Source organism: Polypterus senegalus, chromosome 11, assembly GCF_016835505.1.
Source record: "Polypterus senegalus isolate Bchr_013 chromosome 11, ASM1683550v1, whole genome shotgun sequence".
Taxonomy (NCBI): Eukaryota; Metazoa; Chordata; class Cladistia; order Polypteriformes; family Polypteridae; genus Polypterus; species Polypterus senegalus.
In genome coordinates, this window is record NC_053164.1 from 146,880,130 (window position 1) to 147,024,308 (window position 144,179).

The window sequence follows — 144,179 nt, forward strand, 5'->3', positions numbered from 1 at the left end:
AAATCGTATTATACACTCACCTTCACACATTGCTAGTACCAGGTTAGATCCACTTTTGCCTTCAGAACTGCCGTAATTCTTTGTGGCCTAGCTTCAACAAGGTGCTGAAAACATTCTTCGGGGATTCTGATCTATATTGACATGATAGCTTCACGCAATTGCTGCAGATTCACATTCATGATGTGAATCTTCCATTTCACCCCATCCCAAAATTGCTCTGTTGGATTGAGATCTGGTGACTGTTGAGGTCATTTGAGTACAGTAAACTCATTGTCATGTTCTAGAAACCAGTTTGAGATAACATGAGTTTTGTGACATGGAACATTATCCTGCTGGAAGTAGCCATCAGAAGATGGGTACAGTGCAGTCATGAAGGAATGGACATGGTCAGCAACAATGCTCAGGTAGGCTATGGCATTTAAATGATGCTCAGTTAGTACTAAGGGGCCCAAAGTGTGCCAAGAAAATATCCCCCATACCATTACACCACCAAAAACAACCTGAACCATTGATACGAGGCAGAATGCAACATGTTTTCATGTTGTTGATGCCAGACTCTGAACCTAGCATCCAAACATTGCAGCAGAAATCAAGACTCACTATACCAGGCAATGTTTTTACAATCTTCTTTTGTCCAATTTTGGTGAGCCCGTGTGAAATGTAGACTCAGTTTCCTGATTTTAGCTGACAGGAGTGACACACTGTGCGGTCTTCTGCTAATGTAACCCATCTGCTCCAGTGTTCGACATGTTGTACATTCAAAGATGCTCTTCTTCATACCTCAGTTGTAAGAAGTGATTATTTGAGTTACTGTTGCCTTTCTATTAGCTTGAACTAGTCTGGCCATTATCCTCTGACCTTGGGCATCACCAAGGCATTTTCGCCCAGAGATCCTCTGCTCATTGGATATTTTCCCTTTTTCGGATCATTCTCTGTAAACCCTAGAGATGGTTGTGTGTGAAAATCTCAGTAGATCAGTAGTTTCTGAGATACTCGGACCAGCACGTCAGGCTCCAACAACCATGCCAAATTCAAAGTCACTTAATTCACCTTTCTTCCCAATTCTAGATGCAGCAGGTTGTCTTGACATGTCTATATACCTAAATACACTGAGTTGCTGCATGTGACTGGCCGATTAGATATTTGCATTAAGAAACAGTTGAACAGGTGTACCTGTTAATGTATGTTCATGTATATATTTTCAATTGCTGCCAAATGCGCTTCATACTGCAACTGAATACGTACTTGTTTTAAGTGTTTCAAGTATGATGTTCTCAAGCTAATACTTTGACAATTTTATGTGAATAATGCCATTAATACGTAATTATGCAATCCAAAAATTCAGAGCTGTAATGTACTTGGTCATTGGTCTGCTATAGATTTTCTTACAGCTTCTCTAGGTTTCTTAATTGTGGACAAATTCCTTTTTTGTGTTATTATAGATAAACTATTATTTCTTGATCATCTGCTCTGTCACTGGTTCAGTGTTATTTCTCTGTTTTTTGAATTTAGTGTTAATTGAATAGGTTGACTAAAGCTCTCCACTTTAGGTGTGCCAAATATTCTCTGCAACTGGGTTCTGGACTTTTTAACAGGTAGATCCCAGTCAGGCTAGGGGAACAACATTTCCAAAACAATAACCATAAATACAGGAATTTGAAAAGGTTATGTTTTGAGTCCCATTATCTATACACTCTTTACTCATGACTGTGTTGCTTCCCAGCATAACACCAGCATTATTAAATTTGTGGAAGACACCATTGTCATTGGACTAATTTCTGGGAGAGACAAGTCAGTGTACAGGATGGAGGTGGCTGGCCTTGTGGTGTCAGGACAGTAAAACAAAGAGACGAGTATTGAAACAAAAAGGAATAGAGGTCAGCACCTACCACTGTACACTGGAGAGACTGAGGTGGAGAGAGTGGCCACATTTTAAATTCTTGGTATTAACATCTCTAAGGATCTCACTTGGACCTACCACATCATAGACCTGGTGGGGAAAGCCCAGCAACATTTGTATTTTCTGAGAAGGCTGAGAAAGTTTGGCATGCCAAGCACTATCCTCAGCAACTTGTACATATGCACAAATGAGAGTATTCTCACCTACTCCATCACAGACTTGTTTTGGAACAGTATAGCATGAGACCGCAAGGCTCTACAGCGGATAGTAAAATCGGCACAAAATATCATTGGAACAGAAATTCCTGCACTAGAGGACATCTTTAACACCAGAGTTCTCAGGAGGGTCCATATCATTATTAATTATCATTATCATTATTAACCTACCCACAACATGAACTGCTGCCTCAGCATATCATCTAAATTCGAAAACATTAATATTAAGCAGAGATGTTCTCTTCTTGGGTCACCAACACTTTATCATATTATCACTTTGATTATTTTCATAGTTTTTAGATTTTCTAAATGTTAAATCGATAACAACCTGTATAAAAAAATTACATGACAACGTCTGGTCTGTCATACTTCATTATGAGAAGTTAAGATTTAAATATAGCTAAATTAAGAATATTAGATTAAAGTCAATGATCAAGACATTATTAAGCATCGTATTACAGTTGCTGCATATTATTATATTATTATGTTTTTAATTGTAGTCATTGTTTTTTGATATTACAAAGTCTTTTCCGTTTTGCATCATTAGTGTCTTTGGTTGCACATAGTCTGCCTCAGAGTGGATGTGTTGCTACATAGTTATGAATGTACAGTATATGTTTGTATGCGTGTGTGTGTGTGATATGTGTGCATATATACGAGTATATGTATATATTGAATGTTGTTTGTCTTTTTATGATTCAAAATTGTTCAATGTTGTGTGTTTATGTTGCACATCTTTTTTATGCTATGTGTATAATCATTGTATAGCTTGTGGGACTCATAAATGGAATTTTGCTTACTAAAAATAATATGAACATGAAATGACATTTGTTATGTGTTGAACAGTTAAGATTTTCAGTTAAGTTGGAAGCAGACAAATCATTAAAATAAATGTAAACTGCTCTAGTAAAAAGGAATATTAAAATTCTCCATTAAAGTCAGTCTATCAGTGGGTAAACATAAAGTAATGAAATAGGAAAAATAATTTAAGAAGCAACATTGTTATTGGTAGCAGGAAAGTGATTAAAAACAACAGTCATCAAAAAAGAGGAGCGGTGTAAACCCATTTACAACAGGAGAAAAGAAAATTTCATTTTGACTTAAGTCATTTTGGCATTATTATTTTCTGACAACCATGTTTCAACAAGTGCAAAAAGATATATATATTTTCATTTAATGACATAAATAAGGAGATTCTTACCAGATAATAAAAATGTTTTTATTAGTACAATAGATACTGAAACAGTACTTAGTAAGCAGACCACATTTTGAACATATATAAGTCACTACAATCTTACTTTATGTTTATAAGATGAGAGAACTTTGAAAAACGGCAGTTTTCTGTTTTACGGGAATCACAAATATTTGCTGTTGCTAAAATATTGCCTGCAGAAGGTCAACAAATGTGAATCTGGGACTCATGTTAACCATTTGTAAGCATTCCCCCTTGTGTACACATTAGCTGAATGTAATTCTGATAACAAGCCCCCCAGCCATGGAATGCCACAAAGCAAGATGACATGACTGGAAACAACCTACTGAGGTCCAAGAGATCTCATTGTACAAAGCCTGCCCCTCATTGAGCAAATGACATCCAAGTATTGCTCAGAAAAGCTACAAGATCCACAAAGAAGATGCTACTGAGTAAAGCTAGATTTTAATGATAAGGCATGTCATACCATCTGCACTAGAAGTGAGCTGTAACTTGGCAATGAGCAGAGAGAGTCAACCTACATATGGATTAATACTTAAAGGACCATTCACACTTGAGCATTGTAAATTTACAGCATTTGTTTGGCATTTTACAAGCTTTTTAATGTTTTTTTTAGATATTTTACAAGCATTTTTCAGGATTTGTTATGAGCATTTTTCAGGTGTTTTTCAAGGGTTTTTGAAGCATTTTCCAGTGTTTTCAAAGTAGTGTTTTCAATGAAAAAATATGATTCATATCATTTCCATTTTCTAGGTTGTGAGGTGTTGTGTTGTGAAGTGATTGCTGTGTCTCCAAAATGTCTTCTGAGGCTTTAGTGCTTCAATTTCTGATGATCACAGTACTGAAGAGCAGTTTTTGACAGATTCGTGATTGCATATATTGGGCTCACTCTGTTCTGCACTTGACTGTCTATGAGGCAGGCAGCATTCTGAAAAATTGAAGGATTACACTGATGGCATTTGTGGTTTAAAATAAATAATGAAACAAAACAGTTCAATTATTGCAAATGTTATTACTGGGCAGAAAATATACAGGCCATAAAGACCTGGGGCCTCATGTATAACGCCGTGCGTAGAATTCACACTATAACATGGCGTAAGCACAAAAGCAAAAATGTGCTTACGCACAAAAAAATCCAGATGCATAAATCTATTAGAATGCCAACTTCCATGTTCTTCCACTACATAAATCTCGTGCACGCGCCTGCTGTCCCGCCCCATCTCCTCCCAGAATTACGCCTCTTTGAATATGCAAATCAATATAAATAGCCGTTAAGCTTAGCATTCTGTGAAAAGGCAATGGCAAAAGCACGGGGGGAAATAGAAGGCAAGGAAAAACGTACTATTTGTTGGTTTAAACAGTGGTATAAACAACAAAAGGAAGTTGATCAAGTGACATAGAGTGTTGGAGAAACTCGAAAGCTCAAGTTCACAAAGTTGCACAGTGCCCGAAATAAAAAAGAAGTTGTCAGATATCAAAATCACCATGAAAAAATGAGCCGTAGCCCACCATCTGAGTTTCATATGAAAGCTTATTAGGGTACAGAGAAAAAAAAATAGGCACACAGTGGGAAAAAAGCACGAAATGTCAACTTTAATCTAGAAATTTCCACTTTAATCATATAGTTTATTTTGTCACTAGCAAAATACCCGCGCTTCTTAGCGGAGAAGTAGTGTGTTAAAAAAGTTATGAAAAAGAAAAGGAAACATTTTAAAAAATAACGTAACATGATTGTCAATGTAATTGTTTTGTCACTGTTATGAGTGTTGCTGTCATATCTATATATATATATCTATATATATCTATATATATATATATATATATATCTATATATATCTATATCTATCTGTATCTATATACAGTATATCTATATCTATCTATCTATCTATCTATCTATCTATCTATCTATCTATCTATCTATCTATCTATATATATATATCCTTTGGGGTACGAGCAGCTGTTGACTCCTGCTCTTATGTGCACTTACTGTAGTGCAGTGTACTGTAGTGTATTATGAAGTATCGTATCTGTTCAAGTACTATTTAAATTTTAAATATAAGTAATTTTTATTTAGTTGACAGAAATATGTTTGGTAGGAATGAAAGGTAAATTTAGTCAGCATTGCATAAATTTTTCTTCACCATAGAAATTTAAAGAGTAAATTCAACTTACATTCCTACCAAAGATATTTCTGTCACTAAATAGAACCTACTATATCAAATTCGAGCTATTCAGCTGTCGCCTGCATGACTAGATATGTCACCCTTGCTTCGCTCTTACTTTTTTACCGTTCATGTAATTATGGCTAGTCGCGAAAAAATTAGAACATGGAAGGAGGATCACACTGAGTAAGGCTTTACCAAAATAATTATTGATGGCGAATAAAGTATCCATTATTCATAAAGATTCAATTGGTGATCTTTTTTTCTGCGTTAACCTCATATTTTTTCATACTTCTTCTCAAACCAAGGGGGTGCGAGGGTAAAATGAATCGGGAAGCGCTGATTTATATATATTGAATATACTGAAATAGTTTTACTGTCAAATAATGCAAAAAATACGCGGCACGTGTTTCGCCCTAATTCTGGGCTCATCAGGTGTACACACTCACTGCACCCCGTCTTGGGAATCGAACCTCGGACGTCAGCACTAGAGACGAAGCCTCTCGTGTTACACCACGCCGTGTGTTTCATTTATTTGACAGTATGTAGATTGGGATGTATATATATATATATATATATATATATATAAAAATACCTGCGCTTCGCGGCGGCGAAGTAGTGCGTTAAAGAAGTAATGAAAAATTAAAGGAAACATTTTGAAAATAACGTAACATGATTGTCAATGTAATATATATATATATTGTCACACACGCGCGCATGGGAGGCAGCTAAAGGGCTCGAGTGAAGGCAGTTCTGAGCCATGCCGGGATGTGGCAGAGCGCACTAACTCTCTTTCTCACTTCCCTGTAGACCTAACCGGGAGGTTCCACCTGTCTCTCTGGACGTCACTTCTGGGACCGAGCCAATGGAGACAGACCTTGCCAGCTCGGCCCCTGATGTCACATCGGGACTAAACCAATGAAAGATGAACACGTGCCCGATCCTTATGACCTCACTTCCTGCCTCCCCCTTTAAAAGCCTTCCCTTTTCCCTTCTCTGACAGTCTTGTTCTGGACTCTGTTGTAAGCACTTCAGTGCTGTATTTGCATGAAAAGAAAACGACTTTGCAGCCAGGATACCTAATTACATGGGTGGCTGCCCCAAACCTTTTTCTGTCTTTGTCTCGGTTTGTGACAGTGGCGTAGTCGGCAGGATGGAGAAGTCCCAGAAGAGAAGGGGACAGGACCTGCAAAACACCCAGGTGGGAGGCGTGCGGGGCGAGTATTCAGGCGGGAGGGTGCCCGTGGTTGGCGAGACCAGTGCGGGCTCCGCTCCCAGCACGCGGAACTGGGCCATCTAGAGGCCAGGGAGTGTGCGGGTGGGGCTCACCAGTGGGCTGCCCTGGAGGGGGGAGACGAGAGGGACTCAGTATGCTCTCTTGGGGGAGAGTGCCTGCCCCCCAGTGAAACCACAGCCCCATTTACCACCCAGGGGTGCCCCAGACTGGCAGGTGAGTGAAATAACAAGGTGGAGGTTGGACCTTGAGAGGCCGACCAGTAAACAAGCCTGGTCCTTATGGGCAAAAGTATGGCGGTGGCTACGGCCCTTAGAGAACAAGCCCTACCAGGTAATTGAGCAGGTAGCTTGCTATCTGCTCCTGAAAACACTTCCCTGGGCTTCACCCAGCGGTCTGGGGCAAACAGTTTACGAACATGTCAGGGCTCATAGAGCTTCTGGAAACACAGAGGGCGGCTTCACACTCTGGGAGAGCAGAACCGTCCTTCTGTCAAACTCAGCCGGGGTGCGTCCCAAGACCTAGCCCCTCCCTGTACAGCCCGGAGCTTGTATCGGTGTCCGCGCGCGCACGCATAACCGCTTGGAGGCGAGGAGGAATGCAGGTGGAGGGAGGAGGGCTTGGTGTGCTCTGACAAACCCGTTGGCGGTCCCGCATACAGGCGTGGTGATGGATTAACGGGTTTAAAACTTCCGCTCTGCTCGATTCCGGCAGCAACATTTCCATTGTTGCCCGTCGTTTTGTGCTACCGCGACAATCCTTCCTGATCCTCCACACCCGGTGATACTAGGGCGGGACTGGTCTGACATTAAAAGCGGTAAGACACATACCACTCCCGGGGTTAAGTTGGGCCTCGTTATGGACGGAGATGAACCGTCTCAAGCTGCCTCCACGCCGTGTAATCAGCCGGCAGAGAGAGGTGAAGCAGCCGTCCTGGCTGGCGTGGCAACTCCGGGCGTCGCAGGCTGACACGTCATCCACCAGCGCCGCGGCGGGCGGGAGGAAACCACGCCCATTGAGGTCGGCGCTGACCCTCTCTCCGTGTTGCGGTTTCAATTTAAAAGCGCCGGCTTCTTTCAAAAGGGAGCAATGGAATGACGACTCCCTGAAGTTTGTAAAAAATGCAGTGGTCCTTGTCAATGGCCAGCGCACTAGTCAGTCGATGCCACAGGGCCCCTACTTTGTGTTAGTGACCTCCTTTACCGTGTAGCAATGCATGACGGGCAGGAGGCGAGGCTGCTGCTAGTGCCGCGTACCTTCCGGCGGCAGGTCTGCGAGCTAGCACACGCCCACCTCCTAGGTGGCCACCTGGGCACCGAAAAAACTCTGGAGCGGATCAAGCTCGGTTTTACTGGCCAGGAATTAATGAGGAGGTTAGCCGCTTTTGCGCTTCCTGCCCGGAGTGTCAACTGCGACAGATTCCTAGGAGGGACCGTGCTCCTCTTGTTCCTATTCCCTTGATTGGCGTTCCCTTCCACAGAATCGGGTCGACCTGGTGGGACCTCTAGAGCCCTCAGCCCGAGGACACAAGTACATTTTAGTCCTCGTGGATTATGCTACGATACCCGAAGCTGTTCCGTTGCGCTCAGCTACCTCTAAAGCCATCGCGCGGGAATTACTAGGGTATTGGCGCGTGGGGATCCCCAAAGAAGTCTTGACAGACCAGGGGACCCCTTCACCTCGGAGACGTTCAAGGAGACTGCCAGATTACTGAAAATAAAGCATTTAAAACCTCGGTGTATCATCCTCAAACCGACGGATTAGTAGAGAGGTTTAATCAAACTCTCAAGCAAATGCTACGTAAGGTGGTCAGCGAGGATGGAAGGAACTGGGATCAGCTCCTCCCCCTCGTCCTTTTTGCCTATCGGGAAGTCCCACAAGCCTCCACGGGGTTCTCCCCCTTTGAACTACTGTATGGGCGACAACCTCGGGGCATATTGATATTTTGAAAGAAGGCTGGGAAGAAGAGGCTCTTCCCACCACTAACATACTGGAGTATATCGCGCAGTTCTGCGATAGATTTGGAAAGATTCGCCTGTCCTTAAAAGTCACATGGAGGAGGCTCAAGCAGCACAGGTTCGCTACTACAACCGCTGCACGTCTCTTGGGAGTTCCACCCGGAGATCGGGTCATGGTCCTAGTGCCTACCTCCCACTCTAAGTTGCTTGCCCACTGGCAGGGCCCCTCTGAAGTTAAGGAGAGGAAGGGACTGGTCGACTATTTGGTGAGTCAACCCAATCGTCGGCCAAAGGAGCGGGTATATCATGTGAACCTGCTGAAACCGTGGAAGGACAGGGACCCCGATCCCTCCTCCGGCCAGCCCCGCTCACTCTTCGCTCACACACACGACCTTAACTTTGGCGCAGACTTGAGACCCAGGCAACGGCAGGAGCTGGAAACAGTTATCCGGACCGTTGAGGTAGTCAGTGAACACCCGGAAGGACCTCTCTGATTGAGCACAACATTGTGACAGAGCCGGGGTTGTTGTCCGAGAACGCCTGCACCGTCTTCCCGAGGCAAAAAGGCTGAAGTGGAGCTTGAGATCAAGCGCATGCTGGAACTAGGTGTATTGAGGAGAGTTATAGTCCCTGGTCCAGCCCCATTGTGCTCGTCGGTAAGCCTGGCGGAGTTGGAGGTTCTGCAATGACTTCCGTCGGCAACAAGTCTCCCAATTTGATGCCTATCCAATGCCACGCGTGGGCGACCTCCTCGAGAGGCTTGGACAGGCTCAATACCTGACCACACTTGACATGACAAAGGGTACTGGCAGGTTCCTTTAACGGACTCCGAAGGAAAAACGCGTTTAGTACCCCTAGCGGACACTGGCAGTATCGTGTCCTTCCATTTGGGTTACACGGGCTCCAGCAACCTTTCAGCGTCTGGTGGACAAAGTGCTTCGGCCTCATAACTCATACAGTGCTGCCTACCTAGATGACGTGGTCATCTATTCCAGCACATGGAAGGAACACCTACAGCATGTCCAAGCGGTATTACGGACACTTGGTGAGGCGGGCTCCGGATTAATCCCAAGAAATGTTTCTTTGGATTAAGCGAGGCCAAATATTTAGGCTACCTGGTGGGTCGGGTACCGTAAGGCCACAGTGCTCCAAAATTGATGCCATTCTGAAATGGCCCGTCCATGAACCAAGCGGCAGGTCCAAGCCTTTCGGGTTAGCGGGTACTACCGCCGGTTTGTACCCGGTTTTGGAGAAAGCGCGCCTTGACTGATTTAACAAAGAAGAGGGCCCCGAACATTGTGGTATGGACTGCAAAAACAGACACTGCATTTGGTGACTTGAAGAAGGCCCTTACGTCCGCACCTATTTTGATGGCACCTAACTTTTCTTTGCCTTTCATCCTCCAGGCGGGCGCTTCGGACACAGGCCTGGGAGCCGTGCTGAGCCAAAGTGTCGATGGTGTCGAACACCCCGTCATGTTCCTGAGCCGGAAACTGTTGGACCGGGAGACCAGGTATGCGGCGGTGGAGAGGGAGGCTCTGGCGATTAAATGGGCGATCACTCAGCTGAGGTACTACCTGTTGGGCTGTGAGTTCACCCTTGTCACGGACCATGCACCTCTACAGTGGATGGCCCTGCACAAGGAGTCGAATCCGCGGGTCACCCGGTGGTTTCTTGACCTGCAGCCGCACAAGTTTTCGCGTTCATCGTCGGGTGCTCTCCATGCCAACGCTGATGCGCTCTCTCGGGTTCACGACCTCTCGGTTAGGGTCGCCCGACCCGACGGGTCTGGGCTGAGGGGGCCTTGTCACACACGCGCATGGGAGGCAGCTAAAGGGCTCGAGTGAAGGCAGTTCTGAGCCATGCCGGGATGTGGCAGAGCGCACTAACTCTCTTTCTCACTTCCCTGTAGACCTAACCCGGGAGGTTCCACCTGTCTCTCTGGACGTCACTTCTGGGACCGAGCCAATGGAGACAGACCTTGCCAGCTCCGGCCCCCCTGATGTCACATCCGGGACTAAACCAATGAAAGATGAACACGTGCCGATCCTTATGACCTCACTTCCTGCCTCCCCCTTTAAAAGCCTTCCCTTTTCCCTTCTCTGACAGTCTTGTTTTGGACTCTGTTGTAAGCACTTCAGTGCTGGTATTTGAAAAAGAAAACGACTTGCAGCCAGGATACTAATTACATGGGTGGCTGCCCCAAACCTTTTTCTGTCTTTGTCTCGGTTTGTGACAATATATACACACACACATACATACATACACACACATTACATATACAGTATATATATCTATATCTATATATATATATTATTGTGAATGATAGGGGGCGCTCTCGCTGGCTTGAACCCCTGTCCACGACTTCAGACACCAGGTAAAAGTCCAAATGTTGACTTTATTTTTCTCCCACAGTGCACAAAGCACACTCTTCTCCACAATACTCATATAATTCACAAATACTCAATAATAAACAATAAACCAATCCTCCAGCTCCCAGACGCGTTGCCACCCAGCTCAGCTCATTGTCTGTGAGTTCCCATAGTACTTTTATACCTCCTGACCCAGAAGTGTTTCTGCCCAATAGTCCACAAGTCCTTATTCCTTCCGGGTCAGGGTAAATAGTCCTTTTCTTCAACCCGGAAGTCCGTCGCTCTTCCTGTGACGAACCTCCGGGTCACAGGGCACGAAGAAGCCCTCGGTCCTCCCTGCAACTCCCTCCTGTGGCCCCCACGGCATCCAGCAGGGCTTTGCATAAAAACTCCAATGTCCATGATGCCCTGCTGGTCTTTTGGGGACCTCCACGCTGCAAGGAGGGCTCCACCTGGCGGCTTGGGGTTATTGGCCGGGATAAATGGCCGGCCATCCATCACAATATCTAATATCTATATATATACATATACATATCTATATCTCTCTCTCTATATATACACATACATACTGTACATACACACACACACACACATTATATATATATCTATATTTATCTATCTGTATATCTACACTGCTCACAAAAATTAAAGGAACACTTTAAAGAAACACATTAGATACATCAGCTCTCAATATGAAGTTGGATATCTATACAAATAACGACAGGGTAATGTCTTAGGAACAAAAGGATGCCAAGTCTTTTAATGGAAATAAAAGTTTTCTGCCTACAGAGGGCTCAATTGTGTAGACACCCTAAAATCAGAGTGAAATGAAGATGTGGCAAGCTAGTCCATTTTTTCAAAAACTTAATTTCTGCTACTCAAAATGCTTTTCAGTATCTTGTGTGGCCCCAACGAGCTTGTATGCATGCTTGACAACGTTGGGGCATGCTCCTAATGAGACGACGCATGGTGTCTTGTGGCATTTCCTCCCAGATCTGTATGAGGGCATCCCTGAGCTGTTGTACAGTCTGAGGAGCAACCTGGCGGCGCCTAATGGACCGAAACATAATGTTCCACAGATGTTCTATTGGGTTTAAGTCAGGGGATCGTGAAGGCCATTCAATTGTTTCAATTCCTTCATCCTCCAGGTACTGCCTGCATACTCTTGCCACATGAGGCCGGGCATTGTCGTGCATTAGGAGGAAACCAGGACCTACTGCACCAGCGTAGGGTCTGACAATGGGTCCAAGGATTTCATCCTGATACCTAATGGGAGTCAAGATGCCGTTGTCTAGCCTGTAGAGGTCTGTGAGTCGCTCCATGGATATGCCTCCAAGATCATCACTGACCCACCACCAAACCAGTCATGCTAAACGATGTTACAGGCAGCATAATATTCTCCACGGCTTCTCCTGACCCTTTCACATATACTCAGGGTGAACCTGCTCTCATCTGTGAAAAGCACAGGACGCCAGTGGTGGCCCTGCCAATTCTGGTATTCTATGGCAAATGCCAATTGAGCTCCCGGTGCTGTGCGTGAGCACAGGGCGCAGTAGACATTTGGGCCCTCAGGCAACCCTCATGAAGTCTATTTCTGATTGTTTGGTCAAAGACATTCACACCAGTGGCCTGCTGGAGGTCATTTTGTAGGGCTCTGGCAGTGCTCATCCTGTTCCTCCTTGCCCAAAGGAGCAGATACTGGTCCTGCTGATGGGTTATGGACCTTCTATGGCCCTCTACAGCTCTCCTAGAGTAACTGCTTGTCTCCTAGAATCTCCTCCATGCCCTTGAGACTGTGCAGGGAGACACAGCAAACCTTCTGGCAATGACACGTATTGATGTGCCATCCTGGAGAAGTTGGACTACCTGTGCAACCTCTGTAGGGTCCAGGTATCGCCTCATGCTACCAGTAGTGACACTGACTGTAGCCAAATGCAAAACTAGTGAAAAACAGTCAAAAAGATAAGGAGGGAAAAATGTCAGTGGCCTCCACCTGTGAAACCATTCCTGTTTTGGGGGTCATCTCATTGTTGCCCCTCTAGTGCATCTGTTGTTAATTTCATTAACACCACAGCAGCTGAAACTGATTAACAACCCCCTCTGCTACTTAACTGACCAGATTAATATCCCATAAGTTTCATTGACTTTATGCTATACTCTGATTAAAAAGTGTTCCTTTAATTCTTTTGAGCAGTACATATATATATATATATATATACATATATATATATATATATACACATACTGTACACACGCACACACATTATCTATCTATCTATCTATCTATACACACACATTATATCTATATATATGTATATATATATATAGCAAAATACCCGCGCTTCGTAGCGGCGAAGTACTGCCTTAAAAGTTTTATTAAGAAGATAATTAAACCTTTTTAAACTGAGGGAAAATATACCAATAATTATTTGTTAAGGATCTCTTTGTATACAACATTGTGAGTTTGGCCCTCCGGTTGTAATATGACTAAGCTGTGCGCTGAGCTTACTCTTAAGCATGCAACGTACAGTTAGCCATGTGAACAGTAATCTTGTTTCAAATCTCATAGCTTGGATTGCTGCTGTCATAATCAGTTTGAGTTTCATGGTTTGTTTCAATTACGACAGTATTTGTAGGACTTGTGTTGAAGTGACATTCGGCATCTGTCAAGTGTTGTAAGTATACAACCAGTTTCATCGATAACTTCACATCCAGCTTTTGAGAGTTTAAACATTCATAAACATCAAAGTGTCCACTACTGAAATCGTCACCTGTGAATCTAAGATGTTTAAGAGGCATTGGCGGTTGTCCAAAAGTGTAAAATATTTGGCCATTTCGGTACACTTGAAAGCGACAACCGAACAATTCAGCGGCAGCCATCAACTCACATGCAGAACCATAGGTGAAGGGCTTAAGCATTTCACTCTTATAGTGCTCCTGTGTAGTATAATTATCTCCTGTACCGTCATCAGTCCACACCTTGAACCTGTCCCAGTCATTCAATACATAAGACACAATGTTTCTCCAGATACAGTATCAAGAGTGAGCCTGATATGGCCGTGCAATATGTAACACAGCGAATGGAAAAGATCAGTGCCATCTCTGGGCATGGAAACCACTCAGTAAGTGACAGTTCTTTGATCGATGGTGATCACCTCGATAGACATGTTAATGCGGGTACGGTTGGAATGATAAAGGAAATGGGTACCTGAACAATGTAAAGTAAGTCTAAAATACCTACACAATAACTATAATCGTAATAAATGAACAATAAAAGAGCAGAGAAGCCGTGGATTAAATAAAAAGGCTGTAGTTATCAGCAGGGAGACGTGAATCCTGTGGCGAAGCAAGGAAGGGAATGAAGAGACTGGAGCGACGGACGGCCTTATATAGGCAGGCAGCCAACAACGGGGAGGCGTTGGGATGGGGGACCCAACGCCACCTCACACGGTGACTGAGCTGCAGGCTATGGACATATATATGTACGTAAGTAGGATTCAGTTAGCGTTGGGAACCCGTGTACCAAATTTCTTGAAGATGGGCCCATAAGTAACAAAGACTGTTGAAAAGTTCAATATGGCGGCCGACAGTGGCATCATACCACCGAAATAAGTACCAAATTTCAGCCTTCTACCTACACGTTGTAGAATTAGTGACGTTGGAAAGTTCAGTAATGCGGCTGACAGTGGCGTCATACCACCGAAATAAGTATGTACATTGGTTTCGGTTAGCGCAGGGAAGCCGCCTACCAAATTTCGTGAAGATGGGGCCATGAATAAGAAAGTTCAACATGGCGGATGTTGTTGACCGTTATGACCGTTATGCGTAGAATTTCGAAAAGAAACCTGCTTAACTTTTGTAAGTAAGCTGTAAGGAATGAGCCTGTGAAATTTCAGCCTTCTACCTACACGGGAAGTACATACATCGGTTTTGATTAGCGCAGGGAAGCCACCTACCAAATTTTGTGAAGTTGGGGTCAGCCTTCTATCTACATAGGAAGTTGGAAAATTAGTCACGTTGGAAAGTTCAATATGGCGGCCGACAGTGGCGTCATACCATCGAAATAAGTACGTACATTGGTTTCGGTTAGCGCAGGGAAGCCGCCTACCAAATTTCGTGAAGATGGGGCCATAAATAAGAAAGTTCAACATGGCGGACGTTGTCGACCGTTATTGTCCGTTATGACCGTTACGTGTAGAACTTTGAAATGAAACTTGCTTAACTTTTGTAAGTAAGCTGTAAGAAATAAGCGTGCCAAATTTCAGCTTTCTACCTACATGGGAAGTTGGAGAATTAGTGATGAGTCAGTGAGTGAGTGAGTCAGTCAGTCAGTCAGTCAGTGAGGGCTTTTCCTTTTATTAGTATAGATATATATATAACAAAATATCCGCGCTTCGCAGCGGAGAAGTAGTGTGTTAAAGAAGTAATGAAAAAGAAAAGGAAACATTTTAATAATAACGTAACATGATTGACATTGTCATTGTCATGAGTGTTGCTGTCATATATACTGTATATATATATATACATATATATACACACACACATAAACATCTATATACATATACACACATATATACAGTATATATACATATACATCCACATACTGTATATATACATATATATATATATATGTGCACAAAACGACGCTTTTATCAAGGCTTACGTCGGGTAGTCTTTTGAAATGAAATTTTCCTCCAATCAGTCGTAGCAACGCACTTTCTTCCGACTGTTACATTTTTGTAGCTCTGATGTGTGCATCAATGTAATCGGTGTACCAGGAAATCAAGCATTGACAGAAGTTCCCCTTAGCTGCGGAGCTCAGCTCAGAGCCAAATGAGGTGAATGGGAGGGGAGATGATGACGTGAAGACAGTCTCTCAGAATTTGCATAAGCACAGCCCTTCACCTGCAATTTTAACTTAGTTATAAAGTGATCAAAACTCTCGTTTATGTCCTGCGTCCTCTCATTAAACTTGTATCCCGCATTAGCTGTGGGCATGACAAACGCCAGCAGCAGCCTGTCTATGAACTTAATTTAAACTTTAGGTTTACACCGTGCTTTGTTTCCGAAGTAGCTGCACTCATGAATATGGTTGTATATGTCACTCGCTCGCTTCTTATTGTTTCGCTGCCTTCTGAATTATATAATGCATGTTTTCTTCAGCGCTTTTTGGAGCTCTTTCTTGTTTTCTATGTACTGCGTTGACAGTCGGTTCACATGATTACGTGGGAGGCGTGATGATGTCACACGAAACTCTGCCCCCCACGGCCATCGAGCTCAACTCCATTACAGTATATGGAGAAAAATAACTTCCAGTTATGACCATTACGCGTAGAATTTCGAAATGAAACCTGCCCAACTTTTGTAAGTAAGCTGTAAGGAATACGCCTGCCAAATTTCAGCCTTCTACTTACATGGGAAGTTGGAGAATTAGTGAAGAGTGAGTCAGTCAGTGAGTGAGTCAATCAGTGAGTGAGTCAGTGAGGGCTTTGCCTTTTATTAGTATAGATTAAAGTAGAACATCATAAACTTCATCTTAAAATCATTTAATTTACTAGATTCTTAAATCTCATTGTAACTAAAGTAGCACATTAAATGCTTTGTTTTGTATTTGATATGTGCTCTATGTGTGTGAATACTACGTGCTTCCGGGCTTTCTCTTCCTCCGACAGGACACAGAATCCATTACATTTGTGATATTACAGCTCTCTGAATAATTAAAATACTGAGATGTATACTTGATATCATTTTCATGATGATAGGAGTCAAAGTATTATTAAACATGGAAACACGGTGGAGCAGTGATTGTGCACTACCTTCAATGAAATAATTTATTGCAGCAGCACTGTCTCTTTCAAACGTACTAACCCCCAATTCCTGTCCTTACTTTTCTTTCTCCAAATACCCAGTCGCCACACAATCAGCTCTGTAATAGACGTTAAGCCATCTGTAAGCTTAGAACGCAGATTCTTCAAAACTTTTAAGGAACATTGAAATATCTTCGTAGTACATGTTTAATTATTCTATCCTTCCACGAGGCAAGAACAATCCATGAACGGAACGCCAGATCCTTGCTAGCATAGTGACACCGTGTCCTCACATGTTTAATTATTAACAATATAGATTATTTAAATTAAGTTAAAGTTTTCTGTATAATATAATAAACATATTTTGCTGCATTTCATCTTAAAAATGATATTGTCAACATATGTAAATACGTGCTTTATAAAGTGGCCCAGGTTGTGTAATATTATAATTGTAGTGCAAGTTTACAGTGAGGTGATTGTACTAATAAGTTCAAACACTTCTACAAGGAGCACTTGTTGGACAGATTAAGTGCGTTTATAATTCTTGGGATGCAACTGTTTTTGAACGCGAGGTCCGTACAGGAAAGGTTTTGAAGCATTTGCCATGTGAGAGCAGTTCAAATAGGCAGCATGTGCTTAATGCTGTATAACGATAATTCTCTTTCCAATCAGCTACTCCGAGTGGTGCAGTGAGAGTAATATGGAAAAAGATGATCTGCTGTGGCAACCCCTAACGGGAGCAGCTGAAAGAAGAAAAAAAAGGTGCAATGAGAGTAACAACGCTAAAGCAGCTATGGTATTTGGAATAGTTTGGCCATTCCATGGACCATTATATTGTTACAGGTTAATTACAATCAGATGCATTAAACTAATAAAAAATATGCGGTTAATTTCAGTGTATTTATAAAGCCACGTAAGGGATGTGGATCTAAAAAAAGAACTGCTTTGACGTTGGGTGGCGCCAGTCTGCAAAACCGAGCGCAGAACTTGCGTACACCAGGGTATGAGCTACCGTGGAAATGTGCGTGGCTCTACGCCAAGTTTAGGTTTTATATATCGCGATCTGAACGTAGAAACAGGCTTATGCAACATTTTTTGTGCGTACGCACTGTTTATACATGAGGACCCTGGAGATCAACACAAATTGATGAATATACAGAAGCCTGGTCTGCAATAGAATTAAAATCCTGCAGTACTTCTTTATATTCCCTACTCTGTGCCCCAGTAAATACAAATTATCTTCAATTCACTAACAATCCAATTGCCCTTCGTTCACTCAGAATATGGAACCAATGCAGGGACCACTTTAAGACAGAGGAGCTCTTATCTGTTACACCTCTGCATGACAACTATTCTTTTCAACTCTCTCAAACATACACAGTATTTAATGCTTGGAAAATTCCTGGGATTAAAACATTTAGAGACTTGAACATTGATATTTTTACATTATATGAGAAATTAAGCTCCATCAACACAATTTTACCACTACTTTCAAGCTAGAAACTTTGCTAAACTGAATCTACCCAATTTTCAAAGATTTCAGGGCACAATTGGGAAAGGACCTGTCACTTAACATTTCAGAAAAGGAGTGGAAGGCAGCCATGCACAGAATACATTCGAGCTCCATATGCACAAAGCACTCAATTATTCAACTTAAAATCTTCCATTGAGTGCGTTTGTCTCAATTAAAACTATCCAAAATGTTTCCAGGGCAAGATTCAACCTGTGAACATTGCAGTCTAACTCCAGCCTCACTGGGCTACATGTTTTGGGCTTGCACCAAATTAACATTTTGGACAAAAATTTTTGAATATCTCTCAGATTGTCTTGGTGTCCCAATCCATCCTAACCCATTAATAGCTGTGTTTGGTGTGCTCCCAGACAGCCTTAAAGTGGAGAATGACAAACAAATCGTAACCATTTCCTCACTACTAGGATGTAGACTTATCTTGCTCAACTGGAAGAATCTCAACCCACCACCACCTTTAAGTCAGTGGGTAACTAATGTCCTTTTACTATTAGAAATTGGAAAAAATCTAATTCTTACTCAGAAGATCTGTTTAAAACGTTTTAAAAATATGGCAGGATCTAATCAGTAACATTTTAGAATAAGCTTCTATATCAGCGAAAATGATACCTTTTCTTCCTTGCTGCTTCAAAGGTTTGCTTTGTTGGCTGGCTCTCCTTTCTTTCTTTTGGGAAGAGGGTTGAATTTTGGTTTTGTTAAGCCTAATTTGATGGGTTGTTATTTGCTTTTAATTAAAATACATTTTTTTTTAAATTATAATATACAATATTTTTACAGTGCTTTTGACAGCTGAATTTAAACTAGTTTACAAAGAGTTAGCGGCTAGTTGTTGAAAAAAGGACCAAAAAACAAACCTAACAATTAACAGTACCTGAAGTAAGATAATTTGCTTTATCAAAGGCATGCAGTGCTCATGAAGCATGAAGAAGCATTGTATCTCAATTGATTCCACATACCATAGTTTAATCTGTGAACAAACTTTGACTAGAAAGACAATATATAAATGATAAATGTTCAGTTGACATTAACTAATCTTTTAGAATATTTTTTTTTTTAACTCTGTATATACTTATGTTTATTCATTAACACACATAACATGGGAATGTCACAAGTGAAAACATTGTAAGGCAGCAAACTGCTGTTACAAACTATGGCAAGTGCACAAGGTCAAAATAGAACACTAAACATGATAAGACAATACAATGCTATAACTTTTATTATGATTATCCAGGAGAGAGTTTCTCACAAGGCCTAAAGTTATTTTTATTACTAGGTAATATATGTGCATTCTGTTTAAAAAAACATTTCAGAAGTCCAGTCATACCAATGTAAAAGGCGTTATCTTTTTTATATTTGCATGTCTAGTCTAAATAATTTTTGTTGACACAAATTAAATCCACTTACAAATGCTGAAAATAAAATCACTGCTTTCCTTTTGATGATGCATACGCCCTTCCAGCCCATCACAAGGTATAAACGTCCAAACAATATCCGTTATAATTTTGTCAGTATCCTTATGTAACAGCAAACACTATGATTTCCATTTTGCTATTCCTTGTAATTTGTGTATACGTGCATGATTCATGCATTTCCAGTCTCTCAGTATAAGAGTGAATTTGCCCTCATTTAGATTATTAAAAAAAACGTCAAAATTGCATAAAGATATTGTTTATTCCAGCCATGCTGCATGCCTTATCTGCTGCAACAGAGTTGGAAATTTTAATATGATTGAACCTGTGACTCTTGAATATCAGAAGTTTTGGGACTTGGCCAAACCTTCAACATTTCTAGGCTGGGAGAATGTAAATTTTCCAGCATAAAAGTTGTAGTGTTAAGAGCAAACCAGTCAATATTGTTGGCACAGCTAATGGCAGGGTTTTCACTTGACACTGGGCCCTCACCAGTGCCAACACCAGACTGTGTTAAATGTTGTATTTCTGCTTGTTTCCTTTCACTAATAAAATCTGAAAGGGTCGTTTGTCGAAACATTGTTCACATTTACCTCCAACAAGACCACAAAATCTAAAAGGGCTGTTTGTCGAAACATTGTTCATGTTTTGTCCAACGAAACCTAAACCAACTAGTAACTTTATTAGTTACTAGTTCATTACCTCAGTTAATGTCATATGTTTTGAGTACCTGTGATTGGTAACATTTAAAGTTAACCTTATTTTCTAAACCTTGTTATGAAGGCATACGGCATATAATCGTACTCCAAATATGTGCTTTACAAATATTTTTAAGAGTTAAATTAGGCCTTCAAGAAATAAGGTTAGCACCAGTGATTTTGTTGTAAAAGTTTTTAATCAACTGATATTTAAATCAAGCGAGATGTGTATTAAGATGATTGTATGCATTATAAGAAAATTGTCATTTAAGAAAAACAATTTAACAGCTAAACTAAAAAACAGGGAGGACCAATGAGAAAATCAGGTGGGTTCAGGTTGGGTACGGACCCACCTGGACACTATACTGGTGTCGTGTCTGGCATAACATGGCTAGTCAGTGTCAAGAAGATTGGAACTCTGTGAGTGCAATAATATACATAACTAGTTGCTAGCTTGTGGCCATTTATTGGTTGCAGCACCAGTGCAGGAAGACAGACAGCAGAGTAACTGCTACCTCTCCAGCTCCACCGCCATTTCTCTCACTGTTTCTATGCAGAGTGTCTCCTTCTATGGCTGGCAACTTGCTGCATCTGCATAATATGCAAAAGGCATATGACCTTTGTGGCCTCTAGCGGCTGGTTTTGGCAGTTTCTCAGCCATTATTAAGGTATTGTTTTCCTATGGCTTTCGGCTGTACAGTACGAATAGCCTGAACTTGGCAGGCTGTAAATTGCCGCACTACTGTACTTGTATTTTGAATCGGTTTCTCTATACAACATAACTATTACTGTATATTAGGATGTTTTGAATAATTTCCTGTGATCTTATTATGAGTTCACATATGGTTTATAACAGTTTATGGATCTCTTGGTTTTATCTATAGTTTAAAGTTAGTGCCCTTTTTGGTGGAAAGTCAGTAAGTAGCAAAGTACAGTAATAGGGCTAAATTCTTTGCATAGAGATAATAGGGATCCAAGGCCAATCTTTCATTCCTTGAACTACAGTTCCTGCTAACCTCCTCAGAAAAGGCTGATCAAAAAAAAAACAAACAAACAACCAAAAAACAACAACAAAAATAAATTAATAATTTAAAGGATAGTTCCTGACTTCTGCAAACCTAAAAACAACTAGTAGTAAGTAGATTTGACAAAGTTATGTTATGCTATAAAGTTACCTCATTGATCCAGCATCCTGCATATTCTTGTTATGTCTGCATGAGATTTTCTTAAAGTACTTTGGTTTTTCTTGCATCAGGTATTCTGTCTACATGCTCTAGTTACCATAGTCTAGATTGTTTTATTTATATGAGCAGATCTGTTTGTCGATACAGGTCATATAACACCTTATTAGCTTTAATTCACCATTCTCCTGCTTCCTGTATTGGTCCATACTTTTTCCTTAGTAAGTTTGTTTCCCAGATTCTGACATCCTTATTGTGATCTGCTGTAAGGACCCAGGTCTTCACTCCATACATTACTATTGGCTGGACTATAGTTTTGTTGATACTTAGTTTGGTTCTACTGGGTTAAATGAGTGTTCTTAATAATTTTGGGGGTCATAGTAAAACCAATTACTCCATCCCTCCACGACCCATATATTAAATGTAGCATCTCAGAGAATTTTAATATCATAAATGCTATTTTATAATTTCAAACAATTCAATGCCTTGGTTTGAAACTGTCAAGAGTCATGTCATTTATTCAAGATACTGATATAACTTATTTATAATTATTTTATAATTTCTGTGCCTTTTCATGCAAGGATTGACATATGTTGATTTTGTATTGTTGCCAGGCAACAAGGTCTCCCTGGAGCAATTGTAGGGTCACCCCGACCCCAGAAGTAATCCTGTGGTTATATCGGAAATGAATCTGGAGATGACTTAGACCTGCCTCACTGCCAGTGTTTCATTGTGAATAGAAATAGGACAAAATGTAGTGGCATGTACTTAACGTGTGGAAGGAGGATGGACCAAAGCCACAGTCAAAGCATAAAAGAAGTGTTGGGAGTGCAAAGGGATGTTTTAAGGAACAGTGTAAAGACAGAAGGAAGTGGACAGACCAGCATAGTTAATAGTCAGGGAGTTGAACTGATATAAGAAAAACCCAGAGTGGCATTAGAAAAATATTGTGGTCTATTGCTGTTTTATTTACTGTGCTGACCCTTTTCTATTCCCTTCCATTATTATTTCTGTAAATGAAGCATTTTTGTTTAATATCTGACCTTCTTCATATTATTAGGGATGTGGACAACAAAAAAGTGCTGCATATACAAACACCATATGCTGTTGACTACATTTTTCTCTTTTAAAGTTAAGTAGAGAGGCTGTTGCTGTCAAAAGTAGTTCACATAAGGAAATATTACCTCATCTTTCTTTTATCCTAGGGGACAAGAGTATTGTACAAATGACATACTATCACTTATACTCTGAATGTTTTCCTCTGTAGGATATACTCTCCAGACCATGTTGTCAGCCTTGACTAATCAATATATAGATTACTTAGACCTTGCTGAAAAGCAGCGTCATGTAGAGTAAGCTTTTAATCTGTTTACATTTACAGGATAGCTCATCACTTTCCTGTGGCTAGTTGTTGGAGATGACCATATTGCACTTAAGGAGTGCTTGTTAATGAACAGGAGTTTATGTAATTGGCTTTACTTAGATTTGCAGTGATTGGTGGCTTTTTTTGTAGCTTCAACTAAATCATTTATCTATTTTGTATTCAGGCAATGTCAAATAGAACAGCTGTTAGATGTGAGCAATCTAGAGGAATAACTCATGATCTTTGTGTGTGAGGTCAAAAAGTGAAATGAAATTAAAATGCTGTAATTTTTAAGTGTCACATTTGTTGTAGTCTTAGCTCTGGACTGTGGTATTGAAAAGTATGATCTTAGAATAGATAAAGTATAGATACACATGCCATCCCTATCCACTAACCTGTATCTAACTATATTTATTGTACAGGCAATACAATCTGTCAGTCTTAAATCTGTAAATCAGATATAAATCAGAAAGTACAGATTTGCTCCTGATAACTACATTATCCACACTACATATAAAAAGAACTGTGCAGCACATCACTATAGTGAATGTGATTACTAAACTGTTATGGGGCACTCTGACAACAGATAAACAGAAAAAGTATTGTATATATTATTAGCCGAAGCCCGTCGTAGCATACGGCGGTGTAAGAATAGGAACAAAAAACAGTGAGAAAGGAATTCAGAAATCAAGAAGAAATAAATACTTCTTGAAAGACGCAGGTGTGAATAGGTGTTTTGGTGGAGACAACAGATAATGATTCGAAATATCTAACCCTAGAAAAAGCCACGTACAACTGACCGTGGCTGAAGACTGGTTGTTAGAATTATTGTGAAGAGTAAACAGCATGTGGGATATCAGGTCTGTGCTCCGGTCTTTGGGTATCCGACAGTGCATGTAGAATTTCTAGCCAAGCAGGATTACATGTGAAAGTGATAAATAAATGAGGCTGTCCGAATTTACATACTATGGCTATGGCATCCTGCTAGTTTTGTTGCATGTATCTTGGACTTCCTGGAAATGTGGACGGTAATATGATCATTTTGCCTAAACGTAAATTTTTATTTTCAGCGTTTGCTTGCAGTGCGTCTGACAGTCCTTTGTATTGTTCCACACGCAGATCTTGTGGATCTAATCTGAGATAGTTGAGTCGTGCGCCCTCTGTTTTAATATACCCATCTACGACGTACTGTTGGAATAGTTCGCCACTGGAGTGCAAAATACTAAATATATTCCTCATTGCTAATCTGTACACGTAAAATTGGCATTGAGTAAGCCTTCTTCGCTTGGCGGTTCTTTTATCTGGAACATGTTGTAAATCTTTGTGCCAGCCAATGTCTCCGTAAGGGAATAAAAGTGGGTAAACCATAGGATTGCAATTCATATTGAGTGTGGAAATCTGTCTACAGGAGCTGCCTATGGGACAGATGCAAATGTCCCTTTCGGCAGGCGGTTCGCCATCTTCCCTGATGAAAATCACTGCAACATTGGTGTGACATGTCGGGGCATTGTAGCGTCATAAGTTCTGCATAGGGTTTTCCTCAAAAAGCTTTCGTACAGCTGCTGTTGGATTGGACTGAGCGATTTAAGCGTACTGCAGATGCTTGGCGAGAAATGCCGTGTCGGCTGCGTGTGGGCGGGACCGGTTTTGAGGGTGGATGTGGGAGGAGGGTTAGAGTTGGCAGGCGGGGCTCTGTCGAATGTATCCCATGGTCTTAGAGTTGGTGGGCAGGGCTCTGTGAGTTGGCGGGCAGGGCTCTGTCTTACTTGCGCTCACTGTCGTGCGTGCCCTTAGTGAATTATATATATAGATGAAACACAAAACCTTGTACAATGTTGTTGAGATCTGTTCAATATTCATTCTTTGCCTAGAGTAAATAGGGCATAACAGATGCTAATTTGTGAACAAATCTTAAATAAACAAATTTAAACTGGCACGGTTGAATGTATTCAAACAGGATATGCCATTTCAGAATGACTGGAGTAATTGATGCTACTGAACTCAATCAAATATTGGTAGTCAAGAAAAAGTTGAAATTATCATTTTTATATACCAAACTAAAGGCAAAAGAGAGAAATGCTGCACTTCCAGGATTTCTTGTCCAGATTAAAAAAGAAGAGAGTGAAATATTTTTAAATTACCTACATCAAAGATTCTTCAGAGTGGTGCACCTATTAGTAGCTACCCACTCACAACAAATTATTGCAAACATAAATCTAGTGGACATGATCCCCAAAAGCATTTGTTTACTGACAGGCAGTCTAAATAAACCTTTTAAAATGGTATGAATTATGCTTTTCTGACTAGTGAAAAGAAGCTAGAACTATTGCACGTAGATTGCACACAAATTTCACACTTTCTATTTCTACTGTGCTCTCTTTTTTAATCTTAATTTAAACTGTTTAGCACTTCAGCTCTGTGTAACTGTACAAAATTATGGATCCATGATAACTATTAAATTAGACCTCTTGTAATTTTGTATGTATTACACATCAGCTGCTTAGTTATCAGTTTTTAACAGCATGTTTTGTCTAGGCAGGTTTAGTTGCATGACCTGAGGGTCAAAATCTGCATTAGCAGGGTCAAGAAAAGCATTTGACTTCCTTGGACCTCAATGCAGAGTGTGAATTCTGCAAAGCTTATTGAATTGTCTGCTTATTCCATATGCATTTCAATGTGTTTCCTTAATAGAACATTGCTGTATAGGATATGAACTGATGGGATAACAACCTTTTTGATTTTTACAGACTTGTCAAATCTTGTATTTGTTGTGTTACTGCTAGTGCTCAGAAAATTGTCTTAGATGTGCAATGTATTAAAATGTATCAGACTGCATACATAGATGTAGCGGTCCTTTTCCGCTAAGATTCACACCATCGAAGAGATGGTGATTTTTTTAATTTTTTGGTGGAAATTCCAGGGATGAACCCACCCCTGGCCAGACCCTTACACACTCACAAGCAGAGGCAAAAAAGCCACCAGTAATAAAACAACAAATATAGAATGTATTATACAATAATGAATGAAAACAACAATCCCACCCCAGTTCCCCTTATGGCAATGTACAATAAACACTCACTATAAAGTCCATGGAAAATGGGAACGGATGAAATGCAATGATGGAGGTATATAGTTCAGAAATCAGCATGTTGAATAGGAATGTAAAGATAGTCCTACCCGTATTTCCTGACGAAATGAAGATGGATGAACGGGATCAGGAGCACTCCTTTCTTCACAGGATGGCAACAAATCCTATGACAATTCCTCATGTGCAGGAAGACACCAGACAGACCATAGCTCAAAACAAGGGATGATCCAGGACAAAACAAGAATCTACAGGTATCAAAATGGAAGGTAGACAGACAGGAACTTCAGACACGAAAAACAAAATTCTTCTCTTTTTTGGTATAACTGGTCCCCTTTTTAAATGTTTTGTTGGCCTCCTTGTACCCAACAGCATCTGCACCCTAAGTAGATAACCAGTAAGAGCCACTGCAGGGACAGCTGGAAGTTGAAGTTTCAATTCCCAGTAGCACTGCTACATAGTATTGTTCTTGGTGTGTTTTCACCTCTACACAAAGTTTTTTAATTGCTGTTGGATCTTTTCATACTGCCTTGCAGCTTGCCTACTGCAAATTATTCAGATAGACTGACTGAAAATGATTCAAACTAATTTGTCGGGTAATTCATCATACATGAACTGTACAGTCAACATTCAGGTTCTGTGTCATATTGTGTTTCATTGCTGAAACATATTCATTTATTCATCATTCAGGCACCCGCTTGACCAATTCAGAGCTTCAGGGGGCCAGAGACAATCACAAAAGCATTAGGTTCAAGGCAGAAATTAATCCTGGATGTGGTGATAGGTCATCCCTGGGCACACTCACACAATTAGAACCAAACTTGCACAACTCTAGGATGTAGTAAAACTGAAGTATCCAGAAAATAACCCACATAGACATTTGGAAAATGTACTGTCTCCACACAGATTTAAACCCCCAGAACCTAAAGCTGTGGCTCAGTAAGACTATGCTGGAACATTTCTAACATGTAGCTTTTTTCCTAAACCTATTTGCATCATTTGCCAGTTGAGTGATTTTGAGAAGTAGAACAGTTTCAGTGATTGGATGTTTAATGAAGCCTTAAACAAAGGAAAGGTGATATATAAATCAAATTTATTATTATTATTATTATTATTATTATTATTATTATTATTATTATTATTATTATTATTATTATTACCTGCTGCAGTGTTCATGCTGTACAACCTGTGATGTGCACATCATGTTATGCTGTCTTTCATCTGAGAGTTATAAATTGTCCCCTAGCACTTTTGATATAACTTAGACTAAGTTTTTAAATAATTAAAATGACACCTGATATAAAGGTGCTATGATAAGAGAGGGTTCTTGTTACAGTCCTTTTCACTTAGAAAAAAATAAATTACATAAGGAGGCACAAATGAACAAAATTGCACCATTCATCTTTCTCTTTCTTGTCATGCCAAAGTCTGTAGCATGTAAAAATGACAATTTGCACTTTTCTGCAGCCTTTTTGTTTAATTCCTGTCAACTGATATACTGCCACAAATGCAGCTTTAAACTCAATAAACCTTTGGCCATGAGACAACTTTAAACCTCATTATAACGGTCTCTTGTATCCAAATTCCAAAATCACCTCTGGGGTCGGTGGATATCACACATTTCTAGAAGAATATCAGGTTAAAATTCCCTCTTGCTGGCCACTTTTTACCTACCTAGTGTTGTGCTTCCAAGCAAGCTGCAATTTTCCGTCTCACTTTCTCTCCCTCTCTGTCTCCCTCTCTTACTTTGATGCTGGAGCTCCCAACTGTTACCTTTTTGGGTCATTACACAGTAGGTGTACATGGCATATTGCGTCTTGTTTCCTATGCTGGCATCTGAAGAACCACTCCTGCTACTGGTGTGGCTCTCTAGAGGATTTCTGTGGGAAAGTCCCACCATGTGCCATCCTGGTTTTGCCAGAGCAGCTTCTTGTCACAAAGTGCAAACAGTCAGTTATCAGTCATTCTCCAACCTGCTATATCCTAACACAGGGTCACGGCGGGGGGAAGAGGATCGGGGACACCTGGAGTGCTTCCGGGTACACAGCCGGTGCTTCCGCCACACAGGGGAGTGTCGGCGGAAGGTTACTGGAGGACACCTGGAGCACATCCGGGTGGCTATAAAAGGGACCGCCTCCCTCCATACGATGGCTGGAGTCGGGAGAGAAGGAAGGACAAGTTCTTGGAGGAGGCAAGGAGGTGGCCTGAAGAGAGAAAGAGGCAGTGTGAGGCCTGGACTTTGGGGTGAAGTGGGTTGTGTGGCACTTATTTATTGTATAAATAGTGTAGAGAAAAGCCAAGCAAAATGACACCTTTTATTGGCTAATTAAAAAGATTACAATATGCAAGCTTTCGGTGCAACTCGGGCCCCTTCTTCAGGCAAGATGCAATCAATGTAATCTTGCCTGAAGAAGAGGCCTGAGTTGCCTTGAAAGCTTGCATATTGTAATCTTTTTAGTTAACCAATAAAAAATGTCATTTTGCTTGGCTTTTCTCTACATTCATAATGGCTAACACAATACAACACCCTAGTACTGTATAAATAGTGTGCCACGCACGAGCGCATCAGGAGCAGCTTAAGGACCTGACGCGCACCGCGACAAGTCGTGCCAGGGGATGAAGGCAGCGTACTAACCTCTCTGTCTCTTTTCCCATAGACAAGACGAAGCGCCGCCGCCATAAGCTGGCCCGGACAAACCAAAGAACAGCACTTCCGGGTTCCTTTCTTTCCTCTGGTCCGTCAGCGATGGCGTCTAACTCCCATACGCTACCACAACTTCCCAGCATCCCTCACACTTAATTTCCGGTCCTCCACTTTATATTGTCCGTCCACCCCTTCCATTTTTGTCTTATGATTTTGAAGATTATTGGACCTAGAATTCTTTGTTGCAGTATACGGGGCTCAAAACCCCAAACCTTTATGTATGTGTCTGTGCTTTATTACAGTGTAAATAAATGTGTGGTGGTGTTTTGCAACATGTCTACCTGTCTGTGTCTGGGGCTTGTTCCACAATACAGTATATAATATATTAACATTAAATTGCCAACCATACCTAGATGATTTGGCGCTGCCAGCTCCGTTGCCTCATATTTCCAGTGCCCTTGGGTTAAATCCCACTTTCAATGTTGTCTGTGCAAAGCCTATAAATTCACTACATATCTGTGTGGATTTCTCTGCCTCTCCCTGAAAGACATGAATGTTAGGTGAATGTGCTATTCCAAATTGTCCCTTTGTGAGTGTGGGTGAATGTATGAGTGGGTAACGCAGTGGACCAGTGCCTTGGCCAAGGCCATATCCTGCCTAGGCAATGGCCCACCACAATCCTGAAATGAATTAAGTGGTTTATAGAATTTTATGTTAACATTACAAACAATACAACATTTATATACATAAGTCTACAAATTACATGGAACAGACAGTAAAACATTAATGATTAACAAACAAATTAAGACAATTTAAAGTTCATTAACATTATAAATGAGAAATGACAATGGAAAACATAAAGAAGACAAAAACATTCTGAGGAAATGATTGTTCCATGGGAACAGATAACAGAAAAAGTTAAGACGCAGATTAAATCTTTTTGATGTTGAATCCCAAGGCTCTCTATATCTTTGGTGTCACCTTCCATGGCCAAAAGCAACATCTTAGCAATGTAGCAGGAGCACCAAGTGCCACAGAAGGATAATAGGAACTGAAAAAGTATAGAGGAGAGTCAGTAACATTTTAGAGTAGTTGCAAGACTTTTATTTATGTTCAAACAATTAAGAAACTGAATTGTAATATACCGGCACGGTGGCGCAGTAGTAGCGCTGCTGCCTCGCAGTTAGGAGACCCGGGTTCGCTTCCTGGGTCCTCCCTGCGTGGAGTTTGCATGTTCTCCCCGTGTCTGCGTGGGTTTCCTCCGGGCGCTCCGGTTTCCTCCCACAATCCAAAGACATGCAGGTTAGGTGGATTGGCGATTCTAAATTGGCCCTAGTGTGTGCTTGGTGTGTTTGTGTGTGTCCTGCGGTGGGTTGGCACCCTGCCCAGGATTGGTTCCTGCCTTGTGCCCTGTGTTGGCTGGGATTGGCTCCAGCAGACCCCCGTGACCCTGTATTCGGATTCAGCGGGTTAGAAAATGGATGGATGAATTGTAATATACAGTATATAGCTAATCAGTGCTACTTATTAAGGTATGCTACACTAAATTAAGGAACTGGTGACCTGGGATCTGAGTTTCTAAATTTGGAATACTTACAGCCATCTCAAAATTACTCAATCACTCTGAGGCAAAATTTGTTTTCGCGATTTTGCCCATGTACTTACTGCTGTGGGAGCTAGAAAACCCAAATTTCTGAATTATGTAATGAAATTAAACCAATCCCATTTTAATTTTGCCATACCATCATCAATTGTCCATTTACTCAATTTGTATTTGCTAGACCCTCATAATCTTTTATATGAATGTGTGAAATACATGTCTATAATTTCTTTTACAACTTCAAGAAGCCCAATCCTCCCTGCTCTTTCACTTTCAGCACTCTTCTGAAATTTAAAAATAACATAATTTCAGTTACAGCACAATTATTTTTGAATGGTCTTACATATAATTCACTAATCATTTCATATAAATATAATATATCCAAATATAATGAACATATTAACTATATGATGCTTTTTTTGCATTCAGTGTTATTGTGATACATACAAAAATCTCACAATTGATGGCCCAAGTTCCATTTGTAATGCATTTTAATTATTACCACAACTATTTTTTTTTTTTAAATGTGTTTATTAGATTTCCACATGTTTCTGTTTATGCCAAAATACTGTTTTGTGTGTAATTTATTTGAATAGTAAATCACGCACTGAACTTTGTTGAATAGATGACGGGCTACCATCTTCAGCAACTGAATAATTATTCTTTTATCCAGGATATCACTATTCATTACATTCCCCATTATCCATTTCTCAATGACACTACTGGCCCATTGATCACACAACAAGAGCTAGCTGGGCTAACCCTATGACCATTTTTAACACAGTCTTTTGAAACAAAAACATATAACCAAAACAAATAAATTGTCTTACTGCTGACATCCCCAGATAAATGAGTGCAGTCTTCTATATTAACAAATGTTTTCAATAACATTAACATATGTTCACGTTTAAGTAAATTTTAAATTAATACAATCATATACATAATATGGTTATACATATTGTGATAAATTGCCCAGTCAGAGGGAAGGGTGGCATGAGGTAGGGACAAGGCTTATAAATTAGAGATGAAAACCTACAGAGTCAGCAGGAATTTAAACTGACTTACTAGTAATGGAAGAATGCCACTACTATGAAATGCAAGTATTGTAAATGTAATGAGTGCTCAAAAATATAAGAGAGAAAGAATACCAGTACAGGTGATAGGGAGTACTGACCTCTGGGAAAATTTTTTATGTTTTCCAGGGATGTTTTAGTGCAGCTAACTCAGCATTTGGAAATAATACCAGATGCATAGACTAAGGGAAAGAGAAAACATGAATGGCTGACAGAAGGGTAGGTTTGTATGCAATCCATACAATCATGCTGACAACACCATGCTTAATAGTAGGTACAGTGTAGTTTCAGTTGGTAAGTGGTATTGGTTTTGCAGCAAATGTTTCTTTAGTGTTAAGGCCAAGAAATTGTACTTTTTTGTTACCAGACCACAAAATATTTATCTACATGGTTTTAGGATAATCAATATTTCTTCTTCCAAACTTCATATGGGTTTGGATTTTCAATTTTGTGTAAAATTACTTCAGTTTTGCTACTATACCTCCAGCTGAAACACATACAAAATATATAAAATGTTATAAGACGCAGAGAGAGGGCAGTTATTACTATAATTTCTTATTGCTCCTATACAGTTCTCATTGATCTCTTGGTTGCTATTTTGATGAGTTTTGGCTTTTGCCCAGTCATTTATTTGTAAGAAACTGGCCCTTACAATAGCCTGGTGCTTCCATATTTCCTGCACTTCTTCATGACGTTCTTCATAAGGCAAATTACCAGTGTACATGATTTAAAACTACTGACAACATTTCCGAGCAAGTCCGTACCATGATTCAATTCACTTCTAGGAAACAACAACAGAAACTGATTGGTCAAGATTGAAACTTTACCACCATGACTACAGACGCCACCTATTTCTACTTGTGCATATATCTTCTTCTTCTTTCGGCTGCTCCCATTAGGGGTCGCCACAGCAGATCATCTTCTTTCATATGTTTCTGTCCTCTGCATCTTGTTCTGTTACACCCATCACCTGCATGTCCTCTCTCACCACATTCATAAAACTTCTCTTAGGCTTTCCTCTTTTTCTCTTCCCTGGCAGCTCTATCCTTAGCATCCTTCTGCCAATATACTCAGTATCTCTCCTCTGCACATGTCCAAACCAACGCAATCTCGCCTCTCTTCCTTTGTCTCCCAACTGTCCAACCTGAGCTGACCCTCTAATGTACTCATTTCTGATCATGTCCATCCTCATCACACCCAATGCAAATCTTAGCATCTTTAACACTGCCACCTCCAGCTCTGTCTCCTGCTTTCTGGTCAGTGCCACCATCTCCAACCCATATAACATAGTTGGTCTCACTACCGTCCTGTAGACCTTCCCTTTCACTCTTGCTGATATCCGTCTGTCACAAATCACTCCTGACACTCTTCTCCACCCATTCCACCCTGCCTGCACTCTCTTTTTCACCTCTGTTCCACAATCCTCACTACTCTTTACTGTTGATCCCAAGTATTTAAACTCATCCACCTTCGCCAACTCTACTCCTTGCATTCTCACCATTCCACTGACCTCCCTCTCATTTACAAACATGTATTCTGTCTTGTTCCTACTGACCTTCATTCCTCTCCTCTCTAGAGCATATCTCCACCTCTCCAGGGTCTCCTCAATCTGCTCACTACTATCACTACAGATCACAATGTCATCAGCAAACATCACAGTCCACAGGGACTCCTGTCTAATCTTGTCTGTCAACCTGTCCATCACCATTGCAAATAAGAAAGGGCTTAGTGCCGATCCGTGATGTAATCCCAACTCCACCTTGAATGCATCCGTCACTCCTACCGCAAACCTCACCTCAGTCACAATTCCTTCGTACATATCCTGTACAACTTTTACATACTTCTCTGCCACTACCGACTTCCTCATACAATACCACAACTCCTCTCAAGGTACTCTGTCATATGCTTTCTCCAGGTCCACAAAGACGCAATGCAACTCCTTCTGGCATACTCTATTCTTCTCCATTAACACCCTCGGAGCACACATCGCGTCTGTGGTGCTCTTTCTTGGCATGAAACCATACTGCTGCTCACTAATCATCAACTCACTTCTTAACCTAGCTTTCACTACTCTTTCCCATAACTTCATGCTGTGGCTCATCAATTTTATCCCCCTGTATTTACTATAGTCCTGCACATCCCCCTTATTCTTAAATATCGGCACCAGTACACTTTTTCTCCACTCCTCAGACATCCTCTCACTTTCCAAGATTCCATTAAACAATCTGGTTAAAAACTCCACTGCCATTGCTCCTAAACACTTCCATGCTTCCACAGGTATGTCATCTGGACCAACGGCTTTTCCATTCTTCATCCTCTTCATAGCTGTCCTTACTTCCCCCTTGCTAATCTGTTTCACTTCCTGATTCACTATCTCCACATCATCCAACTTCTTCTCTCTCTCGTTCTGTTCATTCATAAGCCTCTCAAAGTACTCTTTCCATCTGCTCAACACACTATCCTTGCTTGTGAGTACATTTCCATCTTTATCTTTTATTACCCTAACCTGCTGCACATCTTTCCCAGCTTGGTCCCTCTGTCTAGCCAATCGGTACAGGTCCTTTTCTCCCTCCTTAGTGTCCAACCTCTCATACAACTCATCATATGCTTTTTCTTTAGCCTTTGCCACCTTTCTCTTCACCTTACGTCTTATCTCCTTGTACTCTTGTCTACTTTCTGCATCTCTCTGACTATCCCACTTCTTCTTTGCCATCCTCTTCCTCTGTATAATCCCCTGTACTTCCCCATTCCATCACCAGGTTTCCTTTTCCTCCTTCCTCTGTCCAGATGTCATTCCAAGCACCCTTCTTGCTGTCACCCTTACTTCATCTGCTGTAGTTTCCTAACTCTCTGGTAATTCTTCACTACCAGCTAGTGCCTGTCTCACTTTCTCCCTAAACTCAACCTTGCAGTCTTCCTTTTTCAACTTCCACCATTTGATCCTTGGCTCTGCCCTCACTCTCTTCTTCTTGATCTCCAACGTCATCCTACAGACCACCATCGTATGCTGCTTAACTACATTTTCCCTTGCCACTACTTTGCAGTCTTCATTCTCCTTCAGATTGACTCTGCTGCATAGGATGTAATTTACCTGTGTGCATCTTCCTCCACTCTTGTACATCACCCTATGTTCCTCCCTCTTCTTAAAATACGTATTCACCACAGCTACGTCCATCCTTTTGTCAAAATCCACTTTCCTCTGACCTTCTTCATTCCTCTCCTTGACACCATAACTACTCATCACCTCCTTGTCTCCTCTTTTCCCTTCACCAACATGTCCGTTGAAATCCACTCTAATCACCACTAACTGTCCCTTGGGTACACTGTTCATCACTTCATTCAACTCACTCCAAAAATCTTCTTTCTCACCCATTGCCCACCCAACTTGCGGGGCATATGCAGTAACAACATTCATCATCACACATCCAATTAAAAAATAAATAATTAATAAAAGGCAAAGCCCTCACTGACTGACTGACTCATCACTAATTCTCCAACTTTCCATGTAGGTAGAAGGCTGAAATTTGGTAGGCTCATTCCTTACAGCTTACTTACAAAAGTTAGGCAGGTTTCATTTCGAAATTCTACATGTAATGGTCATAACTGGAACCTACTTATGTACATATATACGGCCATAGCCTGCAGCTCAGTCGCCGTGTGAGGCGGAGTTGCATCCCTCATCATCACGCCTCCCATGTAATTGAGTGCCTGCCCATATAAGGCCGTCCGTCGGCAGCAATCCAATAGACACGCTGCCGCTAAATATTCGCGGGTGAAGGACTGTGCTTATGCAAATGAAGATCAGATAGTCAGGGATAGACTAGTGTTTGGCACAAACTCAATGAAAGTGCGAGAGAAACTTTTAAGTGCCAGGTCTTAGCTAACATTTAATAAAGCCATGGACATCGCGAGATCGCACGAGATAGCACAAGCACAGCTGAGAAGCTTCGATTCATGTACTCTGAGCGGCTCACGTGAACTGACTTTGCAGGACAGGGAAAGGTAAACCCGTGCACGCAGTGTGTGATGACTCAGATAAAGAGGAAGACGAGCTGATATTCGCTGGCAAATCCACAACTTAATACCGGGAATGCCTGTTAAACATCTTAGATTCATGAGTACCGATTTGGGTAGTGAACACTTTGATGAATGAAACCTGTTATCTTTACAACGGTTGACAAACATGGAATATAACTTGAACACAACACATCCTCCAAATACGAAACTGATTGAAAGAAATAATGATAATCAAATCTTTGATGACAGCAACACTCATAACAGTGACAAAACAATTACATTGACAATCATGTTACGTTATTTTTAAAATGTTTCCTTTTCTTTTTCATAAATTCTTTAACACACTACTTCTCCTCTGTGAAACGCTGGTATTTTGCTAGTATATATATATATATATATATATATATATATATATATATATATATATATATATATATATATATATAGTAGGAGGTGAGCGGTCATCCCGGCTGGGAAGGATGATGTGATATTACCCAGACAGGGAAATAACTTTATGCCCAGCCTGACTGATACTTTGAACAAACCAGTGGAAGCTGAGATTTGGTACATTTTCCATTTCCCAGGTGGCAGTGTTCCTCATATGGCAACCCAGTTGGGACACCCACCGGGGTGCATGAGAATTGGAGTCCAGAAATGCAGCTCTATCATGGTCCCTGGATCTCAGTAGAGGGAGCTGTCAGGGGAGGACCTCCCTACTTCCTTTATGGCACAGAAGTACATTTCAGAAAACATGGCATGACCACAGAAGCATTCCTGGATCTGGCATAAAAGGAAGCCCGCTGCCTTACATGGATAAGTCAGAGGACAAAACTCAGTGGAGGTGGAGAAGGAGGAAGAATTGTTGGTTTACTGTGATTTATTCTATAATTGTGGCTTGTTATTGGAAGGATTGTGAACAGGTGCCTGGGAAAGGAATAAAAATCTTTTATTTTATCCTAATAACGTGTAATGCTTTACTGTGTTTGTAGTTTGGGGTTCTCTGGTGCCCCTTGTGTATATATATATATATATATATATATATATATATATATATATATATATATATATATACACACACTAGGGGGCTATGCCCCCAACTCGCTTTGCATGCCCACCCCACTACCCCCACCCCCGGGGACACACTTCTCGCTAGCTCGTGGGACATAAAAGAATCTCCAAGAAATTGTTTGTAAGTAGGGCGTGACATGCAAGAAGTCTTGTGGGACTTCAAAGTGTCTCTCCGAGATGACCACATCTCAACCAAAAATTTTTTATATAATATATATATATACCAGCAAATAGGAGCCCAATCGAATCAGGCTACGAATTCTACGTTTATGAAATTCATACTTTCTCTGCAAAGAATCATTTTTTTTTAAGTCCTTGAAATGATTTTGTTATCACGGCACTGATTTGTGCTTAAAATAGACCTTTTCGGCCGATGTAATGAAGAGCTTCCTGTTTAAATGGGGCTGCAAGATGTGAACTCAGCTCTTCGGCACACCTCATTTGATTTTTTCTGGCAAACAAATTTTCAAAACAAACCGTATTTTATGACTCTAATCAGAGTCAGAGTAATAATTATGTTGGTGTGGTAATTTTAGATCTGAGATTGGCTAAAGTTTAAACAATGACCGTTGTTAATACCCAGCCATCATTAGTCAGTTTGCCAATAGATGTCAGAAGGACGGATGCCAAAACTGAACTGCCCAAAGATAGATTTTGATGTACAAAGCAAATGGCGATATGTTCTAAATTACTTAAGGTTCCGGAGTTGTCGAAGGATTTAAGTCAGTCGACGATGTTAGTCCTGGAAAGTACGCCTCACCAAATCAACATTCCAAAAATCAACCGAACTTACTGTTATCTGCTCGAACCAACACCGACTTACTATACTCGGCTGTCCAGAGGTGTCACTGAAGCATTCAAACAGATATATGTTGACATTTGCCACGTTATGTTCGAACTACAGAGGCAGCGTCCCATTGCATGGTTCTAACTTGTATTGAGTCTAGGTATTGACGCGAACACCATACATACAGGGTATTGACATGAACACCATACATACGGATAGTATCAAATTATATATAAGTATATATATTCACAGTATATATATATATATATATATATATATATATACATATATGTGTGTATAATTATATATACAGTATATATATACTGCATATATATATATATATATATATATATATATAGAGAGAGAGAGAGAGAGAGAGAGAGAGAGAGACAAAGCCCTACATTCTCAAACTCTTAATTAAATTCAGTGTTACACCATTGTGCCACTGCAAATACTGTATTATGTGTATACTACCAAACATGTATTGTTCTTTATAGTCTGGGTAACCTGTCAAAAATAATAAAACCTCTGACCAACAGGCTAAAACAACCAGCTATACACTGGCTTACATATTAACATCCTTTTATTTAGCTAATAAACTATATGGCTGTACTGCATATTTTGTGTATTTTGGCTTAGATAATATAAATAAAACTAACAATATTCTATGTAGAAATACTTACTTCATTTGTCCTGCACATTTCGTGTAAATGTACATATATTTATTTCATAATCTGTTTTTGCACTGTAATATTACAGAATCTTCAAGAAACACATAAGCTCCCAACAAATGCAATTTAAGGACACTGGCCATTCCTTTAATATTGAAAGCATATTTTGAGGCTATAGGGGGAAAAATCTCCGGAGAAAACTCCTGGAAGTGATACTGGGGACCCACTACTCTAATAATGAATCTGGAAAACTGATTTCATATTAACTGGTACAGTTGTGCTTGAAAGTTTGACTTGGTAAATGACCAAGTATAATATTTTTGTCTCATTTGTTTAACTGGTTTCTCTTTATCTACTTTTAGGACTTAAGTGAAAATCTGATGATGTTTTAGGTCATATTTATGCAGAAATATTGAAAATTCTAAAGGGTTCACAAACATGCAAGCAAAACTGTATTTACACGTAGCTTTTTTTCTTTTTTAAACGCAAATGACAAATAGTAATTTGCTAGCAGAACAGCCACATGTTGAGCTGCTAAAATTTTACACTGTACTCTGTACATGTTTAACTGACTTTGAGGCGTTTTGTCAGATCAAAAATACGCACACACACAAACACACATTATATATATATGAGAATATATATATATATATATATAGTGTTTATGTATGTATTTATCTTTTAAAAATAATCATTAGTTTTGTTTTACCTCCCCTCGGGAAATGCATTACACATTTCACGTTCATTTTCGATGAGGGCGGAGATAAACTCGTATTGCTTTAAGGCAGGTACAAATCCAGACAAACATTCACGATTTTCCAAACAGTTTATCGTCTCCTTTCCTCTGCCCTTCGCGGTCAGCAAGGAGTGGCAGACGCGCATGTGCGGGGCGCGTCGAGTTTGGTTTCGCTTAGCAACCGGATGAGCGGCATTTGAAGCACGCAGAGATTACAGAGCCCGAGAGATTATGCGTAGTAACCTTCTTAAATCGAGGAAAAACGAAGCAACGAAGGAGGGATCGCCATCGGCGTTCTTCATTCGCGGGCCATGGTGATGACCTCGCGATCCAATGCACTTCTTTGCCCGGAGGATGCCTGCCTAAATGTGGCTGACTGGAGTGAGCGAGTGGAGAAAGGTGGAGATATCCTGAAGCGTGACTGAGCGTGGGGGTTCTCTCTCTGTCTAAGCGGCCATGTTAACTAAGAAACTCGCCGCCGCCGCTGCTACCGTCTACCCGACTGGTAAGGAGGAACATGTCCCTGTAGGCACTCTGCATCCTTGTTCGCCCCTAAGAATGACTACTTCTGCTCGGCAAGGCGTGTACTATTACGTTTTTGAGTAGTGACAGTGTACGACTTGAACTGTACGCTGCAAACTTTTGGAGGGGACCATGGGGGGATTGAAAGGAGTGACGTAACGTCACGTAAAGCAAGTCAACGGTGTGTGCGCGATTTCTGCCTCCCTCTTTAAAACGAGAATGCAATGTGCTGCTTGTGTCACGCCACATCAGGGCGCTACAGAACCGATGGAGCTCGCTCAGGAGCTAATTTCGAGAGGTGTTTTGTGTGGATCTCCCCATCCCCCTTGCTCCTCCTTTTTAACATTTATCTTACAAATCATCTGGTTGCAGAGACAGCCGAGAGAGTTGATTTCACAGAGCAGGGGAGGGGTCTTTCTGCTCACTGTGTCCCAGGAGGGTGTGAGGTCCACAAATAGCAATCAGAGTGATAAAGCTTCGAGCCACCAGGGTGTCACTCGCACACTCGCGCACTGCTGGCCGCGAGGAGCCACGCATATATGGAACATTTCTCTGAGGTGCGCTAATCGCAAGGGGGGTGGGGGTGAATGAATTGTTCACTCACCTTTGTTTTGTGCAGCCATGGCAGCTCGGCCAGCTTTTGTTGATCAATTTGCATTTTTATTTGCGAGGTAGGTGTCATCTGGTGTGGAACAAGCGCTGCTGTCACATTCGGCATCGTCTTCTAATGCTTTTCACTTTTTGTTATAATTGGCAAATTTATTTTATGCAATACTGATATCGGGCTTTTGTCTCACCACTTTTGTATTTTACTCAAGCCGCAGATGATGTACTTTTATTCGCCGTCACTGTTTTATGTAAGCATATCGTTTTTGAAAGATTTCACTGGCCGCTTTCTAGTGATTGTAGTGGTCATCATAATTACGATTTTAATTGTTTTTCCGAAAATGTCAAGCTTGCGCTATTAGAATTTGTATTTTTTGGATTCCTTGATTAGTCGTGTTACTTGTTGCAAATTTATATCTTAGTTACACCGTATTTTCAGCATATGAACTAATATTTTTATAATATGAATTTCTAGCATCCCAGTCTCTTCGTTGCCTGTGTGCTTATACACATTAGTAGTATTAAATTTGTGGCGTTTTTTCAATCAGGTGGTCTATTGGTGCAATGATTTATTTTTAGGGGATTGATTGACATCTAAGCAAAAAAAATCTTTATTTTGGGGGACGTTCGATTCTCATTTTCACTTTTTCGTTTTGAACATTTTTTCTTTTTTGTTAATTTTTAGCCCATGCATTTACATAACCATACCGGAAAATCAATATTGGATTATTACATTTTTTCTGTTGTGGCATTAGATTAATCGAATGCTGCAAATGGGTCTGTGGTAACCCAATTTAGAAAAATAAATAAAAAGAATGTGTTTGTTTTATGTACAATATATGTATATTGATATGCATATGTGCTGTATGTGCATTTTTTATATAATATCTAATATAGAACCCTATACAGATATACATATAAATCATTTGTGTGTATATTAATATGTGTAAATAATCATTTGTTAAGTGCATTAATTCTGTCATAACTGTTTTCCTAGCCATTTTCAGTGAGGATCTTTTTATTTGTTAATGACACCATGAAGAGACGTGTAAAGATGACACTGTAAATAACTCTATATATAGTGTATTTACATTGCCCAAATGTTCAGATCTGTTTCTTTCAAGTGGGTTATAACTCCACTGCAGTGTTTTTTTAATCGCTGGATTTTATTACCCTACCATGTTATATTGTTTTTCATGGTTATTGTGAGCTTTATAGTTTTTGATTGATGTTCCCTTTACAGTTAAGCTAGTTATTTTTGTATGGTGTTCTTTATAGAATTATGTCTTACAATTTGGCTTGTTTAATTTGGAGACCACATTTTTTAAAAGTTAGTTTTTTTCACTCTTTCTCTAATAGAAGTGGGGATCCCTTATCGTTTTTCATGGTCATTTTCATTTTTAGGTTCTGTGGATAGTACTTTGGGCTACCTTAGTATAGCTCCTTACACTGTAAATTTTGTTTATAAGCTGTTTCCTAAAAATGTATCAAAATTGATGTGAAAAAGAAATCAAGTTATATTAAAAAACAAACAGTAAAATATTTGTGTTGCTGTAAAAGAAAGTGTAATAGACAGTGATAATGGGCAGCGCATGGCATGAATAATTATTTATGTCTTATATAATTAAAACTGTTCTGTATGTTTTTGTCACTTCACTCAGAGCTTGCAACAATTTCTGCACTAGGAGATTTTTGTTTGGAATAAGATGCTAATTCCTCTCTCTTTTTTTTTCTCCCTCTGTCTTCTCACAGCCGGAGAGGAGCCCCGCCCACTACAGTCTTCCCCTGGGGTTGGTGCGGGGGATCTCCTGGCCACCACTCAGATTGACCCTCCATCCCCCATCTCACTGCCACCCCTCAGGAATATCAACACGCACTCGGTAAGGGGCAGCTGAACACATAAAAGCATAACTGAAAGCAGGTATATTCCATTCAGTGGTAAAACGGACTTGCAGACGATATATAAAGTTAAATGCATTGGTTGGTTTCATTTTCTCACACTGGGAGGAAGGCACTTTTTTATTACGTCTGGAGATTTGCTCTGAATTTGTGACTATTTCATTATTTATTAGTATGTACAATGTTCATGTCTTTGTGATAAATGCTTGTCTTGCTATTTAAACAAAGCTTTAGCAGAGTAAATGTGCCATTTTGTTAATGCCTAATATACATAATGCTAAGTTTATCAGTTATGTTCACTGTACAAGAATTGTACATGGATCATATTTAGCAGAGGCACCAAATGTGCCAGGCTTGCTGAGTAGGCGGATAGCTGGCAGTTATTTAGGTGCATAGTGGTCAGATAGAAGCAACATATTCCTAAGCATTTTGTGGAGCAATGGCTTATTTTTTACTGTTCCAGACACAGCTTGTTTTATTTATTTATTTGTTTTTACTCATTGTGTTAATGCAATGACTCACAAAGTTAGTAGTGCACTGTAGGTTTTTCATGTGTGAGTGGAAAGGATATTAATGCTTGGCTGTTTATGTGTGACTTATGGTTTCTTGCCTTCAGCCTGGCAAATATTAATTTATGTAATAATATTTTTATATTTAATAAAAATTGTTCAGATACTTTGTCTGGCATTAGAATCTGTCTCTTTGATGCATCATTTGTATTTTATATCTTAGCAAATGGAAGTGACTGGGTTATGATGCTTATATTTGTCATTTTAATGCGATCCAGCTTGCTATAATAATAATTCTTTGCATTTATATAGTGCTTTTCTCACTACTCAAAGCGGTCATCAATTGAAGGTTAAGGGCCTTGCACAAGGGCCTAACAGAGCAGAGTCCCTTTTTGGCATTTATGGGATTCGAACCGGCAACCTTCCAATTGCCAGTGCAGATCCCTAGCCTCAGAGCCACCACTCCACCTATACCAGAGTTTATATTTTAGTCACTATTCAATTTTGAGTGAATCTTTTTTGAAATTAAAGGATGTTTTTGGTTTACATTCGATGATATAGGTGGTATCTTGCAGAGACCTGTTTCATGAATGAGAGGCAGCTGTGCGCTTAGGTTCTTTGGAATGTGACAACATTATGAGGTATTGGCAAGTGACATTTCTTGCCAAGTATGTGCTCATGCAGTAGTACAGGAGATGTGGATATATTCCTTGGTTGACCTTGACTTTTCTACTCTAAATTTCAAGTTGCCACATGTGTAATGTCAGGGTATTAGTTTATTTTGTGGATCAGTAGGTGGCATAACAAACTATCTGGTTAAAAGCACAGATAATGCACTTAATTTTTTTTTTTTTTTACCATTTTAAACAGTGATAAATATGACATTTGTAATAGTACCCGCTTTTAAAGATGGATTTTACACTGTAGAATACATTATCAATTTCTTAGCACATATTTTAAAAATGTTTCGATGTAAATACCATTTTCACTTGGTAATATCCTTAACCAAGTCATTTACTTATTGTAACCAAAACACATATCCGCTTGGGCATTTTTAGTGTTGTGGTCCTGTAAATCGTGATCAGCTGACAAATGAGTTTTGTATCTTGTATTTAAAAGGGTACATTTAATTTGATTTTTGCAACAATGATGAAATAATTTTGTGTTGCATTATAAAATTATTAGAGAAAAGTATGTTGCCAAATGTATATTAAGCCAGTGTAAATCATTTCAATGTCACTGATTGAATATGAAAATATATATAAACATGACTACTGATCATTTTGCATTTCAATAAATCCCATGATTGAGTTAGTATATTTGCTTACATGTCCCTTTGTTGACCTTTGTGCATTAAATTAACACATAATGAACTAATATTATTATCTTTCACAGGAAACCATATCATCCTGCACTTTACAGAGAAAAGCGTTGATATAATTTAGCATAAAATATAACAAAGATACAATAAAACCTAACAGAACAATGAATAACAGCATATTAGTGTATAATCATAAGAATAATAAGTACAGTGTTTTCTGACAGCTTTGAATGGTGAGGTTTGATATGGGACCCAGATTCTTATATTGGCTAGCAATATACTTATTAACCATACATAGCTATCTTTAACTGGTACAGTAAAATTACCTGATTATTGTCTTTACATCTTTACATTTGGTACATCAAACCAAGCACCTCAAATACATTTTCAAGATGGCTATAAGGTAAAGGAATGCAAAGATTTCAAGGTGGGTGGTAAGTTTTTTTTTTTTTAAGTTACTGATTAGCTGTTCTTTTTCCACCTTCCTACAGTTAAAAATCACAGAAATAAAGAAAGTTAAACAAACACAAAGTGAAAGACCTTCAGTTTAGAGTATTTTCAGGTGCAGACTGAAGGATTTGTACATACTAAAAATCAGTGATAAAGTTTCCAACAGCAAAGTTCACAGCTTCTATTTTAGCTGTTCTTATTATAATTTTTAGATTTTAATGACAATTTGCAGGAGGCATCTTGCTGTTTTAATTTTTATTAATTTAATTTTCTAGCCTTATTGGAACCATCTATTGCGTAATTCATTGACCAAAACTCATGGAATTTAATATGGGTAAAAAAAAATACACAACTTCAACATAATATTTAGCTGAAATCTAAAAAACTCCTTTTATGTCCTAAGCGCTGTCAATATTAAAGACTGATGTTTAACTTGAAGGAAATATGTAGTATGTATAGTATCTTATGTATAGTATTGAATCAGACTGCATCTCTGAAAGGGTCAACAAGGTGCAGTGACTGCCCTCCTGTCATGAACCTTAATACTGTCACACCCCCACTGTCATACTTAAAAGGGCCATATGATTCAGGATTGTTGATTTGCAGGTATTCAGTCCTATTACTTTATTTTGGTTGTGTCAAGTCTTTACCTGGTGCCTTTAGGCATTTTGTTTTCAGAGCCCTTACTGCACTGGTTAAAGTTACCACAACGTGCCAATATCCTTTTTTCAGCCACTGAGGCATTTTTTTCTGCATCTTAGGGCTTCACCAGGTTCAGTACGTACCCTATTCCACCCTTACCTCCATGGCAACTTATCACCAACTAGACATCTCATCACATTTCTGATTAGTGTTGTCAGATAACAAAAAAAATGTTATTTATAATGTTTACTGTGATTACACTTATGTTATCATAGCTAAAACTTGTTCAGTAAAATTCCTAATCAAAGTCTTTTTCAGTTTAAAAGAAAATTTAAATATTTTAAAAGATAAATCAGAAACAATAAAGTGTTCAAATAACATGTCAAACAAGAGCAATGAAACATGTTAAAGTCTGAAAAGATTTGCCCAAGTCAGAATTCTCAGAGTATTCCTAGATATCTATGTTGGCTATACGTTTTTGCATTCTTAATAGTAAGCCAGTTCTTGCTGTTAAGCGAATATTTCACTTAAATATGCTATGAATTATTTATAACTTAGGAAGTTTACTTTATTTGAATTTGAGACAAGAATTCATTTTTGGTCATATTTTCACTTGTGTTATTGTTCACCCTAAAGTTTGTTAGAAATAAAGACAAAAAAAAAAAAAAAAAATGATAAAGAGTATTCATATTGATTTATAAAAAAACAAAACATTTTTACCTCAGAAGATAAAACATGTACAAATGTAACATTTAGCACATAATCAACTTTTAATTAAGATATTTTTATAAAAATCGGCTGCAAGCGAGCTTACATAGAGTAATCACTGTTGTCTATAAACTCCTCCATATAGTGAGAAGCTCTTAAAATATAAAAGTTTTACAATGACCGTTACAGACCTTCAGTAGTTGAATTTCCTCCCTTTAGAGGGTAGCAACTGCAAGCTTAATTTCAAATGCAATGAAAGATAAGAAGTTGCAAACAACCTTGAATGATAGGTCCTTTAGCTTAGGAAAGCATGAGTGGTATATTATAGGTACTAATATTTAAGTAGTTTGTATGTTGTGCAGTATGTAAATATTGGTAGCTGTTAGACATTCCTTTTTACTATAAACCCCATTGTTCTGCATCATAATAAAAAGTATTTCTACATTTAAATGGAGCTGAAAGCTAAATGTGGCATAGCCAATTCCATCTTTGGCCCAGTTTACTTTTTAATATTAAGGTTGTGCAAAGAATAACTTGGCTTTATTCCACTGACCTATCTGTTCCCTTCTTGTAAGTAGAAGCAAAACACAGATCCATGATATATTATTCTCAATGATAAAAGTACAATTATTTTTAAAAGTAGCAGGGTTACCTGGCACTGACCCTAGGTGGAATAAAGTGCTGGTGCGGTTACTAAATAAAATGCCCAGAGGGAAAAATGTTGGCCCCAAACCAACATTTCACAGACTAAACACATGGTAGGAATATGTTTGCATACCTGTGCTGAGTCCTGCAAATGCCTTGGAGGTGCAGTTGCTAAATAAGGTTCTCCAAAGGATAAAACTTTAGAAAGGGGGAAAAAGTGCTAGGAGTAAACATGCAATCCCCTATTGGACCAGAGTACAGTTTAAAGCATTGTTTAATTATAGTATCTCAAGGTTCATGTTACTTCTGCATTAAACAGACATTTGACCTGACTGCATAACATATGTTTGCAATGCTGAAGTATATTATTGAACAGGATTAGAAGTATTTTGCCAGTACCTTTTTATTTGGCACTAGCTGTGCTACCTGTCTAAGATGGGTTTCAACATTGACCTCGGTGTTAATGGTTGTGGTGTGCCATTCAATTAATATGTCTCTGTTATGTACATTTTGGTATGGGACTTGTGAAAGCAGTGTTAATGTTTGTGATGTATAATATTTTAGAATGACAGAGACATAGCAAATGGATGGGCACACAGACTGTTAAGTAATCAAGGTGGCTTTTTGGCTTGGAGAGTTAAAAAAAAAAGTATAGACGTTCCATACAAACAGGCACTTCTTTGAGTAGAACTTGACATTTAAGTGTGTGTGTGTTTTTTATTCTTATTTTTTTTAAATATTTCTACTCTGGGCTAGTTGTGTATATATTAGATGCCAGTATCCAGTTTTAAAGTGTGAATATTTACCTCCGTATTGGACATAAAATAATTTTTTTTCAAGGAAAAGGATATTTGATTTACATAATCGAGCAGTCAGAATCCATCTTCCTATGGAATTCATTAAGACACCTTAAAAGCATTTAAAATATTTTCTGTTCCATACTAACTTGCATTCTTGTCTTATTAAACTGCTTTGGAGATTATGCCACTTTTATTTGTCCTGTTTACTAAACCTGATGGAATACACACCTCATCTGATATAGTCAGGATCCAAACAGCTGCACTTTAGTAGGTTAAATATTTAAGTAGATGCTGATTGTGAGTTACATCCATTCATCTTTATTGCAAAACTATATTATAGTTCTTGGAGAACGTGAGCTCCATTTTGGCAACAATCAAACCGAAGTGGAAAGCCAGGCAATTGCAGGGTCTCTTAACTGCAATCACTCATATTTAACTTGACATGTACATCTTTGGTTGGAAACGAATTCCGATGAATAGAAGCAAAAAGTCAACAAAAAGCAGTAAATCCAATGAACAAAATAGTACTCAGAAATGTCTCCAAAGAAACTCACTCAATGAACCACCCGGAAATAAAAAAAGTAAAAAAGTTGACTTTCTGCCATAGTACATAAAATTAGTTATAGAATATGTAAATATTGAAAAATAAACTTATAAATTTGAGAACAGTTACTGTCATAACTTAATAAATGATTATTTGTGACATTCACCTAAAATCACTTCCCAGCCTTCTTTTTTTTCGATAAAATATAAGGAACATAGTATAACAATAAAAAAAAGCATTAAAACAAAATAAGTAAATAAAATTGACAGGGAAAACCTAATTAGACAAAAAATAAATAATAATACTAACAGATAAGGAATATCATATATTAATCAAATAATAAACAAGTAATGTATTAAATAGAACAGAGGTAACCTATTTAAACATTGTGTATTTATCATTTTGAGTTTGCTTGGGTATTTCCTGCAGTTATTCTGTCTGTTTCATTTAATGTTTGCATTTCCTGTTTAACCAAAATATTTTACCCTCTGCATTTCACACAGCCCAAGTAAACTATATTGGAGACTTTTATAAAATTAATAATACAGGGTGGTCCAGATCTAATTATGCAGATCCAGATCGTCTGGATGACTTTGATTTGTGCAAGGACGATTCCAGTTTGGCATGAAGGCGATTCTTCATGTCGTCAGTTCATACACTTCTGTATGGTCTGGGATTTTTTGGGTGATTTTCTATATAATAAATTTAACAAGTTATAGCGTAACGAAAATTGCATAATTAGATCTGGACCACACTATATATTATTATATTATGCTGCCTTTTGATATAGATTTTTATGTTATTTCTAAAGTTTGTCATGTTGCCAAATACTTTGATGCCTTTAGGCCTGTAAAAGTAGCAAAACTTATGATTTGAATAATCCTCAGTAAAAATTAAGGGAACACTTAAGGGAAAGAACTTAATATTCAAATACAAAATCTTTACTGAATAATACTGTGTAATTCTTTGAGAACAAAATGTTGTAACAGCAGTCAATGGAAACCAAAATCATCCATTGAGAGCTGGATTCAACATTGCATTGAAAATCAAAAATTCAAATCACAGGCTGATCCATCTTGCGTGAATTTCTTCACAGCAACTCATAGTATGACTCAGTAGTGTGTATAGCCAGCTGGAGGTCATTTTGTAGGGCTCTGGTAGTACTCCTCCTGTTTCTCCTGAAATAGTGGAGCAGAAACCAGTCTGGTTGCTTGGTTGATACCCTTCTACTGCCCTGCCCAACTCTCCTGGTGTGATGGCCCATCACTTTTTTGTTTTTTTTTTCTATGCAAACATTGCAAAGGCACATATGGATGTGCCATCCTGGAGCAGCTGGACTACCTGTGCACACTGAATCGGCTGCAAGTACCACCTTATGCTATCCGGAGTGACAAGGACATTAGCAAAACTAGTGAAGAATTGGTCAGGAAGGGTAGGGACAGAGCAATTGTCTGTGTCCACCACCTGCAAACCATTCCCTTTTGGGGGTTGTCTTGCTGTTGCCTCTCCAGTGCACCTGTTGTAACTTTCATTTGCACCTAAGCAGATGAAGTTGATTTACAATCACTTATGCTTCCTAAATGGACAGATTGATACCCCTGAAGCTTAATTGAGCAGTGTATATGAATAGATTCTAACAATTGTTTAATATTCTGGTTGTTACATGTAAGTTTGTACTGTGTGTGTGTTGTACTTTTATTATTATTATTATTTTTATTATTATTATACTTTTTGTGCATTATTTTTGTCTGTAAAGCATGAGGTGTTGGTGACCTGTGCATGTGAAAACTTTCAAATGACTGTGACATTTTAAAACACAGACCTGCATAAAAATTTGATTCTCTGCACCCATAAACTGATTTAATCAGAGACAGTAGAATTTGTAAAAAGTTTGTACCATCTTTGTTATTGTCATGCACATTAAAAACCATGTGAAATTGCTCATGATTGCTGAAGCAAATTAAGTAGAGTCATTAATCAGTTTTGTTTTTTTCCATCAGTCTTTAGAAAAATGAAAAACTGAAAAAGAAATGCTAGTAGAAGATAAATTGATAATATGCAGTGTGGAATGTCAGTTGAGTGTTCTGCACAGGCATAGCTCATCAAGGAATAACATTTAGGACTAAACAAAAGTTATCATCTCTTTATAAACTTTCAGTTAAAGTAAAATGTACTTGAGCTGACATTATTTATTAATATTTGTGTTATTTCTTTGTTTCTAATGGTTGTCTGTATTGACAGCCTGAGAAATACAAATGATTTTCTGTATGTTTTCAACCCTTGTTATTTCAATATATAATTTTTTTAAGCATATTCAGATTCAAACAGTGATTCTTAGTATAGCCTTGTACAAGTATGAGGACTGACTTATCTCTCATTGTAATAATCTATATATATAATTCACTAAGGCAAGACAACCATGGAAAGCACACCGGAAGGGGCGTGGATTCACTGAGCCGCCGACAAGTAAGACACCTATGGTGCACGCAGGCAGGAGCCACGCCCACCAACTCCTGGCACCTCCAAGCCACGTTGACTGTTCATAGAGGCATGTTTCTCGTGGAGGTGAATCGCCATATGCAGCGTGTAAAACGGTTTGCGAGGGGTATCCCATGGTATCCTTAAAACAATCCTTTACAACTGAGGTTAAAACACAATGAAGTAAGCAGTCTTTAAAAATCGAGTTTCCGGTTACGACGCATGACCGCGTGCACCATAGCAAACTGTTTTACACGCTACATACAGCAATTCCCATCCGCGATAAACATACGTCTTCTTAGATGCTCCTGCAGGATCACGGAAAGTCTACGTGAGTCACATGTGCATCTGGACTATGCAAAGATGACAACGACTCAAGTGACGAGTTGGAGGTGGGCACATGAGCGATGGTGGTCTGCCAGTTCTCAGTCATGGACGATTGTGTGTTGGTTCGTTCCGTGCATTGTTACAATATTACTTTTATTGCTGATTTATTACATTACCGATTTTTCAAATGTTAATTTTCTCCCTGTGCTTAAAAATCATTAAAAAACCGGCCTGATTATGCGGTGTATGGTATGCCGCGGGTTGGCTAGTAGAGACATATTTTTCTATATATATTTTCTTTTTCCACATTTTAGTGTTCACCTGGGCCTTGAATTAATCAAAGCTGAAAATGCATGGATATTAAGTAAATCTCTTACAAAGTGCTAGGCTGTACACTTTTAAGAAACATATTTATTTTCAGTCAAACCAGTACAATACAGCAGAGGTAAGTCATCTCTGCTAATGAGGTCATAACTGAGCCCATAAAATTTAACCTGGAATGGAGTTCAGCAGGCAGTAAATAAATATATTGCACTGCATTGCCACCATTTTTGTGTGCATTTGCACAAAATGTGAAAAGCACATGCTGTCATTGTCATGTCTGTTTGTTGATCCAACTTAACACACTTTTTATTTTAATTTGTTGGGAATAATCGATTTGGAATATTTCAAACAGAGCACGCAATACTTCTTTTTGAAATTTTAAATTAAAAAATAATATAAAAGTGTTTGAAAAGCATTAGAGAGCTAAAACAGAGAAACATTCTGTGTGACTTCAGTTACAGATTAGTTTGTCATTTCAAAATTACCCAGGGAGTGGTTATTTCAACTTCTATATTTTTCTTTTTCTTTCCTTATTTTCATTTTTTATTCATTTGATTAGACTCCAGTGAATGGAAAACCATGACTAAATATAAAATAAAATTTTAAATCCCCAAACTTTCAACACAACTAAGGCTATGAATTTACCAGAATGTGGCATAATTTTATGTATAGCCCAACTAAATTTGCTTTACCTTGAGTTCAGCCAATTAGTGGAAATATTCAGGAATTTCACTGAACTTAACTAAATGGATTGAAGTCAATGGGGAAGTATGCACTAAACCTAGTTTTGAGTGTATTATAATAGTGCAATGGCCTTTTAAGTGGCCCTGATGATTAGGTAAACATCTGCCAACTACGCTGGACTGATTATTGTGGCCAAACCATAGGTGACATCACTTGTGATTAATCAAACATATTACACCCAGTCCCTTTCTTTTACTTACATCTATGTTTCTTTGTATGCTTCCTGGGACTGTAAAACACATTGGCTTCTTTACATTAACTGGGACAGTGTAAATTTTAATATATTTCACAAATTAAAAATTTGAAAGGTATATAATTGTCATCTTTGTCACACAATTATTTCCTGGTGATGCACCACTTAGCACTGTATAGCTGAATTATATACCCATATTTCAAGTGACAGAGTATAAACTGTCAGCATTTTTCATTCATGAAAGTGGTGTTCATCTTCACTCAGGATAAGTTTTTTTTTTTTTTTTTTTATAAAGAAAAGAGGAATTTGTTAAAAAAAATCCTTAATACAAATTGAGAGAGAGTGCCAAAGTCTGTTAAATGCATGGAGCTTTAAATAATGTTAAAAATAATGGCCTCTTATTAAGGAAAGCAAGAAGAAGTTGATAACACAAATGCAGAAATTATCTCCCATGGACTGGTCAAAATTGCAGCAGTGAGTTTCTTGTCTTCCTAGACAAAAAATGGCAGTCATGACATTACATACCATCTTATGTGTGATGTCCATTGTTACTTTCATGTCATAATACAGTATCCCAAGTCTGCAACATCATAGCAAGGTATAAGATATGCTAGCTACTTAGTGATTCATGAACAAACTGGCAAATGTACAAAAGTCTATATAAACAGCCACAGCCATAGTTGTTTAGTAAAGATTTTGCAGTTAAAGGGTTAGAAGAGATGATTGTTTTTGTGGCCAAAAGTTTGGACACACCTCCTCATTCAATGTGTTTTCTTTATTTTCATGACCATTTACATTGGTAGATTCTCACTGAAGGCATCAAAACTATGAATGAACACATGTGGAGTTATGTACTTAACAAAAAAAGGTGAAATAACTGAAAACATGTTTTATATTCTAGTTTCTTCAAAAGAGCCACCCTTTGCTCTGATTACAGCTTTACACACTCTTGGCATTCTCTCGATGAGCTTCAACAGGTAGTCACCTGAAATGGTTTTATTCATACATTATATATATATTATATAATATATAATATAATAATGGTTTTATTATATATATATATATATATATATATATATATATATATATATATATATATATATATATATATATAGTAGCAGTAGGGGGCGCTATTGCTCAGAACCCTCAGGTACCATGCCAAACACCAGGTGAAAGTCCAATAATTATTATTTTTATTATAATAATTATGTGCACCAAGCACCCACCAATCCGTACTACTCCTACAATACTTAAATATTTTAATCCACAATCCTCCTCTCCCAGACACTTAGCCACACTTCCTCCCAGCTCAGCTCACTCGTCTGGGTTTCCCATCGTCTTTTTATATCTGCTGACTTTCCAGCTGGTCCGGTTCGATCGGTGCTTCCCCTGCCCCTTCTGTCATCACACTCAACTCTCTTATACTACGGGTCGGGGTGTTTAGGACCGAATCGCTCCGAGAAGCCGCACCATCCAGCTGTTCCGGCTCGATCAGTCCTTCCCCTGACCACTCAGTTAACGTTCCGAACTCTCTTGTAGGGCATGCAGTGATTTAGTACCCGCCACTTAGTAAACGCGGGCCCGGATCACACTGAGTCCCTGTATGCTATACGGTACCGGTCACACTCACCTGTACTACCGCATCAATCATAACGAGAGCCTCTTGACCCAAATGAAGATGTGAGTTCCAAAATCTGCTAATTACACTTTTTGGTAAAATTTAGTGAACACATGATTGTGACTTTTCATGCAGTTGGTCATGCACCGAAAATATGTTTCAGCTTCAAAACCTGCTAATTGCAAAAGTGTAGCGCCATAGTTTTAGGGATTTAGTTTCAAAATCTGACCCAGATTTTCCTATTTATCTCCAAAATGTATCTTTTGTACTTAAATGATTTTGGAACTGAGCTCTTCAATTGCCGTAGATATTCCTCCAGTCTTTTCAGCGGCGCTTCGGCCATAGCTCCCAGCTCCTCCACCTGTTGCTTCATGTCCACCAACACCTGGAAGAAACTGTGTACAGGCACGAGCAACTTCTCAAGATCCCGCAGCTCCATAATGTTATTTAATTCGGCCGGAGGCAGGCTACTACCATCACTTGCCTTACCTTCCAGCCGGGAGCCAATAAGCGCGTCCACGCCTGGCACGTGCTCGGCTGGGTTGTGCACAGGCTCTTGGGATTTGGAGTTTTTAGAGGAACAGGTGGCCGCTACCGGCCGACTGTCATCTGCCTTTTCTACTTTGATAGCGGACCATTCAGTCACGTCCCGCTCCTCTTTATCTTTATTTATATTCGACGCCGCTTTGCTCGCATCCCCCTTCCCCTTCAGGGAGTTCAGATCCTTCTTGGAATAAACGGCCTCACCGATTGACCGATGGTGACCTTCTCTTTCCCGACCTCCTTCGAGTGAGATCACGTGTTTGGTTTCAGTGAATAGGTAGGTCTCTTCCTGGTCAGGTGACACCGTGTTTTGCATTTGGCTTATCCCGCCTGCCCCAGGATAGTCCACGTGACTGTTTTCATCGAATGGGCTTCTCGCTATTGCGGCCATCTTGCCCAGGTATGAGTATGCGTCCAACTCACCATCGGAATTCCACAGACAGGCCTCTGAAAAATAAGAAAAGAAAGTTTCCGTCGCCTCACGCGTTTTCTCAGCACATACCTTCAGACTTTGACAACGTGTACCAAGTTCGCGCAGGTAGTCCGGCATGTCCGATATCCGACAGCCTTCCTGCTGCCGTACCGCTCGGGCTCTATCAGTGCCCTGTCTTCCTCACTCCCCGTCAGGTATGTCCACACTCGCTCAGCGTCAAGGTCTGTTTCTTCGGGTAGTTCCTATTCTTTCTGCCTGATTTCTTCCCCATTGCGTACCGATGTCCAGCAAGGCTCACTATTGCAGCGCTCTCTGTAGTGTGTGGCGTTTCTACCTCTGAGTGCTATGACGTGACTTTCTTAGGGTTCTCTGCCCACAAAATATTCTTATAATTCAGGTCCTCTGCCAACAGACGGCCAGAAAATCCTGCTGACTACGCCAGTGTAGCAGTAGGGGGCGCTATTGCTCCCTTGAACCCTTCTGGTGGTCCCCATGGTATCCAGCAGGGCTGTTTATAAAAACTACAAGGTTCATGATGCTCTGCTGGAACCCGGGGCATCTCCATGTTGCAGGGAGGGCTCCGTCTGGCGGCCTGGGGGTATTGGCCAGGATAAGTGGCCGACCATGGACCACAATATATATGTGTACTAGCAAAATACCCGCGCTTCGCAGCGGAGAAGTAGTGTGTTAAAGAAGTTATGAAAATGAAAAGCAAACATTTTAAAAATAACGTAAGATGATTGTTAATGTAATTGTTTTGTCATTGATATTGAGTGTTGTTGTCATATCTATCTATTTATATATATCTGTATATATATATATATATATATCTGTATATATATATATATCTGTATATATCTGTGTGTGTATATATATATATATATATATATATATATATATATATATATATATAGCAAAATACCTGCGATTGGCAGCGGAGAAGTAAAAGAAAAGGAAACATTTTAATAATAACGTAACATGATTGACAATGTAATTGTTTTGTCATTGTCATGAGTGTTGCTGGCATATATATATAAATATATATATATATATATATATATACATCTATACACATATATATACACAGTTATATATATATATATATATACATATATACACATACTGTATATATACATACTGTATATACACATATACATATCTACATATATACTGTATATACACATTTATATATACAAATCTACATATATATATCCACATATATATATATATTAGGTGGGACTCGATTAAAAAATTAATCTAATTAATTAGAGGCTGTGTAAGAATTAATCTTGATTAATCGTATGTAATCGCACACGTAAATTTGCCCCAAATCGCAAATGTTTTTTTTTTATTTAAAAGTGTTTTAGTGGGCTTACAGAATCAAATAATAGACATGGACATGAATATTGTAAACTGAAGCTGTTTTAATTTCTGAAAAAAAGCCTTTAAACTGCATTTGAATTCAAAACAGAAACAAAAATATCATCCCTGGTTAAAATTGGGCAGACTTAAAAATAAAGTGGTAGTTTAAGTACTTTAAGTAGATTTTCAGAATAGTATTGTCTTTAAATAATAATAACCAAAATTTCAACATAAAGTGCAGTTTTTCTTCTGAAAAAAATAAGTCAGAAACATAAAAGGTAATTTGACCAACTTAATCTTTAAACTCTGAGTAACCTTAGCCAAAATTATTTTGTACATTAGGCTAAAACAGTGTGATCATTGAACATTTTGTAATTAGATGTAATTAGAATTACTAACGGTCACGGAAGTCCAATGATCCCCAGTAAGAGCCACAAAGTCCGCTTTCTGTAATGCATCTAATTTTGCTTGCTTTTCATTGTGCACAAAACCATGCTTTTATCAAGGCTTCGCTCGGGAAGTCGAAATGATCAGTCGTAGGAACGCGCTTTATTCCGACTCTAACATTTTTGTAGCTGTGATGTGTGCATCAGTGTAATGGATGTACCAGGAAATGATGCATTGACAAAAGTTCCCGCTTGCTTGGAATTGAAAGTGTGATTAAATGCGTTATTTTTAACGCGTTATGGAGTACATGCATCGAAGCTTCTCAGCTGTGCTTGTGCTAATAAAGGGAAACATTTTAAAAATAACGTAACATGATTCTGCGTTAACCTAATATTTTTCATACGTCCCAAACCAAGGAGATGCGAAGGTAAAATGAATCAGTAGCGCGTACATACTCAGTGCATCCCTCTGGAATCGAACCTCGAATGTCGGCATTAGAGGCGAAGACTCTACAATTGAGCCACAGCATGTGGCTTGTCTATGCGAGAGTATGTACTGTAGATAGGGGTATATATATACATTTAAATATATACCCGCGTATCGCAGTGGAGAAGTAGAAGTTATGAAAAAGAAAAGGGAACATTTTAAAAATAACGTAACATGATTGTCAATATACAGTAATTGTTTTGTGAGTGTTATTGAATGTTGCTGTCATCAAGGATTTGATTATCATTATTTCTTTCAATCAGGGTCGTATTTGTATGCGATGTGTTGTGTTCAAGTTACATTCCGTGTTTGTCAATCGTTGTAAAGATGACAGGTTTCATTCATCGATTCGTTTCTTACTGCATCAATAAACAGCTCGTCTTCTTCTTTATCTGAGACCTGACACACTGCATGCACGGGTTTTTTTTACACTGTCTTCCTTTAGCGGGACATTGACTTTTTCCACCGTGTGCTTTGTTTCCACAGTAGCTGCATTTATGAATATGCTTATCAGACGCTTCATATTTTTTGCTGCCTTTTCAACTGTGTAATTCGGTTTTTGTTCAGCGCTCTTTGGAACTGTTGCTTTTATCTGTGCACTCGTCAGTTCACGTGAGCCACTCGGTGTACTTGCATCGAAGGTTCCCAGCTGTGCTGGTGCCATCTCGTGCTATGTCCATAGCTTTATTTAATGTTACCTTAGTCCTGGCACTTAAAACTTTCTCTCGCAGTTTCGCTGAGTTTGTGTCAAACACCACCCTGACCATCTCATCTTCCTCTCCATAAGCACAGTCCTTCACCCGTGAATATTTACCCGTGGCAGTTTGCTATTGGATTGCCGCTGACGGACGACCTTCTATGGGCAGGCACTAAATTACAAACGCCAGCGCAGCCTGTCTATGAACTTAATTTAAAGTGTAGGTTTACATCGTGCTTTGTTTCCGAAGTAGCAGAACTCGCTTCTTATTGTTTCGCTGCCTTCTCAATTATATAATGCATGTTTTCTTGAGCGCATTTTTGAGGTCTTCCTGGTTTTCTATGTACTGCGTGATTACGTGGGAGGCGTGATGATGTCACACGAAACCGCCCCACGGCGTTGAAGCTCATCTCCATTACAGTAAATGGAGAAAAACTGCTTCCAGTTATGACCATTACGCGTAGAATTTCGATATAAAACCTGCCCAACTTTTGTAAGGAAGCTGTAAGGAATCAACCTGCCAAATTTCAGCCTTCCACCCACACGGGAAGTTGGAGAATTAGTGATGAGTGAGTGAGTGAGTGAGTGAGTGAGTGAGTGAGTGAGTGAGTGAGTGAGTGAGTCAGTGAGTGAGTGAGTGAGTGAGTGAGTGAGGGCTTTGCCTTTTATTAGTATAGATATATGTGTGTGTGTGTATTATAATTATATATAAAATATATATACAGTAAATGAATATGTATGTACTTTATATAAAAGAGCTCAACCTATTCACACAGTTCAAAATAGGTGTACCTGATTGTGTTGTTTAAGCAACACCTAAGTTGATGAAATGTTTTGTGGTGTTGTGTGAAAGAGATCAGTTGTGCCTTTGCAATATTGTGTAGTGAAGAAAACCCATGCTGGAGTAGTTTGACTCCACAGGCGAATGTAAAGAAGGGAAGAAGAGGCCTCCAGGCAGTTTAGGTGAAGCAAGTAAGGATGTCAGTATGGAAGTTACTGCTGTGAACAAGTGGTCTACTGAGAATATATGTCCAGGTATGAGTGAAGATTAGAGCTTGACTGTTCACCAACATTTCTGGTTACTTGTGTTGTAGGGGATCTTTGGAAACAGAGATGGAAGAAGTGCTAGGGAACACTGCTGAAGTGAACATTGCATCAAAAAAATGAAACATATTGCTATTGCTACTGCAGTAAAAGAGATCACAAATGGAAAAATGAAGAAGGAGATAGTCTTGTAGATTGCTTTTTTGTTTAAACCATCAGATCAGAGAGTCCAAAGAGGGTTTAGCATTCACAGTATTGAGTGCTTTCTAGAAAACAGGTAAAATATGTGTCTGTCTTGAGGTTAAAAGTATTGCCAGACTTTTCATACCTTAAGTGTGCAGTTTGCAGAGGGAAAAAGTGTTGACTGAAATATTTTTAGTTTAAAAAAGAATTAAGAGACACTTGCAAGAAGTAAAATTCATTGCACTGAAAAAGTGCTGGAAATGTGGAAAAGAACAGGTTTGGTCTTGTGCAATTGGAGAAATGGAGACTAACATTTCTGTGATCAAACAACTCTTGCAGCCCTTTCCACTGCTGTTCCCATGTAAATACTGGAACAGAACAGGTTGTTTTTGGTAACTGTTACTCTGTTGAACATACTCTTTTTAATTAGTAATGCACTCTTGTGGGAATTGTGAGGTGGGTACAGTGCTATTGATATGTAGAACTTTTTCTATATTTATTTAGCTGTTGATATACTAAAACATGAGCAATTTAAAGCAGAATATTGCTTAAAGACAAATAGTTTCTTTTTGGTAAAATATAAAATCAAACACTGTTTATTTATTACTAAAATCTATTTTATACTCCTAATGAAGCACTTTTGATCCTAAGTGCATAATCTATATATTTCAAAGTAAATAAATTGCCTTGTGAGTAGTGAACAAATAAATTATCACAGCATAATTCTGATAACTATTGTAGCTTGCATATCCATTGCCACCCTATATTATTCATATTTCTATATGTTCCTGTATTATTCCTTTATGATTCCTCAAATGCCTACTTGTGTGTTTGTTTGTTTTGTTTGTTTTTTTTTGTTTTCCTGTGCCTTTATTCATTGATAAGTTTGGTTGAAGCTGGATCAGAGTCACACGTTAGACAGATAGATAGATACTTTATTAATCCCAAGGGGAAATTCACAAATTATGTTATGTGAGAAGAAAGGCCCACAAGTAGAATGTTATGTTTATTTTACAGTTAGTTACTAAGTAGTTTATAAGTGACCATTTATTACCAATGAGTTTGAGAACTACAGTTAACAAGTACAGCTATGTCACATTAGGTGTTATTTCTAAGAATTTTCAGTCATAGCCTTCATTTCTACATTAGCCATTTGGAGGCAATGACTGAGACCAAATAGTATATGACTGACTAGGATAAAATCAAGCAGGGTTGCTCTGTAGTCAGAGGGGTGGTCTGTGTGTGTGCAAGAGTTTAGAACCAATGAGTGTTCAGCCAAAAGTATAATGCATAGAATGTAGCGGCGAGGAATAGGGAACAAGTGTGTTTTGAACCTCCAAATAGAAGAGAAGCTTGTCTGTCTGATGTCTCATGTTTTATGTACTAAAAGAGAATAGAAAAAAGAACGAAAGGGCAGAGACTGTTATTAACCCTTTGTACAGTGCCATTTTTGTCAGGCAGCATGCACTCTGTAAACCTCACAAAAAGCTTGACTGTCTTAATTACTTTGTATTTTACATAACAGATTGATTAAAAAATAAAGGGCAGAGAATGCTGCTGAACTTGCTGCAGCTGTTACCCCTTAGTACAGTGCCAGCTCTGTCAGGCAGGCACACTAGTGGCTGTCAGAAAAAGGAACAAGCACAACTGGGTTGTAAGGTCAGCACTCAGTCAGTAAATGTGACATTGGCTGAGATTTTTAATTGCATAATTTGACACGGTGCAGTGACTTAATCAGTAATTGCGACTGGGAATTCTAACATACCCCACAACAAAAAGTCGCATAATGTGACATCGGCTTTAGTTAATTAGATCCAGATGTGCCAGTGGCCATGATTACCAAGTATTTTTTGATGTTTATAACATTTACAAACAAGATATACATCAGACTACAAACACTTACTGTATTGTCTCTGGGCACTGCAGTGTTCAAGTATGAAAAGAGCTGATGCGTCACCGTTAAATATTTGTATGTGATATGTGTCCACCTCATTCTAGGTTAGATAGTTTATAACACCTGCCATTTAATTGCAGAACTTTTTTTTTTTATAAAAGGCTCATTAATCGATGTATAACTCTGTACAAAGCAAGGTGGTATTCCAGTTTCTTAGCTGGTATCTGATGTCACCAGTGACTAATGCAAACGCACTGATGGAATGCATTAGCCTCATCATTTCCACTGTAGAACAAACTATTGATTTTTTTTTTTTAACTACTGTCAAACTGTTCAGACACAGGAACAAATGGGCAGCATCAAAATTACATTAGAGTTCAATCTAGACAAGGAGCTAATTTAAAGTTTCAGACTTTTCTGCAAACAGAAACACAGAAATTGATTTTACACATTATAAAAATTTTAGTCTACAAGCCTTAAAGTAGAGATACACTGGCACTATAGGACTTTCTTTTCATAGAGTTATTGTTAATGTGGACACATTACTTCTTCAGCACTCCAAAGTGAAAATCTCCGATGTATTAGAACAGTGTAGTTAAGGGGGGTTTCTAAATCAGATACTGTACATAACTTTGATTTCAGGATTGCCGCTAGGGGTTAGTTTGAGCCATCAGTCAGTAGTATGGGAAATTCTGCCAGCTCTCCATTCACCACACCTCATTTCCCATTCTGGACAAATATCAAAGTCATGGGTGGCACGGTTCTAATGTAAGAATGGAGTATGAGTTAAATATAGTTACACTATCAGAATACAGGTTACTGCAGTAGGTTGCTTAAGTATTTACTTCCAAATCTTCTTTGTAGGATAATTGGTTTATATATGCTCTGTTTCATCTTTGAAATTGCACTCTTCAGTGTCAACTGAACCCCATTTTAATAACCTTTATAGTATTTTTTTCACCAAAGCTATGTGGTTCTATAATATCTAATAGTTTAACATGTATGTGAAATGTACTCAAACAAGTACATTTTCCTCTTTAAATGTGATACTCCCAGACACACATTGTATAATGTTGTGTGGACTTTTAAAATATTGACTTTTACTGTATAAAAATTTTAAAAAATCGTGAGTGGTCTCCCCTAGACTTTCTTGTATACTCAGAAATGGGGATGAATATTTGAAAAGTAAATGCAAGACAATGATTTTATTTTATATTATGTGCATTAAAGAACCATCAACAACAAACAAAATCAAATTTAATAATATATTGAACAATTATTATAAAAGTAAATCGGACTCTGCAGCTGCATGAATAAGGTAAAGTATCACTTCTGGTTAGCGGAAATAGCCCAAAAGTTGATATAAATCTATGTTTTATGCCTTTGTATACAAGAAAGTCAGGGAGGTCTAAAACCTTGAGATTCATCAAAATCTTGACATTAGATTTTTGGACGATTACAATACTTTCCCTATACTTCATATACGAGAAAGTAAAAAGTGAAAGATACAAACATTCTATCTTAAGTATTTCAGTAAAAATCCATATTATTATATGAGAGCTATCCACATAATTTGCTCCCTGAGCTGTGTTTTTCCTCATCACAATATTAACTGTATTATGATATCACTTAAATGCAGAGAATGCTCAAGTGTCTTTGTGAGCTGTCCTTTGTGCCAATTAATTTGTGCTGGAAAGTGTTTTTTACTCCAGTTTCAATAGGTAATGATTTGAATGATGGCTTTACATTCATTAACAAAGTCATTTTGAGATTAAAATGAATATGTTTGTAACATAGTTATAAGTACATATCACACATTTGTGAAAGAATTTATTCATCTACTATTTTAAAAAGGTATTTTGATAAAGAGAGTTTTCTTATCTAAGATTGTTAGTATTATTCATTATTTTCTGTACTCATTCAAAATATTGGTTTTGCAGTCTATTCTAAATTTCCCTTTGGCTCTTTTAAGTTTTGCAACATCTTCTATAAAAGGTACTTGGGACCATTCAACACAATGTAAGCACCACTAAAGGCAATACAAATATCAATAAACCAAATAGAATTAGAAATGTTGTTGTATGATTATATTTTAAAATGCTCACAGTAATTCTAGGAAAAACCATTTGGGCTAAGTTAGATAGATTGTTCTATTTATTTTAATCTCTTGTTTTCACAGATAGTTTTGCTTAAACTTAATTTATTTCATTTTGCATTACATTAAAATCATGAAATAGCCTCATGAAACTGAAACATTGTGAAAAATGTAAATTCTTAATGTTTTTAATTTGTATTGTATGGCATATTGCGTAATTTTGACAGTGTGGCATTTGCAAATTTGTATAGTACTATGAATGTGCCAATTGGGAAACTTTTTTTTATATATGAAAAAAATATAGTGGGTATAAAAGTGTCATTTTTAATTTAAGGATTCTTCCAGCAAATGGGTGGATGTTTTCTTCTAGTTTGTGTGAATTATAGCTAAGCTTACCTGGGTTTTTCTTTAAACACCAACATTTTGCATCATGGCTCATTGTGTTTCTTTCACTATTTTCAGGTCAGTGGCAATAAGCACATAATGAATGACCATCTGCGCATTGGTAACCACCAGCAGATCCATGTTCAGCAACTTTTTGAAGACAACAGTAACAGCAAGAGAACGGTTTTAACGACTCAGCCTAATGGTATCACGCCAGTAGGTAAATCCAGCTTGCCGTCTGTCCAGGAGAGGCAATTGGAAATTGCCCAGATGCGCCAGGGAAGTTCCAGTTCTCTTAAATCTTCAGATGGGACAGGGAAGTCAAAAGCTTCTCCAATGTCACCAGAGCAGGCTATGAAGCAATATATGCCTAAACTAACTGCATTTGAGCACCATGAAGTCTTCAACTACCCTGAAATCTATTTTACGGGTCCAAATGCAAAGAAACGCCAAGGTGTGATTGGGGGTTCCAACAATGGTGGGTATGATGACGACCAGGGCTCCTATATCCACGTTCCCCATGACCATATTGCTTATCGCTATGAGGTGCTGAAAGTCATTGGCAAGGGTAGCTTTGGCCAAGTGGTTAAGGCCTATGACCACAAGATGCATCAGCATGTGGCCCTAAAGATGGTTCGCAATGAAAAGAGGTTTCACCGGCAAGCAGCAGAAGAGATCCGCATCTTGGAGCACCTGCGCAAGCAAGACAAGGACAACACCATGAATGTCATCCATATGCTGGAGAGCTTCACATTCCGCAACCATATCTGCATGACATTTGAGCTACTGAGTATGAATCTTTACGAGCTGATTAAAAAGAACAAGTTTCAGGGCTTCAGTCTGCCTCTGGTCCGTAAATTTGCCCACTCAATCCTGCAGTGCTTGGATGCTTTGCACAAAAACCGAATTATCCACTGTGACCTTAAACCAGAAAATATTTTGCTAAAGCAGCAAGGTAGAAGTGGAATTAAGGTTATTGATTTTGGCTCAAGCTGCTATGAACACCAGCGGGTCTACACCTATATTCAGTCAAGGTTTTATCGTGCACCAGAAGTAATTCTTGGCTCAAGATATGGTATGCCTATTGATATGTGGAGTTTGGGCTGCATCTTAGCAGAGTTGTTGACAGGTTACCCTCTCTTACCAGGAGAAGATGAAGGGGACCAATTGGCATGCATGATTGAGCTCTTGGGCATGCCATCTCAAAAACTGTTAGATTCATCTAAAAGAGCCAAAAATTTTGTAAGCTCCAAGGGATATCCTCGGTATTGCACTGTCACAACCTTGCCTGACAATTCCGTGGTTCTTAACGGTGGGCGTTCTCGTAGGGGGAAAATAAGAGGACCTCCTGGGAGCAAGGAATGGGTGACAGCTCTAAAGGGCTGCGATGACCCACTTTTCCTTGACTTCCTAAAACAGTGTTTGGAGTGGGATCCATCCCTACGTATGACCCCAAGTCAGGCCTTACGACATCCTTGGCTTCGAAGACGCTTGCCAAAACCACCAACTGGGGAGAAAACCTCCTCTAAACGGATCACAGAAAGCTCTGGTGCTATTACGTCAATTTCCAAATTACCTCCAACTTCAGGCTCTGCATCAAAATTAAGGACTAACTTGGCACAGATGACTGATGCCAATGGAAATATTCAACAGAGGACCGTGTTGCCAAAATTAGTCAGCTAAATGTTTAAAAAGTTAAAATTAAAAATCGGTTGATGAGGAGTCAATGAAGATGTCACACTGAAAGAAAATAAAGAGGGAATACATTTAATAATAAATCACTGAGCCTTATTTAATTGGAAGTTAAAATTTTGGACTTATTTGTTTAATTATTCACTACAAGATACATTTTTAGCACTTTTTTTCTTTTATGAAAAAATTTTCAAATACATATTTATTAAAATATGCTGGGGACAGTCCTGTAAATCTAGCTTGAGACTGAGGTTGTTGACAGCCATTCGGTCTGTGTTAAAAGTGAAGCAAAAAGCTGGCATCAGTATATTTTCAATACTTTTTTTTTTTTTTTTTTTTTTTAAATATCCCCTCATTAAAATTTAGTGGCTGGCCACTAGAATATTTTAGGATTTGAAAACTGTATTTATACTCCTGACACTTCTCTCTGTCTTTCTCTGCCTTAGTAGTGTATTCTGTTTGTTAGCTGTAAACAGTATATAGATATAGAGGACACAATTTAGATCTGCCATATGCTACAAAGATCAGACAAGGTTGTCTTTGAGCAAGTATGTGTGATTGCGTATTTGCCTTTGGTAAAATTCTGCATTATGCATATGTTGTTTCTCCCTAATAGTTGCTTGTACATGATTCATACTGTGAACTTGCTGGCCTATTTACAAAAGGGCTTTATATTAAATAAAATATATTGTATTACAATAGGGGCTTCTCTGCAGTTATGTATTAGTAGTGAGTGTACGTATATATGTATGTGTATCTCTGTGTGTGTGTGTGTGTGTGTGTATATGTATGTATATATATATATATGTGTGTATGTATATGTATGTATATGTATATACAGTATATATATTAATATAATATATGGTGCGCCACATCTAATTATGCAATTTTCATTATGCTATAACTTATTAAGTTTATTACATAAACAATCACTCGAAAAATACCGGACCATCAAGAAGTGTGCGAACTGACGACATGAAGAATCGTCTTTGTGCTGAACTGGAATCGTCCCCGCATAAATCAAAGTCATCCAGATGATCTGGATCTGCATAATTAGATCTGGACCACCCTATATATATATAATATGAGGTGTGAACCAAAAGTTCCCGTAATGCATTTATTCTGCAGCCAGAAGGGTTTGGTTAGATAGCAGTTGAAGTTGTCCTTGAAAGTTGTTATCACGCGTTATAACGTCAGCGCAGTTGTTTTTCAAGTCGCAGTTCTCGTTTAAACTTCGGTTGTGTCTGTGAAGAGCTGTTCGTGAAAATGAGTGATTTGAAAGACCCAAAAAAGCTCAACAAGTTCACAGCAACACCAAGTCAATGCTCATTTGCTTCTTTGATGTGAAGGGTGTCATCCACAAGGAATTTGTGCCACAAGGACAGATGGTGAATGGAGCATTCTACAGGGATGTTCTAAGGTGTTTGTGGAATTGAAATCGCCGAGCACGTCCTCAGAAGTGGGCTGACAAGTCATTTCTTTTGCATCACGACAATGCACCAGCTCACACATCTCTGATTGTGCGCAAATTTTTGGCTTCTACAAAGTTTACTGCCATTCCCTACCCTCCGTACTCCCCTGATTTAGCGCCGTCTGATTTTTTAATTTTTTTTTCCTAAGATGAAGATAAGGCTCAAGGGACACAGATTTGAGACGGTGGTGGAGATCCAAGCTGTAACAACCGACGTCTTGAACACACTGACTAAAAACGACTTCCAGAGATGCTTCAAAAGGTTGAAATCTCGCTGAGATTGGTGTATCAACTCAGCGGGTGACTTTTTTGAAGGAACTGTTCACCATTAATTGTTATTTGGTGTGTATGCTTTTAAATACAGTAAATGCATTCCCGGAACTTTTGGATCGCACCTCGTATATAGATATAATGTTTATATGTATATTTATATATTTGAGCGTGTTTGTGTGTGAATAAATATATATATATATATATATATATATATATATACAGTAATCCTCTCGATCGGGGTTGCATTCCAGAACCCCCCGCAATAGATGAAAATCCGCGAAGTAGAAACCTTATGTTTGTATGGTTATTTTTATATATTTTAAGCCCTTATAAACTCTCCCACACTGTTAACATTATTAGAGCCCTCTAGACATGAAATAACACCCTTTAGTCAAAAGTTTAAACTGTGCTCCATGACAAGACAGAGATGACAGTTCTTTCTCACAATTAAAAGAATGTAAACATATCTTCCTCTTCAAAGAATGTGTGTCTGGAGCAGAGAATGTCAGAGAAAGAGAGCACTCGACAGAAAAGCAAACAATCAAAAAATCAATACGTGCTTTTAGGCTTTTATGTATGCCGAAGCACCTCGATAAAGCGGCATATTTTAGAGTAGCATCCGTATCTTCTAAGCAAACAGACCCTCTGCTCACACCCCCTCCGTCTAGTGCAGAGAATGTCAGAGAGGGTGAGAGAGAAAAGCAAAAAATCAAGCACCGCGCGGGGAAGCATATCTTATATGATTGAGGAGTTTTAGTTAATATGTAATACATGCTCTGATTGGGTAGCTTCTAAGCCATCCGCCAATAGCGCCTCTTGTATGAAATCAACTGGGCAAACAAACTGAGGAAGCATGTACCATAAATTAAAAGACCCATTGTCCGCAGAAATCCGCGAACCAGCGAAAAATCGTGATATATATTTAGATATGCTTACATTTACAATCCGCGATAGAGTGAAGCCGCGAAAGTCTAAGCGCGATATAGCGAGGGATTACTGTATATGTATGTATGTGTGTGTATATATATAAAATATCCTTTTATACCTGCCTGCATTCTTTGAATACAACCTTAAAATTACTCGTTTCCCAACTTTTTCTTTTTTACTCCGTTCTTATTTTTACTGTTCGCTCCTTCATTTCTGGTTAAAAATGTTGTTTTTGAATGGGTTAAAAATTAAGGAAGCCAAACTTCCATAATATGTAGTTTTAGGTGTTTCCATGTTTAATTATATTATTAAGTGGAAGACTGTAATTACTGATTACAAATTCAATTACAAATGTAATTGAACAAGAAAAGATTTTAAAAAATAAATAAATGGTGATGCATTTTATAATATTGATCTTTTGAAATGGCAGTGATATAATTTGTTCAAATCACATGCACTGGTCTTTCTCTTGTCCATTTGTTTCTTAAAAAATGTTGAAAAATTACATTGCAGATGTGCAGTATATTATTAAAAATATTCCATTGCGTGTCTCACTGTAGTTTACTGAATTCCTGTTGTTAAAATGTTTAGGCAGAATATTTTTACATGAAAAATCAAAAGGAGGTTGCTCCATACAATCTTCTGTTGATGAACAGATTAGGTCTTGCTTAATTACCAGAACACAAACAATCATGATGAGAAAACCACTGTTGAGTCAAGAAAATTAGACTTTGGAGTGCATGTTCTGCAGATCACCCTCTGGTAGTCAAAGTAAAACCGTAAAACTCTAGTGTGTCCTCTAGACCTACTATAGGTTTTAACAATAATTAAATTGCATAGGATAAAATCTCTGTTAATGTTGTCTCTTTTTGTTTTGCCAGTATAGTGCTTGGTTTTCTTTTTTTTTTTTGCCTTTGTTTTAATTCAACATGTAATTTATTAAAGGAAATTAATCAAAGACAAGACCATTTTGGGATGGTGGGTAATGTGATAGTTGACATGCAATAACATGCCTCTGTCAGTTCAGATGAGGATACTGATTATTAATACATGTTGTGACCTCAGAAGACAATCATGAATAATGGATTATTTCATAGTGTAGTGTTCAAATAGGGTTTTAGTCTCCATTTGTGCTTTGACAGATAAATATGAAAGCTTAAATTCTTTGTGCATGTTCATACATATATTTCTATATGTTACAAGGGCTTATCAAAGATGAGAATGTTAATACCCCAGATTTGATGGATTTCATTGAGGTAGTCTAGTCTAGATCCTTGAGTATACTGATTGCTTGCAGCGATTGTTAGCACCCGTTAGAAGTAAAGGAACACCAAAGGTCTACCACAGTCAAAAGATTATAAATGCATTTATGATACATTGTTGTAGGAGTTAAGTAAATATTTGATTAGAAATATTAGTATCTACATTTATTAATATGGAAATGCTTAATACTGAATAATAATATGGTATACTCATTGAGAGGTAAATTTACAAGTTATGGGTGGGTTTCTGTTGGCAAAGTAAAGTTTATATTGCACTCAGTTTCATCTGTATGTGCTTTTTTTGGATCTATCAATCTGTCTGTCTGTCTGTCTATCTATCTATCTATCTATCTATCTATCTATCTATCTATCTATCTATCTGTAAATTATGTATGTCTTGAGAGATACATAGTGATTAAGAATAATCTTTGCAGATACTCTGCGAGAAACCTCTTTCATATGGTCTTGATTATAAAGAAAGTACTGCAAAGACCATGAGGTAACCATGCAAAAAATATATATAGTCATAAATGTGTTTACTTCAAAGATATGTCAGGTGCCTCTTATTCTTAACATTCCTCTTTAAAGAAAAAATACAATTATGAAATTAAAATTACAGGGATCTTTCAGCAGCAATATGCAAAGTAACAGCATAATATACGATTTATACGATTATATTCAGGCAACTTCAAAAATTAAAATTTAAAAAAAAAAAAAAAATACCACAAACCATATAGGAGCCAGGTTGTGTTTTCACACAGTTACAGGTTTTTAATATGATAATACTTTTGTATAACCATATGTTTTCATGTTGCACCCCTCCATAGACAGCAGATCCACCTGTAATTACCAGCGCAGAATGAGCACAAGGTAATAGCGCTCAAGTTATTTTTCTCACTAAGTCTTTGCAGGATCCTAAATGTTAACATACATTTGCGATTAGGTTGTCTTATGTAGTTGATAATTTACCACCAATGTGTTCATCTTCAGGTATGAGCAAAATAGCATCCTTCATAATTAGCCTTTTTGGAAAATGCTTAAGAAAACAAATAAAGATCCGAAGAGAAGTTAAAACTCTATACAAATAACTGACAGTCCTAATCTAATGGCAAATCAGCAGGTGAAAAATATTTTCAGTGTTACCTGTTCATTTGTGACCTTCTTGTGTTTTGCTAGGTTTTTTTGGTGCTAGTGGTACGCGCACATATACTTGCTCATAGAGTACTTTTCTTATTTGTAGAGATGAGGCCTAAGCACTTAGCTGCACACCTTGGCATTGCTTGGTCTTTGTTGTTGATATTGCTATAGCAATCATTTGGATGTAGTTCTAACAAAGCTACTGGGAGACAGCAGCTCTTGTGATCTCTCTGAGGTTGTAGTTAGTGGGAGGTGACTTTGTAAGAGAGGATGGCTGGAAGGTTTGTTTTTAAGTAGTGCTATAGAAACCTCCAGGCCTACTGGTGTGTTTTATAAATGGTGAAATTACGATTGCAATGGTACAAAGGATTTTGCCTAGGTTTACAATCAGAGAAAAAGAGACACAAACTTGGCAAGGTTAGAGAAGCTTGAAGATGTATGTTTATTTAAAAAGGTGGAAAAATCAGGGCTTTTATTAACAGAATGTAAATCATTGCAGAGTTGGGAGGGGCTTGTAACAAGCCTACTAAAGAGTGACAGAGTGCCGGTTTGGGTGCATAAGGAAAGGTTTTGGTTAAAAAAAAAAACAAAAGATACTTGCCAGCATGCTTCTACTTTATCATCCAAATGTAACATGCTTCAAAATAAAAATGACTCATTTTGTAGCCCCATTTTTATTTGGGGGTGAATTCTGAGGCTATAACAATTTTTATCCAGTTTTGCTGACTTACATTATCCTCTTTATTGTTCTTTATGCAGATTGAATAATATATGAAAACCTAAGCAAAATACTCACTTTAGCTAAAGAACCATGTTTCATCTATGTGTTAACTTATGTAAGTTAGAAAATACTGAAATTAAATGCACTGATATTTGCTGTCCCTTAGAATACATTAATGTAAGGTCCTAAAATGCTTGTTTATTCTGGGCTATTGTTAAAAACAATGCATTGAATACAGTGCTACTTTTGTGACTAGTTTAGTCACATTCTAACTAGCTAAATTTGATTGTCTTTTAAATAATAGATATTACTGCAGTACTTTTCTGGTACCATGTGGCCATTGTTTGGTGTCTTGAATTTTTTTAAAACACTACTGGAAACAATTCGGGCTTGATTGTGCCTAGTCCACCACAGAACTTGAGTCTTGCATTTCATGTTGCTATTGCACAAGACTGACTTAGTCAGCTTTCTTGAATCCCATCAATTATTAAAAAGGGAAGGAAATTCGCATGACACTCTGCTCTGCCACCAGTGCTAAGAACAAGGGCTCTGACTGAAAAGTAGGCAATTTTGTGGAGTAGCGAGGGCCTCTAGCTGCTTTCCTTGTTGCTAGGAGTGTGTAAACCAAACAGGGCTTACCTTGCAGTCCACAAGGATATCCATCTGTAACAGGAGACAGTCCTGTTGCAAAAACAAATGAGCTGAGGAATGACTAGAGACATTTTTCACTTTAACCATATAGAATTGTACCCTTAGTGTTAAAACAATGTGCCTTTTGTTATCAATGCCATGTTTTGTTTGTTTACTTGGTGTCAAGCCCTGGTGTTTATTATTGAATTACAAGCATTTTAAAATGCAGTTTTAGTGTCACCTTTTTTTTAATTATAAGCACCCCTATTGCTGCTTGTGTTTTTTTTTTCTTAAACACTTTTTGAAAGCAGAATTTGTGCAGGGGTGTCTTTTTAATTATAGGCATCAGGTGGCCTTCTCATAAGCTTTTTTATGTCTTATTCTGTTTAAAATATTTGGCTGATGCTAAGTAATGTAAAAAATGCACAGCATAAATAAAAAATATAAAATAAGTTACCTCAAATTTTGTTGTGTAATTAATGTATTGGAAAGGGGCATAAAGCAAATCAACCCCAGGGCATTTGGTATATACCAAAGTGCATTCCTTTTTATTTCTGGCAGTTACGTACAATGCCAGGATATTTGTAATAGTGCATTTGGGTAAACTTGACATCTGGTTAACTACTTTTAACTTAATGAATGGGAGCCTTTTTCAAGTGACAGGGGTGAGGGTGGGTGTTTTCTCACTTATAAAGTGAACTGTTACAAAAACACAATAATTAATTAATGTAGCATAATACTGGGATCTAATGTTTTGACATGGATGGATGTATTTGAGATTTTTCTTTCTACCATATGTTTACAGTTGGTATTGCCCTCTGTTACACAGTGGTATGATAAATTTTGTAAAAAAATAATAAAATAAATAAAAATTTAAACAAATTCAAGGCTTATTGTTTTTGAAAAATTGTACCTTTTTGCTTTTAATTGTGAAGTCCAAAATTGGAGATGGCAATTCTCCTCTTATAACTGAGCAACAAATTAGATGTGTTTTTATAATGCTGCAGTGTGTAGTACACCGATGTGAAAATTACCATGGAATGAATGTGGATGTGTAAATATGTATGGTTTTTTTTTTTTTTTTTGTTTAGTTTTTTTTTTTTTTGAAGGTGCGAGAGTTAAAATTGCTGCTGTTTCCACTTGACATTGACTATGTTTTAGTGGACTTTAAATATAGTGGCCAGTTCTATGATACTGTATTTATTGTACAGATGATGATAGAAGTATGGACATTTTTTAGTGCTTATTTGTTAAATTTTACTGTTGTGGCCAGAAAAAAGCAATTTAAAAATAAAATCAAAAATAAATAAGACTCTCTGTGTATATTTCTATGTATAGAACATAAGAAATTAAGAAGTTTGATGAACGAGAGGAGACCATTCAGTCTATCAAGCCTGATTGTTTAGCAAATAGCTAAGCTGTCATCCAGATTCTTCTTAAAGGTTATAAAGGTTTCTGCTTCAACTACAAGTTTTGCTAATTTGTTACAGAGTCCCGCAACTCTGCATTAAAAAAGTGCTTCCTGGCTTCAGCTTTGAAATGCACTTCCCCATAATATCCACCAGTATCCTCGAGTATGTGATTCCCCCTTAAGCTGAAGGGTATGGCTGACTCCATATATAACATGAAACCTGTATTGCGATTCAGTTCAACTTAAAATCTCATATAAAATAGAAACATCATTTACCTCAAATCTACCGGTTCCTTTCTCTTGTTGCCCTGTATTTGTACTGTACAGTAGACTTGCATCCTGTTCTCCTTGAAGGCCATGACTTAAACTGTGACCCTCTGATCATGCAGGTAAGAAATTGGCTGGAATTTATATTATGTGTAAATATTCAGAGGGTTAGGAATCTGTGGTTATTTGTAGAAAATAATGCTTTGGAATCTTTATTAAACTGATTTGTTGTGCTTTTTTGAAATGAAGAACAGGCTTTTTTATTTTACTTTGAATGCCGATGTGTAATTCCAGGATCTTTCACTGCTTTTCCCCTCACAGGTGGCCTTCTGCAGTAAGTAGATTTTGCATTTGAAGAAAATATAGATCGTCTTTGTTTAAAAGAGAAAGTTAGTCATGATTTTGAGAATTCTACTTTGATATAGAATAACTAAAATATTTTCTAGTTAATTCTGTCTGTATTTGTGTATGGTACATTCATGTAAATTTAAATATTAAGTAGAAAAACATAAGCAAATCAATGTGAAGGGAGACTGTTGTATAAGGCATGAACCAAAAAGGTGGATATAAAAATCACATAGAAAAACTAAATTGCATGCAGAAATTGCTAAAAATGCGCCATGTACAGTGCAATGAGTATAATATAGCATTGACGTGATGTTAAGTGATTGTACACTAAGTGTTTTTGACACACATGACTTCAAAAAAGTTTGAAGCTGCTGCTCAGAATTTTGACAATGTGGTGCTGCCTGCCAGTTTGTAGATGTTGAAAACACTTTTTGCCTTGGGTGATTGGTGTTTTTATAATATGGCAAAGGCTTCATTAAAGTTGTATCTAGAACAGATCTCTACAGATGTTAACATTGCTCTTAGGTTTTCCTCTGTATTGATGATAATTTTCTGCCTGGGCCTTCTGTGATGTGTGGCTCTGTTACCATATTGCAGGGTGATGCCATTAGTCTGGATGTTTTGTGTGTAGCGACAGTAAACATTTAAAAGTATTATAATTCTCCTCCAGCATTTTCTCAAATGCTTTAGTGTAGGTAAGCTTTTTGTACACTGCAGTATTTAACAGATTCAAAATATGTACTTGTATATAGTGCAGATTTCAGAAACTGATGAATTTTAACATATAAGAGAAAATTGAATCATTTTTTATAATAGAAATTAATAAAGACCATCTAACTTTAAAGTTACAAAAAGGACGTACTTGTAATGTCCTGTGTTGAATTGGGTAATAAGCAATTGGGGTTTCCAAGAATTCCATGACATGATGATATCATGACACTTTGGCCACACTACTGCAGTACATAGTAAGGACTGCAGTGCACTTGCACAGCTGAATCATTCACTTTTTATTGTATTTTGGTTAAGCTTAAATTGTTTTCTATAGGCAAAAATGTGTCAATTCTTGAAAAACTCTTGACTTCAGTTATCCTACTTTTTTAATTGCATAAGTGGATTTGAAGTCTATCCACAGTAAATCTGCTAGTACTTGGATACAGGGCATAACAGACTAATAGTATGTTGTCAAAACATAGCTCTGGGCGATTTTTAGCACTCTTAAGTCCTTGTGCTTGTAGGATGGCTGTCACTTAATCCTGAAGATTGGAATATTTAATAATTGAATATATTCAAGCATGCGCTTTATGGACAAAAGCATTAGGATGCCTGACTGTTACACCAACAGGGACTTTAATGATGTTGTATTCAAATCCATAAACTTTAATATGGAGTTGGTCCCCCCTTTGTGCCTGTAACAGTTTCCACTCTTCTTGGAAGACTTTCCACAAGATTTTGAAGTGTTTCTGTGGGAATTTGTGCCCATTCATTCTGTAGAGCATTTATGAGATCAGGCACCAATGTTGGATGAGAAGGCCTGACTGTCAATCTCCATTTCAGTTCATCCCAAAGGTTTATGATGGGGTTGAGGTCAGGGCTCTGTGCGTGCCAGTCAAGTTCTTCCACACCAAACTCATCCAACCATGTTTTTATGGACCTTGCTTTTTGCGCTGGGACACAGTCATGCTGGAAGAGAAATGGGCCTTCCCCAAACTGCTTCCACAAAGTTGGAAGTATAGCATTGTCCAAAATGTCTTGATATGCTGAAGCATTGAGATTGCTCTTCACTGGAAGTAAGGGACCGAGCCCGAACACTGGAAAACAGCCCCACACCATTGTCCCTCCTACACTGAACTTTGAAGTTGGCACAGTGCAGTCAGGAAGGTAATGTTCTCCCGGCATACATCATACCCAGACTCACCCATCTGGATGCCAGACAGAGAAGTGTGATTCGTTACTCCATAGGACATATTCCCACTGTTTTTTTTTTCCTTTTTCTTGATCATTTGAAAGAGGACCAGATATTTTGGGATTATAATTATTGCAGCAGAGTCACCATTTGCAGTGTGTTGATTGTGGGAATGCAGGTTAAAAAAAAGCCCCAAATAGGCTTCTTTAGTGGATTGGTAATGTATAATGGCAAAAGTAGTACACCATTGTTCTTTATTGATTTCCCCCTCCTCTGAAACTCTTAACAGTTTCTTTTTTTATTATAACTTGTTTGCCTGTATCAAGCATGAGATTGTATACACAGATTACTGGCACCTGCTCGTATTACTAGATAGGTGGAACTTTTCCTTCCTGAAAAGTCTGTCAGTACTGTGATAGTGGGGTAATTTTCTGCAACTTCCTGCCAACTGAGGGGCTATTCCTCCTCTACCTTGATGTATTGGCAAAATTTGTTATTCATTGTTGGATGCTTTTGTTTTACTTTTAAGGCACTTATAATTCACTCTTAAAACCTAAGAAAATTCAGCTGCACATCTAGGAGTTGGAATCTCCTTTGCCCATTAAACAAAATATATCTAAACTTTTTATCCAGTATTATGAAGGAAGGGAGCCCAAATTCTATTAATTGAAGACTGTGCTGGCCATATGACTCTTGCCAGGAATTCTATGGAAATGGTTATACAGTAAATGTGCAATGAACAGATCCAATATTTACAGTTGACAAATTAATTTCCACACCAGAATAGTCTCGCCGTTTTTGGGCCAAGTACGGTATTCTGTCATTCATTCAGCACAGAGGCATGGCTTTGGGTTTTAATGACTAATGGTTTTAAACAGGCAAGATACACCACTTTTTGCTATTTCCTGAGAGTTTCAATCTTCTTCGAATTGACAAAGCAGGAGATTAGTGTCATTTTCAGTTCATCTTTGGCCCAGAGTACATTCGTCGTGAACTTTGAATCTTCTCCCCTTGACCAGGTCAGTTTCATCCAAGTTTCAGTCATTTCAAGCCACTACAGGACTAATCCCAGTAGTGGTCTAGCATTCAGAACTGGTTTTCTGGAATCCAGATAAAGAAAAAAGAATTAGTATATAGAGTCTATTAATAGAAATGTTTGAACCGTATTTTAAACCTACTTTTAAATCAAGATATATGAGAACTGGATCAAATGCTGGAATTATCAGCCATACGGAAGAAACCAGTGCTGGTTGAATCAGCGGATAATTGCTTGGCATATTTGCATACTGTCACACAAGCTTGCAGTGAAACAGCTAATCTCACCAATTAACCTAATTTACATACCCCAAGTTGGGAGTAAAGGGAGAGTAAAGAGAGCCCTCACGAACATGGGGACACTAAACCCAGGTCCCTGGCATGGTCTAATAATAAAGAATCTGTCATGGTATTATTCTTTAAAGTGTGTACTTTGCTTATGTGTAAAAATTAACATCAGATAATAATGCTCAAGGATGGGGTGCTGAATTTTGGAGGCTAAATATTTCTAATGCAAAAATAAGAAAATGTGTTTACTGTATGTTGAGGATTCCAGCATAGAATTCTAGCATAGCATTTCCTCTTTTTATAATATTCAAGCATTGTCAAGGTATAATCACGTCAGTGCAGAGGGCTTTATGTTAAACTCCTGAGCCGCTAGCCATTTGCTGTTGTTTACCTACTGGCCACGGTGATTTTTGTATTTGCCCGTATTTGTTTCTTTGTTTATACAGGTTCGGTAACCATTCTTGCTTGTCATGTATTCCTTAACAGCCTAAGGGCACGTCATGGTTTTACAGGAATGCTTGCATTAGCAAAGGCTTTGATTGACAAACTTTGAGCTGTGGAATTTGAAGTCCTGCTGGACAGCGACATATGTGTTACTGCTTATAGAGAACTTAATCTGTGGTGCTTCTCACTAGGCAGCCATTTCTGGAAACTTGTCCTTGGGAGAAGACTGAACACGTGCTTTTTTTCCCCCTTTAGTGATTTTCCATAGGTTCATTATCAGGCCTTTGTCACCTCTTTTTCAGCATTAAGTTGGCCTTGAGACGAAAATGTGGTGAACTTAAATGTTGCGTAGTAGTCAAACTGACTATACAAAATAGTATAGTCAAAAGGTTAACTGAACATAACAAAGAAATGGAGAACTAACCTGGTGCCCTTTAGATAATTAATGATAATTCCAAATACTTCATTTTTATTTTAGATTGTTTGTTGAGATGTTATAAAGACCATGGCCATTACACACTGCTTTTAAAGAATATGTGAAATAGAAAGCAAAAAGAATAAAAGAAGATTCAACTCTAGAATCATTATTGCTAATTGCTGTTACTTGAATCAGCTTGTTCTTTCTGTGCCTCGGAATTTACTGATATGTGCAGCACAGTGTTTTGTTTTCCAACTTCACGGATCCATTATCTTGTGTTTGAATCCCACATCTGGTCATTATTCCTGTGTCTGCATGAGTTTTCCTTTGGAGATACTAGTTCTCCTGTTATATCCATGCTTTATGTTATTTAGCCATTATAAACTCAGCCCAGTGGTAGTGTGTGTATGAGTGGGCTGTGCGATGGAGTGGGGCCTCGTCCAGGGCCATTTTCCTACTTTGTTGTTTTCCTCCCCCTTATCCTGAAATGGATTGAGCAGGTTTGAGAATCTTGTGTTTAGTTTTATGGGTTATCTATCTATCTATCTATCTATCTATCTATCTATCTATCTATCTATCTATCTATCTATCTATCCATCCTTTGTATGTGTGTATATAAACACATATATATATATATATATATATATATATAAATAATATATTCAAATTTAATTATATTTATATGTGTGTGTATGTATAAAATATATAGTACAGGCCAAAAGTTTGGACACACCTCCTCATTCAATGTAATAAAATAAAACCATTTCAAGTGACTACCTGTTGAAGCTCATCGAGAGAGTGCCAAGAGTGTGCAGAGCAAAGGGTGGCTATTTTGAAGAAACTAGAATATAAAACATGTTTTCAGTTATTTCACCTTTTTTTGTTAAGTACATAACTCCACATGTGTTCATTTATAGTTTTGATGCCTTCAGTGAGAATCTACCAATGTAAATGGTCATGAAAATAAAGAAAACACATTGAATGAGGAGGTGTGTCCAAACTTTTGGCCTGTACTGTGTGTGTGTGTGTGTGTGTGTGTGTGTGTGTGTGTGTATATATATATATATATATATATATATGTATGTATGTATGTATGTATGTATGTATGTATGTATGTATGTATGTATGTATGTATGTATGTATGTATGTATGTATGTATGTGTATATATATATATATATATATATATGTATATATATGTATATATATGTATATGTATATATGTGTATATATATATATATATATATATATATATATATATATATATATATATATATATATATATGTAGTGAGAGAGAGACCTACAAACACACACTTCTATTTTATTAAAATCAAAGCAGTTCAAGTCCATTTATTATATTGAAATGGTACAAAGGTAACCTGTAAACTGCCAGAGGTTAAAAAATCAAGTTTAGATTAAGACAATTTTTCATTTTTACAAAATGTAATTTGTAGAGTTGTTTAAAAAGTCTTTTTTCTGGGAAAAAGTAAAAGGTTAACAGCTTACAGCTTTTCTGCAGCAGTGGAAGTTAATTAAGCCTTGAAAGTTGATGTTAACAATTCTTACAGATGTTTCAACTTTCAGTGATTACTTGCAAACCCTTTGTCTGTGTTGCTACACCCTCTGAAGGATTATTTGGACAATATTGCACTATATATGACTATCATCATGGCAAGAATGTGGGCAATTAAACATAGACAGACAGACCACTATAACCCTTAAAGCTGTAAGTCTTTCTTTTAGAGACATTGTAGAGAAAAGCCAAGCAAAATGACACCTTTTACTGGCTAACTAAAAAGATTACAATATGCAAACTTTCGAGGCAACTGAGGCCCCTTCTTCAGGCAAGATGTAATACAGAAACTGGTGTTCTCTGTGTTTCAGGCAAGATGTAATACAGAAACTGGTGTTCTCTGTGTTTATATACACACTAGGACGAGAAACAACATTGGTACTTTTAGAGACATTGGAAAGAAAGCCAAAGTGTCAGTGAGTACAGTTTCTTACACCTTCAAATGCAACTTGAAAATTGGAGTAAATTCTGACTGGATCAGGGCTGGTAGACTCAAAGCCACAAAGTTTCTGAGAATCCTCAGTTTGCGTGCCAGGTGCCTCACTGGACAGTGGTTGAATTAAGCCAAGAGTCATTTTAAACTGCAAAGAAAAGGCAGGTTTGATAGGTACTGTGGCAGTATGAAATCCATTGCTAAAATTGCAAATTAAGAAAAAGAGGCTTGTATGGGCCAGGAACTACCTCCAGTCTTAATATACTAATAAACAATTGGTGATAACTATACTGCACAGCTTTTGAAGCCATCGTCCTGTAAGATACCTATCACACAAGTGGCTAGCCCATACACCAGCATCATTCAGTATATGACCGGAAACAACCTTTGATGGTTGCAACTCTGTCACAAGAATCTCTCTCTCTCTCACACACACACACTCACTCACATGTGACTAATATAGAGTTACCAATCGACATGAGACATACATCTTGGGATATGGTATAAAAATTTGGTAGGCATAGTGAGTGAACTTGTGTACTTGCAGTAGCTGGGCCTAGATTCAGCTGAAGTGATGAGGGAGTAGGGCTAACCACCTTGTATTTGTGTATGTACATTATATATACACAATAAATAACCAAGGAAGCAGTTTTTCCTTTCATATGTTTACTCTTGATCTAAGTATAAACAAGAGACAGGTTACAAGGTCAGGGAAGCATTTGTCAGCATTTAATTTATTTTGCTTAGTGATCAGGAATGCACACCTATTGTCTGGTAAATCTAAGGATATCAGTCAGTCTTCAGAGCTGTAATTATATGTAATAGTCATAGTCATTGTTGTCTTGTAAAACATAATGAACCTGTTATTTATATAGATTATACAGATAAACAGGAGGGTGTCAAAGTGTACTTACTCCACCCTTAAAATAGATTCTTAAACATAGAACAGAAGGCTTCAGGTGGCTGACAGAGTTTTCCATAGCAAGATTGCCAGTCCTCTTTATCTGACATGTGAATTGCCTCTGACTTGGACATCTGGTTGACAAGGGGACGGGTTTAATCCATGTCATCCGGAGCAAGTACATTTATCTACTAGATTTACTTCTAATTTAATACTTAATTCCGTTGAATAGTTGGTAAGCACACTTTCACTTGTGAGCCTAGCATGCTATACAACAAATACAAAGCATGGATACTTTAGGGCAGGGGTGGGCAATGTCGGTCCTGGAAAGTCGCAGTGGCTACAGGTTTTTGTTCCAACCCAGTTTCTTAATGAGAAGTTATTTATTGCTGATGAAGCACTTATTACTTAAGTTACGTTTTGATGCTTCATTTTAGTTGTCTCATTTGCTAAGTTTCCCCACCCTTAATTGCTTGTTTCAATCTTACAGCTGCATTCAGTTGGTTTTAATGGCTTCTTATTAGCAGTAAGATGTAAATGGCAAAGCAGCCAGCAGTTCTTCATCTAACTTGTTTCCATTTACATCTGTGTGTGTTCATCATACACTGTTTGATTTAATAAAACACTTAATAGAAAATCTGACAAACTGAAAATTATCCGTTTTAGGCTTCAAAGCATTTGGATGATATCCTTGAAAAGGAAAAAAAACAGATTGAAAATGATCCATTTAGACTTCAACTCATTTGGATGAGAAAAAGTCTACGATATAAGAAGCTAACATTGAATTTTATGGCTTGGTAGTCTTCAATACGAGTCAGAGATTGGCAAGGATTGGTTTCTAATTAAGAAAATGGGTTGGAATGAAAACCTGCAGCCATTTTGGCCCTCCAGGATATATATATATATATAGATATATATATATATATATATATATATATATATCTATATATATATATATATATATATATCTATATATATATATATATCTATATATATATATATATATATATCTATCTATATATACATATATATATATATATATATATATATATATATATATATCTATATATCTATATATATCTATATATATATATATCTATATATATATATATATATATATCTATATATATATATATATATATCTATATATATATATATATCTATATATATATATATATATATATATATATATATATATATATATATATATATATATATATATATATATATATATATATATATATCTATATATATATATATATATATATATATATCTATATCTATATATATATCTATATATATATATATATATCTATATCTATATATATATATCTATATCTATATCTATATCTATATATATATATCTATATCTATATCTATATATATCTATATCTATATCTATATATATCTATATCTATATATATATCTATATATATATATATATATATCTATATATATATATATCTATATATATCTATATCTCTATATATAATCTCTATGTATGTGTATATATAGTATACTGTATATACACCGATCAGCCACAATAGTAAACGCACCTGCCTAATATTGTGTAGGTTCCCCAAGTGCCACCAAAACAAATCTGACCCTTTGAAGCATTTACTCCATGAGACTTCCAAATGTGTCCTGTGGTAACTGGCATCAAGTCTTTAGCAGCAGAAGATCATTTAAATCCTGTAAGTTGTGAGGTGGGGGTCTCCATGAGTCATATTTGTTTTTCCAGCACTTCTCACTGATGCTCAATTGGGCTAAGATGTAAATGGCCTGTATTTGATATAGCGCCTAACTAGAGTTCAAGAACCCCCCTAGGCGCTTTACAACACAACAGTCATTCACACACACATTCATACGTTGGTGATGATAAGCTACTATGTAGCCACAGCTGCCCTGGGGCACACTGACAGAAGTGAGGCTGCCGAACACTGGCGCCACCAATCCTTCCGACCACCACCAGCAGGCAAGGTAGGTTAAGTGTCTTGCCCAAGGACACAACAGCTGCATTCTCATGCCGGGAGCCAGGATCGAACCTGCGACCCTCCGATTGCTGGACCACCCGCTCTACCGAATTAGAAAGCCAGTACCACTCTTTATGTTCCTCAAACCATTCCTGAAGTCTTTTGCAGTTTGGCAGGAAATATTAGTCAGCTAAAAAAGAGGTCACACCCATCAAAGAATACCGTTGCCTTGAAGGATTGTACGTAGTCTACAACAGTCTTTAGGTAAGTGATGCTTGTCAAAGTAACATCCACATGAATGTCAGGACCCAAGGTTTCTCAGCACAACATTGTCCAGGGTATCACACCACCTCAATCGGCTTGCCTTCATCCCATAGTGCATCCTGCTGCCATCTGTTCCTCAGGTAAACAATAAACACACATCTGGCCATCCACATGATCTAAAAGACAATGTGATTTATCAGACCAGGCCACTTTCTTCCATTGCTGTGTGCTCCAGTTCTGACACTCAAATGCCCATTGTAGGTGCTTTCCACAGAGGACAATTATAAGCACTCTGACCAGTCTGTGTCTGTGTAGGAAGCTGCAATGCACTGTGTGTTCTGAAACCATTATATCATGGCCAGCATTCAATTTTTCAGCAATTGTGGTACAATAGCTCTTCTGTAGTTTCGGAACAGATGAGCTAGCCTTTGCTCCATGTGTGCATCAGTGAGCCTTGGGTACTCATGACCCTGCCACTGATTCACCAGTTATTCTTCTTTGGACCTCATTTGGTACCATTGCATACCAGGAAGAACCTACAAGACCTGAAGACCCAGTCATCTAGCCTTCAAATTTTGGCCCTTGACAAAGTTGCTGAGATCCTTACACTTGTTTATTTATTCTACTACCAGCACATCACCTTCAAGAACTGTCTGTTCAATTGCTGCTGAATATATCCCACACCTTGGGAGGTGCCATTGAAATAAGATAATCAGTAGTATTCAATTCAGCTGTCAGTGGCTTCAAAGTTTGTGGCTGATCCGTGTATACATACATGCAGAAATTTATTGGGTAGTTTTAAGAACTAATTTTATTCATCTGAGCTCAGCAACATTCTGATATGATTTTTCTATAGGCAATATTTAAATTTGGATGGAAGCCACTTGAAAACAGGTCCATCAAATGTGATTACACATTCAATACATGCCTGTACCACCATCAACACAGAAAATGGAAAAAGTGGAAAAATAAAAACAATTACTACAAAACATTATAAGACAGCAATATGAAATAACAACTATAGATCTGACAAGAATTTGCTTTGCTAAAAGAGTGAGTTTTCATTCATGCTGAGGCCATGCTGGAAGCCATTAGAATGATTTAAAATCTGCAGTTCTATTACCATGCTTCTTAATTCTGGTTATCATCTGTGCTACCATGCTTTGAATTAGCTGCAGAGAACCAGGGGAACAATTCAGTAGTTCTAACCAGAAAGCATTATAACCGTCACCACCAATGGAGAGGAAGATTGAGTTTTTCAATATCTTGCATCTTAAGAAACCCTTGTAGTTTTGCAATATTACTTCTTCTACTTCTTTGGGCTGCTCCCGTTAGGGGTTGCCATAGCAGATCATCTTTTTACGTCTCTTCCTGTCTTCTGCACCTTGCTCTGTTACACCCTTCACTTGCATGTCCTCTCTCGGCACATCCATAAATCTTTACTTAGGCCTTTCTCTTTTCCTTTTGCCTGACAGCTCTATCCTTAGTATCCTTCTCCCAATATACTCGGCATCTCTCCTCTGCACATGTCCAAACCAACGCAATCTCGCCTCTATGACTTTGTCTCCCAACCGTCCAACCGGAGTTGACCCTCTAATGTACTCATTTCTAATCCTGTCCATCCTCCTCACACCCAATGCAAATCTTAGCATCTTTAACACTGCTACCACAAGCTCTGTCTCCTGCTTATTACCCCTGACTCTCTTCTCCACCCATTCCACCCTGCCTGCACTCTCTTTTTCACATCTCTTCCACAATCCCTGTTACTCTGTAATGAATAGTATTTAAACTCCTCCACCTTCGCCAACTCTTGTCCCTGAATCCTCACCATTCCACAGACCTCCCTATCATTCACACACATGTATTCTGTCTTGTTCCTACTGACCTTCACTCTCCTCAACCTGCTCCCTACTCTTGATACAGATCACAATGTCATCAGCAAGCATCACAGTCAGGACTCCTGTCCATCACCATTGCAAATAAGAAATGGCTCAGAGCCGATCCCTGATGTAATCACACCTCCACTTTGAATGCATCCATCACTCCTACTGCAGACCTCATCAATGTCACACTTCCCTTGTACATATCCTGTAAAACTCTTACATACTTCTCTGCCACTCCCGACTTCTTCATACAATACCACAACTCCTCTCGAGGCACCCTGTTATATGCTTTCTCCAGGTCCACAAATAAGCAATGCAGCTCCTTCTGACCTTCCCTATACTTCTCCATCAACACCCTCAGAGCAAACACCATATCTGCAGTGCTGTTTCTTGGCATGAAACCATACAGCTGCTCACTAATCATCACCTCCCTTCTTAACCTAGCTTTCACTACTCTTTTCCATAAGTTCATGCTGTGGCTCATCAATTTTATCCCCCTGTAGATACTACAGCTCTTCACATCCCCATTATTGTTAAAAATCGGTACCAGTACACTCAGACATCCTCTCACTTTCCAAAATTCCATTAAACAATCTGGTTAAAAACTCCACTGCCATCTCTCCTAAACACCTCCATGCTGGAGGTGATGACAGGTATGTCATCTGGACCTTTCCATTCTTCATCTTCTTCATAGCTGTCCTTAATTACTCCTTGTTCATCCGGTGCACTTCCTGATTCATTATCTCCACATCATCCAACCTTCTCATCATTCGTCAACCTCTCAAAGTACCCTTTCCATCTGCTCAACACATCATCCTCAATTGTAAGTATGCTTCAATCTTTACCCTTTATCACCCTAACCTGCTGCATATCTTTTCCAGCTCAGTCCCTCTGTCTTGCCAATCGGTACAGGTCCTTTTCTCCCTCTTTAGTGTCCAGCCTCTCATACAACTCATCTGACTCTTTTTCTTTAGCCTTCGCCACCTTACTCTTCACCTTACATCTTATCTCTTTGTACTCTTGTCAATTTTCTGCATCTCTCTGACTATCCCTTTTTCTTCTTTGCCATTCTCTTCCTCTGTACACTCCACCATACTTCCCCATTCCACCACCAGGTTTCCTTTTCCTCCTGCCTCTGTCCAAATATCACCCCAAGCACCCTTTTTCTGTCACCCTTACTTCATCTGCTGTAGTTGCCCAGCTTTCTTGTAACTCTTCAATGCCACCCAGTGCCTGTCTTACTACCTTCCTAAACTCAACCTTGCAGTCTTCCTTTTTCAACTTCCACCATTTGATCCTTGGCTCTGCCCTCACTCTCCTCCTCTTCTTGATCTCTAACTTCATCCTACAGACCACCATCCTATGCTGCCTAACTACACTTTCCCTGCCACCACTTAAAAGTCTTCACACTCATTCAGATTGATTCTTCTGCATAGGATATAATATACTTGTGTGCATCTTCCTCCACTATTGTACACCAGAGCCATGTTTGTCCTTTTTGCAAAATCAACTATCATCTGACCACCTTCATTCCTCTCCTTGACACTATACCTACCCATCACCTCCTCATCTCCTCTGTTCCGTTCACCAGCATGTCCATTGAAATCCGCCCCAATCACCACTTTCTGTCCCTTGGGTACACTGTCCATCACTTCATCCAACTCACTCCAGGAATCATCTTTCTCATTCATCGCATACCCAGCTTGCGGGGCATATGCACTAACATTCATCATCATACATCCAGTTTCCAGCTTCATTATCATTACTCTTTCTGACACTCTTTTCACCTCCAATGCACTCTTGACATACTGTTCCTTCAGAATAACCCCTACCCCATTTCTCCTCCCATCCACACCGTAATAGAACAATTTGAATCCACCTCTGATCCACCTGGCCTTACTCCCCTTCCATTTAGTCTCTTGCACACACAATGTATCAACCTTTCTTCTCTCCATCATATCTGCTAACTCTCTCCTCTTACCAGTCATATTGCCAACATTCAAAGTTCCTACCCTCAGTTCCACTCTCTTTACCTTCCTCCGGACAAGTCTCCCACATCTTCTTCTCCTTCTTTGGCCAACAGTAGCCCAATTTCCGCCAGCACCCTGTTGGCTAACAGTACTGGTGGAAGTCGTTGTTAACCTGGGCCTTGACCGATCCGGTATGGAAATCCATATTATTGTCAGCATATTGATCTGGCAAAAGTTTACAGCAGATGCCCTTCCTGATGTAACCCTCCCCATTTATCCGGGCTTGAGACCAGCACAAAGAAACACACTGGTTTGTGCAAATTACAGTGTTTCTAAGCTGGGGAAAGCAGGCTTTGGGAAGTGCAGAACTATGAATGACTGAAGGTAATTGCCAATAATTTCTGATGGACTGAGCTAAATATACATTCAGGTCCTTGAATAAAGGATATTTGATACTTGAATTTTTGTTTTTTTTCTTAATTTAAATACATGTACTTCTCACTCATCCACTGGTAATGATTAAATCATGTTCATAGCTTCCTATAATGTGTAAATTCTTTGAAAGTTTTTTTTCAGTACCACATATGCAGAATATAAAAAGCATACTCGCTCTCTTTATTTATGTGTCTAATATCGATTTACTGGATCATCCCTTTCACAACAGCTAGATATACTTGAGCCGCAATACTGAATAACTGTTGACATGCAATATTAGGTGATGAAAGAGAGACGTCTCAGTGTCGCAGGTAGCTGAATGCCACATGAGTTTTATATAAAGCAAAATCCCATGTCAGAATAAAATAGTATACTGATACAACTTATTCATAAACAAAGCAAAAAAAAAAAACAGAAACCAGGGTTAATGTTTCTGTATTACATTGAGACCACTGATCAGCAGTAGATTCCATTGTTACTTAGCAGATGTCTAGAAGCAATACAGTCAAACAAGTTGCTTGTCCAGTTTCAGACTTCCACTTCACCTTGCCAAATACATAATAAATAAAGTAATTTTATTCATACACTGCCCAACAAGGATTTGTTTGTTCTAACTGTGATCTTATATGTAAAGTTTTTGGCTTGCAACTGAAATAAGGGAATGAAAAGTGGACAAAATAACCCGTTCGAATTTCATACCAACAGTAGGCTGTTAATGTATAAGGGTGAGTAAGATTTTAATTTTGTATCTATCTATTTTGTAACCTACTTATCCAAGTTCATGGTCACTGTAGGCTGGTGTCAGTCATAGAAGCTTTGGATGTAATGTGAGAACCTACTCCTTAAAGTGCACCAATCCATCTAGGCCACATTCATGCACATGAGCACTCACAAAATTTATATAAAATGTTCATCTTTAGGAAGAACATTTAAACTCCATAAAAAGTCATACGCAGGCCAAGATTCAAACCCAGCATTCTGTAGATGTGAGGCAACAGCACTGTTAAGTTTCAGTCAGTAATTTTCTTTCCTGTTTAGTCCTGAACAGGGTTGCGGGGGTCTGCTGGAGCTAATCCTAGCTAGCATAGGGTGCAAGGCAGGAACAAACCCTGGATAGGGTGTCAGTCTATGACACGGCAAACACACACTAGGGCCAATTCAGGACCACCAATTCACCAAACATGCAAGTCTTGGGACTGTGGAAGGAAGCTGGAGCACCCAGAGGAAGCCCACACAAACACAGGGAGAATGTGCAAAGTTCATGCAGTTATGACCTGGGATGCGAACCCTGACTGCTTTACTGAAAGGCAGCAGCACTATCACTGTTCCACCATACCACTCGCTGTCCAATGTGCCATCTGTAATGTGTTATATGGAACAACTATTATTTTAAACTTGTGTGTTTGAGATGCAATATCTTCTGTTAGGCTGCTATATCCAGCTCGTATACATCTTTATAACTGTCACAGATGGTTGGGGTAGCGACCCGGCCGGGTCGCCCCGGAGTACCGGAGAAAGGGCTTATGCCTTCCCCAGACCACATGGGGGTGATCGCCCAGGTGCCTATGGGGGGCACTGGTACAGAGGTTTTAAGCTCAACCCTATAGGGGCCCGTGGTCACCGCCAAGGGGTGCCCCAATGACTTGGAAGCCCTGGACCTCAGCACTTCCACCACACCCGAAAGTGCTGGGGAAGAGGAGCGGGGACACCCGGAGAGCTTCCGGGTGTGCAGCCGGCACTCCCGCCACACTGGAGAGTGCCGGTGGAAGATTGTCGGGAGGCACCTGGAGCACATCCAGGTGAATATCAAAGGGGCTGCCTCCCTCCATATGATGGCTGGAGTCGGGAGGTTGAGAGACAAGGTCTTGGAGAAGGCAAGGAGGCAGCCTGAAGAGAAAGAGGCATAGTGTGTTGTTGGCCTGGACTTTTAGGGACTTTGGAGTTGTGTGGCAGTTTGTACATAGAAGAATATGGAAAATAAATGTGTGTTGGGTGACCTGAACGTGTCCACCTGTCTGTGTCCAGGCCGGGTACCACTTAACTTATTGTTTGTGCAAAATCTTATCTAGTTATCTGGAAGTTGTAGCATGCAGCGGGGAATCAGAAGTACTCCCTGGTCTGGCCTTAAAAGAACCTCCAGACAATTTACCCAGAGGGACTAGGAGGAAGTCAGAAGCAAGGGTTCACGTGGTGTGGAGGAAACGAGAAAGTCATTCAGTACATTCCAATAGTTGAGGAATAACAAACATTAATGTTGAATATGCCCAATGGAATGTACTTGTCAGAATGGCAGAAATTGGCTTATACTAGACAGAGATAAAATTTACTTATAGATAATATAGTCAGCTCCTGTTTATTGGTGCTTGAAAAGAATCCAGGTTCTCTTTAAACAGACAATAGTTTCTTTAACGCAGGGGTCTCCAACTCCAGTCCTGGAGAACTACTGTGGCTACACGCTTTCATTCTAACTCTTTTCTTAAGTAGTGAACAGTTTTTGCTAATTAACTATTTCCCTTTATTTTAATTGACTTTTTTTGAGACTCAGACCACTGAATTGATTCTTTTTTCCTTAAACAGCACCTAAACATAAATTTGATGTGAAGTAGCCAACAGATGACCAACTAAGTTGAAGCCTCAAACTCCAACCAACTTCACTTCATTTGGTTTCTTAATTTGGCCAATTTACATTGCTAATTAACCCCATTATTTAATTCCATGGTGCTCATTCTGCCATGGCAGACATGTCCAAAACTGTTGATTTTCTTTTTAAGAGCACTGTCAAAATGTTTTGTGGTCTTGAGCTGATCAACATTACTGAGGCCTTCACCTTTCTTTATTTTCAGTTATTGTGTGATGGACGCAGGTTGTTGTTTATGTGTTGGTACATTTTGTGTCTTAATATTGTTTGGTTCCTAATTCAGGAAAAAAGAAAAATTTAAGGGGCCTGAGTCTTAAGATGTGCATCAATTAAAATTAAGGCAGAGTTAATTAGCATCAATATCTGGTCATTAATTAAGAAAAGGGTTAGAATGAAAACCTGCAGCCACTGTAGCTCTCCAGGGGCCTCATGTATAAACGGTGCATACACACAAAAATGTTGCGTGCTCCCATTTCCATGGTCATATTGTGATATATAAAAACTAAACTTGGCATAAAGCCATGCACATTTTCACGCTAGTTCAATCCCTTGCATACGCAAGTTCTCCTACTCAGTTTTGCAAACTGGCGGCACCCAGTGTCAAAGCAGTCCTACTCTTCCAATTTGATTTCCCTTTAGTTTTTAGATTCACATCCCTGACGCGGCTTTATCAAATGCACTGAAATTAACCGCATATCGTGTATTAGTTTACGGCATCTCATTGTAATCAACTAGTAACCATATAATGGTGCACCAAATGGCCAAACTATTCTAAATACCATCACTGCTTTAGTGTTGTTATTCCCAGTGCACTACTGAGTATTTCACCCATTGTATCTGAGTGTGGAATCACAGCCATACAGCAGCTGATCGGATTATCGGTATACAGTAATCCCTCCTCGATCGCGGGGGTTGCGTTCCAGAACCCCCCGCGATAGACGAAAATCCGCGAAGTAGAAATCATATGTTTGTGTAGTTATTTTTATATATTTTAAGCCCTTATAAACTCTCCCACACTGTTAACATTATTAGAGCCCTCTAGACATGAAATAACACCCTTTAGTCAAAAGTTTAAACTGTCCTCTATGACAAGACAGAGATGACAGTTCTTTCTCACAATTAAAAGAATGCAAATAGATCTTCTTCTCTTCAGTAGCAGAGAATTTCAGAGGGAGAGAGAGAGCTCGCAAAGAAAAGCAAACAATCAAAAAATCAATACTTGTGCTTTTAAGTTTGCCGCGGCAGGAGCGTTAGTATCTTCTAAGCAAACAGCCTCTGTGCAAACAGCCCCTCTGCTCACATCTCCTCCGTCAGGCGCAGAGAATGTCAGAGAGAGAGCGAGATTAAAGCAACAATCAAAAAATCAATACATGTGCTTTTGTGCTTTTAAATATGCCCTCAATAAAGCAGCATTTTTTTAGAGGAGCATCAGTATCTTTTAAGCAAACAGCACCTCTGCTCAAACCCCCTCCGTCAGGCGCAGAGAATGTCAGAGAGGGTGAGAGAGAGGCAGAGACAAGCAAACAATCAAGCTCCGCGCGGGATGCATATCTTATAGCATTGAGGAGTTTTAGTTAATATGTAATGCATGCTCTGATTGGGTAGCTTCTAAGCCATCCGCCAATAGCGTCCCTTGTATGAAATCAACTGGGCAAACAAACTGAGGAAGCGTGTAGCATAAATTAAAAGACCCACTGTCTGCAGAAATCCGCGAACCAGCGAAAAATCTGTGATATATATTTAGTTATGCTTACATTTAAAATCCGCGATAGAGTGAAACCGTGAAAGTCAAAGCGCGATATAGCGAGGGATTACTGTACAGCATCTTACACACGCTGTCTCAGCCATGCAGCAATCTATTTGAATTGTTCACATACAGCAGACGCTTCAGAGCCTTTCTTGTAGGGACCTCGCGGTTCAGAAACAGTTTCATCTCAAGATCGCTAAACACACTCAATCAGTCCATCAATTGCTCCTGGTAGAACTGTTTGTACTTATAAGTACAATCGCCCCACTGTAAACTTGTACTACAGTTGTAATATGGTCAACCTGAGTCACTTTATAAAGCATGTATTTACATATGATGACGACTGGCTTTTAAGTTAATTTAGATTTCCAAGCACTATCTTCTTGGAGCTCTTGATATCATTTTTAAGATGAAATGCAGTAAAGCATGTTTATTACATTATACAGATAAGTTTTAAACTTCATTAAAGTAATATATATTGTTAATAATTAAACATGTGAGGACATGGTGCCGCAGCGCTAGAGACGAGCTGGTGCCCCGTTCAGGGATTGTTCCTGCCTTGCGTTATATGCTTTCTGGGATCGGCGTGACCTGGATGGATAGACAGATGGAATAATTAAACATGTACTACAAATATATTTCAATGTTCCATAAAATTTTAAAGAGTCAGCATTCTAAGCTTACAGATGGCTTGGCATCTATTACAGAGCTGATCGTGTGGCGATTGGTTACTTAGAGAAAGAAAAGGAAGGACAGAAATAGGAGGTTAGTACATTTGAAAGAGACAGTACTGCTGCAGTAAATTATTTCATCAAAGGTCATGCATGGCACAGCAAGCATCTTGCGGGAGGCAGGAACAATTTCTAGACAGGGCACCAGCTCATTGCTAATACTGCACCACCATTTTCCCATGTTTAATACATGCTTTAATTCCTATCATTATGAAAAGATATCAAGTATACATCCTAATATTTAAATTGCTCAGAGAGCTGAAAAATCATGAATGCAATGTATTCTGTGTCCTCTCATTGGAAGAGAAAGCCTGTTTAAGAAGCCCGTAGTGATTCACACACACAGAGCACATAAAAGTACACATAGAAAGAAGCATTTATTGTGCTACTTTTGTTACATTGGGATCTGAGAAACTAGTAAATTAAATGATTTTAAGATGAAGTTTATGACGTTCTACTTTGATGACAAAATAAAGTACAGTATATGATTAAAGTGGAAATTTCGAGATTAAAGTTGACATTTGGACGTTTTTTTCAACTGTGTCCCTATTTTGTTTTTCTTTTCTCTGTACCCTAATACGCTTCCATATGACACTCAGACATTGGGCTACTACTCACCTTTTCACTGCGACTTTGATATCTGACCACTTCTTATTTATTTCGGACACTTTGCAACTTTCTGAACTTGAACTTTCGAGTTTCTCCACCACTCTGCCACTCGATCAACTTCCTTTTGTTGTTTATATCACTGCTTAAACCAACAAATAGTACGTTTTTCCTTTCCTCCACTTGATTTTCACTGAAGTTCTTCTGATTCCCCCATGCTTTTGCCATTGTTTTTTTCACAGAACGTTGAGCTTAAGGGCTATTTATATTGATTTGCATATTCAAAGAGACATAATTCCGGGAGGAGTTGGGGAGTGACAGCAGGTGAATGCACGTGTGTTACTTTTCACGCTGACCGAGATTTATGTAGCGTAAGAACATGGAAGTTGGCTTATGCACAGATTTATGTATCTGGATTTTTTTTGTGCATACACAGATTTCCACTTTTGTCCGTATGCCATGTTTTAGTGTGAATTCTACTCACGACATTGTGCATGAGGCCCCAGGACTGGAGTTGGAGACCCCTCCTTTAATGTGACCTTAAATAGCATAATAACAGTCTAAATGTGTAACAGTCCAACTCTTGTTTTTATTGATTTTATGTGAGGAAAACATTATTCCATACACTCAAGTCAAATTTAACAAACTAGAGAGAAAGAGAGGAGAGCCAACAAGAGCAAATTTTTAAAAATAACAGAGAAGGGAGAATGTCCTTTTCCCCAATATACTGTAAATGGTTATTCTAAGATTTGATTAGTTAGATCTTCCCATATTTTACAAGTTTTGAACAGATCCCCTAAGTGAGAATTTTTTTCCCAATTTCAAATAGTATAGAACATCAGTTACCCATTGACTTAAAAGTGGTGGGCTGGGATTCTTCCAGTTGAGCAAGATAAGCCTACATGCTAGTAGTGTAGTAAAGGCAATTACAATCACTGTGTCCTTTCTCCACTTTAAGCACATCAGGGAGAACATCAAACACAGCTGTTAATGGGTTAGGAGTGATTAGGACAACAAGGCTGTCTAACTTTTTAGGTAGATCAGAATTAAAAGAATTTAAGAACCATCTGAGGGAATGGACACTTTTAAGAGCTGCGGCACATGGCAACACATTGTGATTAATCTGAGATCACTTAAGGACGCCATTCTCATCAGTCACAGGATTTTCATGTCCTTTCACAACATGAGTCAGCATTGCCTGGATCTTGGTACATTGGAACCAGCAAGACAAAGTGGATGCGAATGGCCGCAAACATTTCTCTGCTAGAAGCGCAGGGTTTAAGCATGTACCTGGCTTTTATTCACAAGGTCCTGGTCACCTGTCATTTAGAGGTCATTTCTGGCATGTTCTAGCATATTCTAGATTTCTATAATGTGATGCTGAAATTGTAAGTTGTAGTTTCTGTGTTAGCTCAATATTACATTTTATTTATGCTCTTCATTATGGAGTTAATTATTGTAATGGTTCTCTTGCCTTTACATGGCATACTTTATAATATAAATGCTTCTGTTGAGGCTTTTTCTACCTTACAAAAATCCCAGAGCACTTAAGTGCATAAATGTGTTTTCAGTCTGTACTGTCTTTGCCAATTGTTAGTGTCATAAATAATAAATTTCCATCAGATGTTGGAGTCTACAGCTTTCAATACCAATCTGTCTCTTAATCGTCTGTCACTACAGGATTTGTCAAGTAGCTCAGTGCTGCTTGTCAGAAGGATCACAGCTTAGTGAGTTTATGTTTGGACTCCAGCTTACTGGTGCCTGAGGTTAGCAGGTAACATGATGGCTGCACGACTTGATGGCTGAAATCCCAAATATCAAGCAGACATTGGCATGGCCACAGAAAACACTTTAGCAATTTGAGAGATTTGGAACTGTGCAGGTCCTGAGGTGCAATCAGAGTTAATGAGGCGATGGAAAGTAACCAGCAGAGAGATGTCAAGATGGTCTCGAGTGGACATTTTTAAAAAAATGTGTAGTCTTTAATGACGAGGAATTCTATTTCAATAAATACAGTTATTCCATTAGTTAAAGTAGTAATGGTGTAGTAATGGTGGTGCAGTGTGTAACACTGCTGTGTCTGAGCTCCGCATAGATGTGAAACCCTGTCCTAGGCACTGTCAGCATACATTTTCTCCTTGTGTCTCTATTGGTCTCCTCCTGTTTATCTCCCTCATCTGTTAGATTTGTCAGGCAGATTGATTGGCAAATCTGACTTGATCCCATATGATTTTGGACTGGTGGGCATCACATTTATATCTGACTTATGTTTTGCACCCAACATTGCCACAACCTTGATATTTCTCTTTTTTGTTTCAGTGATGTATTTTGTATTTATTTTTTTCATTTAGTATTTCTCACTAACTGAAATACCCAACGTTACCCAGGAGGAAAATAAAGTGCTTTTTTTAATTGTTTGAGAAAAATATAATTAAAAAAGCACAAGTTTAAAAATAAAAATAAATTAACAAGCAATGAAGACTCACTAATGTGCTTGTCTTGCTGTCTTGTATGTATGTTATCCTTTTGACGCTCAGAACCGGCCAACTCTATTTAATTTCAAAAGCATCAGGGGCACGGTGGTGCTCAAATATAAAGAATGTTGCCAGTCACACCCAGTTCGCGCTCTGGTGGTCGTTGTGAGTGTCAACTGGATGATAACATGCATACAAGACTGCAAGATCACCCGCCACCCTACCCAGAAAAGGGGGTGTGGGGGTGTGGGTTAGGGTTGATTTCATCCTAAAGTATTTTTAGTCAACTAATGAGAAACATGTGTACCAAGTTTCATGAAAATCACTCCAGCCGTTTGGAAGCGATGCTGTAAGATAATTCTCTGATAGATTAAAGCAATTGCATAGAATAATGCACATGATTATATTGGGTACATTAGCAACATTGAAAGTGGAATGATATAGCCCATGAGCTGCTGGAACATGAATATATCAAACTGTATAAAAAATAAATGGGCAAGTGGAAAAATGCAATAAATATCAGTCATCTGCAGTAGAAGTGTTCTGTAAATGCATCCTAATAGGCTGAGTACATCTACTTCAAGCGAAAGGGAAATGCACAACAAGCACTCAAAACAATATCAAGGTTCTGAACTCATATGGAAAACACTTAGATGAGTGTGCTCTGTGCACTCTCATGCATTATATAAGCCCTTTGCTAGAATTGAATAAATTTCCATTCTGTAGATTAACTTTCTTTTTTTTAATTCAATAAAAATATCATTATAAAATGAAATCCAAGCTGTATTCAGAGGGCTTTGCCTAATGCAAGGCCTGGCCATATGAGATATAAAATGTACAAGCTTTTGTATAATCCTCTGGCCTCCCTTTTCCCTTTTTATTTTTGTTTCGGGTCATGTTCTACTTGTGTAGAGTATCCACTTGAAATGTCTTGAGCATGATTAATGATCTTAGTATATGGGTAAGGAGATGGAAAGAACGAAAGCTTATTTGCCATCACGCTGCTACTTAAACAGAAATGCCTGTGATTATAAAAACTTAAAGTACTTGGTATTCCCAACAGTGAGGATAGCAAGGAGGGTAAATGAACAACAGACCCACTAGGCCTGACCTTTCTGGCACTGTCAGCTTTTACCTAGCGTGAAGACAGGTTGCAGTTTATTCCACCTACTCCCACATTTTGATCATAATCCTCTCCTCTTTTCATTTTTCATTCCTGTTGGTTAGGCATTATGCTCTTCCACCCTGCTTTGTCTCCAAGCACAATGCATTCTGGCCATTTATTCTTCATCTTCGGGTTTGGTTTTTAGAGCCTTTGTGAATTACTTCTGGCTTACTTCTGTTTTGTGATGGCTATTTAAATGGTTTAGCCGGCAAAAACTCTTCTTGCTATCTGCGCCTCTTTAAATTAACTGGGACACCACAACCTCTTGTGTTCCCACCACTGCTGTCCTCTACATGTCTCACTGTAATCCCAGCTGGAAACAGTAACTGTGTTACTTTCCATTCTGCTTCCTAAAAAACTGTCACATTTACACTTTGTCCCTTCTAGTTTGATTCAACAAAGCCATGGCTTTCAGATTTCTAGATTGCTAGTTTTATACTTCTCAGTACCTTTGCTTAAGTCCTGTTTGCACAGGACCTCAAATACAAACAAATAACTTCTCCTTATTATTAAAACAGTGCAATGTTGTATCAAATAGTTTTTAAATTTCATAACTAGCAATTAGAGAACTATACAACACATCCATCCATTTTCTAAACTCAGTTACACAGAACACGGTTGCTGGGAAGCATGAGCCTATCGCAGTAAGCATCAGCCACAAGGTAGGAATAATCCCTGGACAGTCCATGAAAAGTGGACACAGAATGATCAGGGGATCATTTAGCATCACCAACCCACCTAACCTGCATGTCCTGGGAATGTGTGAGGAAACCAGAACACCCAGAGTAAACCCATGTGGACAAAGGGAGAACCTGCAAACTCCACGCAGGGAACACCCAGGACATGAACTCCAGTATCCTTGAGGAAACAGCGCCACCATGCTCCCTTACAATATCTTTAATTGAATGATATTTTAAATTAGTAAAATGGATTGTATGTATATACAAACATTAAAACTTCAAATAAGACCTGTGTTTTAAGTAGCATATATTTTTCTGCACACTGTGAACTATTTACTCTACTAAATGAGTTATAATACTTATATCTCTCTATTATATAAAAAAAAAACCCTGGGACGAGACAGGACTTTTTCAGATAGATACTTTCAAGTCCCACAAGACAAGACTTTTTGCCAAGAGATTTAACCAGGCCTGGGGACGGAAATAAAAGACAAAGAGTAGATGACAAAGTAGAACGTCGTAAAAAGGTTCAAAAACGTTGGCGTGATACACATTCAGAGCAGATTGGAGATAATGAAAGTACTAAAATCAGAAAGTCTAAAAAATATGATATGTGGACTTGAACCCGGACACAGACAGGCGGACATCGTAAGTTCACCCAACACACGTTTATTTTCATTTATTTACATTGCACTCCCCAGTGCCTCTTGCACCATTCTCCCAATGTCCAGGCCTCACAGTCAAAATGCCTCTCTCTCCTGGCCGCCTCCAGTCCTCTCTCCAGCTCTGTCTCTCTTCCACCCGACTTCCGCCAATGACTGGAGGGAGGCGGCCCCTTAAATAGGAACTCGGATGGGCTCCAGCTGCTTCTCGGCACTCCTCAGAAGACACGCCCCAGTGTGGTGGAAATGCCTGCTGCGCACCCAGAAGCCCTCCGGGTGTCCCCTGTCTTCTTCCCCCCAGCACTTCCGCCACACCAGGGCTCCAGACTTCTACAGGCACCAGGGCGCCGCCTGGCGGTGGCCACGGGTCCCTACCGGGCTGGGCTTCCAAGCCATTTACCCGAGGCCCACAACATAAACAGGGCGGACGCCCCCTCGCGGTCTGGAGGAGGCACAAGCCCTCCTCCGGTCCACCTGAGCGTCCCGGCCGGGGCTGGAGCCACAAAGAAGACACGTGGGTCCGAGCGGCACTTCCCGAAAGGGCAGCACGTTCCCAGAGAGGGTCCAACTATGTCCCCAGGGTCCAACACGGCACCCTGGGACATCTTATTTCGGCTCCCCCTCTGACGCCAACGCGGCCCCTTGGTCTGCTCCGCTCTAGCCCCCGCCGTCCCCGGCAGGCCGGGGCACCATCGGCCTCCCGGCGGGAGCCTTCCTGCAGAGCTGCCCATTCCAGGAGGGCAGGTCCCAAACGACGTCGGCTCCAGCTCTCACCGGGGCTTCGAGCCTGTAAAAAGAGAAAAGGGTGGGCCAGAAGCACTGCCAGGACACTCACCCCCGAGCTTCCTGTCGGTCTCTATACCAGCAGTGCTCACCCCCCCTATCGACAGCCCGCGACTTGCCTGGTTGGCTCCTCTGCCGCTGGTTCCATGCCCGGCCTCTTGGTGTCAGTGGGACCGCTCTCACAGGCGGCTCATCCAGCCGCCCAGGGGTTTCCCTCTGCCTCCCCAGAGGACTGTCCTTCACCAGATGCGCACACCCAGCGACTCGTCCTTTCCTGTCAGAGGAACCGGCATTCACCCCTCGGTTCCTCCTTCTCCTCTTGGACGCCTTGACGGTCTGGGTCTGAGCATGGCAACAGCTCAAATTCGGCCCCATCTGCGTCCCTGCAGAGCGAGAGACTGCCGCGGGCTTGGAGCGCAGGGTGCTAGGACCCAGGGCACTCAACAGCCCCTGTCCTGCCAGTCCCTGCGTACTCGCTCTCCTCGCTCCGCCGGCAGTCTGCACCGCCGCATCCGCTGTTGAGAAATCGCCTACTCGTTGCCGGTCTTCCTTAACACAGTCACGGCTGTGTTCAGCAAATACCCCTTATGCTTTACGGGGACGGGATAACCGACCTTCCCCGTGGTGTCCTGTCGGCCAAAGGCTCCAGCGTCACGCCGATCCTCCGTCTCACACGCCGTCTCTCCCGACGCGACTGCCTTGCCCTTCAGCTTCACCAGCTGGACGGCGAGAGCACTCAGCATCTGCAACAAAGGCGACTTGGCAGGCCGAAGGGACTCCTTCGGCTCACGCCAAGCCGCTGGCGAAAACAGAGAGACAGACGTCGGTGGGCTTACCTGTCGATCAGCCCCACTCGTCGTCTGCCTCCTGGCTCTTCGGCACGAGACTGCCGTTCCTTGGTCCCGTCTCTGTACCGTCATTGGCGGGCACAAAAGACACACCGGCCAATCCCGTGCCTGTCAGCGGGCGGGACATCCGGCCCGCGGCCATCTTGTCTCCCCTGCTCTGGGTGCGGTGGCATGCCTTCTCACAGCCTCGCATCTGCAGCGATTCCTCGAGCTGCAGAGGTTCCGACTTCGCAGCCTCCTCCGCTGCTGCCCTCGCGCTGTCGACAGCCCGTGGCCCGGCGGGCTCCTGCCATGGATGCGGATCCGGATCGTCCCTCCCTGTAGGAAACAAGGTAAGTGCGACCCCGAAGGGTCGGTTACTGCAGGGCAGGGCACTCACCTCCCGAATTCCGTCACTCCGAGGCCCCTGCCTCGGTGTGGCCTTCTGTGTCGCCACGCCGGCTCGGCTGTCCTTTGCGACAGCGTGACTCTCAGAGCCCGCTGCACTCAGGCGACACCTGTTCTCCTTCCTCCGCACCCGGGAATGGCCATTCTGCGGTCCAGCGGCGGTCCCTGGGGTAAACCGCTCCCGCGGCGAGTGTGTTGGGTCCGTTGCTGCACCGGGCCGCCCACAAAATATTTATTGTTTGGGGGTCCCCGTCTTGCCCAAGTTGGGCGCCATTGTGGACTTGAACCCGGACACAGACAGGCAGACATCGTAAGTTCACCCAACACACGTTTATTTTCAATTATTTACAGTGCACTCCCCAGTGCCTCTTGCACCGTTCCCCCAATGTCTCACAGTCAAAATGCCTCTCTCTCCTGGCCGCCTCCAGTCCTCTTTCCAGCTCCGTCTCTCTTCCACCCGACTTCCGCCAATGATTGGAGGGATGCGGCCCCTTAAATAGGAACCCGGATGGGCTCCAGCTGCTTCCCGGCACTCCTCAGAAGACACGCCCCAGTGTGGCGGAAATGCCGGCTGCGCACCCGGAAGCCCTCCGGGTGTCGCCTGTCTTCTTCCCCCCAGCACTTCCTGGTGTGGCGGAAGTGCTGGGCTCCAGACTTCTACAGGCACCAGGGCGCCGCCTGGCAGTGGCCATGGGTCCCTGCAGGGCTGGGCTTCCAAGCCCTTTAACCGAGGCCCCCAACATAACCAGGGCAGACCCCCCCTCGCGGTCTGGAGGAGGCACAAGCCACATGCCACAATAGTAAAGATCACATTAGCGCAAACAAACGGAAATTATTACTCTGTGAAATAATGGAACAGCGAAAAGAGACAGAATATATTGTTCATATTTAAACTTTAAGCCAGAGACTTGTAGATCGTCTAATTCATGTTGTCATCAGGGAAAAGTAGTGTTTCTTCCCAATGAAGAGGCGTATCTGTGAGAATTAAAAGATTTGTTGTTTGGTGAAACTGAAATCGACATACGTGAGTGGGAGAGACGCAAAGTGGCTGGCGCATAGCACAGGCCATGGGGTTGTAAAGCGAATTGAGCAGGGGGCAAAGCCCCCTAGTTAAGAATATAGTCATGCAAAAAATGTAAGTACCCTACATGGACCTTTTTCAACATATTTGAACTGATATCTTCATCTTCATGCAAGCAAAGCCTACAGATAAAGGTGATCTACTGGAATAAAAACACAAGAAAGATAACATTTTCCTATCATTTATTCATAAAAGTATCATTAGATGTAATGATCTCCTGGGGAAAAAGTAAGTCCACCCTTGGCCTCAGCTGCTGATATTACCTTCTTCAGCAGAAATTACTTCTTGTAGGTGTTTTGCATAACTGCCCATCAGACTCTGAAATCAACTCAATGACGTTTTTTACCACACCATCACGCAAAATGATTTCACTTGCAAGATGTTTTTGGGTTTCCTTGCATGTTCTCCATCCATCCATTATCCAACCTGCTATATCCTAACTACAGGGTCACGGGGGTCTGCTGGAGCTAATTCCAGCCAACCGAGGGCGCAAGGCAGGAAACAAACCCCAGACAGGGTGCGCGCACACACACACACCCACACTAGGGACAATTTAGAATCTCCAATGCACCTAATCTGCATGTCTTTGGACTGTGGGAGGAAACCGGAGCACCCAGAGGAAACCCATACAGACACGGGAAGAACATGCAAACTCCATGCAGGGAGGACCCGGGAAGCGAACCCAGGTCTCTTAACTGCAAGGCAGCAGTGCTACCCACTGCACCACTCCTTGCATGTTCTTCCCATTTCAAATCCCTCCACAACATTTCAATGGGATTCAGATCAGGACTTTGACAAGGCCAGTCTATAACCCTCCATTTCTTCTTTTTGAGCCATTCCTTAATGGGTTTATCAGTATGCTTCAGATCAGTATTGCGTTGTAGGTTTCATTTCATAGTTGACTTGATGACTTCAAACTGCCCAAGCCCTGAGGCAGCAAAGTAACCCCAAACCATTTCTACCACCCTGCTACACAGTTGGTATGGTGTTCTCCTCTTAAAATGCTGACTTCAGTTTGCACTAAACATGTCTACTGGTACTGCAGCCAAACAACTCTATCTTTGATCCATTTGGTCAGACCACATTGTTTTATAAGACCTGGGGCCTCATGTATAAATGGTGCATACGCACAGAAATGTTGCATACAAACGTTTCCAAGTAAAGCTGCGCACATTTCCATGGTACCTCATACCCTGTCTTACGCAAGTTTTGCACTCGATTTTGCAGACTGGCGGCACCCAGCGTCAAAGCAGTGCTACTGTTCCTGAAGTGGTTATCCTTTCTTTCTTAGAATCACATTCCTGATGCGGCTTTATAAATACACTGAAACTAACCGCATATTGTTTATTAGTGTAATGCATCTGATTGTAATTAACCTGTAACAATATAATGGTCCAGGGAATAGCCATATTCCAAATACCATAACTGCTTTAGCATTGTTAATGTCACTGTACCTTCTTTTTCTTCTTTCAGCTGCTCCCGTTAAGGGTTGCCATAGCAGATCATCTGTTTCCACATTACTCTCACTGTACCATTCGGAGTATTTATATCACTGTATTTGAGTGGGAAATCACAGCAGCAGATGATCAGAAAGAGAATTTTCGGCATACAGCATCAAGCACACGCTGCCTCAGCCACTGCAAAACTCTTCAAAGACTTTCCCGTACAGACTTCGCACTTCAGAAACAGTTTCATCCCAAGAACTATAAACGCACTCAATCAGTCCATCAAGTGCTCCTTGTAGAACGGTTTGTACTTATAAATACAATTACCTCACTGTAAACTTGCACTACAGTTATAATATTGCACAACCTGCACCACTTTATTAAGCACGTATTTACATATGATGACGTTATCATTTTTAAGATGAAATGCAGAAAAATATGTTGATTATATTATACAGATAAAACTTTAACTTCATTTAAATAATCTGTATAGTTAATAATTAAACATGTGAGAACACGGTGCCGCAGCGCTACCTAGTTCACGGATTGATCCTACCTCATGTATTTGTCTGTTTAAACATTTTAAAAAAGTCAATAATTTCCATGGAATACCCTTACTTTTTCACAGGACTGAATATATATTGTGACATGAAAGGGGCGTAAGAAAAGCCCCAAACACTGCACACAACTAAACCACACATAAGGCCTAGTTTCAAACAGTCTTATTTAATTAGGTACAATACCTTTGAACTTCCAAAAGTAACAGAATACAAATCTTTCTTTTTTCTACTCTTCCTTCCACCTGTCCTCCTCAGGTCACCCTTTTCATCCCCCCAAAGCTGACTCACTGTGTGAGGTGAAGCGACTTCTTTTATTCTGGATCCTGGAGTATATCTGGCACCGGAACATTGTCCCAAAGGAAGCTATTCCAGGTCAGTAGCGAGCATCCTTCTCTGCAGCTCTCCTTGGTGGCACCCATGTGAACCCAGCAGGCTACAGTTTACAGCATACACTGTGGGCTTATGCATGGTTGCATTTGTCCAGGAATCTGTCCACCCAGTGTATGCTGGAAGAATACAGTCTAGACAGGATGTCTCCCTCAGGCTTTCTGTTATACCGTCCTCATGGCTGGATGAGGTTCTTCCATCCAAACCTATTGGGATGCAAGTCCATCCATGCTTGTATGTCATGCCAGCCTCCTGGGGTTCATCCCAGCTGGGATGCTAGTCCATCCCTGTTGTCCTTAAATATATATTCTGTATATTTACTGGATTATTCTATATATATATAATATATACTGTATTTATAATAGAAAACATGGGTTCATAGCTGTATATAAGGCACACCTTGAATTTTTCAATAATTTGTTTTTGTTTTACTTATTATTTACTTCTAGGTTTTATTACAATGCATACATTGGAGATCCAAGACATACACTGTTACAATTATTTCTAATTATTATCTTACAGGTTGTTACACACTTGCGCATGGGAGGCAGCTAAAGGGCTTGAATGAGGATAATTCTGAGCCAGACCGGGATGGGGCAGAGTGCACTGCCTCTTTTACTCACTTTTCTGCAGACCATTCACGGGAAATTTTGCCACCTGGCCCTGATGACATCAGTTCTGGTTCTGACCCCTTTGACGTCACTTCCGGGTCTGAGCCTATGAATGAAGACCCTTCTGGTTCCGGCCCCTCCGAAGTAATTTCCTATACTGGCCTTTAAAAGCCGCCACCTTTCCTCTATCCCCTCAGTTCTATTTATGACTCTGATTTGTGCACATCAGTGCTATCACTTTATTCAATTTTGCAGCCAGGAAACAATAAATGGGTGATTGCCCCAAACCTTGCTATGGCTGTTTGATGAGTTTGTGACAAGGTATTATCAGAAAAGTCTGAGACAAATTCTGTCTGGTGTATGAGAAGATTCGTTACACTCTCTGCCAAAGATGCTGACTGGAAAAAAAGTTAAGACATTAGACCATCACCAAGTTATGTAAGCTTGGTCTCAAATTATGTTTGCTCTGTCAATAAACAGTACTAATATAAATACAATAAGCCGTAGGAAATATGAGAGATTCTAATCAAACTTACACACTTGACTTCTCAAATGGGACAATAGCAACAAACTCAGGATTGTCAAAACAATGTCCCTCTTCATTTACAGTGCCATTAACACTGGAAATATTCCTGCCAGAACATGCAATGTACCATATGCACACATATACAAAACAGATGGAAAAAATGAAAACAAAAATATACTGTACAATCATATAAATCTCAACAAACACTGATGACTACTGTAATTCATGAAACACCGTCAGATAATGGTTGCAACAGTTTGTGTGAAATGGCTCTAAACCTGGCACTTTCCCCAAGGACATAAAAAAACAAGTTTGATCTGACCATTCTGAAGCGCATGATTTAGCAGTTATAAGGCTGGTTTTGGCTGGCCAACCTGCTAAATCTTCCTTCCAGAGTAAACAGGTAACAGTCTGGGTTAACTGCTTTGCGGTGAAGGTGAATATATCTGGTATCAAAGAGCAAAAATCAATTTATAAAGGAATGCAGAAAAAAGTAACAAAAATTGTGCAAGCTTTCTAACAGAAGACAGATTTTTATTAAAGCTCATATTTCCTGTTTAAAAATAGTGATGTCCAGTACTTACATTACCAATAGTATTTACTACAGTCCTGACCAGCCCCTCCATACTGGAATCTAGTGATATTCTGAGAGCCTGTGAACTTGCCATTTCTGTAGATGTTGGAAATAGGAGAAATCCTGGGAAACAAAACAGCTGATTAGGTTAAACAGTAAATAAACAACTGGATGTAATGGGAGAGTGAAATGGATGTAATGGGAGAGTGAAATACATGAGCTTTAATACACATCCATACAAACAAATAGCTGGTTATGACTAAGGACAGAGAAATGACAAGAAGAAAAAACTGGCTGAGTTATGCGGTGTCTCTTCAACAAGGCTAGATTAAAAGATATATTAGGAAATCTTTCTTTGTCAGAATGATGTGTCATCTTAACAGCAGTGCTGTTCAGCTCTCGTTTAGAAACAGCTTGGAAAAAATCATTTTGTGGGAAGCAGAAATGCAGTAATCTTTACTGAAATTAGATCAAATTGATGTATACAGAAGAGCAAAATGGCTGGAAGAAAGCACAAGCACATTGAGGCCAGAAAGAGTGTTACTAACGAGGACTCAGAAAGCTTTGAAGGAAATGTTTAATGATTTAACAAACTATTTTATCTACTTCTATTTTATCTACTTATGTATATCTGTGTATTCATATGTGTATAGAACACACACATACATACTATATACAGTATATGTATACTGTATGTGTAAAAGAGTAGATGAATATATACAGTATATGTACAGTATGTGTATATGTATGTACACGTGTGTGTGTGTATATACAGTATATATATACTGATGAGCCAAAACATTGACGCCTGCTTAATATGCTTTTACTGCTGCTGTTCCACCGAACAGTTCTGACTAGACAAGGCATGGGCTTTACAAGATCTCAGCAGGTGTCCTGTGGTATCTGGTACCAGGACTTTAGTAGCAGATCCTTTTTTTTTATTGTTCCGACACATTACACAGATGTTCGATTAGACTGTGATGCAGGGAAGTTGGAGGCCAAATCAACACCTTAAACTCTAAATTTTGTTCTTCAAAACATTCCCAAACATTTCGTGCTGTATGGTCAGGATGCATTATCTGGCTAGAAGATGCCATGGGGAATACCATTGCCATTAAGGGTGCAGCAATGTTTATGTATGTGACACACATTCATTTAATGTGCATTTGAAAGCCCTGACCCAGGATTTTCCAGCAGAACATTGTTCAAAGTATTACACTCTCTCTTCCCTAGCTTGGCTTTTCACAGTGCATGCTGGTGCAATCTCTTCCTCAGGTAAATGAAGCTGACATACCCATTTGTCTACATGATGCAACAGAGAAAAGGATTTAATGCATCAGAAGACTTTCTTTCATTGTTCAGTGTCCAGTTCTGACACTCACATGCCCCTTGAAGGTGCTTTCAACAGTGGACAGTTGTGGCTTTCTGACTGGCCTGCAGCCATGCAGTTCCAGACACCACAGGATTCAATGCATTGTGTGTTGACACATTAGTTGAAGCTCAATTTCATGTTTCTTTATTGTCATCCCATCCAAATACATAGTACAGGTTGATATAAAATTGCATATCTTCAGGACCACAGTGCAAACATACAAGTAGTGCACCGAGAAAATGTACACCAGTCACTACAAATATAACATTTAGTCAAAATAGACAATACAGTTTGCAGTAAATTAACACAACAGTAAGACAAAGTACAGCTGATATATTACATATATTATATATTACAGCTGTGTTATAACTGGATCAGTAACAGCTTTACAGTAACAACATCATCATGTTAAAAATGTGTAATGTAAGCAGTTATAATAAGTGTATATCTGGGAAGCAATGACTGTACATCACTCATAAAGTACAATTTGATTTAGACAGTTTTCAAAGATGTTAATAGTGTAAAGTTCACAGTTCAAGAGTGAGTAGTGGGGGGTGCTATGGCATTGAGGAGTTGGTCAGCATGGGGAAAGAAACTGTTACACAGTCCGGATGATCTGGCTCGGAGGCTGCAATACCATCTACTAGACAGCAGGAGTTCAAAGATCCTATATGAAGGGTGCAGGGGTCAGCCACATTGCTGGACACCTTGCGGAGGTTGTGTGTGCTGTAGATGTCTTGTATGGAGGGCACAGATCGTAGCAGTACAGTTCTCATACCACATTGTGATGAAGCTAGTCAGCACACTCTCTATAGGGTGGTCCAGATCTAATTATGCAATTTTCATTACACTATAACTTATTAAGTTTATTACATAGAAAATCACCCGAATCCCAGACCATCGAGAAGTGTGCGAACTGACGACATGAAGAATCGTCTTTGTGCTGAACTGGAATCATCTCTGCATAAATCAAAGTCATCCAGACTATCTGGATCTGCATAATTAGATCTGGACCACCCTGTATAACACCTCTATAAAATATGATGAGGATGGAATCACCCTGGCTTGCCTTTCTCAGCTATTTTTTTATTCTTTGTTTAAATAATGACAGAGTAACCATCACTAAATTGATCTGCAATTTGTGCCACAGTTTGTCCTTCTGTTGATTTGTATCTGATGTTATAGTCCTCATTGATCTCTCATATTCATGTGTCTTGGATGCCCAATACCCTGTCAGCAAAGTTTTTTTTCCCTCAAATTACTGGGAACTCACCATGGCTTACTATAAGCACCCTACAAGTCTGGCCATTTTGGAAATGCTTTGACCCAGTTGTCTGCCCCTAATGATTTGCCCCGTATCAAAATCACTCAGGTTTTTACACACATCAAGTATTATTACATAATGTCCACTCCGGATATCATATATCCCTGATCTTGAAATGCACCATTGTTTTTGGATAGTCAATGTTATTAGCTTCACATTGGAGTGGTCATAATGTCTGTATATATATATATATATATATATATATATATATATACAGTGGGATGCAAAAGTTTGGGCAACCTTGTTAATAGTCATTATTTTCCTGTATAAATCGTTGGTTGTTACGATAAAAAATGTCAGTTAAATATATCATATAGGAGACACACACAGTGATATTTGAGAAGTGAAATGAAGTTTATTGGATTTACAGAAAGTGTGCAATAATTGTTCAAACAAAATCAGGCAGGTGCATAAATTTGGGCACCGTTGTCATTTTATTGATTCCAAAACTTTTAGAACTAATTATTGGAACTCAAATTGGCTTGGTAAGCTCAGTGACCCCTGACCTACATACACAGGTGAATCCTATAATGAGAAAGAGTATTTAAGGGGGTCAATTGTAAGTTTCCCTCCTCCTTTAATTTTCTCTGAAGAGTAGCAACATGGGGGTCACAAAACAACTCTCAAATGACCTGAAGACAAAGATTGTTCACCATCATGGTTTAGGGGAAGGATACAGAAAGCTGTCCCAGAGATTTAAGCTGTCTGTTTCCACAGTTAGGAACATATTGAGGAAATGGAAGACCACAGGCTCAGTTCAAGTTAAGGCTCAAGTGGCAGACCAAGAAAGATTTCGGATAGACAGAAGCGACGAATGGTGAGAACAGTCAGAGTCAACCCACAGACCAGCACCAAAGACCTACAACATCATCTTGCAGCAGATGGAGTCACTGTGCATCGTTCAACCATTCGGCGCACTTTACACAAGGAGATGCTGTATGCAAGAGTGATGCAGAGGAAGCCTTTTCTCCACCCACAGCACAAACAGAGCCGCTTGAGGTATGCTCAAGCACATTTGGACAAGCCAGCTTCATTTTGGAATAAGGTGCTGTGGACTGATGAAACTAAAATTGAGTTATTTGGGCATAACAAGGGGTTATGCATGGAGGAAAAAGAACACAGCATTCCAAGAAAAACACCTGCTACCTACAGTAAAATATGGTGGTGGTTCCATCATGCTGTGGGGCTGTGTGGCCAGTGCAGGGACTGGGAATCTTGTCAAAGTTGAGGGACGCATGGATTCCACTCAGTATCAGCAGATTCTGGAGACCAATGTCCAGGAATCAGTGACAAAGCTGAAGCTGCGCCGGGGCTGGATCTTTCAACAAGACAACGACCCAAACACTGCTCAAAATCCACTAAGGCATTCATGCAGAGGAACAAGTACAACGTTCTGGAATGGCCATCTCAGTCCCCAGACCTGAATATAATTGAAAATCTGTGGTGTGAGTTAAAGAGCTGTCCATGCTCGGAAGCCATCAAACCTGAATGAACTAGAGATGTTTTGTAAAGAGGAATGGTCCAAAATACCTTCAACCACAATCCAGACTCTCATTGGAACCTACAGGAAGCGTTTAGAGGCTGTAATTTCTGCAAAAGGTGGATCTACTAAATATTGATTTCATATTTTTTGTGGTGCCCAAATTTATGCACCTGCCTGATTTTGTTTGAACAATTATTGCACACTTTCTGTAAATCCAATAAACTTCATTTCACTTCTCAAATACCACTGTGTGTGTCTCCTATATGATATATTTAACTGACATTTTTTATCGTAACAACCAACGATTTATACAGGAAAATAATGACTATTAACAAGGTTGCCCAAACTTTTACATCCCACTGTAATTGTTTGTTTTTTTGTTAGTTAGTTTATTATTTATTTATTTATTAGTATTTATTTATTTCCAAACCTGCTTGAATTACTGCAGGGTGGGAAGAGTTTTGGTGACTCCCAATATGAAACCTCTGTCTCACTTCTGTTTGTTTTTTCTCTCATATTAAATGGGATCTCCCATGGAGGTGTGAACCCATTATCTACTTTCTCACATCTTATTTAATAATACATACTAAATATATATATAAACCTACTTCAAGCAAATATCATGGCAAATAGACACATAAGAAATAGAAGAAGGAAACATTGGGACTGACACAAACCTGACATGGATGTACTGGTAAAAATCAAATAAATTTCAATTCACATTACTTCTGTATAGCTTACTTTTCTTTAAAGCCAGATACACATTTGCAGGTATAGTATTGAAACAGGCAGTGCAGACAGCAAGACCGACAAATCTGCAGTACTGAAGAGATGAGCATTAAAACTGGTAGTGATGATACACTTCTGCCCATGTCAGATTCTCACTGTGGACAACGTCTAAGGGAGAATGTGCTGTGGTTTAGGGAAAGGTGTCACCCTGAGCAAGCTCCTTACTGGTAGCAAGTACTATTAAAATAAAACACAAAACCCTAAAACAACAGTTAGTGAAGTGATGTGTCATTGTGCGTCTGCATAGGAAAATACGGTTAAAGGCTGTCGCCTTGCTGAAAATAAAATAAAATCAGAAACACAACATTTTGGCTATGAAGATGCCTCTAATAAGATAAAAACAGGGATGATTTCTACATGTCAACAATAAGGATGAATGAAAATAATAAATCTAGCTGGATGTGCAGGTCATAATTTGGCATGCATCAAAGAAGGTACACTTTTGCACCAAACGTTATGTCCATTTACATTTACTTGTATAGCTTTTGTTTTTTTTTTCCAAAGCAACTAACAAAAGAGGTCAGCATAGTCGAGTATCAACAGTCTGGGGAGTGTTTGGGAATAAGTGATACAGGAGAAGGGTACCAAACTGATCATTGCAAGTGAACAGCTCAGAACAAAATACAAGCTGGTTACAGTTCTTAGAATACAAGACCAAACAGTTAAACAGACATTCACAAGGGAAGAGACTATTCAAAAGCTTTTTAAATAAATTGAGGGAGTCAGAATTCTGAACAGAGTTGGGCAGCTCATTCCACCAACTAGGAGCTAGACATGATATGAGTCTGGACTGATATTTGATACCATGCAGAGGAGGCATCACCAGACGCTGTTCAACACCAGACCTGAGTGGTTAATAAGGAGCACAGGGCCTCAGAAATGTCTTCTTGGATATAGGTGCTGCAACTTTGACTACTCTTTAGGCAAGCATCAAGGATTTGAACTTAATATGTGTCACGACAGGTGTCCAATGTAATGATCTGAAAAGATGAGTGGCATGTGCCTGCCTTGGCTTGTTGCACACTAGATGTGCTGCTGCATTTTGAATTATCTGAAGCAGCTTGGCAATTCACACTGGTAGTCCTACCACCAGAGAGTTGCAGTAAACCAGATGTAACAAGATGAGAGCCTGAAACAAGAATTGGGCTGCATACTCTTTCAGATATGTGGATGTTGTATAGAGTGAATCTGAAAGGCCACAAGTCTTTTTTTTTTTTGTATCAGTATAATGCTGCTGGATTATGTGAATTTCCCCTTGGGATTAATAAAGTATCTATCTATCTATCTATCTATCTATCTATCTATCTATCTATCTATCTATCTATCTATCTATCTATCTATCTATCTATCTATCTATTGCATCATGTTCTGTAAAGGACAGCTGGAGATCGATCCCCATTCAAAGACTGGGTACAGACTTGGTGCATGTTAGTGATATTGAGCCAAACTTAAACAGATATGGGGTATCAAAAAGATAACAAGATGGTCCATCTTAGCCAGGTTGAATGGAGGTGCCATTCCTTCATCTAGGTTGCAATACCAGATAAATCTGGAGAGATTCTAAGTGGAACCATGTGGTTCTCTGGAGAGAACAGATTCAGCTGTGTATCATCAGCATAGCACTGATGATCCTAGAATGTCCGTGAAAAGGCAGTGGAGGGGGGTAATGAAACACAGGGCAAAACTAGTGGACTGGAAAGATTGAATGCTCCTTTGTAGTTTAAATCAACGTTGGTAAAACATCAGACAATGCATAAGAATTTGATGGCAATGTAGAAAGCTGGGAGGTAAGAATGGTACTTTCCATCTTTGTTTTCTTGATAAACTGTATATTGACTCTTTTATTTGTATATCTGACATATTTAATTAATTTAATTTAAAACCACACAGTACAGTTACACATTTCTACCATTAGTCTGATGGTAGATTATGTGACTTCATCTGTGTTTTACAGCCTTGTGCTTTGCAATCCAAGTCCTTTCTGATAATTGATTTTGCTTTAGTCATTTATTATTTAAACTGGCAAATAAATTGTTCCGGTTGTCGCTGCCTGCCTCACAAATCATTGTGGAACATGAAAATACATGGAAACACACACAAACACTGTATGTCCCTTGCTAGAGTTTTCTTAGCACTTTCAGGGATCTACACAGCTGTAAGTACCTGGTTGCTTCTTCATTTTTCATGCATAAAGATCAAGGTCTGATCATAAAAGGAACTAGGGCAGACAAAGAGCTTCATGAAAAATCTATTCAACACTCCACTGGGTAAAACGAGATTAAACAAATTAAAGGAAAATGTTATTTATGCAGTTTAAATTACCTCTTTGGGGTTTTTGCTCAATATAATAGCTCAAATTAGGTGTTATTAAAATTAATACCGGAAATAGGAACATCCACTCTCCTAAGGAACAATAACTTACTCTGCTGGGAGATCATTTTGAATAAAGACTGTTTGGAGATTTTGGGCATTAGCTGTGAATGACAATGGATTGCCTTTATTTGCACAGATTGCTTGATCAGATCTTTGGGAAGGGAATTTCAGATTCTTGGTTGAGTCTAGTTATTTTGCAGAGACGTGAACTCAGCTCTTCAGCTCAGCTCTTATTTGATTTTTTCCGGCTAACAAATTTTAAAAAACAAACCATATTTTACGACTCTAATCAGAGTCGGAGTAATAATTATGTTGGCGTGGTCATTTTAGATCTGAGATCAGCTAAAATTTGAACAATGACCGTTGTTAATACCCAGCCGTCATTACTCAATAGATGCCAATAGATGTCAGAAGGATGGATGCCAAAACCGAACTACCCAAAGATAGATTTCGACGTACCAAGCAAATGGCGATGCGTTCTAAATTACTTACAGTTCAGGAGCTGTCGAAGGGTTTAAGTCAGTCGACGATGTTAGTCCTGGAAAGTACACCCCAGCAAACCCAACGTTCCAAAAACTAACCAAACTTACTGTCATCTGCTCGCACCAACACCGATTTACTATACTCGGCCATCCAGCGGCATCACTGAAGCATTCGAACATTCTTAGCCAATCATGCAATACTGCTTCCACATTTGCCAAGTTATGTTCTAACTACAGAGGCAGAGTACCATTGCATGGTTCTAACTTGTATTGAGTCGAGGTATTGACGTGAACACCATACATACAGGGTATTGATGCGAACACTCTACATATGGATAGTATCAAATTATATAAGGATATATACTAGGGGGCTCCGCCCCCTCCTTGCTTCGCTTGCCCACCCCCGTGTTTGGTTTACTGGATATACAATTTAAAGAGATTGTTTTTTTCATGGGAATTGTTACATATACATTATTTTCACTTGTACTTTAAAAACTTTTGTAAAAACAATACTTGCCCTTTATTTCCGGCCCTGTCTCCTTCTTGCCAGACGTATAATGCTGCTCGCATTGTCGGGGTCAGGTGAACGCACGCTAAGGATATGCCGTCGAATCATCTGCTGTTTTTTTGCTGCTTGCGAACTGCCTGTTCTGCTTGTCGCATGTTGTTCTTTTAAGAGCTGGGAGCACATGATGCTTGTCTGCCAAATGCAATCCAACAACTGCTAGGATGGATGTCTGTGGACTTGTTTTAAATGATGGCTCACTGCCTTGTCTCGCGTGACGTTGTAAAAACAATAATTGTCCTTTATTTCCTGCCCCGAGCGTGGTTAAATCTCTTTCTTGCAGGACGTATAACGCTGCTTTCGTTGTGAAGGGGAGGGGCAGCTGCTATCACGCTGCCCTTCAATCATTTTAAATCCCATACAGCCGCTCTCCTTTTTGCCACTTCGTGTCTCTGCTGCTCGCGTTGTGCTCGCTTCTCGGTGATCATAAATCTACACCTGACCAAATTGTGTTTTCTTTGAAATTAAAATTGTCGTTGCTTTAACTGTTGCGGGACCACGGATTCTCATAGCGTATGTTCCATTATTGTGTAAATCTACTTTTTGTGCATTGAATGATGCAAAAACACTTTGTTTTCTGCTCTTTGCCTTATATTTCTGACCTCGCTTTGTCCTGCTATTTTTTCAATTACACCTGGTCCTGATGATTAATTTCCTTTTATTTGTGCTAATGCGATCTTTTACAGTAATTGTCGACGTTTCATTTATAACATATTGTCCTTTATACGCTTTAGAGGCACTGAGACCCCTGTATCTGTGTGTGCTGCTTCTCTTTACACTACTGATTTTTTTTGCTCGCCATGTTCTGATATTGCTTGTAAGTAGGGCGTGTCTTCCAATAATCTCATGTTCTATATCCCCGTGATCTTTCATCTCGTGGGTCTTTTATTTGTCTTCCGTGATCTTAACATGAAGATCACGTATCGTCTCCTAATTCTTTCCTCCCACAAGATTTCTTTTTATAATATATATATATATATATATATATATTGTGGCATATGACCGTTCATCCCGGCCAATAACCCCAGGCCACCAGATTGAGCCCTCCCTGCAGCATGGAGGTGCCCCAAAGACCAGCAGGGAATCCTGGACAATGGAGTTTTTATCCACAGCCCTGCTGGATACCATGGGGGCTGCTAGAGGATGCTGCAGGGAGGAATAAGGAGCATTTTCCATACAGCCCAGAAGTACGTCACAGTCACATGGACAGAGGAAATGACGTGCTTCCAGGTTGAAGAAGAGGAGTTTTTATCTGACCCGGAAGTGCTGGATATTCACATGAACTGAGGGCTCAGAAGCACTTCCGGGTCATGGACTATAAAGGATTGTGGAAAATCCCAGATGGACGAGCCGAGTCAGGTGGCAGGGTGACAACGCATCTGGGAGTGTGGAGGCTTGATTTATTGTATTATTGTTTTAGATTAAAGAGTATTGTGGAGTGGAGGGTGCTTTGTGCACATTATTGTACAAATAAATGTAATATTTGGACTTTTACTTGGTGTCTGGCGTATGGTCTGAGGATTCAAGGGGACGACAGCACCCACCATTCTGTCACTATATATATATATATATATTTATATATATATATATATATATATATATATATATATATATATATATATATATATATATATATATATATATATATATATATATATACAGTATATATATATATATATATATATATATATATATATATATATATATATATATATATATATATTTATAGTGAACTATTTAGTGAATTAACAACTCATTAAGGTGTTCCCAGGCTATACATATTTCACATGAGGAGCAAGGAGCCATCATAACAAGAACTTTGACATCTGGTTCCAGGAAAAATGCAATTGGAACAAAAAGAAGACATAGCCTGGTTCTACCTGGCTTGTGGATGTTCACAGAAAAGTAATCTCTCTATTATAAAAAAAAAAAAAAAAAACTTGCGACAAGACGAGACTTTTCCCAGGGACAAGATGTAATCTTTTGAAAAGAGATCTTTTGAAGAGAGACAGAGAGACACTTTCACTTCCCACGAGACAGACAAGTCACATCATACTTACAACCTTCAGACGCAAGTCCCGTGATACACATGCAGAGCAGATCAGAGATAATGGAAGTAGGAAAATTCGAAAGTCTCCAAAAATGAGAGTAAAGATCGCATTAGCGCAAACAATCTGAAAATATTATTCGGGGAAATAACGGAACAGTGAAAAGAGATTGAATATTCAGGTGTTGTACAGGCTTTTAAACGTTTGCAGCACTGCCTGAAAGCAGATCATGCAGCACCCCAGCAGCCTCTCGAGCAAAGAGGTGAAAAAAACACCTGTTGCTTGTTTCCCAATGCGTATATCTAAAAGTCGAAGCTAATCATCTGTTCTTTATTAAGTTTTTTAAAGTACTAGGGTGTTGTACCATGTTAGCCATTATGACTGTAGAGAAAAGCCAAGCAAAATTACACCTTTTATTGGCTAACTAAAAAGATTACAATATGAAAGCTTTCAAGGCAACATCTTGCCTGAAGAAGGGGCCTGAGTTGCCTCGAAAGCTTGCATATTGTTTTTTAAACAAAACTTAGAGCGGAACATATGCAAAGTCTCATTGATCACGTTCAACATTCAAGTATCAATAGCTCAGACAAATTCAAAACAGGTAAAGTAGTAATATTACCATCATTATATCAAGGTAGTCCAAGAGCATTGCAACATTTATATCATGATGCAATGGCAATATCCCGAACTATTGGCTGGTCAGATTTATCTATTACAATGACATGCAATCCACAATGGCCAGAAATCCACAGATTCTTGAGAACAATTCCACTGGCTACATCAGCTCTGGACATTCCCACTTTGGTAAGTAGATTTTTTTATCAGATAGTCTTATTTTTATTGAATGAACTCGAAACGGTATTCGGTCAAATCAGAGTATACATTAACACGATCGAATTTCAAAAATGGGGTTTGCCTCACATGCATTTATTGGTTACTTTGCAAAATAAATTAACTGCTGATGAAGTAGATCGCGGGTGACACAGTGGGTAGCACTGCTGCCTCGCAGTTAGGAGACCCGGGTTTACTTCCCGGGTCCTCCCTGCGTGGAGTTTGCATGTTCTCCCCATGTCTAAGTGGGTTTCCTCTGGGTGCTCCAGTTTCCTCCCACAGTCCAAAGACATGCTGGTTAGGTGCATTGGCGATTTTAAATTGTCCCTAGTGTGTGCTTGGTGTGTGTGTGTGTGTAAGGCTGGCACCCTGTCCAGGGTTTGTTTCCTGCTTTGCACCCTGTGTTGGCTGGGATTGGCTCCAGCAGACCCCCGTGACCCTGTAGTTAGGATGTAGCGGGTTGGATAATGGATGGATGGATGGATGAAGTAGATTGCTTTGTCTGTGCTGAAATTCCAAACAGAGAAACCTATCCTGAATTACGGTACAAACACATGTCTCACGGACGTCATTTAAAAAATTCAATATGTTGGGACTCAAAAGAAAAAAAGTGTTTAAAGAAATTTCCAAAAGCATTCATTCAAACAACAGATATGACTAAGGCTGGCTTTCCTGATTATCACTGAAGAGATAACAACACACTTATCACGGAAAGAAGGATGGTAAAATTGGAATGTCGATAATTCAAAGATTGTACCATATAACCTGTATTTGCTCAAATGATTCGATTGTCATATTAATGTTGAGTATTGTGCATCGGTTGTGAGTTTTAAGTACATCTACAAGTACAGTACATTCATAAAGGGCACAATTGAGTATGCGTAGCTTTATCCAAAGAACAGTCTCAGGACAAAGTTCAAGCATATTTAGATACTCAGTACGTCAGTGCAGTGGAAAGCGGGTGGCATTTAATGGAATTGCCAATGCACTGTTGAAGTCATTCTGTCGAATTATTACCAATTCATTTACCAGGTCAGGATATGATTAAATTTAAAAAGGGTGAAGAAGAAGACGCTTTAAAAGTAGCGGAAAATAGAAATACAAAATTATTGGCTTATTTTGAACTTAATAAAACAGACGTAAATGCAAAAGTATATACGCACGCTCAAATTCCTCAACATTACGTATTGCAGAAACAAAAAAGAGTGTAGCATCCAAGAAAAATTAATTGCAAAAGTGTTGCTTGATTTAATATTGTATCACCAAAAGATATTGAACGTTTTCATTTAAAATTGTTGTTACATTAATCGAAAGGAGCAACGTCATATAAAGATGTTCTAACTATAGATGGAACTATGTACGGTAGCTTTCAAGAAGCAGCATGAGCTGCTGGGTTATGTTCATGCGTTCAAAGGACCATTATCTGAAAAGTCGAATGAACAAACGGCTATTTCGATCATCAAAGAAATGTCAGAAGCAGAAGATTTAACGATGCAGCAATTTGTACTTCCAGAAGAAATAGACAAATCAGAGGTAAAGAAAGAGATAACAGCAGACGCAAATGTAACAGTGGAAGACCATAAAAAATTATATAATAATAATTCTTTGCATTTATATAGTGCTTTTTTCACTACTCAGAGCGCTCAGCAATTGCAGGTTAAGGGCCTTGCTCAAGGGCCCAACAGAGCAGAGTCCCTTTTTGGCATTTACGGGATTTAAACCGGCAACCATCCAATTGCCAGTGCAGATCCCTAGCCTCAGAGCCACCAGAACAGTTCATTCCAAATATTGTTTTTACTGAAGTTTTAAAGTAAAAGTGAACATAAAATGCTTATGTAACAGTTCCCATGAAAAAAAAGATCTCTTTAAATTGTATTTCCGGAAAAAAAAACCCGGGGTTGGCTAGCGAAGTGAGCAGGGGGCGAAACCCCCTAGTATTACATAATGAATGAGGTGGTCCTGATCAAGAGCTTTTATTTAATGTAGCTGTCTCCCTTAACACTTCAGTACTACTACTGTAGCTAACTGTGTACTTGCCTCGCTTTCTCCATTTACACACCCTGTCTCTCTGTCATTCACCTGTGTTCTGTATGTCCTTATTTTCCCAATATTGTTTTTTGTGAGTTATGGGTTTCTCCATGAATATACATGGCATATGCGGCCTTTGTAGGTATGTACATATACAGTATACTGGATGTTCAAAAAAATGTATACACACAATTATAAATAAAAGGTTTATTGGGATCTAAGTTATTCAAATGAAAAAAGACAAATGTAAAATCAGTTATCATAAGTGTTCAAATTACTGGCTTATCTTTGACATGACCCCATTAAAAAAAGAGTCCATTGTCATGAGGTCTGCAGAATGCGAGGGCTACCTCTTCAGCTAATCTGTTTGTCTGGCAGATTTTCATCAAAATGGGCCCTCTCATGATGATGCTGGGGAGGTGCTCCATCCTACTGGAGATAAAACTGGTCCTCATCCCCAAACTCCTCTTGAATGTGTGGCATGATAGATTCCTGAAGCAAGTTGCAATAAGCGGCATAAGTTGCAGTTTTGTCTTAATAAATTTTGTATTTATAATCATTCAAAGTGTGTATGCATTTTTTGGGACACCTTGTATTTATAATGTAACATTCTCAAATCTAGCAGCATTGGCCACAAGACAAGAAACAGACATAGTGAAGTGCATCATATGATTGCCCGATCTCAATTTTCAAAAGAAAAAAAGTCTTGCACTTCTAGTTCATATAAAATTCCAGATCAGTCTGTTAACCTGCTGACATTGACACAAGTTTTAGTCCTCAAGAAGTCCCTCTTAGACCTTGTTCTCTTCATGATGTCCTCTCTTAGGCATATATAATCTTTTCCCTATTTAAACTTTACTGCTATAACTGGAACAAGCTCTATTTCTTTAATGTGACTAGAGGTGAACTGCCTGTGGTACCCTATTTTATCTGTGGTTCCTCGGCCACAAGACCAAAACAGACTGGGTTACCCTGGTCATCTTTGTCCTCAATAGGCATTTCCCAGGTCTTGGTTGTCACCCTGAGATGTGTCATTCTTTCGTTTGTTTCTAGTCTTAAAATTGGAAAAGAGGATATCATCCTTTAATTCATCAAAATTTCTTTACTCATTTTCCAGGATTTCTTCTTTGCTGCCAGCTCTTAAGACATAAAGAGAAAGTGACAACCATGATAATGTGCATTATTAATTGATATACATGCCCATATAGGAGGCTAGTATGATGCAAGAACCCCCTGCTACTAGTTGGTAGCATTCCTGGGTGACACCTCCTGTACAGACACCTGCAAGGCATGCTGGGAACTGGGAATCAATAAGGCAATCTTATTGGGTTCCATGTGGGGCTGCCTGGGGGTGCTGCAGGGATATGCGATCCCTTCTTTGTGGAACTTCCATTTGACCCGGAAGCGCTTCCAACAGGCCATCCCTGGCACCAGAAGTAATTGCAGGTCTAAGATAAAAGAAGCCACTCAAACTCATTGAGGCGAGTTAGAGTCGGGTGTGGAGGACGGACAAAGCTTGCCTGGGAGGAGTGGAGGAGAAGAAAAGAGACAGAAGAATATATAAATAATATATATATACAGTATATATATATATATATATATATATATATATATATATATATATATATATATATATATATATATATATATATATATATATATATATATATACAAACACACACACACTCCGGGACTCATGCTTTATATTGTGCAATAAATTGTAAAGAAATTTTAATTGGTACTAAAATGAAAGATTAGAATGGGAAAGAAGCATGGTCTGAACAACTTTTATCAAGGTATGACTGTTAATGACACATGTGCTGGTTCTAGCATCTCAAAAAAATGTCTGCCTTCATGGGATTTCTCACACACTACAGACTCAAATAACAGCCCTGTAGAACAGTGGAGTGCAGACGGAGGAACACAAATGTCAGACCTTTGAAGCCTTTGAGCTATGGCAGCAGAAGAGCATGCTAAGTTCAACTCCTGTCAGCTAAGAACAAAAAGGTGGGCACAATATTGAAGATTGGAGAAATGTCATCTGGTCTGATGAGCCACAGTTTTTGCAGCAGCATTCAGATACAGACGGTTGGGTCAAAATTAAAAACATGAATGCACGGCTCCTTCCTGCCTTGTCTCAATGGTTCAAGTATGATGGTGTAAAGAAAGCAATCTTGACCAATCAAACATCATTTGAATGAAACAGGGAACCTAATGATTGTTGCTTATTGTGTGCATCCCTTTATGGCCACAGTCCATTTTTTATGAAATGAATACCTCCTCATGGTATCTGTGCTGTGTCACAAAACACATCTTATCTTCAGGTTGTTCCAGGACACATGACAATGTCATTAGTTTACTCTAATGGCCTGCACAATCTCAAGACATAAATAAAGTAGAGCACCTATGGGATGAGGAAGAATGGGAGGTTTGCATCATGAATGGGTGGTCAAGTCAACATGGACCACCATTCCTAAGGAATAGTTCAACACCTTGTTGAGTCTAGGGGTTTAAATTGTTCTGAAGGCAAAAGGAGACCCTACTGAGATCCAGATAGGTGTACCTAACATATGAGTGTATGTACATCCATTCATCCATTTTCTCACCCTGCTTACAGTTTAGCTTACATGGAGTGTCCCTTCTGTGCCAATTCTTATTTGTATAACTGACTGAAAATGCACTAATTTTCCATCTGTCTTGTGCCTGTGCTGTACATAGTCATGTTCCTGTGTCAGTTATGTGACAGAATACTAATATCACCATACAGTTCCCTGACAACCATGCCATCATGTGCTCCTCAGTTTCATGTTCCATATGGTAATCTGCTACTACTTACCAACTTTTCCCTGATCAAAATTTAAAAGGCCTCTTTAAAATTATCTTAAATGCTAAAAAGTTATTTTTTAAATGTAAAAACAACCAATGATCATTGCTATGGCAAAAATACAGACATTTCTAAATTTCTTATGGATGTCAGTCTCACACTACAACTGATTTTTAAATGCAGAATAAGAGATGAAAAAAGATCAGCTGATTAAACAATAAGATCAACTAGACAAAGGTGGAACTGGTTAAAATACAAAATATGGAGCCACAGGGGTTACCCTGGACTGGGATTGGAAACCACTGGTTTAAAGCATCCTAAGATGGGTTTTCAGAACTCTCTTATGCCAATTGAATTTAAATCCGGAAAGAGAGCAGGACGAAAGTGGGCTGGTAAAGGAGGAAGACGGGCCAGATCAGACAGAGACAGAAAGACAGCTTGTCCAGTACTGGGAACATGTACAGGAAGGGGCAAACCATATCAATTTGGGTTGTAGGATTTCCATTATTTGTTTGTTTAACTTTTAGATCAGAGGTCACACTTTATAGATCTATAGATTTGTAGAACTTGGATATTTACTTAAAGGACAATGAGAAACACAGCATATCAGTATTCCAGGTATCAAAACATGTAATGGAACAGGCTGATTATATTCAAGTGCTCTCCCACTCACTCTCTCAATTACTAGGAAGTACTGAACATAACATTTTGGGAGCTGTTGTACTTGTGAAAAGAAGAATATTTATATATGTGGCAGATTTTTATTCTTAGCTAGGATGTTGTCAAGCTGCATAGAAAAAAACAAGCCACAGTGTCTGACCTCTTGCTATTTTTTGTAATACTGTAATGGTGTTAGGTGGCTACCCACTGATCTAAAAAATCTGTGCTGCTTAATGCAAGCTTAAAAATCTGATGTGCCAAAAATAAAATAGCAGAGGCTCTAAGGAAATAATATACATACATACATACAAGCCTTTAATATCCATTTCAGGATCATAAGGAGCCCAGAACCTATCCTGGCAGCGCTCAACACAAGGCAGGAACAGAACGCAACACAGGATCCACTCGCACATACCTTCCCACACTCAGGCCAGTTTACTGTTGCTCATTAACCTAACCTACATGTTTTCAGGGAAATGGGAGGATAACCCACTGAGAACATGCAGACTCTGTACAGATAATAGCTGGTCATGGGAATTTTGGATTTTTGAAGCAGTATTGCTAACCACTAAATCACTGTGTCACCAAGGAAATAAAATGGGGAAGTTAAATACTTTATTAACTACTAAATATAGGCAGAATTCAAATACAAAATTTATAAGATTTTTGAAACATAAAGTATATCGTTGAGCTTAAGGGTGAATCATATACTCAAGGACACCAGTGGAAATTAAGGGGAAGTACAGACTGAAGCCAGGAATCATTTCTTTATGTCAAGATATGTGGAAATACTACCCACACTTATAGTTTAAGCAGAAACCCTGACAGTATCTGGATAAGATATTGGGACAGCTTAGCTACTAGCTAAACAGACACACCCGATGTACTAAGTGGACTCCACTCGTCTGTCAAATTTCTTATGTTTTTGCGTATTTCAGTATTGGATGTTGAAGTAGTGCAGATGTTAGTATGGCTATCTCTCAGCTACAAAGGTCTAGCCACTCTCTTTGTGGAGTGTTCAAGTTCTCCTGTTTTTTTCATGTTACTACAGCTTAGTCTCAGGGTACAATACGCACTGATCAGTATCTCTAAACTTGCCTCGGTGTCAATGTGTGCATTAGGAATGCCCTTAGATGGTGTCACGCGCATCCACATGGAAGACAGCTTGGTTGATGGTAATCCACCTTTGATGTCACATTCAGGGACCATCTACCCAAACCCATCTCTTCCCCCCAGAAGGCACCATAACCAAAGGATCCACCATCTTGGACAGTCAACCTGAACAACACAAAAGACTCGTTTTGTGTTTTATATTCATTTTCTTTAAAATAATTTTTTCTGTTATACAAGGTTGGCTGCAAGGTGCCCCAAAACACTTATATTGCCTGTGTTTGTCTTTACAATGGACTGCCATAATATCCATGAGATAGTAGCAGTGCCCTCTAATCCTATTTTGGAATAACTGGACTAACTGGTTCACAAAGTGGATACCTGGATGAATAATAGTATAATAAGTATAAGTATAATACAATCTGTCAATCAATATTTCCCTGTTCTGTATCTACAAAGGCACATGCCCCTGATTGACTCACTGACTGACTGCCAAGAAGTTCTTGGCTTTTCACAGACAAAAGAAAAAAATCCTTTCACTAATGGCTTAGTCATATGGCCCTAAGACCCAGAAAAATTTAGTCTCACCTAAATGTTAATTGAGTCATGAGAAAAATGAAGCAAGTGTATGATATTTCAAATTTAATAGTCAAGAAAGGGTTATCTTTATTTGCCGCATACGTAGCACAGATGTTTTGTCTACAAGACAACTGAGTTTTTGTTGAAGTTTTTTCTTTTATCTCATCTATGTTTTATATACACAAATAGGATGTAAAATGTAAAAACATTAATTATTATCATAAACTTATAGCAAAACCAGCATCCTTCATTATTCTAAGTAATTTAATATAATCATACCACTCACTTTTTAATTCTACCAGTTTCTTATCTATTAAGATGCACATTTACTTTGCATTATTTTTGTATCTGGAAACATAATAACATCTTTTGATTTTCTTTGGATTTTATTTATTGCTACTTTCTGTATTCTATAATTTTAAATTATTACCAATGGCAACTTAGAAATCAGAACCATCTGCAATTCTCTCTGTCTGGTATTGCTCTCTAGTAGCTCCTTTACAATGATTTAGGTCAAACTGTAAAAATACAGTTCAAATACTGTGATCAATTGGTGCCCTGTCCAGGCTTGGTTTACAAAATAAATATCCAGTATGTATGAATTTTTCACATTATATGTGTTGTGGCAAAGGCGCTATATATAGGTGTCAACCTGACACAGACTGACAACTGAGGCACAGGTAAAAATAAACAAAAAGATTTGATTCTTGTCTTCAGTCATGGTGCATGTCTTCCCCATGTCCCACAGGCCCTACACAGTCCCCAAAAACACCAAAACAAAAAACACCCAAAAACATGCTCTTCGTCCTCCTCCTCCTCCACTCTTCCAAGGCAGCTTTGTCATCATTGTCGTTGTCGTCGTCATCATCATCATCATCATCATCATCGTCATCGTCATCGTCATCGTCCTCCTCCTCCTCCTCCTCCTCCCGATTCTGGTGCGCTGAGTAGTGGCCGCAGTCTCCTTTTATAGCCCTCCCGGAAGTGCTCCAGGTGGTAATTGGCCTAATTAGGCTGCACTTCCGGGTGTGGCTGCATTCCAGCCCAAAAGGGCTTGTTAAGCCATGCAACTCCTCCGGGTGGTGGCCACGGAGCCCAACAGGTCTGAGCCATGAAATCCCACGCATGTGGCCCCATAAACCCAGGAGGGCTGCCACCACACGTTCCAGGGGATGTAGTGTGTATCCCATGCCTACTCCTCCGGTCCCAGTGTCAAAGAGACATCCTGGCTGTTCGCTACAGTGTTTATATTCTGAATATTTTCTTGCTTATTACTATAAGTACCTTTAAACACTATCAGTAACAAGTTTTTTGCTTAGTACCATTTTATTGATGTAATAGACAAGGTATTCTAAGTGGCCCTTCCTCTTCTCATATGTTTCCAGATGAATCCATATATCTAAATGCTTAATGGGCACTGGCTAGAAAACTGAGTAATGATGAACCTCTGTGCAAGAATAGTTTCAATTTTTCATTCCTCACAGAATGCTCAGATTGGAAACATGTATGTGGGCTGTTTGCTTGTTTTAAGAAAGGCAAATGGTTATCAGCAGTACATAAACAGAAACATAAGAAATATCAAACAGGGACAAGAAAGAGTGTTCTGCTTACTCTATTTTCAGGTAACTGTTTTGAACTATAATGCATTTGTACTTTACGCTTTTCAACAACTGGTCTATTTTCAACAAAATAATAATTTCATACAGCAGTTTTAGGCAGACTGTTTGTTAATGAACAGCACATGTTAATAAAACAACATATGGGGTTGTTTTTCTACTTTGAATAAGGATTAATACATATACAGTATTATTATGATTTATTTTTTCCCATGATACATTAATTTTACATATAGGCCATAGGTATTGCAGGAATTCTGATTTGGAAAAAATTAAATTTATACATTTTTGTTAGCAAAGTTTTTTATTTTGAGTTCAAAAAACAGAGGCAACATTTAGCAATCCTAGAAAAAGAACTTGTGATGACAGCAGACAGCAACAACCATACCCGCAACACCCACCCCAACTCACCCTCCCAAAATTACCTTGTGAAAGAGGTCCATATAAGAATCAAATTTACTGATGGTCATGTAGACTGATAAGAGAAACCAGCCAGACACAGTGAACCCCAGAGGAGAGAGAGGAATAAGAAAATGGGAGAATTAAGATGAGAGGGCATGCACCGGCCCCACTACAGCCAGCTCAGAAGAATTAAATTTGATAATTCAGAAATGCTATTTTTTGAATATAAATGATTATTTTTTTGCGTGGAGTTACATTATTATTGCCAAATATTCTAAGCATGCATTATATTAGTAGAACATAGCAACAATTTTTTAAAAGAACAGGCCATTCAGCCAAAGAAACTCTATAATCCTATCCACCTAATTTCTCCAAAATAATATTAACTCGAAATTTGAAGGTGCCTAAAGTCTTACTCTCTACCACACTACTTGGTATCTTATTTCATGTGTCTATGGTTCTCTATGTGGAGAGGACTTTCTAATGATGTACAGAATTTACCCTAAACAAGTTATCTTTTTTTTGCCATGGTCAGAACACAGGTCATGGCTTAAAAACCAGACCCAGGCACTTTTATTGTCAGCTAAAAAGATTCAAACTCCATGGGTGGGCTCCTGGATGGAATATAGCTTTGTGTCTTATCTAATAAGATAATTTCTACCAAACTTTGTAATGTTGCAGGGATGTCTTTCGAACATAAAGGCTGGACACCCAAGTTCAAACAAAGGCCAATGCTTCAAGGATGAGCAACATTGATGCACAGAACTTAGCACCAATGGTCAACCAAAAGGATAGGGTATTAGCTCCCCAGGAAATCAATGGCATGATTTCTGTAGCTTTCTTTAAAAACCCTTGTAAAATCTTCTAACTTATTGCAATTCTCATCAATCTATGCCTCAATTGGTCATAACTCTGGCTGTCCATAGCCAGTATCCAGAGCTTATAGGGTGTGGCTATAACAGAGGGTGAAGCAATCCCTTTACTCCGAAGGGGTAACTGTGCTGGACTGGAAAGTGGGAATACTGGAGTTATACGTCATAATTAGTTTAGCCTTGCTGAAGAATAACAAGTGCATGAGCAACAGCGAGAGACCTTATGTAAACCCACACTTTTGCCTTGCTAACGAGAAAAGATGACTAATCATCACCCAACTGAGCAGGCATAAATCTACTAGCAACTGAGGACACAGTGTATGTAAAACCCTCAAAAAAAAATTCAGTACCTTCCACAACCAGATGGTTCAACCAAAATAGAAGAAGGATACAAGCTACTGAGGAAAGAAAGAAGGAATGCTCAAGATTCTTCATGTGTCTGGAGAAAACTGACCAGTAAAGGATCAAAGCTTTGCTCACCTCAATCCAAAATTAACACTTTGATTCAGAGAACTAATAATTATTTTAATAGATAGGACAAAGCCAGCTAATGTATTATGGTATTGGTGTCACTGTAACTGAAAAGCAAAAGCTTTGTGAAGGAGGGGTTCTGTATATTATACGTTTCTTATCCTAAATCCAGTCAGAAAGTACAGAGAAGCTTCACACATGCTTACACTCACACACATGCATACACACTGAGACCTCTGTGTGGGTGTTGGAGGTAAGTCAGAAAAGACTGGCTGTGAGCAAATGAACGATACAGTGTAAATACGAGAAGCTTAATAGCTCACTAAAGAACATGTCCATCTTGAACACATGAACTGAAAGATCAGAAGTCATAAGTTATCTACCTTTTCTATAAGAGAGAAAAAGTTCAGCTAAGCTTTTGTAATTTTATGTTTTATGCTGTTTGCTATTGTCTTTTGTTTATATACGCATATATTGTGGAATTAGCCCGGACCACAGACAGACACCGGACACTGAAGTTCCAAAACACACACATTTTGATTTTCTTCTTTCTTTTAAAGCACCACACACAGTGCACCAATTAGCTAGAATAGCTCAGTCCTTTCCTTTTACCTCTCTTTCTTTATTCTTCTTTTCTCCTGCCATCTCGACTCCTCTCCCGCAAGCAGTGTCCTCTGCCTCCCAACTCCAGCTCTCTGAATGGAGTGAGGTGGCCTCTTTTATACTACACCCGGAAGTGCTCCAGGTGCTCCCTGATCATCTTCTGGCAATGCTTCCGGGTGTGGCGGAAGTGCTGCATCGGAACCCAGATCCTCTTCTGGCAACACTTCTGGTATGTGGCGGAAGTGCTGGAGTCCAAGGCTCCAGAGCTGTCCAGGCACCCCTTGTCGGGGGCTATGGGCCCCAGCAGAGATGAGCTTCTAATCTCCAAGCCCATGGCCCCGATGCCATCTAAGGGGGCTGCCCTCTCGTGTTCCGGTGGAGATACTGCTGTTGACATGTCCTCTCCCTTGGTCCTCTCATCAGTAGGGCATCCCGACCGGGCAAGGTCCTCGGCCATCTGCCACAATCTATCTATCTATCTATCTATCTATCTATCTATCTATCTATCTATCTATCTATCTATATATATATATATATATATATATATATATATATATAGTCACACACGTGCTAAGGAGACAGTTGGTAAGCTCAAAGGTGAGTGAAACATCGTGAAATGAAGGGTTGATATGCAGTAACAATGCCTCTCTCTCTTTCCATCAGAAAAAAAGAAGAGAAATAAAACTACATGGATGGACTCTAAAGATGGCCACCTAAAACATCACCTCCTTTCAACCCAGATGACGTATCTTCCAGCTCCTCCTGATGACATCGTTCACCATGCCACATTACTTCCAGTCCATCCTTTATGATGTCCCTTCAGTCCCACAGCTTCAACTTCATCTCCTGCCAACTCACTTCCCGTTGCCATTTTGTTTTGTTACTGTATAAAAATGCCATTTTATCATAATACGATCGTGAATTACTTACCGCTCCACTTACGATCCACTAAAAAGTGTTTTGTCTTTCTTTGTCCTTTGGACATTATATGGGAGTCTGCAAAAAATGGGGTCTCCTGCCCAGCGAAAGTCGAGCAGCTGGCGCGCGTGCATAGCTGTGCCAGCCTTTGAGACGCTGACTGCGCTTCTGCCTTAAGTCAAAGTGAGCACTTTTAATTTTTTTCATCCACCCACTGCGCTATAGCCCAGACAAGTGCAAACACGGGACCCCTTTTCTACACCGCGGCAAACTAATATTAAGGCGATTCGCACTTTCTTTTGCACGTATATGATTATGAGGTCGTCAGCTCGGATTATGAAGACACGCGCAGGAGTGGAGGACCGACAGTGCCATCACAGCTGATTAATGGCAGGGACGTCTCACCAGTCTACACAAGACCCACCGCGACTGTCCCCAAAAGGCGATCATAACGTCAGCGAACACATCTCTCTATACTATATAAAAGAAAAAGGCAACTTTCCTTTCTTTACACCTTTTTTCCTTTTATCCCAAACCAAAGCCTTTCTCTTAACACTGCAGAGGACACAAAACTAATTTTCTTTAAATGCCAGTAAGGCACATTACCACAGGCACAAATTTGAACGTTCACATAGAAAATGTAATTTCTATACCACAGCCGTCGTGTAGCGCCTTTCAAAAGGGATCAACTACTGAGAGATGATCCATATACATTTTAGCTGCTGTTAGTACTACTTACCTGTTCTGTTACACCGTCTTTAAAATGAAGTTTACCCGCAACCACTCCAGTAGTGCTCAATGTACCTGTACTTCTTAAAACGTTAATGTTTTACTGTTTAATAACTTATAGACTACATTTTCTTATTTTTCCCTTGCACTCAGTGACCAAAGCTATACACACACATATAGACACATACATATATATACACATATATATACCTGTGTGTATGTATGTATGTATGTGTGTGTATATTTGATGTAGATAGGTATGTATATATATATGTGTATATGTAGATATGTATATATATATATATACTGTATATATATATATATATATATATATATATATATATGTATATATATATATATGTAGACTCAAACCCATTATGACAGCAGCAATCCAAGCTGTGAGAAAACAGTAAAAAGGAGGCGGTCAGACGTCATGGTACATTTTCTAATGCAGCTAGACGAAAACAACTTTATGACGCTGCCGCCAAATACACAAAACAATTACTTTGACAATCATGTTACGTTATTTTTAAAATGTTTCCTTTTCTTTTTTATAACTTCTTTAACACACGACATTGCTGCGAAGCGCGGGTATTTTGCTATCTATACTAATAAAAGGCAAAGTCCTCACTCACTCACTGACTCACTCACTCACTCACTGACTCATCACTAATTCTCCAACTTCCCGTGTGGGTGGAAGGCTGAAATTTGGCAGGTTCATTCCTTACAGCTTCCTTACAAAAGTTGGGCAGGTTTTATATCGAAATTCTACGCGTAATGGTCATAACTGGAAGCAGTTTTTCTCCATTTACTGTAATGGAGATGAGCTTCAACGCCGTGGGGCGGAGTTTTGTGTGACATCATCACGCCTCCCACGTAATCACGCAGTACATAGAAAACCAGGAAGACCTCAAAAATGCGCTGATGAAAACATGCATTATATAATTGAGAAGGCAGCTAAACAATAAGAAGCGGCGAGTGACATATACAACCATATTCATGAGTTCTGCTACTGAAACAAAGCACATGTAAACCTACACTTTAAATTAAGTTCATAGACAGGCTGCGCTGGCGCTTGTAATTTAGTGCCTGCCCATATAAGGCCGTCCGTCAGCGGCAATCCAATAGCAAACTGCCACTAAATATTCACGGGTGAAGGACTGTGCTTATGGAGAGGAAGATGAGATGGTCAGGGTGGTGTTTGACACAAACTCAGCGAAACTGCGAGAGAAAGTTTTAAGTGCCAGGACTAAGGTAACATTAAATACAGCCATGGACATAGCACGAGATGGCACCAGCACAGCTGGGAACCTTCGATGCATGTACACCGAAGGCTCACGTGAACTGACGCGTGCACAGATAAAAGCAACAGTTCCAAAGAGCTGAACAAAACCAATTACACAATTGAAAAGGCAGCAAAAATATGAAGCGCCTGATACATACAAGCATATTCATAAATCCAACTACTGCGGAAACAAAGCACACGTTGGAAAAAGTCAATGTCCCGCTAAAGGAAGACAGTGTAAAAAAAACCCGTGCATGCAGTGTGTCAGGTCTCAGATAAAGAAGAAGACGAGCTGTTTATTGATGCAGTAAGAAACGAATCGATGAATGAAACCTGTCATCTTTACAACGATTGACAAACACGGAATGTAACTTGAACACAACACATCCTACAAATACGAACCTGATTGAAAGAAATAATGATAATCAAATCCTTGATGACAGCAACACTCAGTAACACTCACAAAACAAATACTGTATATTGACAGTCATGTTACGCTATTTTTAAAATGTTCCCTTTTCTTTTCTAGCTTTTTAACACACTACTTCTCCGCTGCGATACGCGGGTATATATATATATGTATATATATATATCCCGATCTACATACTCGAATAATGGATACTTTATTCGCCATCAATGATTGTTTTGGTAAAGCCATACTCAGTGTATTCATTAGATGAACGGTAAAAAAGTAAGAGCGAGGGAGGATGACTTATTGAGGCATGCAGGCTGTAGTCTTGCGTCAACTCTATCTGAATTGCGATCACATTTGAAAAATATATCTTTTCAAGTTCTATTTAGTCCATATGTGTCAAACTCAAGGGCAGCGGCCACATCCGCCCGGCGTGTAATTATATCCGCCCGCGAGATCATTTTATATACTGTATTATTGTTATTAAAGCCCGGTATATGAAGCGCTGGTAACACAATAAACTACAGATCCCATAATGCAGCGCTTCAGCTGCCTTGCCAACACTTACGCGTTAATCAAGTCTACCTTATGATGCTGCAAGTTATTGCGAAGCTAGCTCACACGATGCTGAAGAGAAAAGTTGATTCTGAAAATAGAGCCTTTAAAACCGATGGGAGGCTGAGTATATGTTTACTGAACCCGTGTGTCTCATTTGTGGAGCTAATGTGGCTGTAATTACAGAATTTAATCTAAGACGGCACTATGAGACAAAACATCAGGGTAACCTGAATGCAATGCAGAAGATACAGAAAGCAGAATAATTAAATAAGAATCTGACACTTCAGCGGACGTTTTACCGTGCACAATCACAAAGTGATTTCAAGTGAAGCTGCTTTTATGGGAGACACAAATGCACCAGTGCACCTTGCCCCACTTTCCCTGTTGCCAAGTAATGTTAAACCAAGTCGTCACTACGGTGTTCCCAAATCGCACTTTGCTGATAAACTGAGCGCACTGACTGAGTTTGCACGGCGCTTTGGTGACTTTGAAGAACAAAAAGTCCGTCTACATGCGGCTCGAACCTTGTGCATGTTTGGTAGCACATATCTGTGTGAGAAGCTCTTCTCAGTGATAAAGACTAACAAAACAGCACACAGGAGTCGCCTCACTGATGAGCACCTGCAATCCATCCTGAGAATCTCCACAACACAGAACCTCACACCAAACAGAAACGAACCTGTGCCAAAAAAGATGCCAGGCGTCCAGCTCTAAAATGACATATGAGCAAAGACAACTGAATGATTTGATTTGTTATTGCTGAAAGGAACACATTTTATTTATATTTCCAGGTTTTGTTATGCAGCATGTTCATATTTGAATTTGTATAATTTTGACAGGATATATTTTTATGGAGAGCAATATCTTTTGGGATATTTAAAATCTAAGTTTATTTTTTATATAAAATTACATAAGAGTAAAGAAATTTGAATGTTTGTTCTTTTAATGTTTACTTTATTTCTAACTTGTATAATTTAGACAGGATATATTTTTATGGAGAGCAAAATATTATAAGTTGTTTAAGGTTTGAGTTGATTTATTCAGGAATAATATTCCTGTCTGTTTTTACCATTCCTACCAAAGATATTTCTGTCGACTAAATAAAAATTCCTTCTATTTAAAATTTAAATAGAACTTGAACAAATACGATAGTTCATAATATCCACGCAGACTTGCACGTAAGAGCGGGTGTCATCCGTTTTAACAAGCAGCGTATTGCACTGATACGAAATAGCTGTGTGTGTATATATGTAGATATGTATGTATATGTATATTTATATATGTGTGTGTGTATGTATGTATATATATATATGTATTTGTGTGTATATATGTAGATATATATATGTATGTATATATGTGTATATATATATATATATATATATATATATATATATATATATATATATATATATATATATATATATATATATATATGACAACAACACTCATCACTCACAACAGTGACAAAACAATTACATTGACAATCATGTTATGTTATTTTCAAAATGTTTCCTTTTCTTTTCATTGCTTCTTTAACACACTACTTCTCCGCTGCGAAGCGCGGGTATTTTGCTAGTATATATATAATGTAGATAGGGGTGTGTGTGTGTGTATGTATATATACACATACATACATATATACACATACATATACTTGTGTGTATGTTTGTATGTGTCTATATGTGTGTGTATAGCTTTAGTCACTTAGTGCAAGGGAAAAATAATAAAATATAGTCTATAAGTTATTAAACAGTAAAACATTAAAGTTTTAAGAAGTACAGGTACATTGAGCACTACTGGAGTGGTTGCGGGTAAACTACATTTTAAAGACTGTGTAACACCACAGGTAAGTAACTAACAGCAGCTAAAATGTATATGGATCATCTCTCGGTAGTAGATCCCTTTTGAAAGGCGCTACACGACGGCTGTGGTATAGAAATTACATTTTCTATGTGAACGTTCAAATTTGTGCCTCTGGTAATGTGCCTTACCGGCATTTAAAGAAAATTAGTTTTGTGTCCTCTGCAGTGTTAAGAGAGAAAGGCTTTGGTTTGGGATAAAAGGAAAAAAGGTGTAAAGAAAGGAAAGTTGCCTTTTCTTTTATATAGTATAGAGAGATGTGTTCGCTGACGTTATGATCGCCTTTTGGGGACAGTCGCGGTGGGTCTTGTGTAGACTGGTGAGACGTCCCTGCCATTAATCGGCTGTGATGGCACTGTCAGTCCTCCACTCGTGTGCGCGTCTTCATAATCCGAGGTGAGGACCTCATAATCGTATACGTGCAAAAGAAAGTGTGAATCACCTTAATATTATTTTGCCGTGGTGTAGAAAAGGGGTCCCGTGTTTGCACTTGTCTGGGCTATAGCGCAGGGGGAGGAAGAAAAAATTAAAAGTGCTCACTTTGACTTAAGGCAGAAGCGCATTCAGCGTCTCAAAGGCCGGCACAGCTATGCGCACGCGCTGGCTGCTCGACTTTTGCTGGGCAGGAGACCCCAGTTTTTGCAGACACGTTCATGATATCAAAAGTCTCAGCGCTCTTTGGAGGTCATTCATATTCTCAGTCATTCAGCTGAGAAGTAGTGTGTTAAAGAAGTAATGAAAAAGAAAAGGAAACATTTTAATAACAATGTAACATGATTGACATTGTCATGAGTGTTGCTGTCATATATATGCCTGCCTAAATAAGTCACCCTCGCTTTGCTCTTACTTTTTTACCGTTCATTTAATCATGGCTAGTGGCGGAAAAATTATAAAATGGAAGGAGGATGGCTTTACCAAAACAATTATTGATGGCGAATCGATTATTCATAAAGCTTGAATTGGTGATCTGTTTTTCTGTGTTAACCTCATATTTTTTCATACTTCTTCTCAAACTAAGGTGGTGCGAGGGTAAAATGAATCGGGATGCGCTGATCAATGTAATCGCTGTACCAGGAAATCATGCATTGACAAAAGCTCCCCTTTGCTTGTAATGCAAAGTGTGATTAAATGCATTATTTTTTAACGCGTTATGGAGCACATGCATCGAAGCTTCTCAGCTGTGCTTGTGCTAAGAAAGGGAAAGATTTTAAAATAATGTAACACAATTGTCAATGTGACCTTTTGTAAGTAGTGCCTGGAGGATTCAGTGTGGAGAAACTCTAGAGACAGCGTGTGTATTAACTTGTGGATTTTTCTGTGAGTATTTGGTGGCAGTCTGACGTTGCTTCGAAGACGGCGTTAGCTGAGCTCAGCTCAGAGCGAACTGAGATGAATGGGAGGGGAGATGATGGCGTGACTCCCCCGCCCGCCTTAACTGTCAATCCCCACAAACACAGTCTCGGAATTTGCATAAGCACACCCTTCACCTACAATTTTAACTTAGTTACAAAGTGATCAAAACTCTCGTTTATATCCTGCGTCCTCTCATTAAACTTGTATCCCGCATTACCTGTGGGCATGTGAAACGCCAGCGGTAGCCTGTCTATGAACTTAATTTAAAGTTTAGGTTTACACCTTGCTTTCTTTCCGAGGTAGCAGCACTCATGAATATGGTAGTATATGTCACTCGCTCGCTTCTTATTGTTTCGCTGCCTTCTCAATTATATAATGCATGTTTTCTTAAGCGCTTTTTGGAGGTCTTCCTGGTTTTCTACGCACTGCGTTGACAGTCAGTTCACGTGATTACGTGGGAGGCGTGATGATGTCACACGAAACTCCGCCCCGTCATTCCAGCTCAACTCCATTACAGTTAATGGAGAAAAATACCTTCCAGTTATGACCATTAGGCGTAGAATTTCGAAATGAAACCTGCCCAACTTTTGTAAGTAAGCTGTAAGGAATGAGCCTGCCAAATTTCAGCCTTCTACCTACACGGGAAGTTGGAGAATTAGTGATGAGTCAGTGAGTGAGTGAGTGAGTGAGTGAGTGAGTGAGTGAATGAGTGAGTGAGTGAGTGAGTGAGGGCTTTGCCTTTTATTAGTATATATATACTATTAGTATACTATACTATATATATATAGTGAGAAGAAGAGACACCAGACATCACAAAGGTTTGGGGCAGCCATCCATATAATATGTTACTGGCTGCAAAAAGAGTAAGGTTTTTTAAGCAAGTAATGTTTACAAGCCAGAGTCCAAAACAGAACTGAACTCCAGAGGAAGGGAGTGAGGCTTTATAGGAAGTCTGGAGGAAGTGATGTCGTCCTCGGGGCCGGGACCAGAAGTGATGTTGTCCTCAGGGCTGGGACCGGAAATGATGTGTCCTAGGTTGAGGCAGTGGTTTCTGGTGGGATTTCCTGGGAAAGGTCTGATGGAGACTTAGAAAGAGAGTTAGTGCACCCCACTGTCCACTGGGCAGATGTGTTACCACTAGCCTTTAGACCAGGGGTGGGCAAACTACGACCCGTGGGCCACATCCGGCCCGTTGGTCTTTTTAATCCGGCCCACCGAAGACTGGTACAAAATTGTCCAAATCAAATCATATCCTAATTATGACTGCATTCATTTGACCTTGTCCTGTAATGCCTGGCGTTCCACCAGGTGGCGCATTAGGTGCCATGATACATTGACTTGATTTTGCAGAGCCTAGGTTACTCACTGTTATTACTCTGCTACTGCTCTGAACCCATCTGCAACAATGAGTGGGCCAAAGAAAAGAGAAGTCGACAGTGAATGCCGAGTGTTTAATCCGGAATGGACAATTAAATACTTTTTCACTGAAGTCCGATCAAAGGCTGTATGTCTTATTTGCCAAGAAACCATTGCGGTTTTAAAGGAATACAACATCAGCCGTCACTTTTCCACCAAGCATGCTAATTATGCTAACAACCAGTCAATACAAGAACGGACAGCTACCGCTCCAAGGTTGGCAGCTAGTTTGCAGGCTCAGCAAAACACCTTTTTCCAACAAACTGCCATCCAAGAATCAAGCATGAAGGCAAGTTATGTGCTGGCATTCAAATTAGCAAGACCAGCAAGCCTTTCTCCGAAGGCGAGTTTCTCAAAGAGTGCATGGTAGAGACAGCAGGTATCTTGTGTCCTGAGAGCAAGAATAAATTTGAAAAAATTAGCTTACCACGCAGGACAGTGACTCGCCATGTTGAGCTAATTGATGAAGACTTAGCTAGCAAGTTAAAGAAAAAAGCGGAGTCATTTACATTATATTCCTTGGCAGTGGACGAAAGTAATGACATAAAGAACACTGCTCAGCTTTTAATTTTTATCAGAGGGATTAATGACAATTTTGAGATAACGGAGGAGTTTTTGGCCATGGAATCCCTAAAGGGGAAAACACAGGGAGAGCCCATTTTCGGGGGTCATCAATAGGCACAAGCTACCTTGGAGTACGCTCGCCAACGTTACCACAGATGGATCACCAAATCTGACTGGAAAAAACGTTGGGTTGCTCAAAAGAATCCAGGAGAGGGTGAAGGAGGACAACACTGAGCAGGAGGTAATTTTCTTACACTGCCTAATCCACCAGGAAGCACTTTGTAACTACTACTACGTAGTGAAGCCAGTTGTAAACCTTGTTAACTTTATTCGAGCAAGGGGACTTCAGCATCGTCAGTTTATTAAGTTTCTTGAAGAAATTGACGCTGATCACCAGGACTTGCTTTACCACTCCAATGTCCGCTTGTTAAGTTTGGGGAAAGTATGTCGACGAGTGTGGGAGCTCAAACAGGAGATTATATCATTTTTGGAGCTACTTCAGAAAGCTGACGATTCTCCTGAGCTGAGTGACACAGATTGGCTTTGTGATTTAGCTTTTGCTGTGGACATACTGACACACATGAATGAGCTGAACATGAAGCTACAAGGGACCAGTTTGTGCATGAAATTTACACATATGTCAGAGCCTTCAAAACCAAGCCAGCTTTATTCTCAAAGCAAAGTTAAAACAACTCATTTGTTCATTTCCCCACACTGGCTATGCTGAAAGAGGCCCCTCGACTTGTGAAAAAATATAGGAAATCACTGGACGACCTGCATAGAGAATTCTGCCGTCGGTTCTCTGATTTTGGAAAAATTTACAAGTCACTTCAGCTGGTGTCATGTCCCTTCACACAGGACCCTGAAACGGAGCTACAGGAGTTGCAGTTGGAACTGATTGATCTCCAATGTGACACCGTCTTAAAGGAGAAGTTCAATTCTCTTAAACTGAATGAGTTTTATGCTTCATTAAGCGCAGCCAAATTTCCAAACATCCAGAAGATGGCACAGAGGATGCTGGTGTTTTTTAGCTCTATGGATGTGTGCGTACAGACTTTTAGTGTGATGAACACCAACAAAACACCCCACAGATCCCAGATGAGCAATGAACACCTCAGATCTGTTCTGAGAATTGCCACAACAAAACTAACACAAGACTTCGATGCATTGGCAAAAAAGTGTGATCAACAACACTGTTCCCACTAAAAGTGAATGTAAATATTAACACAGTAATGCCTTTTTTATGTTTATGTTTGATATGTACGCATCTAGTGCTGGCCTGGCCCGTCTGTCAAATTTTAAAAGTCAATGTGGCCCCCGAGCCAAAAGGTAGGCCCAGCCCTGCTTTAGACCCTTCAGCTGGCTCCTGTTCGCATGTGTGTGACAATACATATATTATATATATATATACTGTATATATATATATATATATATACTGTATATATATATATATATATATATATCGTAAAAGACGGACAAGGACACAGCATAAAGGTTTGGGGTTTTCCGGCCCCGTATATTGTAGATGCTCCACAATAAAAAAAGAAAATGCAGGTCAAAATATAAACTAAACAGTTCATATGCGGCCTTGAAACATGGCGTCGGCCATTTTATGAGGGAGGAGCCGGAAGTGGAGGAATGCTGGGAAGGAACCGTGAGGGATGCTGGGATCAATGACGTCAGAACAAGATGGCGGAGGAAGGGCGGAAGTAACGTACTGCGGGCAAAGCCGGCTTATGGCGGCAGAGCGTCTTTTTTCTGAAAGAAAGCACAGGGAGAAAGTTAGTACCCCGCCATTCCCTGCCGGCGAATGTCTTTCCAGGTGTGTTAAAATCTGTCCGCGGTCTCCTACTCGCGCGTGCGTGACATGATTCCCCCCTTAGCCCAAGACCGTCAGGTCGGGCGGACCTAACCGGGAGGTCGTGGATACGAGAGAGGGCATCGGCATTGGCCTGAAGGGTGCCCTGACGATAAGTGACGGTGAACTTATACGGCTGTAAATCCAGAAACCACCTGGTGACCCGCGGATTCGACTCTTTATGTAGGGACATCCACTGAAGTGCAGCGTGATCAGTCACCAGAGTGAATTCGCGACCCAGCAGGTAATAAAGGAGATGGGTCACCGCCCACTTTATGGCCAAGGCCTCCCTCTCCACTGCCGTGTACCGGGTCTCTCGGTCCATCAGTTTCCGGCTGAGGTATATCACGGGGTGTTCAACACCGTCGACGCTTTGGCTCAACACGGCGCCTAGGCCTGTGTCCGAAGCGTCGGTCTGGAGAATAAAAGGGAGCCCAAAATCGGGCGTCCTTAATACAGGTGTCGATGTAAGGGCCTTCTTTAGGTCACTGAATGCGTGTTCCGCCTTGTCATTCCACACCACGTATAAGGGAGCGCCCTTCTTTGTTAAATTGGTCAAGGGTGCGGCCCTTTCGGAGAAACGGGGCACGAATCGGCGGTAGTACCCGCTAACCCCAAGAAAGCTTGCACCTGCCTCTTGGTATTCGGACGGGGCCATTCCAAGATGTCTTTAATTTTTGAACACTGGGGTCTCACCTGTCCTCGTCCCACAAGGTAGCCTAAATACTTGGGCTCCTTCAAGCCAAAAAAACACTTTCGAGGATTTATGCGGAGGCCGGCTTTAGCTAGTGTCGTGAGGACAGCAGAGACCTGCAATAGATGTTCTTCCCAGGTGCCGGAATAGATGACAACGTCATCCAGGTAGGTGGCACTATAGGACTGGTGGGGTTTCAGCACTCAATCCACCAGACGTTGAAAGGTTGCGGGGGCCCCGTGCAGCCCAAATGGGAGGACCTTGTATTGCCAGTGTCCACAAGGGGTGCTAAAGGCCGTTTTTTCTTTTTGCGGATGCCGTTAAGGGAATTTGCCAGTACCCTTTCGTCATATCAAGCGTAGTCAAGTATCGAGCCGTACCCAGCCGCTCAAGGAGGTCATCAATGTGGGGCATCGGGTAGGCATCGAATTTGGATTTGAATATCTTCCCAGGTGTGTTAAAATCCATCCACGGTCTCCTACTCGCGCGTGCGTGACAATATATATATATATATATATATATATATATATATATATATATATAGTGGTAATAATTAAGCCTAAAAAGGTTTTTGGGTCAGCCTCCCGTATAACTGGAAAGTGACTGAAAATTTCAAGATTTGTTGAGAAAGGTCTTTACAGACAAGAATCAAAAATAGAACAGAGATTATAGTACAGACAAGGTGGTTTTAAAGGCAGAAGGGGGAAATGATGTAGTCTGGGGTTGGAACCAGATGTGATGTCTTCTGGAGTGGAACCGGAAGTGACATCACAGGCAGAATTTCATTCTTTTGGTCTGTGGGGAAGGAAAAGAAAGTGTCAGTGCACTCTGCCACCCTCTGGTCTGACTGGGAATTACCTTCTTTTGAACACTTTAGCTGCCTCCCATGCACACGTGTGACACTATATATATATATATAGATATATCCATCCATCCATTATCCAACCCGCTATATCCTAACTACAGGGTCAACACAGGGCGCAAGGCAGGAAACAAACCCCTGGCAGGGTGCCAGCCCACTGCAGGGCACACACACACACACACAAATACCTAGCACACACTAGGAACAATTTTGCTGTGAACAGACAACATGCGGTCAAAGGAGCTCTCCATGCAGGTGAGAAAAGCCATCCTTAAGCTGCGAAAACAGAAAAAACCCATCCGAGAAATTGCTACAATATTACGAGTGGCAAAATCTACAGTTTGGTACATCCTGAGAAAGGAAGCAAGCACTGGTGAACTCAGCAACGCAAAAAGACCTAGGGCCTCATGTATAAACGGTGCGTACGCACAGAAATATTGCATAAGAACATTTCCACGTTCAAATCGCGATGTATAAAACCTAAATTTGGTGTAAAGCCGAGCACATTTCCATGGTACCTCATACCCTGTCGTATGCAAGTTCTCCGCTCGGTTTTGCAGACTGGCAGCACCCAGCGTCAAAGCAGTGCTACTGTTCCTGTGTGGTTACTCTTTCTTTTCCTGACACAGCTTTATAAATACACTGAAATTAACCACATATTGTTTATTAGTTTAATGCATCTGATTGTAATTAACTAGTAGCAATATAAAGGTCCACGGAATGGTCAAACTATTCTAAATACCATAGCTGATTTAGTGTTGTTGCTCTCATTGCACCTTCTTCTTCTTCTTTCAGCTGCTCCCTTTAAAGGTTGCCACAGTGGATCATCTTTTTCCTTATTACTCTCACTGCACCACTCTGAGTATTTTTATCACTGTATCTGAGTAGGGAACCACAGCAGCAGCTAATCGGAAAGAGAATTATCGGTATACAGCATCAAGCACACGCTGCCAAAGCCACGGAAAAACGTTTCAAAGCCTTTCCTGTACGGACCTTGCGGTTCAGAAACAGTTTCATCCCAAGGGCTCTAAACGCACTCAATCAATTGCTCCTTGTAGAACTTTTTGTACTTATAAGTACAATTACCCCACTGTAAACTTGCACTACAGTTATAATATTGCACAACCTGTGCCACTTTATAAAGCGTGTATTTACATATAATGACAATATCATTAAGATGAAATGCAGCAAAATATGTTGATTATATTATACAGATAAAACTAAATAAAAACTAATTAAATGATCTGTACTGTTAATAATTAAACATGTGAGGACACGGTTCCCGCAGTGCTAGCAAGTTCACGTATTGTTCCTGCCTCGCGCTGTATATTTGCTGAGGTTGGCGCGACACTGGAAGAATAGACGAATAGAACAATTAAACACGTACTATGCAGATATTTCAATGTTCCTTAAAAGAATCGTCGTTGTAAGCTTACAGATGGCTTAACGTCTATTACAGAGCTGATAGTGTGGCGATTGGGTATTTGGAGAAAGAAAATTAAGGACAGGAATTGGAGGTTAGTACGTTTGAAAGAGACAATACTGCTACAATGAATTATTTCATCGAAGGTCGCGCATGGCGCAACAGCATCTTGTGTGAGACATGAACAATCACTGCGCCACCGTGTTCCCATGTTTAATAACATGCTTTTATTCCAACCATCATAAAAATATCACGTATACATCTCAGTATTTTAATTATTCAGAGAGCTGTAATATCACAAATGTAATGGATTCTGTTTCCTGTCGGAGAAAGAGAAAGAACAGAAGCACGTAGTGATTCATACACATAGAGCACATAGAAGATCAAATACAAAACAAAGCATTTAAAATGCTACTTTAGTTACAATGGGATTTGAGAAACTATTAAATTAAATGATTTTAAAGATGAAGTTTATGGTGTTCTACTTTAATGACAAAATAAACTACATGATTAAAGAGGAAATTTTAAGATTAAAGTTGACATTTCGTGCTTTTTTCTCACTTTATGCCTATTTTTTTTTTGTCTGTACCCTAATAAGCTTTCATATGACACTCGGGCGCTGTGCGACTTTGTGAACTTGAGCTTTCGAATTTCTCCAACATGCTATGTCACTCGATCAACTTCATTTTGTTGATTATACCACAGTTTATTTGAACAAATAGTATGTTTTTTCTTTGCCTCCACTTGGTATTCGCTGAAATTCTTATATTTTCCCCCGTGCTTTTCCCATTGTCTTTTCACAGAACGCTGAGCTCAAGGGCTATTTACTGTATATTGATTTGCATATTCAAAAAGTCGTAATTCTGGGAGGAATTGGGGTGGGACAGCTGGCGCGTGCACGTGTGTTACTTTTCACGCTGACCGGGATTTATGTAGCGGAAGAACGTGGAAGTTGGAGTACGCACAGATTCCTGCATCTGGATTTTTCTGTGCGTAAGCACATTTTGGCTTTTGTGCTTATGTCATGTTATAGTGCGAATGCTATTCACGGCGTTATCCAGACAACAGTGGTGGATGATCGCAGAATCATTTCCATGGTGAAGAGAAACCCCTTCACAACAGCCAACCAAGTGAACAACACTCTCCAGGGGATAGGCGTATCGATATCCAAGTCTACCATAAAGAGAAGACTGCATGAAAGTAAATACAAAGGGTGCACTGCAAGGTGCAAGCCACTCATAAGCCTCAAGAATAGAAAGGCTAGATTGGACTTTGCTAAAGAACATCTAAAAAAGCCAGCACACTTCTGGAAAAACATTCTTTGGACAGATGAAACCAAGATCAGCCTCTACCAGAATGACGGAAAGAAAAAAGTATGGAGAAGGTGTGGAACAGCTCATTATCCAAAGCATACCACACCATCTGTAAAACACAGTGGAGGCAGTGTGATGGTTTGGACGTGCATGGCTGCCAGTGGCACTGGGACAATAGTGTTTATTGATGATGTGACAAAGGACAGAAGCAGACGAATGAATTCTGAGGTGTTCAGAGACATACTGTCCGCTCAAATCCAGCTAAATGCAGTCAAATTGATTGGGCGGCATTTCATGATACAGATGGACAATGACCCAAAACATACAGCCAAAGCAAACCCAGTAGTTTATTAAAGTAAAGAAGTGGACAATTCTTGAATGGCCAAGTTAGTCACCTGATCTTAACCCAATTGAGCATGCATTTCACTTGTTGAAGGCTAAACTTCGGACAGAAAGGCCCACAAACAGAAACTGAAAGCTGCTGCAATAAAGGCCTGGCAGAGCATTAAAAAGGAGGAAACCCAGCATCTGTTGATGTCCATGACCTAACTGTAAATAGTGATGATGAGTTTACTATGACTCCGAGGTACTTTATTTTAGGTCTGTTGTCAAGTTTCAAAAATATATTCAAATCTAACATCCTTACTTTCTACATGTATTACCCTACATTTATTTACATTACATTTTATTTGCCACAAATATACCCAAGGCTTTATGTTGTCCAGGTGTCTTTTTCTAATTTTGCATTACCTACCCTTCTGCCTAGTTTATACCATCTGGAAACTTGAACAATGTTTTGTTTATATACTTATCTAGATTGCTTTAATACAGTATATTAAAAAGTACAGTAGCATCAGCACTGACCTTTGAGGGACACCACTTTTAAGATAACCTAATTCTGAAAAAGTACCCCTCACCATCACCCTTTGTTCCTGTGTTTGAACCAATTTTGTAGTCATCTACACACTGCACCTTTCATTCCCACTTCTTTTAATGTGATCCCTAGCTTCTGATGTGGGGCCTTATGACCTTATGAGTAGTTTTCTGAAAATCAAGATACATTGTATCATATCCATACCCTTATCATAATTTTTGTTACTTCCTTATAGCTTTCTGGCATATCAGTAAAACATTATCTTCCCTGTTTGAACCCGTGCTGACAATTTGCTAATAAAACTTTCTTTTACATGGGATGCTTCATATTTTTTTAATAATTGTCTCCATTAATTTACCTGTGATGTACGTTAATCTTACTGGCCTATAGTTACTTGGGTCAGCCCGATCACCCATTTTATATAATGGGCTAACATTTGCAATTTCCAGTCCTTTGGAATTTGTTGTATGGTGATTTGTGAAATAATGTGTAAATGGTTTACATATGTACATAGGTAGGTAGTAACGAGTTACATTTACTCCATTACATTTACTTTTAAAAAAAAATGTACTCCTAAGAGTAGTTTTACTGCACCATACTTTTTACTTTTACTTGAGTAAAAGAATAAGCGCTACTCTTACTCCGTTACTTTGGGCAACACTTGAATTGTTACTTTTTTCCATTAGATGCTCTATATTTTTGCCAGAGAGAAGCCACCAGTGGATCTACTGCATGGCTGTTTAACCAATCAGATGTAGCAATAATAATCACAAGACTCCATTTCACCAATCAGACGTAGCAACAATTATCACATGGCTCCGTTTCACAAATGAGACGTTGCCATGCAGTCACATGACCACACACACAAACTGTGGCGGCATAGCGGCACAAACTCCACACAGACAGCGGACAGGGAAAGAAAGAATACTTGTGGAACTTCAGTTTGCGAGCATAATTCATTTCGGAAACATGCTCGCAACCCAAAGCACTCGTATATCAAAGCAAATTTCCCCATAAGAAATGATGGAAACTCAGATGATTCGTTCCACAACCCAAAACTATTCATATAAAAATGATTAATACAAAATATAAAGTAAAAATACATCAAACAAATTAACCTGCACTTTACCTTTGAAAAGAAGCATGGCTGGTGTGAGAGAGTTTCTAAACTCTTGTGGGATTTCACCCAACGGGACGACACATGGAAGAGCATCCCGAAGCAACCGCAGGCACTCAGCGCTGTAGCAGTTCGCTGAAAAGTGAATCCGAAAAGATTGAGGTTATGCTATAAGAACCTGCTGTTGATGGGTGATGCAAGGAACAAGGAACATTATAAATGCGCAGGGCACAGTATTACTTGGCCACTAACCTGGGCATGACCCTGCCTGACTGCTGTGTCTGTTAATAGGAGAGTGGTAGATCCCGCTACAATAAATAACCACGCTGTTCCTGTTTCAAGCAGAATAAAGATGGTGTCTCTAAAGAATTGAGACTCAGCTTCGTGTT

At 39.4% G+C, this 144,179-nt stretch overlaps 1 protein-coding gene across 5 annotated transcripts; it reads left to right on the forward strand.

The window, feature by feature from the left end:
• Nucleotides 1-38,856: 38,856 nt before the first annotated feature.
• dyrk2 (dual-specificity tyrosine-(Y)-phosphorylation regulated kinase 2) lies at nucleotides 38,857-103,304 on the forward strand. 5 transcript variants are annotated; one of them, XR_005635627.1, is made up of 4 exons: nucleotides 39,552-39,800; nucleotides 41,602-41,729; nucleotides 102,280-102,396; nucleotides 102,934-103,304. XR_005635627.1 is itself a non-coding variant. In XM_039769771.1 (3 exons), exons 1-3 carry the CDS (start codon nucleotides 39,178-39,180, stop codon nucleotides 64,240-64,242), a joined length of 1,782 nt encoding a protein of 593 aa, XP_039625705.1. In that variant the 5' UTR covers nucleotides 38,857-39,177; the 3' UTR covers nucleotides 64,243-64,950. The 5 variants fall into 5 exon arrangements, 4 of the variants coding, with proteins under 4 accessions (XP_039625705.1, XP_039625706.1, XP_039625708.1 ...); XM_039769771.1 differs by lacking the exons at nucleotides 39,552-39,800; nucleotides 102,280-102,396; nucleotides 102,934-103,304 and adding exons at nucleotides 38,857-39,226; nucleotides 62,638-64,950; XM_039769772.1 differs by lacking the exons at nucleotides 102,280-102,396; nucleotides 102,934-103,304 and adding an exon at nucleotides 62,638-64,950 and having other exon boundaries at nucleotides 39,544-39,800.
• Nucleotides 103,305-144,179: the final 40,875 nt, after the last annotated feature.

Bases quoted from the DNA above. Each gene is read 5' to 3' on its own strand.
- dyrk2 (XM_039769771.1), top strand. From the start codon at position 39,178: ATGTTAACTAAGAAACTCGCCGCCGCCGCTGCTACCGTCTACCCGACT. The intron at 39,227-41,601 runs GTAAGGAGGAAC...GTCTTCTCACAG, and splicing joins TGCTACCGTCTACCCGACTG to CCGGAGAGGAGCCCCGCCCA. The intron at 41,730-62,637 runs GTAAGGGGCAGC...CACTATTTTCAG, and splicing joins GGAATATCAACACGCACTCG to GTCAGTGGCAATAAGCACAT.